The sequence below is a fragment of the Conger conger genome, chromosome 4 (genome assembly GCF_963514075.1).
Source record: "Conger conger chromosome 4, fConCon1.1, whole genome shotgun sequence".
Classification (NCBI taxonomy): domain Eukaryota; kingdom Metazoa; phylum Chordata; class Actinopteri; order Anguilliformes; family Congridae; genus Conger; species Conger conger.
In genome coordinates this window covers 54,571,001-54,692,896 of record NC_083763.1, presented here as the reverse complement: position 1 = coordinate 54,692,896, position 121,896 = coordinate 54,571,001, and the positions used below count along the sequence as shown (strand labels likewise).

Sequence of the window (121,896 nt, the reverse complement as noted above, 5' to 3'; positions counted from 1 at the left end):
TCAGCACCCTGGGAGTTGTCCTAACTTCCCCGGCCTCCCTACAGCACCCCTGACTCTAAAGACAGGAAGTGAGAGGGCCCCTCCTTCCTGCTTAATAACCCAAATTCCACAGCAGTGAAATAACACTCTATTATTAATATGATGAATCAGAGCACTGTGTCATGAGCAACATAGCCAGAGCAGGAAAGGGCTTCACTGCTATCACAAAGCCTCATATTTCACTAATTTCAGTAGTTCTGAAAAAGTCATGATAATTTAGTAAACGGTTGGCATTTATATAGCACCTTTATCTAAAGCACTGTACAATTGATGCTTCTCATTCACCCATTCACACACACACACCAACAGCAATTGGCCGCCATGCAAAGCAAGGCACCAAACAGCTCATCAGGAGCATTTGGAAGTTAGATGTCTTGCTCAGGGACACACCCAGGGCAGAATTGAACTGGCAGCCCTCCGACTGCCAGATGACAGCTCTTATCTTCTGAGACAATGTCGCCCCCCCCCCCCCCCATTACAGTACAAGGTGTGTGTAAATGTCAGTACATTGTAAAAACACAAACACAAAAGTTGAAACATTCTTTTTTTATTCATTGCACAGTAGCCAATCATTTTTCATGAGTAAAAATATGTTTTTTATGATTTATGAGGTATACATATGTAATTGAGGTAATTTTAGGTTCCTCTCGGTTGGTCAGTACCCCAGAGCACAGCCGTCCGCCCGGGGGTCCGACCCCGCCCACAGCACCCTGGCATCTGTTTCAGCCTCCGAGGCGTCTGGGTCCCACCAGCACCCCACAGCGATGACCTGCCCCCGCCCGAACCGCGCTCGCTGGTGCCCTGACACCGGCCCGACCACGGCGTGTCCGCGCCTCCCCAGCTCCTCTGCCACGCCCTGCTCCACACCGGCCTCCACGCTCAACTTCCACTGCCCATCTACAGGACGTACAGAGACTCATGGACCACTTATAACACCAATACAGTATAGCACACCTTACAACACTGATACAACACACCACATAACACTGATATAACACAACTTATACCACTGATACAACACACCTTACAACACACCACATAACACTGATATAACACAACTTATACCACTGATACAACACACCTTACAACACTGATACAACACACCACATAACACTGATATAACACTTACAACACTGATACAACACAACTTATACCACTGATACAACACACCTTACAACACCGATACAACACACCACATAACACTGATATAAAACTTACAACACTGATACAACACAACTTATACCACTGATACAACACACCTTACAACACTGATACAACATACTTCATACCACCGATACGACACACCTTACAACACTGATACAACATACTTCATACCACTGATACGACACACCTTACAACACTGATACAACACGTCTTACAACACTGATACAACACACTACATAACACTCATATGACACAACACTGATACAACACACTACATAACACAAATTACAACACTGATACAACACCCTTACAAAACTGATACAACACACCTTAATACCCTGATACAACTCAACTTATACGACTGATACAACACCCTTAAAACACTGATACAACACACCTTATAACCCTGATAGAGCACACCTTATAACCCTGATACAACACACAACGCTAATACTGCGCGCACACACACACACACACACACACACAGAACATACCAGTCTTGTCATAGTATACATATATGCGTGGAGCATCTAAAGCCTTCTGTGGGTTCATCCCAAACTCCAGCATGTTGAGCAGCACCTACAGAAAACACCGTCGTGAAATACTGTAATCCTACAGACAGTAATAAGAGTTCTGCGCATTACTGTCCATTTAAAAAACACATCTGTTGACAGCAGTATTAAGAACAAAAATATTATTTCATTTTGATTGCTCATATTGATTTAAGAGAAATAGAAAATTTAGAAAAATTCTGAAAATTACCCTACATTACATTAATGGCATTTGGCAGACGCTCTTATCCAGAGTGACATACAGTTGATTAGACTAAGCAGGAGATAATCTTCCCCTGGAGCAATGCAGGGTTGCTCAAGGGCCCAACGGCCGTGCGGATCTTATTGTGGTGTAGCTGAAGCTTTGACCACTTTCTTTTGCACACCTTTCCTACCAAAGGGGGGTGGCAAAATAAACTGGTAGTTTATAGCAGCCACTTCGATTTGCATGTAGCAGCAGCAAACGCAGATCGTAAGTAGGTACTGTAGAGTTAAATCCGACACCTGTTATAACTCGTAAATGTTCATTGCTTTCTACACCTACTGAACCATCGTAAAGTATTGCATGTAGAAACTACAGTGTAATCTTTACAAGTATATTGCCACACCCCAGTGTGCCTTACTCCACCTCTTCCCCAAGCAAGACAAGACCACTAATTTGAAAATGCCCCCACATATTTCAGATGACAACCCTCGTCAGCAACCTGACTGTAGGGACTAGAACAATTGGTCAGTCTGAACAAGACTTCCAAAAAGGCTACAGCCTCTCCATCCTAGACCCCTACATCATCTGAGCATTTTCATGGCTGGGTCATTCCTGTTGGTGCTCCACCTTCTGGACACCATCCAATAACTAACAAAACACCTGAACTAACAAAACGACTAACCCTTTCACCAAGGTTTCTCATGTTTTGTGACAATGTATTCACTGTATCATGTGTTTTAGACCAGTTTAGTTAATTGTGGATAAATGCCTGGATGTTTGTCAGTCAATTGTGAACTGTGTTACCGACCCAATGTACTTGACCTGTGGACTGTGAACTGACTTTTATGCTCTTAAGGAACACTGGCTTCAGCCGCATCCTAAGACCACAGGGGGGATGTAGGGACTACAACTTCCACATTCCCACAGGAAAATTCTGCGACGTCCACCACGAATGACGTCTAACTTGGTTCAGCCAATCCCGTAATGGCGGGAGCAATAAACGGTCCCGTATAAGAGCAAGACACGTTCTTGGGATCTCTCTCTTCTGCTTCTTCTGCCTCTTCTGCTTCTTCTCTTGGACGCACCCTTTTTGGGCATTCGCTTCAGCTCATCTGCTCCGAGACTCGGACAGGGCTGGATGCTGCACAGCGCACTACCAGGCCTACGGACACACCCAGTTACCTCGCGGTAACTTCGTGGCCTATAGCGAGTGGAAACTGGTGTACGCGGAACGCGACATCAGTTTACTCCTGCAAAGCTCACCATCGAACAACAGCAACGAACTTTTCCACCCGGAAAAAGGACAAGCGAACATCCTTCCAGCAACCGAGTGGACCAGACGACAGCGCGCGGCTAAGACGCCCCAGCCTGCGCATCTCTCCAGGACACGCATTCACAGCACCATCGCGGCTCCTATAAGGACAGCACGTCTTTTGGATCCAATGCGTATGGACTCAGTGAGAGAACAAACATTCAGGCATAGCCAGTGTTTAGTTTAGTCTTAACTGTTTTTGTGGATCTGTGTTTCAATATTTACCATCCTACTACTGTAATGTGTTTGGTTAGCTACATATATATGTACGTGAATTGATTCGCCGTCTTTTGCGCATATATAGAGTAAAACTACTCAAGTAGTCCCATCCCACAGCTAACTCTAACTCATTACCACACCCAGAACTCTAGCTTACTCAAGCTAGCTACTCCCACTTTTACCTTTCCTTTGTTCAAGCGACACGCGCACTTGCGCTTGCCACACACACGCACACACACATACCCAACTAAATTTCCTTACTAATTCCCGTTAGTTTATCTGTTATGTGTTTGTATGTTTGTTTAATAAATATATTTTATTAAACCCCGGTGTCCGTTTTGGAATCGCATAGACATGAGAGCCGAGTTAAAGCAGTCTTTCGAAGAACTTCCAACCTTCAGGTTATCGGTATGTTTAATCATTAATATTGGTTATTTTAATTATTAATTAAAATACTAAATTTGTGGTTAGATATTTCTGATAATAGTAATTTTATGAGACTGATTACTTTTTGCAGTTATACTGCTACACAACGTTTAACTGGCGCCCCGGTTTCGTAGAGAGTAAAATCTCTGCGTTATTTGGCGGCCCGTGCGAGGACCCTACATAATTTGGAGTCCCGTGCGAGGACCCCTACAGTGGCTACACCGGGGATCGAACCACCAACCTTGTGTGTCCCGGTCATGTACCTTAACCACAATGCTACAGGCCGCCCTATGTAGATATCTCTATCTCTATCTCTCTCCATAAGCTTGGGAGACAACCCATTGTGGAACAGGTCATCAGGTTAAATGGAACATTGAGCAGATAATTTAAAAAAATGAGTGTGAAAAGACAACTACATACATGTTGAGATCTCACATACAATATTACAAAACATGTACATGTATCGGACATAAATAAAGCAGATTTTTCAGTCACATTGTATAGGGGTATGCGGGCATGGTCAAGGGAGGTTGATGGGGCAGGGCCTCGAGACCGATGGGGCGGGGCTGAAGAAAAGGGCGGGGCACCTGCACGTGTCCCTGAGGCTGCATGAAGGCCCCCATCACTCCATAGCAACAGAGCAGCCGCCCAGAAACAGCGTCCGTCAGCAACGCCGGCACGATGGTGTGGTAGGGCCTCTTCTCCGGCCCAACGCAGTTTCCATGACTACCGTCCAGGGAGAAGTTGGCTCCCCTGTTCTACGAACACAAAATTTAAATATTAAAAAAAAAACATCTGAAATGACAGAAGAAGGAAGAAAAAACTGTAAACATAATGGCGCCATTCAATTTCTGTTCTCTACACAGGAAGTGGCTCACTCTCTCTCTCTCATACACACACACACACACGCCATTTTCTTAGGATTTTGAACAATGGCTCATTTTTCCGGCCCTGCCTTGTGGAATGCTGTGTTTTCTCAGTGGAGGGGGTGGAGTGGAGTCTGTATTTTCAGTATATACTAAAATTAGGCATGATCCTATATAATTTCTAACCTTTTCTAATGGCTTCCCACTTGTACTGTTGATTAGACGACAGTAAAGTATTTGCTATTGGAATACAGAACCATTATCAGTTATCTCAGAAAATCCGTTATGATTTACATTTACATTTTTGTCATTTGGCAGACGCTTTTAATCCAAAGCGACTTACAAGTGCATAGGTTCTTCCACAAGTTAAAGCATCACATCCATAACTAGTAAAATACACATGAATAATAAATATTCATTCACATCATAAAGGATTAAGAAGGAGGCCTGAAGATTAATACTGTGGCAATGGATGCACTGTACTGCTATAGAACAGCATTAGCTCCATAATGAATGTAGCAGAGAGGAAATATGAGTAATTTATGTACTGAGTATCTGGTGCTTGTAAAAGATCTATGGCTAAATGGGTCGATCCCCGATATCTCACGTGAAGAGAAAAGCCGCAGTTCTCCGGAACCAGGCCCGTCCCGAAGCCCAAGTACGTGCTGTTGACAAAGGAGCAGGCATTCCCCTCCACGTCCACGACAGCGAAGTACACCGTGTCACTTCCTGGAGGAGCCCCGTGCTCGTTAACGCCCGCCCTGGTTAGAACAGGCATCGTGAGGACGTTTGTTCGGCGCTCTAAGGTCACTCAAAGCTGGGAGGGGGGTCTAAATGACATCACTGCTGATGCTTCGCCATTGTTTTCTTAAAATAGAGGTGGGAACGTTGTGCTGGGAGGCACGTGCCACAGCCAGTTCACTCGCAGTTCATCAGAGAACAGGAAAACGTTCCAGGCAGGCATCGACGTACTGTCTGCAGTTGTCAATTATTAATTTATCAATAAATTATCACATCAGATAAGCAATAAATTACATAATTTAAGAGAAATAAAGAGCATAATATTCGCTCATCTTATAATGCGGCCCACAGTCAGGGACTGTTTCTCTGGTCTCAGTTTTCCAATGTAATGCTACATAATGGCCACTAGGAGGCCAAACAGAAGCAGGCACTTGTTACTGTGAGGTTGTCACCCAGAAGTGGTTCAAAGGTGTGGGTATTCAACATTGGTCCTGGGAAACCCCTGTGTATGCTGTATTCAGTTCCAACCACAATTGCAATCCCAGATTTTTTAACAAGCTGTTCATTTTTCTTAATTGAGTGCTTTTCATGTTTTGAGGGATTATTTACCTTTTTTTAAGCCATATTATGTCAGAAATATGAATGCATGCCATTAAGACCCATGTTTGTATTGTGCTTATTGTGCTATATGGCCAACAACTGCAGAAAGAGGTAACAGAAAAATGTAACTGATCACATTGAGGTTAATCAATATGCTAACTGGGTTGTCAAACGCATGTGTTTCTTACATGGGCTAATTGTTCTTCCTTAAACTTAACACAATGCAGGTTTGGCTCATTATCATTTGCTCTGCATTTGAATTCTCAATTATCTACCAAGTGGTTAGTTTTGTCCAGCAAGAGACTAGCTTTGACCAGCCACAGACCAGCTATGACCAAGTAGAAGTGTTGAAACCAGCTTAAACCATTTTAGAATCCCAGATGACCTTAATCTTCAGCAGCGCTGAAACCAGTTAAACCAGTAAAATGTCTGCAGATTACTAACGATTAGTACAGGTCTGAAAAAACATTGGTCACACTGGATAACAGAGTCTACAGTATCTGATAATAGTCTCCAATCCTCCCACATTCGTCATATTGTGAGGTTTGAAGGGTTGGGTTGGGTTTCCGACTTCCAGGAATTAAAGAAACCTGATTCATCACATTTGTGTTTGTCTTGCTTATAAAAGGCAAACCTTTGGTGTTATGATAAGGCAGACAATGATGGAGGAAAGTCTGAAATTATATAACATGATGCAACAGAAAAACTAATCTAGCACAGGTTAAATCTTGGGCAGGGCTATCATTTCTAGTGTACTTTCAGACCAAAGCGGCACTACACATAATTCATGATAATCACACCTGTCTACAATTGCGATATTAAAAGAAAACTACTTAGAGAAATCAAACCTTCTGTTCCTGGGAGTTAATTTAGTTTTCCTTATGCATGCTATTTCAGAAGATTGTGATTTGTGTGGGAATAGAAATACATCTATCTGGAATGATACGAAAACAATAATTTATTCGAACGAACGGGCAGACAGCCAAGTCATCAGTAATCAACTTTTCTGTGATACCACCCTTTCGGTTATAATGTTAAACTTCCAATTATGACCATATGACTCACTTCTGAAGATTTATCTTGGTACAAATGATAACCTGATGTACAGTAGATAACCTGTTACAACACACCACATATGAATGCACGGAGAGGGCTAATTATAGTCAGATTTGTTTCATACCAACCACAAAGGCAAGGCAGCGTCTACGCCAACAGTCTGTTTATTTTCCAGCCGGCAACCAGAAAGTCTAAAGTCTAGCACTTGTGAGTGGGGAGTACTGAGTTTCCATTGTAAACTCCAAACAGAGGTGGCTCTATGATGCCCTGTGCTGAGTAAGATTACCGAGGATGTAAGCAAACACAGCTATCTAAAGCAAACACTGTGTACCTGCCTCTAACAGGTACCCGTGTAGAGGTGAGGAGGATGTCCTGGCCAGCCATGTGCAAGAATTTCACCAGTGCCAGTTTTACAAATAATAACCCACAAGAATGCCCACAGTCTAAACCACATTCATGTAATCAATTATGTCCCTGCTGAAAAATCTTAAACCAGCCTAAATTGGTCAAGTTTTTTTAAGCGGTGTTTGACCACCTGTTCAGCATCTGACCAGCCTATAGTCATCTAGTCCACCATTTTGGCCAACAGCTTACTCTACGAGCTTAACCAGCTATGACCAGCTAAGATCACCTTAGAATCCCAGCTGGTCAGTGTACTGCAGGGTTTTGGGCTTATAACTGAAAGGCTACTGGTGTGACCAAGTATTCAAATATGATGCCAATGTGATGCTAAACAATATCACATGTGAAAAACAGAATGCTGAAGTATACCTATAGTATACTATTTTATACTTAAGAATACTTGTACTGTAAGTTCATATCAAGTATGCTTAGTATACTATTTTTCACAAGGGATAGGCCTACATTTAATTTTGTCCTCCAATTCTGATGTATACAAGTATCATTAAATACTACATGTACCTGTATCATATTTCCTATTCATTGTGTTTGATTGAAATTATTATTCTTTTTATTTTAATTAATCTTGAGCATTTCAGTTTTACAGTCAGGCTCAGTGTGTTTGAAGGGTCTGAAAGCGGTCAGGTTTGAGTGTGCACAGACTTACGTCTGCATGTTTATGAGCTGGGCACGCTGGCCAGCGTAGGCCTTGGACAGGAGTCCCTCCACAGGCACTTTGACCTTCTCGGGGTCGGCACAGAAGTGGATCACGTCAGCCAGGCTGAGCTTGAAGGCTTCCGTCAGGACGTGGAGGTAGCCGCTGGTGTTGTGTCCCATCTCTAGAAACAGGCAACAGGAAGAGTCAACCAACAGGGCCCTCTATCACAAAGCAGGATTACTGAGCTGGATAGCTGCTCTTAGTAAAAATTGGAACACCTTTATTTACTCAATGTCCCAGTTTTATGAGGGTTCCGGGTTTTACTGTGCAGTTATCAAGCTTTGTGAAATCCTGCTATGCTAGTCCATGATCAATATTCTACTCTATAAATACTTTGTACAGAAATAACATATGTAATACCCTATGCCACCTTTCTAGCTGGTTTAAATGAAAGAGAGAAAATGACTCAATTTGCTACGTCCCCATGATAGCTTAACCCTCGGATAATGTGTAATTTGGATAACACACACCTATGGACTTGGCATCCATTGTACCGTGATGCCCAAATAACAATGGGTATTTACCCTACATGCATGCATTACAGTTATCCAGAATAACTGTAGCAATTTGTAGTTCCCAACTGTTAAATATCCACATAAACTCTCATGAAGGAAACCAATGTTGACTAGGTGCGCGTGTTTAAATCTGCCAGTATGACTTCCGTACCTTTCATGGGAAAGTGTTCCAGGATGTTGAGGGCAATGAGTGCCGCTATTCCCTGCCCGTTGGGAGGACATTCCCAAAGTCTCACCCCCTGAGGTGTGACAGCAACATTATAACTAGCACAGTGAACTTCTGTTTAGTACATCATATCTGCCTACAATACCCAGCATGCATCAGATGGTTCAAAAGTTAATGGCCAGTCACCTCCTCCTGAATGAGGAGGAGCCAAAAAGCTCTACCTGGGGAAATTTGTTTTTACCTCTCTTGCTTGTTTTTGGGGGGTTCTGGTCTGTTTCTTTTTCTTCATAATTTGCAGAATTATGTCCATCTACAGTTCTCTGTGAAATGGCTATAAAAAGCTGTATAGGGCGGCCTGTAGCGTAGTGGTTCAGGTAAATGACTGGGATATGCAAGGTCGGTGGTTCTAATCCCGGTGTAGCCACAATAAGATCCACACAGCCTCTGGGCCCATGAGCAAGGCCCTTAATCCTGCATTGCTCCAGGGGAGGATTGTCTCCTGCTTAGTCTAATCAACTGTACGTCGCTCTGGATAGGAGCATCTGAAAAAATGCCAATAATGTAATGATTTTATTTGAGAACCTTGTAATCAGTGAAAACGGGCTGGACTTCAGTGCTGCTGTGGTTCTTCAGGTCATCGAGGGTCATCACCCCGTCGTTCTGCCCAACAACATCGACTATGGCCTCCGCTATCCTTCCTTCGTAAAAACCGGACTTCCCACTCCGGGCCAACTCCTGAGAAAATCAATTATTATTTATCAGTTCATTCATTCATTTATCAATCATTTGGCAGATACCTTTACCCATACAGTAGAACAGTGCCTTAACAGGATGAACCACCCAGTAACCCAGTGAACAGATCTTTTTTAAAGATCTGCAGAAATACAACAGAAAAAACAGGCAAAGCATCAGGGGAGAGAGAGGGACTGCCCAACCCTGTTCCTGGAGATCTACCATCCTGTAGGTTTTCATTTCAACCCTAATTTGGCACACCTGATTCTACTAATTAGCAGCTCACTGAGATATCTAGCTGTTGAATGAGGTGTGCTTTGTTAGGGTTGAAGTGAAGACCTACAGGACCGTAGATCTCCAGAAATATGGTTGGGCAACTCTGTTCTAGCTGTTAAATGAGGTGTGCTTTGTTAGGGTTGGCGTGGAAAGCTACAGGACTGCTTTATATCATTCCTGCACTTTACACTACCTTTTCAGTGGGCCAAAGGGTGGGTACTAACCGTCGCACAGCAACATAGCAGTCCCAAAGACAAAGAGCTGTCACGTGGCCCGTATTGATTACAATAAGGGCACTTGAATGGCATGATTACACGGGAAGATGTTTCTATGTACAGTACTAATTTAATTGTCATGGCCTGTTGCTGCTCCGTTTACAGATTTGATCATTGGCTGATTAATGAGCCATCTGCCAGCATGCTCAGACCAGTCAGGGAAGACGATAAACAAGGCAGCTCGTCACCCTGGCAACCCGATCCCAGCATAAACCGGTGCCGGAGTATTGTTTTATTGTTTATGGTTGACGCACACATCAGAAATACAAAGTGAAGGATTATTCTTTATCTTTATCTTTCATTCAATAGTCTTTAGTTCTACAGTATCAACTTTCACTTGATCTACTGTCAATTTAAACCACTGGAGTGACTTTCTAATAATAACTTTATATAGCACCTTTCAATGAATACAGCACAAAGTGTTCTGTGGGGTAAGATAGAAACATATTGTAGTTAATGTAAAAACTATAGTAATACTATTGTAATACTATTGTGATACTGCCTCTAAACAACTCTAACTGCTACATTAATAACCATCCATTAGGGATCAGTTTGTATATTTATTATTATTATTTTTAGTTGATCTATACGGTCTCTCAACACATTTACTGGAGGAATTCAAATTTACATTAAACATTTTTCAACATTTATAAAACACTGCCAGCACATATTGTACAGCTGGGTGAGGACTTTGATGAAAAATTAGACAGATACCAAGTTTTTTCTCACACATTGCCAAGTCACGTGCAATCAGGGTATGATACTTTTCAAATACCAAAGGTGATAAGACAAGACTGTGCACTCTCGACCGAGTCCCACCCTGTGACTTATATCACACCAATTATTGAATAATCATTACCCTACACCAGGCACCTATCTGCATTCAGGGGACTTGACATGAATGCAGGTTTGACAGATGTCTAAAACTACTGCCATTCACACAGTTTAGACTTTGTTTAACATTTCAGATTACAAAGATAATGCAAGTACACTGATTCTGAAATAGATTTAAACTGTAATCTAATTCAGATAAACTCGTCTGTGTGAAGGTGCCTGTGTTGACAGGGCTTGGCCAAATATCTAACTAAAACACTTCAACTCTTTAGATAGCAGTAAAATTTGAAAGTACTCCTGAAGATACCCATGTATTGTTCAGCCGAACATGTTACTAAACAGAAAACGTACAGAGGTACAGAAGACAAATATACTTTGCTCTGAATCCCGGTGAAATTTAAAAGTTTATTTTAAAACCGGTTAAGGGTTTTACTGGAATCTGAAGGGTTAATGTGTTTTAGAACTTGTCCAAGGTCTGGAAAGGGGGAGGTCCCATCGTTACCTGGTAGGTGCGAGCCAGCGTGGGGTTAGCGAACAACTGGCCATGTTTGGGCGGTTGGTTGTTGATGAGGAAGTCTCCACCCAGTGCCTTCCCATCGTCCTTCAGGGCCTTTGACCACCTCGCCCAGTCGTGTGCGGTGATCTCAGCCACGGGGAATCCCCTCTCAGCCAGCTCTGCGGCAGGCTCCAGAACCTCCCCCAGCGTGAGCTGAAAAGATTGCATGGAAAACAGAGTGGACTACAAATCCAAAACTCATAATCCCACAATCCTCCACTTCCGTCCATTAGAGTTAGATACATTCAGCAGATGCTCCTTTCCAGGGCAATTCATGGACTTTACTTATATTTTTTCACAGGTAGTGTCCATGAAAAGAACACTGCTCTTATCTAGAGCAGCGCTACTCAACTCATTTGACTTCATTTGAATGGCCCCCCTGCATTTATATTCTACCATTTTACTACTGAACAACTGGATGGTTTCCATGGCTTTGTATTGTACCTTTTATTGCAGAACAATTGGATGGTCACACAACAGCAATCGATGAATCCCTGAGGTTGTATTCTACCCTTTTACTTCTGACCAACTGGATGGTGTCACACCAGGAAAGGATGGCATCCCTGAGTTTCTTAGTACTCTACCTTTTTATTGCAGAACAACTGGATGGTCTCACGCAATAGATAGACTGCCTGAGTTTGTATTGTACCTTTTTACTCCTGAACAGCTGGACAGTATCGCACCAGCAATAGATGGACTGCCTGAGTTGTATTGTACCTTTTTACTTCCGAACAGCTAGACAGTATCGCACCAGCAATAGATGGACTGCCTGAGTTTGTATTGTACCTTTTTACTCCCGAACAGCTGGACAGTATCGCACCAGCAGGCGGCTGCACCTGGGACAGTGACGTTGAGGGCGTGGAAGACTGAGGGCGGCTGGGCCTCACTGAAACCCAAACCGCTCAACAGGTCAAGGGTCAACGCTCTGGGGGATCGGCCACTTCAGCAAAGGATGGAGGGAAAGGGGGAGGGGGAGGGAAAGAGAGAGAGACAGACAGTGAGATGGAGAGAGACAGAGAGGGGGAAGAGAGAGCGATGACAGGGGGAGGAGGGAAAGCGAGTGAGAAAGGGGGAGAGCAGGAGGGGCGGAGAGGGCAACGAAAAGGAGATGGAAATAGAGCAAAGGGAGAGAGAGAGAGAGAGAGAGAGAGAGAATTCACAGGTTATCCCCTGAGTTAGATTACATCTGCATGAGTCAGTTTGACAAACAGTCCAGGCTCCAGCCCTGACATCCACAAGCAAACATTTGTCCGTTTATAAATCTTTGAAGTTACAGGAACGACATGTTAGTTTTATGTTAACAGCAACACACAATAGCAGACTGATAGGGAAGAAGCCAAGAAAAACTGTTTTTCTGAAAGTCCTGTTTCATATTCACCGCCCTGTAATGCTACACAGAATCAGGGGGAAACACATTACAAGATTCACAAGATTCCTGCACTTTTCCAAACCTTAACATGATAAAGGTAGCTTCTCTGTACAAGATGGTACAACACACCCTCGAGATAAGCAAGGCCGAGGAATTACCTCCAATGTGATAACAACAAAGAAAAATCACAATAATGATAACGTACTGTAGGCCTATCTAGTTAAGCATTAGCCTAATCATAGGCTTCTTCTGAACCAGACACTCCTCATTTCTATGAAATGTAGGTGGTAGACGTGGTAAATCAGTGGTCAAAGTTTACAGAAACTATTACAAAATCAAGATAACACCAGAATTGGTATGGGTTTCCATGCCATTCCAAAAATAGTTGTGCATAGCAGCCTACTGGTTTATGGTTTCTTACAAATGGGACCTCCAGACATACAATATCTGTTACACTTCAGGGTACAGCCTCTCCATTTAGAATTCAAACTCATACGAAATTCAATAGCCTACAAAAATGTAAAACTGCAGACTTACTCAATGTATTGTCTTCATTCGTGTCATTTTCCACTCCAACGTGGAATTGCCATATATTTCATATTTGGCAAACATACAGTAACATCCTTCCTCGGATATATGTCTTATATCAAAACATATATGAAAAGTATATTTTTTATACAGCCCATATACTGCAAAATACATTTCACGTTTCTTCGGTGTGGGCAAATAAATTGAACTTCTTTGTAGAATATATTACACGCATACACATTAATTTCTTCATGTTTCTAATCGTTTTCAACTCCTTTATTTTCCGTAAAGAAGGAAAAGTATAAATATGAGTTTCCCCTCACCTCCCGTTCAACCCGCGCACCTGCCCGGTGCGGGCGTCATAGAAGAGACAGAAGCAGTCTCCGCCAACACCGGTGCTGCAGGGTTCTGTTACGCCGAGAGCGGCCGCGACAGCTACGGCAGCGTCGGCTGCATTGCCGCCTCTCCTCAGAATATCTGTGGTACAGCAGAATGCTATATTTTAGTAGGACACAAAATTACAGAGAGCAGTTCTGTCCACAAGACTCACACAGAGATAAAGTAAAGTACAGTACATCGTTTCATAAAAATGCAAGAATTGCGAGGCCGTGGGATAAATTATGTGTTTTTTTGATGAAAGGTAGATTAGGCTACGATCGAAGGATTTTGGAAGAAAATGTAATGTAGCCCATTGACACGAGTACGTACTAGCTGCAAGAATAAAGCAATCAATAAATTAAACGTCAATTAATGTTCGCAGCGTTACGAACATATTTTTTCTATCTTAAATCAATGACAGGGGTCATTAGGACCGTACTTATAATGGCAGAGGTTGTCCAGCTGGATGACGTATTCGTGAAAACAAGGTTTCAGGGCTTTCCTCGGCAGTGGTTACGCGCACTTTAACCCTTTCAAGAGTAATGGTTTTTTTATGTTTCGAAGCCAGTGCTCTAGAACTCTCCATTGCTTTCGATTTACACTAGTGATCGTTACGTAAACATTAGAATGTTCTGAACATTCTAATGACAACTTTGTGATCTTACACCTTGAAGAGTTAAAACTAGTTTCGCGCCTTGTATAACGCTAACTTGCATAATGTGCAATACAGTAGCCGAATAGTCTACTTACCAAGCCCAATTACTGACGCCAAAGTCTGACTCGAAGCAACGCAGCCATTTAAACATACAACGGGTGAGCGTCGCGAGGAGAATGGAAGTTCTGGTTGCATTATCTTCCTAAAATGACACATTTTACACAGTCGTTTAGTCTTGACACTTTAAACATAACATCTGTTCATTGTTCTTAGGCAAATTTCTGTTTGCAATATATAACACAGAACTCTGTAATTCTGTCTTGTCTTTTCGCATCATCACCAAGTATCTTTTGCCCGGGACATCAAGCATGTAGTAATGTGATTCCGTGATCGGTGCTCGATTAACAGGCTGTGTCAAAGGCATGCGCGACTGAAGTACAATTTTCAAGAGTGTAGAAATGGATGTGTTTTTTTTATTTTCTGTGGGTAAAGAAATGCTAGAACTTGAAATGGTTCCTCTCGCGCTAATAAATATTTGTTGGAAAGTTCAGTCAAGTTCAAGGTCCCCAAACTTCATTTGGCGATACTAAAACTCTACCCCAGAACATAAATGCGAAACTGGAGTTTTCTCTTACGGAATATTTAGGTTATTACTCGATAACCATCATATTAGCCAAATTAACTGTCCCATGTTGTTGTTCGTGTTTCTTAATCTCTCTTAAAACGACGCAACTTTGTGTGTGTGTGTGTGTGTGTGTGTGTGTGTGTGCGTGCGTGCGTGCGTGTTTATTCATATATATATATATTGTTAAACTCAATGAGCTATCCTTTTTAAATAAAGGTTAAGTTAAAAAAAAAAAAAAAATATATATATATATATGAAATAAATAAATAATATATATATTATTTTTTACATTTTTTTATTTAACCTTTATATAAGCAGGGTAGCTCATTGAGTTTAACGTTTTCCTTTCCACAAGCTACCTGCCCAAGACAGACAGTGGCATGGCAATTACTCAGTTACAGACAGAAAACATTCACTCACTGAGCACTTTACTAGGAATACTATACTGTGTGTGTGCAATTTCTGCAGATTTGTCAGCGGTGAATCTCCCGTTCGACCACATCCCAAAGGTGTAATATTGGATTCAGTCACTGGGAAGGCCACTGAAGAACACTGAATTGTAATATTCATGAAACCAGTTTGAGACAACCTTTGCTTTGTAACATGGTGCATTATCATGCTGGAAGTAGTCATTAGAAAATGGCCATGAAGGGATGCACATGGTCAGCAACAATACTCAAATAGTCTTTTGCATTCAAGCGATGATTGATTGGTATTAACAGGCCCAAAGTGTGCCAAGAAAACATTCCCCACACCATTACACCACCGCCACCAGCCTGGACTGTTGACACAAGGCAGGTTGGGTCCATGGATTCATGCTGTTAGCGCAAGATTCATCAGACCAGGCTACGTTTTTTCCAGTCTTCAACTGTCCAGTTTTGGTGAGCCTGTGCCCACTGCAGCCTCAGCTTTCTGTTCTTGGCTGACAGAACTGAAACCCTATGTGGTCTTCTGCTGTTGTAGTCCGTGAGTTACTGTAGCCTTTCTGTCAGCTCAAACCAGTCTGGCCATTGTCCATTGACCTCTCTCATCAGCAAGGTGTTTCTGTCTGCAGAACTAGCGCCTACTGGATGTTTCCCCCCCCCGTACTATTCTGAGTAAACTGTAGACTGTTGGGTGTGAAAATCCCAGGAGATCAGTGGTTCCAGAAATACTCAAATCCATCTGGCATGAACAATGCCACAGTCGAAATCACTGAGATCACATTTTTCCCTATACTGATGGATGTGGACATTAATTGAAGCTCCTGACCTGTATCTGCATGATTTTGTGCATTGCACTGCTGCCACACAATTGGCTGATTAGATAATGGCATGAATAAATAGGTGTATAGATCCTCCTAATAAAGTGCTCAGTAAGTGTGTGTCACATTATTATTATTGTTGTTGTTGTTATATATTATTTTTTAATGAACTATTTTTTTCCCATTCTATTCTCTAAGTCAAGAATAAAATGATGTACAGTTTTATCTACCGTTGTGATCAGTGTGTGGTACATATAACATTCAGGAATTGTCTAAAATATTGAATCTCTAACATAACATAGGCCCACTCGCAAGTTCTTTTTAGACACATACTAATTCAGAGGTTTGCGCAGTCAGTAGGCCTAATCTTCAGTAGGTAGACTGGTTTGATGTGGCCCCTACAAATCTAATAGTCCTAGTAGAACATTAACTGAGCCAGATGGCCGTCACAGCTCGACTCGCTGTAAATCAAATTTTAAGCAGTGACATCATTCGTCCAGGGGTCTATAAATGCTTCTCCCCGGTCAAGGCTACTGAAACGACTGGAGCTTCTTTTCAGGCACAGACTCACTGGAGAGGCTGACGTTTTTTTTAGTTTTTTTTTTCGACTGCTATTGTACTATAGCTCGCCCATAGCACTCAAGAACCATGTGCTCTGGTGGTTTTGCCAAATGCCTGGGCATCACCCTCATTCCCTTGGCTATTCTTTGCATTCTCTGCAACATCTTGCTGTTTTTTCCTGGCGGCGTACCTGCTTCAAGCAATGACAACATCACCGAGGAGGTGTGGTACTTTGGTGGCATCCTCGGCTCTGGCGTTTTGGTAAGCGAGCTAAAGTACTTTGTGTAGCATATCATGCCTGTGAAGTTTTCATCACTTTACACCTAAACCAGACGTGTCCAAACCCAGGTACTGGACAGTTAAGGGGTCTGTTGCTTTTTAGTGGTCCTCGGAAATTTATTGATAAAATAAAGCAGTTCATAATGCAGTTTATAATACTATAGATCACCACCTTTTTTAGTTCTGAATCGGTTGCTGATTTTAAGGGGAAAACAACAACCATCTGACCCCGTGGACCGGGACTTTGGACCACTGTTCTAACATTATTTCCTACTTGAAATAGCAGCTCAATTCAACACATGAAAATTCATTCAAGAGTTATGCTAATTGTAAATTAGGTCACTTGTTAGATGGACCTTCTAAGCATTTTGTAGAACTCACAACAGTTATTGTGAGTGAAAAGATCTTTAGCTTTTGAACAAAAACCTGCACTTTGTCCAATAGTGCTGAAACCATTTGTTTAAGTGAAAAGGCACAGTACTGTACTTACAGTTAGTTTTGCCATCACAACATTCTCCACACAAAATCAGGTAAATTAATTAAGTTGTTGGTTTTAAAAGCCATAAAGCGGATATTTCCCGAGGGAGAAAGAGAGATGTCATACATCACTCTCTTAAAAGTTATGAAAATTCAGTACAAGTATGCTATGGTATCCAGCATTGTATGTTTGTATGTCATTGTTAATGCTTGTTTTAATAATATGAGTACATTACTTCCTGAAATTAGTCTATTGGCTTGGTCAATATACAGTTATTGTAGTAAATTTAGAATAAGAAGAATCAAGTGCATGATTCACATGTTTATTTGCTGTGATGCTGATACAGTATACACTCAATGAGCACTTTATTAGGAACACCTGTACACCTACTTATACATGCGATTATCTTATCAACCAAACGTGTGGCAGTAGTGCAATGAATACAATCATGCAGATACAGGTTAGGAGCTTCAGTTAATGTTCACATCAACCATCAGAATGGGGAAGAAATGTGATCTAAGTGACTTGGACCATGGAATGATTGTTGGTGCCAGACAAGGGAGTATCTCAGAAATGGCTGATCTCCAGGGATTTTCACACACAAGAGTTGGCTGAGAATGGTGTGAAAAACAAAAAACATGCAGTGAGCAGCAGTTCTGCGGGCATAAATGTCTTGTTAATGCGAGAGGTCAGAGGAGAAGGGCAAACAACGCAAATAACCACGCATTACAACAGTCGTATGCATAAGAGCATTTTTGAACACACAACGCGTTAAACCTCTAAGTGGATAGACTACAGTAGCAGAAAAAATAAGTGTAATAAATACCTAATAAAGTGCTCACTGAGTGTATATCAAACCATGTAAGAAACATATTAGTAAATATATAAATGGTTTGGGGCATTTAGGATATAGTTATGTGAGCGATTTATGAAAGATAAACTCAAGTCAGATTAATTAGGCATTTAGGTTGTGGAGCACATGTTGTGTATTGTGCTTATGGAGCGTGTTAGTGTACAGCTGACTAAATAAATGTACACAGAGGATCCTAGTCCCTGGTTTTTCATATTCCCATATTCCTGTCATTTTCCCTTGTGTCAGATGATCTTCCCAGCCCTGGTCTTCCTGGGATTAAAGAACAATGACTGCTGTGGTTGCTGTGGTAATGAAAGTTGTGGGAAGCGCTTTGCGGTGAGTAAAAGAAACACACAGACACACTAGTGCACACACACATACACATACTTTATACAGTAAATGCATACCTGTACACACATACACATACATACATCTACATGCATACATGCACACGCATACACATAATTGGGCCCCAGACCTATAACAGATGAAAGAGAGCTAGTCTTTAGCTAAATAAAGAATGCCAGACCTTCTCAGATATTCTTTACAAACAGTGGCACAACCAGTATGGACAATGGCATTTGTAAAATGATGGTAATGTAATGTAATATCATGTTTACTATACATTTTTTGCTGTCAGACTTATCAGTGTAAATGCCTCCGGTCTCCACAGATGTTCACTTCCATCATCTTTGCCGGAGTGGGACTCGTTGGCGCTCTATACTCCACGATCATATCCGCGGCTGCCATAAATCGCGGACCTCTTTGCGCGACCGACACTGCCAGCAACGCCACGTTCTTTTATCCATTTCAAAACGGGTAATTAATAAGCGTCTTCATTTTTTTTGCCTGTAGCTCCAGAGCCAAGTTAAGCCAAGCCAACTTCCACTCATAATTATTTAATCAGCTCAATCGTGTCTAAACCTGATATGTGTATAAGCGCAAATTTAAATTAAGGTGATTGTTGGATCAAAAACCAGCACCTATATCGGACCTCCAGGACCGGAGTTGTGCACCCCTGCCTTAATTCCAACCCTCACCTGCTCCTTCTCCTCCTCCGCAGGGACTACCTGAGTAACCACACCCTGTGGGACGAGTGCCAGCAGCCGGAGCGAATCGTGCCCTGGCACCTGACGCTCTTCTCCTTGCTTCTCATCATGGGCCTGGTCCAGGCGGCGCTGTGCGGCTTCCAGGCCATCAACGGCCTTATCGGCACCATCTGCGGAGACTGCTGCGGCTGCTGCGGGGTGAGGGTCGCCTAGCGACGGGCGCTTAGTTACGGGCGCTTAGCGACGCCCGGAATTCCGGCCACTGAGCCGTCAACCGCGTATCCGTAGAGCGGGGGTGCGCAACAAGGGCCGATCCGTTTCAGGAGGTTGTGCCAACTTCTGCTCATAATTACAGTATGTAATTAGTTCAATCATATCTCGATCTGATATTTGTAGCGGCACCAGTTACAGCAGCATGACTGCAAGTGTATCCTTAGGACGTTATTGTGCTCAAGCAGAGGAGTGAAACAGGGTAGTTTATAAACCTGCAGGCAGACCAGCCCTCCGTGACCACAGTTATGTACCCCTGCTGTAGATCAGGCGGTCTCAAACCCTGGTCTTGGGGGGCCGTGGCATCTGTGGGTCTCGGTTGGTTTCCTTTCAATCAAAAGCAGGTCTAGGCCTTGAGAACAGCACATGCAGACTCTGTCACTAAACAATGACTTAAGACAATCAGTGACTTAATTTAAGCGCAGAAACGCGAGGACAGGGATCATAAAATCTGCCCATTGAATCCAAATCCAGCTCTGCTTTTCATTCTCCTGGGTAATTAACTGGACAGTTAGTGCGACTGATTAGCCAGACGAGATAAAGGGAGGGAGGAAAACCATCAGCCCTTGATTTATATTATGTAGATTATGATACTGCTGTAGATCATGTAGATTATGATAATGTTGTAGATTATGTATATTATAATACTGTTGTAGATTTCATAGATTATACATGACATTACATTATTGGCATTTGGCAGACACTCTTATCCAGAGTGACGTACATTTGATTAGACTAAGCAGGAGACAATCCTCTCCTGGAACAATGCTGGGATAAGGGCCTTGCTCAAGGGCCCAACGGCTTTGCAGACCACAGCCGCCTTATAATACTGTTGTAGATTGTGTAGATTATGATAATGTTGCAGATTGTGTAGATTATGATAATGTTGCAGATTATGTATATTATAATACTGTTGTAGATTGTGTAGATTATGATAATGTTGTAGATTGTGTAGATTATGATAATGTTGCAGATTATGTATATTATAATACTGTTGTAGATTGTGTAGATTATGATAATGTTGTAGATTGTGTAGATTATGATAATGTTGCAGATTATGTATATTATAATACTGTTGTAGATTGTGTAGATTATGATAATGTTGCAGATTATGTATATTATAATACTGTTGTAGATTGTGTAGATTATGATAATGTTGCAGATTATGTATATTATAATACTTTTGTAGATTGTGTAGATTATGATAATGTTGCAGATTATGTATATTATAATACTGTTGTAGATTGTGTAGATTATGATAATGTTGCAGATTATGTATATTATAATACTGTTGTAGATTGTGTAGATTATGATAATGTTGCAGATTATGTATATTATAATACTGTTGTAGATTGTGTAGATTATGATAATGTTGCAGATTATGTATATTATAATACTGTTGTAGATTTCATAGATTATAATACTGTTGTAGATTATGATAGGGATGCAAACCCTGATATGCCTGGTATTCTTTATTGTCTGGAGAATTAAATTATTGTTTGTCTTGCTTATGCAATTAGTTTGCTTGTTAAAGTATACTCCTAAGTATAAATGCTGCTCTGAGATTTTATGTTTTATTTTTATTTTTGTAAAAATGTAAGACATTGTGTTATGAAATGACACAAGTCTCATTCTGGCATTTTTCCTTTTCAGAGTGATGGAGCGGTCTAACTGAGAATCCTGCTCAATTGGACAAACAATATAAAGAACTTTTCAGAAACTTATATTTTTCATCACATATTTATGAGGTACATTTTTTTTTCTTCAGTTTTTAAAAATGCTAAGTGATGTCTGGTATAAAGAAACTTTGCTGGAGGACTCTATAGTCACATGATGGCAAAGGAAATACCAGCTTGAATATGTTGAATATTTATTTTACATTATTACTATTCATAGGTTTTTTTTTTTTGTTTTTTTTTTTTACTTCAGAATAGACATAATTTGCTCAGTCAGAAATGAGATTGTAATTTCAATTTTTTCTCACAATCTTTAATTTCAAAATGTCAAAATGTAAAATTGCAAAATGTGAAACAAATGTATGAATATTTTCAGTTTAAAAATGGACAGTAAAATATTGTGACAAGTTATGGGACATTGTCCCCATTGATTTAACTGTGAAGGATGTACATTTTCCTCTGTAAAGCAGATTGAACAAATGTTGTAAGCGTAGAATAGAAAAGCACAAAACAGATTATCCTCCTGTTTTCCAAACATGATATTACAATGGCAGACTAAAAGTAGAAAGCATTCTCATGAATATCCAGTGAAATATCTAGGATCAAACAGAGTATGGAAACTGCAAATGGCATTAATAAATTCCATGGCAGATTGTGGAAATGTTTTTTTCTTAAACCAGCACAAATACGCCACGGAGCACTGGTTTAAACCAGATAACAGAAAAGCACCGGCTTGTGCCTGAAGTGAATTACATTACATTACATTACATTACATTAATGGCATTTGGCAGACGTACTGCAAAGTACATATCCATAACCATAACAATACCCATAATTACGTAGCAAGCTAACTCCAATCGAAATTTAAGACTTATTTGAAGTGCGATATTCTTGTCGCGTTCATGTCGCCCTGCAATTGCCTCCAGTGCATAGGAATATAAATCCTCATCTGCAGAAAGTGCCATGTTTCTACATAATTACTGGAGGAGTGATCGTAGAAGAAAATACGACATCCTGTAGATGGTAGTGGCAAAACAGAACAGGGAACTTCAAGGAGACTGAGCAAGTAAATGGAAGGAAAATAAAATAATGTTGAACAAAATGTTTCGGGCTACATTTGTTAATCAAAGAAGATTACCATAAAGTCTGCTTTACAACCGCATTCACCTGCATCCACATTCAGATGTTTGAGTTGCATAACTTTACAGCATTGTTCGGCATTGCTAATGTTGACACAGGCATTAGGCTCGGAGTACATATTTACTGCACCACAAACTCTCTTTGCAAACTGTCTTTGTGCTGTAATTTTATAAGACCGTTTACGAGGACAGCTGTGTTCCCTTGAACATTATATAAATTATAATCATCATTACCTTTCAGACATTCGATACATTTTACAGCCAGTATGTACTGATATTATTTTCAAATATTGACTGCAAGTGAATTATTTACATCAGTGGCATTGCTGGCACTTCAAATGGTTGTTAAAGAGAATACGATTTTTTTTCAAGACTTGGTTGTGGATGTTGTATGAGATTTATGACTCATGGATGCGATGGTATCGAAATAAAAACGAATGTTTGTTTTGTTAAGTTCATTTTCAGGCTCCGTTTATTGTCTCAGCTGTCAGGGTTTAAGGAGGAAAGAGGAACTATCTTTTGAGTTCATATTAAGGTTTCCTGTTTATCTCTTCATCTGAAACGTGCACACAAAGAAACAACAACAGGAAATACCCCCATTGCATACTATACAGAATGTATAATGTACAAATTTCGATAAAAAATAAAAACGGCACTTTCATATTATGTGCACATCTTAGATATAGAAGTCACCTGTGTCTCTACTGTCCATGATGATCGGAACCGTACTGTCCTCTAGGGTCCTCATCACATTTGCACTTCGTTGTACGTCGCTCTGGATAAGAGCGTCTGCTAAATGCCTGTAATGTAATGTTATGAGAAAACGCCCTCTAGTGGTCATTCTGCTACTTACAGTTTTTTACAATCGTGTTCACACTTGTCTCAATACCATGTCCACTTTTTCAAAACACTGAACACATTCACCATATCATTAGACTACGTAAACTAAACTGTGGATATTTTTGCGTTGCTTTCATACTAAAGGCATTCAATCACCACTTCTTCCAAAATTCACGAATACCTCTCTCAGTCAATGTTCACTACCAGCAAGAGTCTGTACAAATACAGCAAATTTTGCAGACATTTAGATACTCTTTTCAAAACCCAATAAAATTCTGATCACTGTGGATGGAAATATGTTGCATTTTGACAGAAAAATGAAACGATATGCTTGAGTTTTAGAAAATCATTCAGATTTTAGCAGAAAGTTTATTCAGGTTATTACATTTTTTGTTTGCGGCCTTATTACAATCTATACAAAAGGGATCATACTTGCATTGAAATGTGCATGTATATAAGGAAAATATAGATGCAATTGTCACTGAATAGATTTTTCCACTATTACTGCTGTATATGTACTGCTGAAACACCTGGCTGTCATCAACCTACCCAGGTCTTTTTTGTTTGTGCCCCATTACCACATGTACAAAAGGGGCCATCTTTGGATTGGCATTTGCATTCTTGAGCCTTGGTGGGGAAAATAGGTGCAGCCAGAGGTAGAGGAAGAAGACATCACGGAAGAGCAAGAACAGTTGTGTCTGATGAAATCAGAGCCACAGTCATTGATCATGTGGTAAATCATGGTCAAGTAGGTTTGAGGGTTCAATCAAACTTGCCTAGATCCACAGTAGCTTCAATAGTGAGGATTTTCAGGCAAACTACAGTTTTTTACAATCGTTTTCACACTTGTCTCAATACCATGTCCACTTTTTCAAAACACTTAACACATTCACCATATCATTAGACTATGTGAACTAAACTGTGGATATTTTTGCATTGCTTTCATACTAAAGGCATTCAATCACCACTTCTTCCAAAATTCATGAATACCTCTCTCAGTCAATGTTCACTACCAGCAAAAGTTTGTCCAAATACAGCAAATTTTGCAGACATTTAGATACTCTGTTCAAAACAGTTAACTTTCAGTTCAAAACCCAATAAAATTCTGATCATTGTGGAAGGAAATATGCTGCATTTTGGCAGAAAAATGAAACTATATGCTTGAAATACGTAAGACAGATCATTCTGATTTGAGCAGAAAGTTTATTCCGTTTATTCAATTTTTTTGTTGGCAGCCTTGTTACCATCTGTGCAAAAGTGATCATACTTGCATTGAAATGTGCACGTATATAGGGTAAATATAGATGTAGTTGTTACTGAAGAGATTTTTCCGCTATTACTGCTGTATATGTACTGCTGAAACACCTGGCTGTCATTTCAGTGAACAACCTGCCCAGGTGTTTGTTGTTTGTGCCCCGTGTAGGGACTACAACTTCCACATTCCCACAGGAAAATTCTGCGACGTCCACCACGAATGACGTCTAACTTGGTTCAGCCAATCCCGTAATGGCGGGAGCAATAAACGGTCCCGTATAAGAGCAAGACACGTTCTTGGGATCTCTCTTCTGCTTCTTCTGGCTCTTCTGCTTTTTCTGCCTCTTCTGCTTCTTCTCTTCGACGCACCCTTTTTGGCCAGTCGCTTCAGCTCATCTGCTCCGAGACTCGGACAGAGGCTGAATGCTGCACAGCGCACTACCAGGCCTACGGACACACCCAGTTACCTCGCGGTAACTACGTGGCCTATAGTGAGTGGAAATTGTTGTACGCGGAACGCTACATCAGTTTACCCCAATAAAGCCCAACAACGAAACAGCAACGAACTTTTACACCTGGAAAAGGACCAGCGGATCAGACGACAACGCGCTGCTAAGACGGGAACACCCCAGCCTGCGCATCTCTCCCGGACACCATTCACAGCACCATCGCCGCTTCTACAAGGACAGCATGTCTTTTGGATCCAGCAATGCGTATGGACTCAGTAAGAAAACAAACATTCAGGCATAGCCAGTGTTTAGTTTAGTCTTAACTGTTTTTGTGAATCTGTGTTTCAATATTTACCATCCAACCATTGTAATGTGTTTGGTTAGCTACATATATATGTACGTGAATTGATTCGCCGTCTTTTGCGCATATATAGAGTAAAACTACGCAAGTAGTCCCTTCTCACAGCTAACTCTAACTCATTACCACACCCAGAACTCTAGCGACACGCGCGCTTGCGCGCGCCACACACACGCACACACACATACCAAACTAAATTTCCTTACTAACTTCCCGTTAGTTTATCTGTTATGTGTTTGTATGTTTGTTTAATAAATATATTTTATTAAACCCCGGTGTCCGTTTTGGAATCGCATAGACATGAGAGCCGAGTTAAAGCAGTCTTTCGAAGAACTTCCAACCTTCAGGTTATCGGTATGTTCAATCATTAATATTGGTTATTTTAATTAATTGAAATACTATATTTGTGGTTGGATATTTCTGATAACAGTAATTTTATGAGACTGATTACTTTTCGCAGTTATACTGCAACACAACGTTTAACTGGCGCCCCGGTTTCGTAGAGAGTAAAATCCCTGCGTTATTTGGCGGCCCGTGCAAGGACCCTACATAATTTGGAGTCCCGTGCGAGGACCCCTACACCCGTTACCACATACACAAAAGGGGCCATCTTTGGATTGGCATTTGAATTCTTTAGCCTTGGTGGGGAAAATGGATGCAGCCAGAGGCAGAGGAAGAAGACGTTGCGGAAGAGCAAGAACAGTTGTGTCTGATGAAATCATTGGTAAATCATGGTCTGTCCCTGAGGGAAGCAGGTTGAGGGTTCAACCAAACTTGCCTAGATCCACAGTGGCTTCAATAGTGAGGATTTTCAGGCAAACCAACAGGTACTATACAGTATTTGCAGCATTCTGACTGAAGGAGTTCAATTGATGTGTATATTACAGCAGTACTGTGATTTGAAAAGTCTCCAGAAAAAGCAGATGTATCAGTGCACATTTGTCTGTGACACACTACAGGACCCAGCGGTTACCTCACACAGTCACACAGGGGGAAGGGGAAAAATGTTTATGCCTCAACAGGAGGATACAATAGTCGGGATGGTCATTGTCAACAACAGCATCAGGCTAAGAGAAATATGCAACAACATAATCGCAGACAACAACATATTTCCAAACACTGACAGTGTAAGCACTACAACCATTTCAAGAGTGCTACAGAAACATCAGATCAGGATGAAACGGTTGTACACTGTCCCCTTTGACAGGAACTCTGAGGGTGTCAAGGTACTCAGATACCAATATATGTGAAGGTGTAGGACCACCACCCACATGAAAAGTCACTTCCAGATGCAATGCCGGCTGGGTGTATGGACATAACAGTGGAACACATCCAGGGCTGGAAAAGCCACACAAAGAGATGTTTTCCTCGGTGTATAGAAAGAGATAACATTTGGAGTGATGTTGATGAAAATCTATGGCCAAATGCAGAGGACAGGATGGATGGGCCAGGCCAACAGTAGACTTCTGATACTGATAGGCAGACAATATATGTGCGAATTAGTGTATATAGTGAAAATATTGCTTTTTGGTATGTATTTGTTATTGATTGTAATGTATTTTGAGTAATTGATTGTATTGTATTTTTCTTTTCTGAATTACAGTATATTGCACTGTGAGAACAAATGTCAAAATACTGTAAACCCTCTGAAGAATACTGTTGCTTTTGTGATTTGTTTCTTTATCATATATTGTTTTACATTACACAGTAAAAATTGTTATTCTGGGTTTCCAATATAGTAAAACATTCATTAATTTACAGTTTACTGTAAATTTACCACACTCAGTCATGACATCTATTGTGAGAGGCAAACCAACAGATCAGAAGTTTCTTTAGCTACTTGGCTTGAAATATTTGTGGATGCAAAAATAGAGGAAAGGGAAACACATAATATATGTATTTAGCAATGCTCCAAGTTGTTTGTGTTTTGTAGTTCATTGAACATTGAGTGACAAAGTAGTCTTATGGGAGAAAGCATATGCTATAGTTATGGCAGCATGAGTCACTTTTGGGTGAAATATTAAGTGTTTTGGTGGTTGAAGTGCCTTTTGCACCAAAGGTTAACTGATTTGCTCAGGTGTGTGTTTCAAAAGCACACTGTGTGAAGAGTTTTGAAAAAGTGGACATGGTATTGAGACAAGTGTGAAAACGATTGTAAAAAACTGTAATCATCGTGCATCATCTTCAAGTATGCCTTGACTAATACATTACTTTAGGTTTATTAAAAAACACGTCTAGATAGTGCCCTGAACCTATTTTAACCCTTACTTGTTTGCAATGAAATTAACTACATGTTTTGTGTTAACTGAGGGGAAACAACATTGATCAGTGTAGTTGCATCTGTTATAGACCAGCGGCCTCCATCGCGAACTAGTTTGAAGTAAAAATAATATTTTTACCCACTATTTTCTGATAGACAGGTGCATTTAAAAAAAATTAGAATATCGTGGAGAAGTTCATTTTTTCCGTAATTTCATTCAAAAAGTGAAACTTTCATATATTCCAAATTCATTACATATAAAGTGAAATATTTCAAGTCTTTATTGTTTTAATATTGATTGATTTTCAAAAATCTAAATATTACATAAGACCAATCAATAAAAGGATTCATAATACAGAAATGTCATCCTTCTTTAAAGTATGTTCATTAATGCACTCATTGACACCCTCCACAAGGAGGGTAAGCCACAGAAGGCCATTGCTGAAAGGGCTGGCTGTTCGCAGAGTGCTGTATCAAAGCATATTCATGGAAAGTTGACTGGAAGGGAAAAGTGTGGCAGGAAAAGGTTGGCCACACTTCTGACGTTGTCTCTGGTTCAGGAGTGGCTTGACACTAGGAATGCAACACTTGTAGCCCATTTCCTGGACATGTCTGTGCGTGATGGCTGTTGATGCACTGACTCCAGCCTCAGTCCACTCCTTGTGGGCGACATGGCTCAGGTTGTAAGAGCAGTCATCTGGCAGTCGGAGGGTTGCCGGTTCGATCCCCCTGCCCGGGCTGTGTCGAAGTGTCCCTGAGCAAGACACTTAACCCCCAAATGCTCCTGACGAGCTGGTCGGCGCCTTGCATGGCAGCCAATCGCCGTCAGTGTATGAGTGTGTGTATGAATGGGTGAATGAGAAGCATCAATTGTACAGCGCTTTGGATAAAGGCGCTGTATAAATGCCAACCATTTACCATTTACCTTGTGAAGCTCCCCCAAGTTCTTGAATTGGCTTTGCTTGACAGTCCTCCCAAGGCTTACCTGGGCTAACAACAAAAATAACTGGACCATTGCTCTGTGGTCCAAAATCCTCTTTTCAGATGAAAGTAAATTTTCATTTCATTCGGAAATCAAGGTCCCAGAGTCTGGAGGAAGAGTGGAGAGGCACAGAATCCAAGTTGCTTGAAGTTTCCACAGTCCGTGATGATTTGGGGTGTCATCTGCTGGTGTTGGTCCACTGTGTGGAGTCCAAGTCCAGAGTCAATGCAGCCGTCTACCAGGAGATTTTAGAGCTCTTCATGCTTCCATCTGCTGACAAGCTTTATGGAGATGCTGATTTCCTTTTCCAGCAGGACTTGGCACCTGCACACAGTGCCAAATCTACTAGTAACTGGTTTGCTGACCACTGTGCTTGATTGGCCAGCTAACTCGCCTGACTTGAACCCCATAGAGAATCTTGTTGTCAAGAGGAAGATGAGAGACACCAGACCCAACAATACAGACGAGCTGAAGGCCGCTATCAAAGCAACCTGGGCTTCCATAACACCTCAGCAGTGCCACAGGCTGATTGCCTCCATGCCACACCGCATTGATGCAGCAATTCGTGCAAAAGGAGCCCTGACCAAGTATTGAGTGCATAAATGAACATACTTTTCAGAACGTCTACATTTATGCATTATAAATCCTTTTTTTGATTGGTCTTATGTAATATTCTAATATTTTGAGATACAGGATTTTCGTGAGCTGTAAATTTCTTGAAATATTTCACTTTATGCGTAATGAATCTAGAATATATGAAAGATTCACTGTTTGAATTATATTACGGAAAAAATTAACACATGTATGCACCTGTATGTATAGTCCCCATTTTCTGATGTTTTGCAGAAATATCATCCGTAGTAATGTGGAATTTAAAGTAAAAAAAAAAACCCAGCAGAATCGCCAAAAATAAACACAAATATCCATGCACTTTGGTATTGAAATCTTTTTATTTTTAACAAGTTACAAGATAATGTTTTTGTTGCCCATGTCAGACTTTTTTTTGTTGAGGTTACATTTCTCAAAGTGAACTCCACACTTCCACGAAATGCATTGCACACATCCATCGCTAGTCTGCGATTCCAGAAGTTACCAGATTTACTTCATAAACTTTCACATTAACCACCTGAAAACAGCGCTTTCCACGTGCGACCATAGCAGAAGCAATAAACTAAAACATTCAAACCTAATTCTAGCACCTTTTCAAAACTGTTCCAAACCACTCCACTTCAAGTCACTGTTATTTTCCCCACTGGTACCACGCCCGTCCATCGTCATAGTCTCAGTTTCTTTGGGTTTACATATTTTTATTTTTGTTTTGGAGAAAGAACAGGCTGATTACATGGAAACAGTCATATTATTATTATTGAATAACTCGTTTTCAACCATAGCCGTAGCCTAGCCTGCGCTTACCTTAACCCTGCTCGTAACCCTGCTTTCACCCTAAAATACGTCTTTTGGCAGAAAATTGATAACGTCCACCAATAATGTGGATAGAAATTAGGCCATTAAAGCATAAGCTACAGATATTCGCATTGTCAGTTTCTCTAGATAAAAGTGTGTACTATATGAGAGCAAAGTTTTAGGTATCCATCTCCAGTCCTTCTAGAAAATCCTTTATCGTGTAGGAGAGTGTCGGAGTGACGGTAAGTAGGCTAAACATATCTTAACAGCCACAACTAGTAAATAAATGACTTACACCCTTCAAACAATGGGTGGATTAATAACATACAATAACATTGTATTCGGGTGTAGTTTGCCGCTCAGCAATACTCTATTGTGCGTTTGCACCGGTAAAGTAATTATTTCATCGCGTTACACAAAAACCCCGGTATCCGTTTATAATGGAGTGGACTTTGATCTTCATATCCCATTTTTTGTTCTAAAGGCTTTCGATTACGAGCCATTTTATTGACCATGACATTAGATCTGTCCTCTAGGCATATTTGTCTAGGCTTCCGGACTCGGCACTGAGAGACCCCCACGTATGTGTTTTTTATGGTCCTGCTCCCCATCTACAAGACATCGTACAAGAGCCACGCGCCCAGGCTTAGGATGGGTCTGTACATTCTCACTCATATACCCACGAATCTAGGACGTCATGAGCAGTGTGCATCGAACACCCCCCACCCCACCCTTATTTTCACGTACTATCTCCACAATGCCATCACTTCGTTGCCATCTCGGTCCTGTCGTTCTACAGAGTAACCAAACACAGTATATTCATGTTAAAGAGTGGTGTTTACAAACCACCTATGCTAGGAATACCAAGAAAGTAATTCAACATGCTATATAAAAGTGGAAACCAAGGTGAATGGATATACACTGCAGAATGAGAAATAAAACGGCGTCTTTACGTCTTTAATCTTACTGTAGGTCCGTTTCATTCGACTGACTCAGCACCCCCGCCGTAGCCTACTCCCTGCAGTATAGATATTACAGAAATGTCCCCCTTTGTATTTACGAATTTTCCCACTTGGCAAAATCGAAAAGATTTGAAGTTGTTTGGATTTGTTCAACGGATATGCCTACAGTAAACCTACCAAGCATATAGGCCAACGATGATATTTACAAAGTGGGAACCTTTAGATAATCTGAATCAACTCTTGATGCTCTCAGCAATCAGTTTCCATAATCACACAGCGTTCAAACCATAGCTGACTTGTAGTGCTTTGAAATTTAAAATTTACTAGAAAAAATGTTTTTTAAAATCTCTGGAAAAATTGATCATGGCTCTCGATAAATACTAAAATGCAAATTCTATTTTAAAAATCCTAATATGGCACCAGATGCAAAAATATCGATCTGGACTATTTTACAGTATATAAAAAAACAATACTGTAGCATTATATAAAAAGTACATGATACAAAACAAGTCTACTCTTGAATACTTGCAATATTGAGGTGTGAGCTTTTGTTTTTCTAACTAAACTGGCATCAGCTGAGTACACTTGTTAAAAAGCAAATAAAACATTTTTTCTTTAAAAAATGACATTAACCTTTATACAATTTTCACTTAAAAAAAAATTCTGTCTTAAAGCTTTGTTATAATAATATTGTCCAAAAAAAATGAATTTGGTATTTGTAAAAAAAATATTTTTTTGTTTTTAAGGCTTCTGAGTTTACAATCTTGACATAGTCATGATTAAGTAGTGGAGATTGCGGGTTCACGTCCTGGCTATACCCCACGAGTCCACGAAGATGCATAAGGTGGAGTTGACTGGGGAACCAACCATTTGGCAGCCAGTTCTGAACCCGGTTTAGGTTTGCAGCATGCAGGAAGCACTGGCTCCCTCTACTGGCAGAATGCACGCATTCCACAGTCACGAGACGTAGCCAACTTCGGCGACTGCACGTTCGTGCCTGTTCTAGTCCCTCTCAGAAGCAGGAATGCAGTTTTGATAATTATTGAAGTTTCAAAATATAGGGCACAAAAAGTAAATAGTCTATCCTACATAATATACAAAAACACTTCTACTTTGTTTGGTATGGCTACCATTTCAGCGAATCACTGTACAATTGTCATAAATGCCAAAAATGTACTATTGGCCTAAAAAAATAAAATAAAAAACTTTGGTTAGTGTTTTTTTTATTTTTTATCTTTGAAGTCAGAAGGGTTTGTCTGTGACTTTTAGGCAGTTTAACAGATTACACTGTGGAATTGTGGGGAAGAAGTTGTGCCTGGTTTCATAAAGTCTCTGGTCCTCTACAGCCAGGTGAGAAAGGGCTCGCTCTTGTTGAGCACTGACTCCACGTCGTTGAGGATGGGGATGAGGTCGGCTCCGTCCAGCGTTCCCAGATCCACGTTGGTGCCGGGCAGGGAGTCCAGGAAGTCCGGGAAGCGGCTGGGCTGGGGTGCGGCCATGTTACCCTGAGCCAGGCTCTCACCTGAGAGAGGGAGAGATGGAGGGAGGGAGAGAGAATGGGAGGGAGAGAGAGAGGGAGAATGGGAGGGAGATAGAGAGGGAGGGAGGGAGAGAGAGGGGGGGAGAGAGGGAGTGAGCTTTTTCATTTTTCTTATTGAGGTAATACAATAACAATTTCCAAGATGGGGTGTATGTGTTTGTTGGGGGCAGGGGGTTGCAAATCTTTTTATTTTTAGGGTTATTGTCCACCTCCATATGTACCACAACACAAGGTCCCTTGTGAAAATGAGCATTTCTGAATTTGAGAGAGGTGAATTTAGAGGTAATCACACAGAGAGCAGTGCTAGACCCCTGTTTACAGAAGACCTGTGCGGGTAAGCATTGGTCTCTTTACCTCACAGATCTTGCGGCATGTGCCTCTGTGCCTGCAGTCCTTCTCATCTCTTGCACTAGATAACAACTCTTGACCTGTGAGTCACTAACTCTTGACCTGTGAGTCACTAACTCTTGAACTGTAAGTCGCAAACTCTTGATCCGTGAGTCAGTAACTCTTGGCCTGTGTGTTGGGGGAGGGATGCCATACCTGTGTCCATCTCTTCCACGTTGTTGAGGAAGTCCTCGGGGGTGGTGGGGATGCTATAGCAACCGAGACCCAGTCCGCTGTCTGTGCTCTGCTCTCGCGAGTGGAACGGCCCGCTGAGGATGCACAAATCACAGACGCCTGCTCAGTACGCCAGCCAATCAAAGCGCTCCATCACCCCCAGCGACAGCCACAGTGAACCACAGTCTATGCAGTATGAGAGCAGTAGGAGAGGGAGACAGGAAGAAGGAAAAAAAACTAAGAGGGAAAAGGGGAAAGAGAGAGAAAGATGGGGTGGGAGAGGGAGAGACGGACAGGGGAGAGCTAGAGTACAAGAGAAGGCAGAGGGAGGGAAAGAGAGAGAAAGAGAGGAGAGTGGACACTTGCCTGTTGAGGAAGGGGTCGGTGCTGTTGCTAGGCATTGATCCCTGGTTCATTGAGGCGGGGTTAACGGGAGGGGGGACTGGAGCCATGCTGTCGGAGTCCATGGGCAGCTGTCTGCACAGCGCCACCTCCTGGGAAAAAAGGGAAAAACCACATGCAAACTTCAGCCGCCTGAACCAAGGTGTAGGATTCAGAGAGCAAATGAGGGGCAGGGGCTAGTACCAGACTGGGGTTATTACAGAATGAAGTTAGTAAGGAATGGGGTTAATACAGACTGCAGTTAGTAGACTGAGGTTAGTACAGACTGAGGTTAATGCAGAAACTAATCTAACACTTCTTACAGGAAGGGGCTTTGGCCTGCTTGCCTGCCCTAGAGGCGACCCCATCTCGAAACCCTGAGGCAGGTGATCAGCAATGCCAGGTATGCCGCTTGGCTGGGACCGGCTTGGCTGTCTTTAGCTTTGTGAATTATGAATCGGGTACAAAGTGGCAAATAGCCCTTTTCTCTGGAACTGTACAGCTAAGAAATGCACCAGGGCTTAGCAGAGCTCACTGACACCACTAACCCTAAAGCAAGGGGGGGAAAACCCCCAATGTGATACCACAGAAAGCTCAGTGTCAGCCGTTCGGTACACGTTTGGGTGAGCGGGGGCTAAGTTGGGGCTGTATTGTGTTCTTACAGGTATTATTGTGTGGCTGTAAGAGAGAGGGGTTGCACAGAGCGGGGGCTCTGGTTTCCCCGCTCGCAGGGCGGGGCTAGGTGCGAGAACAGCTGTCGGGCTGGAATGAAGACGCCACGCTGACAGCCTCGGCCAAGTGCAAAGGCGGCGAGATTCCTGTAAATCAGCCGGAAAAGGGGGGCTGAGTCAGCCCTCACTTCCCTCAACACGCCCCAGAGACGGGCCTAAAGGGCTTTCCAGGAATATCCTTTCATTAAGGTCACTGTTATTGCTATTAATTACTTATTCATCCTTAGCCCTTATATCCTCATACCTTTGACCGACAACATCATCCAGAGTGACTTCGATTAATTGCTTCCTCTCCATCCATACAGCTGGGTATTTTAATGAACCAACCCAGGGTAAGAACAGTTTCTCAAGGGTACAACAGCAGTACCCCAGTAGGGATTTGAATCCACAATTACTGGGTTACAAGCACAGTTCTCCAACCATTATACTACACTTCTGCCCTATAAGAGCAGCAGGTGTCAGTCGTCCTCTGGTGGCTGGCTTCTGAGCGACCTCTGGATGACCTTCTGGGCCTCCGGGAAGGCTACGACACTTGTGGGGGAGGAGGACAAGACATTCAGGACACGAGGGCCAAGATTTTCGGGAAGATAAACACCTCCTGAGGTGAGGTAACTGCCATAGCTCAGAGCTGCCAGGTTTTTATAAACACCGGATCCCCCAGCTGAGAGCTGAGAGGGAGAGAAGAGAACGTTTCAGAGTCGTTCTGTCTCTCCCTCAGCATAAACACGACTGTTGTAAACTCTCATCTCTCCCTGTGGTCCTTTCGGAGTGAAGAAGCGCCTCGTTTGCTCAGATTTAATGCCAAACTAGGAGCTTACTGGCCACCAGGGGGCATCCAAGTTCAGTCCGACGTAAACACAGAGCGTTTCCTCTTTAATCGCTTACGGGAAACGGTGAGGCTGTAAATGTTAGTTGTACATAACATCGCTCGTGCTCGTTTAGAACCGCAGTGCTCATGGGTTGGGTGTATAGCCGGATAAGGGCAAAACAGCAGCCTGATTTATTTTTTTCCAGTTTGGAAAATTCCAGGGCTTTCCATAAGCGTAATGGGACGTCTCTGGTCCCAACGGACTGGCAGGCAAACGGCAGCTGGACTTGTGTGGAAAGGGACGCGGTTTAAGCTTGTCTGGAAGACACCGTTTCCTGCTGTACAAAACAAACAAACAGCGCACTAGGACAGGAAGCCTGGGAGTCTGGCGGGGGGGCAGGTTGGGTGGGATAGATTCTGCCCAAAACAAACCCTATGGGGCCTTTTTTCAAAGACGCCCTTTCATATTTCCCCTCCGAACGGCTGAGCACCAGCTGATAATGAAACCCCACATTCCGTCCACTTTGAAAGCACAGCCGTGCTGTCACTAGGCAGTCTTCAAAGCCCAGGCTGGTGGGAAATATCTCCAGTACCGCCAACCGCCATTGTGTTTGTAATCACAGTTTCTCCCCTCTGGGTACAGTATGTGGCGGCAAATTTGCCTAGCCGGGCTTACTCTAGCATACCAAGCCCAGTGTGTCCTAGCCTAGCCTGGGGTACCCTGGCATATCTTAGCCTAGCCTAACTTAATGCACCCTGGATTATCCTAGCCTAGCCTGGCGTACCTAGGTGGATCCAAGCCAAGCCTAGCCTGGCGTACCCTAGCATATCCTGGCCTGACATACCCAAGCATAGCCTAGCCTAGTGTATCCTAGGCTAGCCTAACCAGCCATACCCAAGCATATCCTGGCCAAGCATAATTTAGCATACCCAAGCATATCCTAGCCTAGCCTGGTGTACCCTAACATATCCTGGCCTAGCATAACCCAGCATAGCCAAGCATATCCTAGTTTAGCCTAACCTGGCATACCCTAGTGTAGCTTAACTTAGAATAGCCTGGTGTACCCTAGCATATCCTAGTTTAGCCTAACCGGGCATACCCTAGCATATCATATCTTAGAATAGCCGGGGCATACCCTAGCATGTCTTTGATAAGCCGAAGCGGGCGTACCTGTCTCATCAGCTCCTCTTGCCTCATGCGGATACACTCCCTCTCCAGCTGGATCCTCTGCAGCCGCATCTTCTGCTGGTGCTGCTGCTGGGTGGTCAGGGGGTTGGGCAGGTTCATGAGCCCAGCCTGGGAGCTCTGCTGCTGGAGGCTCTGCTGGGAAACCGGGGGGCTGGAGACCATGGCCTGGGCCTGCTGCTGCTGTATCTGTGGGGGCTGGTGGGGCTGGTGGCGGTGTGTCATCACTGTTAACAGAGAAAGAGGGAGGGCGTTATAACCACAGCAACACCCTAAACTCGGGAGCGTTTATTCACGGTTGAACACGCCCGGACAAGCTTACGCAACCTTAATGTTATTAACGGTTTTAAATCCCACACCCTGATCCGACCAGAGGGGGATGAGCTCCCCCACTTGGTTTCTCCAAAGGTTTCCTCCTAAATTTCACCAGGGAGTTCATCCTCTGGGCAGGGATCGCTGTAAAGCGCGTTATGACAATTGTTCATGAAACGCGCCATGGAAACCTCTGGTGTGAAATCTATGACCAGCTTGAAAAACCAGCGACCAGCTGTTTCAGAACACAGCTGGAGCTGGTCAAACCATGTTGAGTATGGAGCTGGTCTAACTGGTCAACCAGCTACCAGCAGTTTCAAAACCTAGCTTGAGCGTTTTTTTTTAGCAGGGATATATTTTGATTTCACTTTTTTAATAATTTGATAAATACAACCTCAAATTCGGTGCGTTACATACAGCACTATCCTCAAACTCCATCTTGGAGCGATTACGGCATTAAACATTTTGTTTTAGGCTTATGTAATGACTGCTGCTGCAACATGTCTGCTGCCTGAATCACTTTGAAAGCCCCTCTGGACAAGAGCGTCGGCTAAACGCAGAGCCTATTTTTCAGCCACAGACTGAGCAGAACGTGGCGCCCAACAGGGAGTGCGAGAGTCAATCTGCTCAGCGTCAGGAGACGCAAATCTCCTTTTCTGGGAATAAGTCACTTTCGCACAGTCGCTCCAGGAGAAAGACAAAGTCCAGCCGTGGAATCCGGCCGGGTCCACATCAGCGCAGATTAGCGGCGGCGCTAACAGCAGGTCTTTCACCTCCAAACGCAACATATATGCAAATACTAAAGACCTCCGTGAAGGAGCTTTCGGGAAGCCACGAGTAAGAAAACAACAAAGTTTTTCAAAATGAACAGACTGTTGCTCTCCCATACAGAAATGGAGCATACTGTAAATATAGGATATTTCTCAAATTTAATGATGAATGTGTTTCTGCTCTAGGATTATTAATCGGAACAGAAGGTTTCAGCAGCTTGTGGCTACTGCAAATACCCCCTTTCTCCAACCTCCCCCCTCCAGAAACTCCCCCCTCCCCCCAACCTAGATCTTTTCCACAGCGACGTTTGAATCTACAGATACAGGGCCCAGACTGTCTGAAACCGGCATATGTGTGTATGGGTGTGTGTGTGTGTATAACCAGATGTGAACTTGGAACAAAAATGACAAACTCACATCAACAAAAGCAGCCTGTCTGGTAGATTTTATGTGGAAAAAGGCTATCTGTGTACTCCTGTTATCTTGGCAAAGCCGCCTCACCTCACCGTCCGTGGGCTAAAAGCATCTGAAAACCTCAGAGGTGAAGCCAAGAGCTGCTTTAGCAGACCTTTCGGAAACTTCTAGAACACCCCTCTACCCAAGAGATGGGAGAGCAGGAAAAATCGAGAATAAAAAAAAATAAAAAAAGATCAAGTGGAAAAAAACCTGTCTTTTTCAATCTCTGTTCGTTGAAAATCTTTAGCTATGTCCTGAGGCCTCTTGGCATTATAAAACCATTATTAAGGTATCTTAATAAGGCTCACGACGTGATCATTAAACACCGTGACGCAACTCCAGGTGTGTCTTTTCACCCCCCTAAGCGGTTTAATTGCAGTTAAACGTGGATGAACTGAGCACTGAATGGTTTTGTGTTCTGCGCTAGCCCCAGTAATGAACTTCACTCCTCAAACTGCTGGAAAAGAGTCAAACGCGTCATTTCTGACGGATACCAGCTGCTCTTCGGCGTTGTTTTTTTCCTCTCCACACTTGCATGACAAAGTTCACCACTCGTGATCTTCTGAAGGAGATGGAAAAAAGAAATCTGTTTTTTATATTATAAGGATAATAATGATAATGATAACAATAATAATGGCATGTATGCAGTGTTCTGCATCTTGTGATCTTTCCATGCTTTTCACAGTGAGAAGCCGCACATCGCCCGAGGTGGAGAGAGAGGGAAAGTTGAATTTGGGGGAATGTTCTAGATCAGTTCCATCTCTGCTCCAAGCACGGGTGACCCTGTGACCTTGGGTCTCAGGTGTGTTTCAGTCAGTGGGGGGGTCGGAGGGGGGCTCTCTTTGGAAGCTCTGGCTTCAGCACTGTGCAGGTGGATGTTTTTCGGTATAAGTTATTATTTTAGCGCACAGAAACCCTCCCCCCCCCCCACAACGCTTGGACTACACTGGCTGTCACACAAGCCCAGTATGATGAAAAGCACATGTCTGTACAGCAACAAGTCCGGCTGCCAACTGCGTCCACCCCACCCCTCTCCCCCGACTTAGTCACGATACTTTGGGGTGGGGGGGGGATGGGGGGTTAGAGAGAGAGACTTGGGACAAGAAGGGGGAGAGAGAAAGTTAGAGATGAGAGAAAACAAGGGCAGGAGAAGCACGGGATGAGAAGAGTACAACAGATACAGATGGGACTCAGGTACAGAGAAGGCAAACCGTGTGTGTGTGTGTCCATAAGTGTGTGCGTGACCGTGTGCATTTGTGTTTGTGTCCGTGTGTGAAAGAGTGAGAGTGAAAGGGAGGGAGAGAGAGAGGGAGAAGTCTAAGTAACTCTAAGCAACGCTGCCAACAAAGGTCTTCTTGTTCCCCTTATTACCCAGAATCAGTTATCCAATAGGGTCAGTAAAAGAGCAGAAAAAGGCTTAAGTTAACAGAAACATTCCCAGTGCAAAATCTGTAATACATTAAAAGCCAGCTGTATCACAGTCCAGACAAGGGCTGCAGCTGAATACAGGGGCTGTGTGTGAGTGTGTGTGTGTGTGTGTGTGTGTGTGTGTGGGTGTGTGTGCGTGTGTGTGTGTATGTGTGTCTGCGTGTGTGTGTGTCTGTGTGCTTGCCTGCGGGTGTATGTGTTCGTGCATGCGCGTGGGTGCGTATGCGTGCGTGTGTGTGTGTGTATGTGTGTGTGTGTGTGTGTGTCTGTGCGCTTGCCTGTGGGTGTATGTGTTCGTGCATGCGTGTGGGTGCGTATGCGTGCGTGTGGTTGTGGGCTGTGTGCATGCATCCGTGTGCGCGTGTGCCTGCCTGTGTGAATGCATATTTTATCCAGGTTCTCACAGAGATGTGAAACATGAAAGACATCTTCCAGTATAATGGCCAAAGATGTCAAATTTTGTCAGAAACCTTTAGAAACAAAAAGTGACAAACTACCACAGTGTATCCTGTCAGCTGGTGACCAAGAAGTCTGGGTGTGGCTAAGCTGTGATTGACAGTCGCCATTCCCTCCTCATTCTACTGATAGTTTCCTGTGCATCCCCAGATCCGAAGGTCCTGGTTAGATTCCTGGGACAGCCATTCAAATGTCACTGTTTTATCATTGGCGGTGGAGCATAGTGGTTATCGCACCAGGCCTGTAGATTACAGGTTGTGGGTTTGAATCAAAGATGGGGCACAGCCATTGTACACTTCAGCAAAGGATTTAAACCTGTCCACACCATAGAACCATAACTATAAATATGTCGTTTTAAAAACATTCTAACTCAAGTGGATGGCGGAGTTCACACCACAGCAATAACAACAACAGTGATAAAATAGGATCACTTTTAGAGCGATTTTTCTCCAGCTGCACTCCAGAATGTCAGCCAATCAAAAACCTTCCAATCCAAAGGCTTCACATTCGAAATGGCTATTTACAGAACGTTATCGTTCAACAGTGTGGATGCTCACATCATTATCGATGCTCACGTAGTTATGTTTCCAGTTAAAAAAACTCTGGAAGCCACTACGAATAAGAGCTTTAACTGAGCAAATAAACAACGCAAAATATCATAACGTCTCCGCAGTGGAATTGACCATTTCCATAATCCATCCGAATGAGCCTCTCTTTCTCCACACTGTTAGTGGACGCGTTTTTGTTTCGTGCCCAGGCAGCCGTTCCTCCTTGGAGCCTGATGCATTGTGGGAGATATATAACCTACTGAGAGGAGAGATAACCTGGAGATGCATCAATCCAGAAGGGAGGACAGAGGCTCCCAAACAAGCCCCTCTAATCTCCCTCTCTGCCCTCTTAATCTGGGTGAGGGGAGCGGGGGCTGTCAGGCCTCACACGATGAGGCTGGCCTTTCGGTGCCCAGCGCCAGGGCTGATGGGAAGGATCAGTCCTCCAAGCAGTCACCTCCGGGAGCAAGCAAATCTCAGACGAAGTGGAGCTCATGCCTACACCCTTACAATGCCAGGGGATATTGCCGAATACACGCATACTGTAGATATAAGCACACACAAATGCACACAATCATACTTCCATGGACATCTATATCCATATGCACAAATAGACAAGCAATGATACTCACATCCACATCCACATGCACACAACCACTCATATCCACATACAGATCTGAACACATGCACGTACAGAAACAGACTCTCATGCGCACAACCCTGTGAATACATACACACATGTGCGTACACACACACACAACCACTCATATCCACATACAGATCTGAACACACGCACGTACAGAAACATACTCTCATGCGCACAACCCTGTTAATACATACACACACGTGCGTACACACACACACACAACCACTCATATCCACATACAGATCTGAACACATGCACGTACAGAAACATACTCTCATGCGCACAACCCTGTGAATACATACACACACGTGCGTACACACACACAGTCAGACTCAGCTGAAGACGGTGTGCAATGTAGAAACGGAAGCGGGCGGTGAGCCAAAACAAGACCAACAGCAGAGCTGAGAGCCGATTGGTCAAATTTTTCAGTACCAGAACCATTGGGTGCTACGCTGCCTTCTGTGTGGCCAGCTGATCCAGGCCAGGAGATTTCCAGACAGGCACTGGACTACGGCAGAAATGTAACAACCGATTCCTCCCCTTTCCCCCGGGGACAACCCACTGATCAAGCAAAGCATTCTGGGAGGAGCACAGCCAAGCACGTCCCGCTCCGATTGGGCTCATTTGATTGGTGCGAATTCCAATTAGCAGGGAGAAGGAGGCGGGGTTCTGTGAGAGCGGGGGGGGGGAGGGGTTTGGAGTGAATTTAAGGTAGGGCGGTGAGGGTGGGGGACATTCCAGGAAGAGTGGGGCAGAGCAGGTTTTGGGGGTGGGGGGGGGGTGGCAGGGCAGGGAGGGGCAGGTCCGACCCACGACTCCGGGCGGTACGGTACTTACGGAGAAGGGAATCCGTACGTGGGTCTAGCCAGGACGTGCTCTGCGTTTTGTGGTCAATGAAGAACGTTTCTCCCTGAGGCGTGACTGCCCGATCCCAGCCCTCGGGCAACTGGCCTGTTCAAGCAGCAACAGCACAACAGCCATCAACAACAGCCAGTAGGGCGCCACACGATACCGTGACCCCGCCCCGTTTCCATGGCGAAACACGCTCCGTGTGCTCCGATTGGTCAGTTTAGCAACCAGAGCAGGGCCTGTGGAAAAGTTACGGGTACTCAGCCTAATTTTGTTATTCGGCTTTGAGCTCGGCACTGAAGGTCTGTGTGATGTGATGTATCCGGACCGGCAGCAAAAATGGCAGCACCCAGCGGGTCCTGCAAGACAACCTCATCGATGAGGCTGAAAGACGATGATTAAAAACAGGGGTGTTTCGAAACGAAATTTTTCAAAAGCAAAACTGCCAGTGCCTAAACTTGGCAGTTTAGTGTGGAGCCTAAATCCCCAGCCAGTACAAAGAGGAACGACCGTCCAACAGCACAACAAAGACAGGTAGCATTCCATTCTACACGAGTGTGGGACATCAGCCAGCATTGTTCTAAAGTGTGTGCATGCGTGTGTTTTTTTTTGTCTGCCTGTGTGGGTGTTTACCCTTAACCTTAATCCTTTAATGTTCTGTGGTGCTTGTGCAAACGAACTGTTAAATTAACTCTGTTAACCATGTGAAAGCTATAGCATATCTTCACTGATACTGAACAGATAAAGTATTACAACAGTGAAGACATCCCTGCCATAAAAAATACTAAATCCAGGGGCCTCTTTCGACATGTTTCACTGCGGTGTCAAAAGAAATAAGTGAACTGCACATGTGTGCGTATGTGCTGTATCATACAGCGTATGTGCTTTTGTAAGAATATGGTTAACGGAATGTACGCTTGCATGCATGTGTGTATGACTCAGAGTGTGTCTGGGACAGTCAATTCGCCATGGGTCAGTGGGTCGTGGGGGTGGTGGTGTAGGGTGGATTGGGGTGGGGGGGGGGGGCGGTAGTGTGTGCTAATAGTTAGTTCAGGATGAGTGACTCCATCCATATAACCACCTCACTAGTAAGAGACCTGCTGCCCACAATTCTCAGCATTCACCTCACCAGCAAGAGACTTGTCGCCTACAAATCCCACAACTCTTCGCTTCCAGAGTCCTCGATCCCACAGCTAGCCCTTGTTTACTTCTTTTGGCTGCTGTGATGTCCTTCTTGGAAAGACTCAGCCTCCCAAAGCCTCATGATGAGTTAGAGTTTATTAAGCTGGGCGAAAATATACAGACAGACTGCTGGGTAATCCTGTTAAGGTGCCGTTCTAGTCTAGTGTGTGGATGGACCCCACAGTTAGGTATTGAATCTGGGTTGTTCCAGTGCCGAATGCTGGCAGCCCCACTGGCCGATGCACAGCTGGCCCTAGTGTCACCCAGGAATAAGTTTACAGCATGGGCGTGATGGGCTTTCCAAAAACTTGTGGGGAAAACATCGGAAAAAAAAGAAAAGAAAAACAGTGCAGACACACCAATTTTTCCATTTCGTCACAAAAGTAAAACAAAAGACGCCTAACAAGGAACATTTGGTACTAATCTACTGTACTGACAGAGAATAAATGGTCTGAACATGTGCCACCATGCAGTAACTCACAGAGTTTCCCTTCAACACAAAATAAATGAATAAATAATGCCATATAAACACAGAGTTATGTGGAGACTCAACTCACGGGTTTGCACTTTTAAGGAAACCAATGTTTTCAACTCCTCAGACTCTCCCTGTCTGTCACAGACAGCCCTTTGAAATAACTTCAGTTTCTGTCCAGGATATTATAACTTTTTATGGAGAACAGCATTTAGAGAAGGCTATGCCTCTCATCAGATACATGGTGAATGGATGTAGTTTTACCATTGATAAAAATGCCAAAGCAGCCTGGTCAGGTTCATAGTGCCTGGTCAGGTTCAAGGTTATGAGCAGCCTGGTCAGGTTGCTGCAAGGTTCATAGTGCTATAAGGTTATGAGACCCTGGTCAGGCTCATAGTACTGTATGGTTATGAGGAGCCTGGTCAGGCTCATAGTACTGTATGGTTATGAGGAGCCTGGTCAGGCTCATAGTACTGTACGGTTATGAGCAGCCTGGTCAGGCTCATAGTACTGTAAGGTTATGAGGAGCCTGGTCAGGCTCATAGTACTGTATGGTTATGAGGAGCCTGGTCAGGCTCATAGTATGGAGGGTCATGAGCAGCCTGGTCAGGCTCATAGTACTGTAAGGTTATGAGAAGCCTGGTCAGGTTCATAGTACTGTATAGTTATGAGCAGCCTAGTTTGGCTCATAGTACTGTAAGGTTATGAGGAGCCTGGTCAGGCTCATAGTACTGTAAGGTTATGAGCAGCCTGGTCAGGCTCATAGTACTGTATGGTTATGAGCAGCCTAGTTTGGCTCATAGCACTGTAAGGTTATGAGCAGCCTGGTCAGGCTCATAGTACTATGAGGTTATGAGCAGCCTGGTCAGGCTCATAGTGCTGCAAGGTTATGGGCCTGATGATTGAGATTTGGGGGGTAGGTACTCACCGAGATTGGGCTGTGACAGAGCCATGGAGCGCTGCTGAACCGCGGGAGGGGCCCCAGGACCGTGGAGGCTGTGCATCTGCTTCATGGTCATGGTTTTACGGGGGTCCTGCCAGGTGGTGATCTTCTCAACATGGCTGCAAAGGCAACAGAGCAAAATAACTCAATACAACCCATGTACCCTCCATTTTGTGTGTGCTGCCAATCATAGCACTAATCTCCTTTCTACAGCAGGACTGCACCACCCATCACACAGTCCAAACAAAGCTTATCACCAGGGCTGCTGGGAATTGTAGGCAGTGTCCCCTCACTGGTGAGTGGTTTATTTGAGTGGAGTGGCTTATCCATATAGGAACTCCACCCTACAATTCCCAGTCAAGCACCTTAGCCACTAGGCTATCAGCTACATTCTTCAGGGAGTCATATATTTAAGAGTTACAGCCCCTGCTGCAGAACAGGCCAAAGTCGGAGAGTGAAGTCCATACAGCAGGTCAAAATGGGGAAACTCTGCAGTCATGTACCGCACCTCTCACTGCTGCATGGACCAGTTATCTGCCTGGACCCCATCCAGAACACAGGGAGGGGTTACTGTGGACTACTGTGGCTGTGTAGGGATGATGTCATCAATCACTGACCCCTACCTCCCTCATGTGGAGAAGACAGCTGTGACCTCACCATGCTGGGAAAACAGGGATTTGAAAGGGTGGGCGGGGTCTGCCAGGAGATAGAGAACAAACCCAAACTCCTCCACCACTTCTCCGCTGTCCCATCATCTTCTCTCCCTTTCTTTCTCTTATCTCAGCCTCACATTCACACTCCACCCTGTCACATTCCCATAAACTGTTACAGAAGAGCACCGGGTTATTCTGTAGTTGACCATTAGAGTCAGTCTCTGGAATTCTGCACTTGACCTTCCCAGTGCAGTTCTAGGTGAGTTACGGTGCCCTTTCCATCTCGGACGCCTTAAACAGATGACCATAATGAGTCGAGACGACGCGTCCATTGAGCGGGGCATCCATCTGCCATTTGGGGAGCTTAGTTACTTGGAAACCCAGCCATTTTGTTTCAGACAGACTTTGCTTTTGCGTTTTGCAGGAGCAGGCTGCAGTCCTTGATTGATTACGGCCCCGATTGCGTCAGAGCAAGCTGAAAAACTCGTCTGGGAGATGCGGTTAGGATGACGCCTCGCAGATGTCCAGAGGTGATCTATTCCACCCACAGACAAACAGGAAGTTCTCAAAAGCAGCGCTCCTAACCGGCTCGACCGGAACGAACTGGAACAGGACCATAAGACGTCAGCGTGACAGCAGTATCTGCTGGATCTCAACTTCGGCTTGCACCGTCCTACTGTACGCCCACTCAAGGCTGCCTGAGTGCCACTCACGGCCGCCTGAGGGCCAACTGGCTTTTTGGATTGGCTCACCTGTTCACACCTGGGCTTTTCCGCTCATAACACCTGCCCCGGAGCGCTCCGAAGGGCGCGGAATTTCACCCCAATCACCAGGAAGCGCTGATCTTCAGAGCCAAACCCCAACCCCGACTCTGACCTGCTTTTCTGCTGCTTCATTACCGGATGCTGTCTCACAATACAATTCAGTTTTATTTGCATAGAGCTTTTTACAGACGACTGCCACAAAGACATAATACAGAGTAACAGAAGGACCAAAAACCTGGCCTGAACCCTGAAATAGCAAGTAAAAGGGGAGCAAAACCCTTCAATTCTTCTCTCCAGATATCAGAGAGCAAAAGCTCTTGACTTTTTTATGCGCTTGTGACACACCCTAGTAATATTAGAGAACATTACATTACAGAATACAGGGCCTGATATGAATCACGATTAAGGAGGAACAAAATATATAATAATAATCTATGTAATCGGAATATAATCAGTTCGGTTACCGTTCACTTGGGCCTGGTTTTGGGCAGCTATTAACCGAAGGGGAGGGCACAGCACACAGTGCACGTCTCACGTAACAGGGCAGCACAGGAATGTGGTTGCTGGGGTTCCAGTCAGAGGCCTTCTGCGGGCCATCGGTCATGTAGGATTTCACTTTGGCGAGGCACAGTCAAACCCCTAATGCACAATTTTAATACTAATCCGGCTGAGATCCCGAACAAAAGGGACTTGTTCAGCAACCTAAAACATACAGATTAATGAGAAATGTTCTTATTTAACGAGGGGCTCGCATTCACTTCCAAGATCCGCGTTTCATAAATGTTTCATGTAATGAGGAGGGCAAAAACTGGTCGATTTTGTGCCACTTGCCATCTTGAATTGAAAAGAAAATATTTGCAATTATTATGTAAATGTAAATGTACAAACATTATATAGCATAGAAACATGATTGTGTTTCTGTTGATAAATAACAAATCACTGTTCCCTATTCTGGTATAAGGTCTGGTCACATTTCCATGGTGGTCACTCTTCTACATGACAACTGCACATTCACTTTGGGCCATGCAAAGGACCGTTTAAATCGCTGGTCCAGTTTAGTTGGCTAGCGGCCATTTTGCAGGCCTGACCGATCCTCTTTCACGGTCTCCGGACTCAAAGTGACGCACAAACTCACGCTGGAGACCCATCTCTCTGCCGTATGGGGCCTGTTTGTATACAAATGCGCTCAATAAAGAGAAAACAAATCAGCACAACACACACATCAGGCGTGTGTGAGTCACGGCACACAAAGGGCTCCCCACACTGCATGACTCACGCCGGACTAGTCACAGTGAAATGAGAAGATTAGCCACTTCCTGGTGCTCTCTGGGCTGCCCTTGCGAGGCCAGGAAACCGGTTTGTACTTAGTTTTTTTGTCGCTGTCGTTAATTGTGCCTCGATATTGCACAACATAGCCTAATGGCATAATGACACAAAGTAAAAAGTTGGGATTTTTCACTAATTAAATGGGTAGTTCAAATACTGTGTTTTAGTGTGGCTTGCTTTGATAACAAAACACACTAAAAATGTGTGTGTGTGTGTGTGTGTGTGTGTGTGTGTGTGTGTGTGTGCGTGTGCATGAAAATATAAAATAAGCTTTGGTTTCATTTATCAGAAAACGTGTAACGCAACTGCGAGGCCAAACTAACTAAAACAACCAGTCAGTCAGTCAAAGCAAAGGCCCCTCCCCCCACAATACCAGCCCCAGCCAATCAAACAGAAGCAGAGCAGGCCAAAAAAGGCAGTAATGCCAAGACCCGTAAGGCTCAATCGTAGGCATGCACATACACTCTATGGGCTCGCCGGAAGAAAGCACCTTTGGGATCCTCCCGTTGTGTGAAAGACGTCACTGGGGAGCGTGATTTACGGCGCTAAGAGGCAGGCTGGCGTTGTTAGTGGCTGTGCGTGCACGGGAAGATTTATGAGGCCTAGGGGGTGGCCCTGCGCCAGGCCAACTCCGAGGGCTAGGGGCCTGGGGGTCTTAGCCTCCAGCCCAGACAGGTGTCCAGCAGCAGGGGGACTGACCCTAACTTGAGCCCCAGGTTCAACAACTCAACCCAACCAAGAGGACCAGAAGGTGCGGTTTGCCCTTTCTGAGAGAATTTCACAGGTTCCAATGCACCAGACAAGCTCAGTAAAGTATTTTGTTGAATCCAAAGTATGTATGTAAATAGGGTGAAAATTTACTGTCAAAGTTTTTCAAAGTTTATAGAGCCACCACCACCACAAAAAAGAAAAAGGCTGATATGATAACCGTTTTCTGGTTATCATATCATCCAAGAAATAAAGTCAGGGAGGAGACACAGCAGCCATGTTGACACAGAAGGTCTCATCTTGCTGTATTTGGGGTGGGGGGGGAGTGCTGTTTACAGAGGAAACACTCAGGAACAATGGCTGAAATAACCCCCCCAACACCCCCCCCCCCGGTCAGTTCCTGTCCCAGCCAGATGGACCAGCAGCCTCTGAGGAAAACTTCCTGTTGGAGCTTGACAGTGGCAAAGACCACTACTCTCCATGAGAGGTGAACTTCCTGTTGAAGCTCAAACTTTATGCCACTGACATACACATACACACACTCACTCAAACCTTGTAGCAGTGACACACACACACATACACACACTCACTCAAACCTTACAGCACTGACACACACACTCACTCAAATTTTACACCACTGACACACATATACACACACTCACTCAAACACTACAGCACTGACACACACAGACACACCTAAAACCTCACACTCCCACGGTGGGAGAGTTTAATTCGGACTGCTGAGTCTGCAGCAGCTGTTGACTGACGGCATGGGACCAGAGACGCCCACCGTTCACCACCCAAGCACTGCTGGGACACTCTCCCAACATGGGACAGAGCCAGTGCCTGTTCCTCTAGGACCTGCATGCACTTAAACACGCAAAGCACCTGTCTGACGGATTTTTCCAGAAGCAGCCAAATTAAACCGGACAAACTCAGTTAGAGATGGGGCAGTATCAGCCAGTCTGGGCTAAAAGGGGATGAATACATTCACACACTGATATGAGATACACAGATTATAACATAAGCTCATTGGGAAGGGCGGGTAGTATCATATTTTGGCAACTGAGTCAAAGTGACGGGGGCAGCCTTTGGACCTTGTTAAGGGAGGCAGTATAGGGCTACCCAACCCTGTTCCTGGAGACTTGCCATTCTGTAGGTTTTCATTACAACCCTAATTTGGTACACATTAGGGTTGGAGTGAAAACCTACAGGACGGGAGATCTCTGGGAGCAGTGTTGGGCAGCCCTGGTGTAGTATGGCAGCAAACTGGGCTCGTAGCTCAGAAGCCGCAGGTTCGATTCCCAGTTGGGACACTGTCATTGTACCACTGACCAAGATACTCAACGATTATACACTCACACATTAGGTAAATATCCAGCTGTATCTAAACTGAGCTGAGCGAGCTGCTTTTGTATAAGAGCGCCTTCTAAATGCCTTTTTAATGTTGTTGCTTCTATTTTATTTCTAAATGTACAGTCAGTGTGTGGAGACCTCTGTGAATTGCACTTTAAATAAATGGTAACTTCACTTGACTGAAACATAAAGTGCAGTTAAATCTACACGATCTCCAATCTTGTGATGATATGGATCGCATAAACACGGTTCTAACGATAGCAATCTCAGACAGATAACCATGAACAAGCTGTGTCTGTAATATTGTTGTTCAAGATAATATTGGTGGTTCCAGGGTTTTGGGCAGGGGGACCGTGACTTGTGTTGTCGTTCCGAGTGGGCCCATTAATGCTAAGCATGTGGGACGGGCAGCTAAAAATAAAACTAGACACTGGGGGGGGGGGGCAGCTGGGTTGGCAGTCCGGGCCTGTTCCCAACATATCCACACGACACATGTCCCAACACATCCCGCAAAGGCCATTCACTCACCCACAAACTTCCACACTCATCCCAACATATCCAAACCTGTCGCGACACATCCCGCAAAAACACCACCCACAAACTTGCACACTCATCCCGACACATCCCAGGGTGCTTTTCTCTGACCCAAAAACATCCACATTCACCACAATGCACATCCCAGCATGCCTTGCAGTGACTCAAACTTTCAAAATCATCCAAACACATCCTAGAATGCCTTGACCCAAAAACATGACCCAAAAACCCATTTCAGCATGCCGTGCACTGACTCAATGGCATCCTTGCCCGTTCAACAAATCCCACGTTTGCTTCTTCTATGTGTCAGAATAGCAGTAAGGACATCAGGATCATTGGTGACCAAAGCCAACCTCAACAGACTGCACCTTATCCCCCCTCCCATCCCCACCCCCCTATTCAATCATTCTGGTGACTGTCATGTTCATGGTAGGGTTACTGATGTTAATGTATGTATTTAAGATTGAGTGGTGGTTCTTGAGTGGCGGCACGGATGGTGCAGTGGGTAGCACTGCCGCCTCACAGCAAGGAGGTCCTGGGTTCGAATCCCCGTCGGCCGGGGCCTCTCTGTGCGGAGTTTGCATGTTCTCCCCGTGTCTGTGTGGGTTTCCTCCGGGTACTCCGGTTTCCTCCCACAGTCCAAAGACATGCATGTTAGGCTGATTGGAGAGTCTAAATTGGCCGTGTGAGTGTGTGAGTGTGTGAGTGAATGGTGTATGTGCCCTGTGATGGACTGGCGACCTGTCCAGGGTGTATTCCTGCCTTTCGCCCAATGTATGCTGGGATAGGCTCCAGCCCCCCTGCGACCCTGTTCAGGATAAGCGGGTTCAGATAATGGATGGATGGATGGATGGTGGTTCTTGATTGGCACGGTTAGCCTAGATGAGTAGCAGGTACACAGGCTCAGGTCTGGGATGTGAGCCTGCTCTCTCACCACTGTAGCACATATAACTCAAGCGGATTCACTCCAGCATTACAGGTTCGAAATGAAGGTCCCTTGGATAATGATGATACAGTACAAGTGGCTGATGGGCAGCATGCCAGGTGCATGCTGGGACAGCAAGGAGTTCTAGGCCCGCATGTGCTCCCAGTTTCAGAGTCCAGGAGGCGAAGCTGTATCTGTACACATAGTCTCGCCGACAGCTCTAAGACCCCCCCACTCCCAGAAGCATTTAATTACACGGCGAGGAGACACTTAAGACACCTTCTCAAGAAGCACCTCCCCACCCAAACCCCCCTGCTCCCCCTTTCATCTTCACCCAGAAAAACTCTGGGAATGCGAGTCTGTCTGTAGCCATGGCGATGTCAACAAGACATCAAGGCGAATCTGGATCCCCTTCACGCTCTTCTGAAGACACGGGTAACCATGGGCGATATCCAGTGTATATTTTTGTTTTGGAGCTCGAGAGAGATATGCAGGGGCTCTCTGAGAGCCACTCTTCCTATTCAACTTCGGTAAGATAATGACCCCTGTTATGGGAAGCGGTGACGGAAGTTTAGGAGTAAAAGATGGAAACGTCGCCTTTTTTCAATTTATAATAGCACTGCCTGGCATCAATGGTCTATAGGTCAGCTTGTTGTCTCCACCAGGGCTGTGGTGTATTTTGCGGTCAAAGATCCTTTATCACTGAACTGAAAATGCATGCTTTCAGAAAATGTTACATTACATGTTATTTAGTTGACACCTTTATCTAAAGTGACTTACAGTTCATTAGACTAAGCAGGAGACAATTCCCCCTGGAGCAATGCAGGGTTAAGGGCCTTGCTCAAGGGCCCAACATCCGTGCGGATCTTATTGTGGATTTTAGCGACAGCAGGGTTCAAACCACTGACCTTTCGGGTCCCAGTGAGGCTGCTCTTTATTTTCTGCAAAAAGGCACACAAAGTAAATGCATCGACTGATACGTTGATCCTGTCACTGTCTGAAAAAGCTTAAATCAGCCCATTTTGAGAAGGGAAACATCAACACTTTATGTCTGGCCATTTTATCTGGTGCTAACCAGGAACACTCGGAGTCCTCTGATTGGTGGTGGTGGTCACATGTCTGTAGGGTGTCATCATACATTCACGGTTCTTGTGAAATTAGAAATTAGAGGGCGGGGCTACTAGCCTGGTTTCCCCGCAGAAATCTGTGGATGCCAAATGAAACCGCCATAGATGAGAGAGAAACAGCACCCTCTGAACAGCCATCTCCACCCCCTCTCCTTCCCTCATTCGAGCAGGACATGTCCTGCGGCGTTGGGAAACGAGGCATTTCCTGTACGCAGTTCGGGTTTAACCGGCTCCAAAGCCGCTGGGTTCTGCTGACCCAGCGGACCAGCCCCGACCCGGGACGCCACAGGGGCTGGCATGCGAGCGGAAGGCGAGCTCGCGGCTACCCTCCGCTAATTAAACCCAGGGATGAGAGGGAGGAGAAAGAGAGAGAGAGAGTCTTAACCACTTCCTCTTTATGTGTCATATCCAGACCGCAGGCTATGGGCGGGGTAGCACGCTAAGCCTAGCGAGGGAATCTATTTACTACATGACACTGCATCCAAGACTCCCAGCCCACGGACTGCCCCGGGTCACAGCGTTACCGCGGCTACACATTTAGGCCCGGCAGCTGGAGAATCTGGGAGCTGGAGAGCGCCCGGTTCAATTTAGCGGATCTGGAGGAGGGGGTGACGCGGTAGACGGAACGTGCCGCCGATGAAAAGAGGGATTACGCGGCCATGCCAGGCCGCGTACGAGGGAGGAGTGGCGTCAGGACTGTCAGCCGAGGCCGGATAAACCCAGAGGAACGGCGGTGAAGTTTTTCAGGCCCCGTCCCATGAGCGCTCGATCACCGTCAGGAGATGGATTCAGAATGGGGGAAATAAATGAATCGCCATGGCGAATTGCACCCAGGTGCTACAAATTGGTGGTGGTTGAGGCGAGTTGCCCCCTCATCAATGTAAAGCACTTTGAGTATGAGAAAAGCGCGATATAAATGCAAGGAATTATTATTATTATTATTATTAATAAAAAGGTCTGTGAGAGTTTCAGTTAATAAGAACATTTGCTGAATGCCTACATTTATATGTAAACACTCATGATAGGGGTTTGTCCTCCAAGAAAGCAGACAGGAAGACAGGGTCGTTTCAACCATAACGGTCAGGTCAAAAATAACGACAAAGATGAAACGTGACCGCACAAACTGCATTGGTCAGTAATGCTATCCATTTGCAATAAATCCCAAAAACATTTTTAAAAATAAGTTTGCCGGGGGCGGGGGGCGCTGAATTAATCCCACGCCGGTCGGACTTCAGCTGTTGCAAAGCACTATGGGTGGCTCATCTTGTTACTCGCCCGGACAAATGGCAGAGGAAAGCGAGCAGGCGTTCGCCAGCAGCTGTCCGCCCGATGGGCTAACTATAGCCACGCCGCACAGGCTGGCCCCCCAACCTCGACTCTCTGGGCAGCTTACGGACTGCCCTGGGGAGGGCATGGAGGGCACGGCCAGGGCACAGAAACAGGGCCTCCCTCTCCTCATCTCATCACCCCAGGCCACAGTCCACCCACTCAACTGTCAACAGACAAGCTCGCTCAAACTTTCACGGATCGGCCCACTGCTGCAGCCCATCGGGGGGAGGGGGGGCTATTTTAGCTCTGCAAAGAAACACTTTTTAAAGTTTTCTATTCTAAGTTCAGACAGTGAAGCGCAGACATCCATAACAATGATGAAGAACTTCACTGAAACCGACTCTACTGGGAAAATGAGTGTTTACAAACACCCCTTTTGTTCGGAGTTGCTTATTACTTCAACCCAGCTGTTTACAGGGAGTGGAATCTTCCACTGGCTGGGAAGTTGGTGGCTGGGGGGGGGGGTCTTTTAAAAAGCCCCACCTCTTTTACTCCTCTACTTGTCAGAACAATGTCACAGGAATGCGATCCCAGAGTGTTGAGGGTTGCCCCTTCAAACCGACCGCACTTCTCCCCACACACGAAAATAAGAAAGTCACTTTGATTTTCGGCGCGAGGAGTTTATTTGTGCACTCTTTCCCCGCTTTTGAAAAACGTGCCGGAGAAACAACTGCCTCATTCAGCCATATTTAATTAAGCTGATCTAACGTGGCCGGTCTGGCTTTAAGCCCAGCGAGTTAAACAGCTCGGACGCCTCCAGAGCCTCTCCGCAGGAATTAAACGGCAGGAAAACTGTGCGGCTCGTCTAAGCGCGAATGCATTAATCTTTCAGAACCGCTGACTAACCCAAGCATTTGAAACTGAAAGACGCTGGATGTGAAAAGATGGCAAAGGATAAATTCTGCGCAGATAGCCTATTAGGAAGTATTTCGTAATATCTTTCACTTAGAGAGTGGTCAATGGTGGAATGGCTTGCCAGGACATGTAGTGGAGGCAGAAACACTTTTTTTCAAGACCAGGCTTGATACGGTGCTAGATACGATTTAGATTTTAACTAAACAGTGTACACTTTAGTGGGAGGAAGCGTTGCTGGGCTGAATGGCCATTATGTTAAGTTACATTACTGTATAAGTTAACATATGGATAAAAGCGTCAGCTAAATAACGTGTAGGCCTAATGTATGGAGGGCCGTTCCGAGTTCATTCCCAAGTTTTCCAACCGAACGGACATGTGGTTCGCAGAGGCTAGTTTCACGGTTTCCACCCAGAACTCTCTGTCCTCCCTCTGCAGTTTTAATGGGCTTCTCACCCAGCAAAACAAACCGGGGAAAGATCCTGGGCCTAGCCGGGAGCGTGTACACAGCACACGGAGGGCCAAAGCTCTGCCCCAGAGAGAAGAAGGTGGCGTGCAAACTCACCCATAAACGGACAACGTGCTATTCATGAGAGGGGGTGAATAAGAGTGTGAAATCTACAGTGGGTTTTTTTTACTTTAGATAACTAGCAGGATTATTTATGGGCCATATGAATTGCCACCAGAATGTAAAATAGTAAAACTCATTTGTGCACACGCATGCACATTCAGACGCAAACACAGACACATACACACACTACATTACAGTCAGATGCTCTTATCTAGAGCGACATACAACAAAGTGCAAGCAAAAGCATACACACACATTTAAATGTATTGACATATTGGAATTTATATGAAACACATTTAATATCAAAAACATATTCACAGATGGGGGAGACTGCAGGAGAGAGAGGGTAAAAAAAGAGAGTGACAGACAGAGACAGACATACAAAACCAAGCTCGCACATGTGCAGAAAACCACACAACCAATGGCTGGTTAACTGCCCCTCTAATCTAATGGCAGATTAAAGAGCTGGGAGCCAAACACTGTGTGCAAACACTGCAATCCCCCTACCACACGTGTGAGCAGCTCCACGCTGCGGAGATGTCACTGAGCTGGAGGGGGGGGGGGGGGGTGTTACTGGCACAAGACGAGACCCAAACGCTATTCTCACAACCTCAGGATTCCAGGTCAATACATTGATTAGCTCACAGAAGAGGGACGTCACCTGTGCACGCAGTAACAGAGCCGTCTTTAGGGGTCGGGGTGTGTGTGTGGGGGGGGGGGGGGGCGCTCAAGACAAAACAAGAATGCGAAAGTACCGCGGGGGACGGGGCTTGCTGCCGCATTTTCTACGTAGCCATGACGACGGCGCATTAGCGGTCACACATTCCTGGTTCGGACGTTAACTTGTGAGAGTGGTTTCTTTCTTTATTTTTACACAAACAAAAAAGGAAAAGAGAAAAGGCGAGAGTCGAGGGGAGTTAAACTTTAACTGCGAGTATCGGGGAGGGGGGGGGGCTGGCTGTTCTGTGTGACGTTCGCTCTAAAAACGGCGAAAACATTTGATAATTCCCCACTAGCAAGCGGAGGAGGGCCAGCGGGTCAGATATGTTAAGAATGGGGCACGGAGGGTAACACTTAAAGAGCAGGACACACTCCTTGGGTTGTCTTTAACCTCCTTAGGGTAGGCGTGAAAACAGAACGGCTATCAACATAAGTCCCTTATGTTGTGCGGTCAGGAAGTAACCTTTAAATTCTTATAGACAGATGTTAAAAAAAGATGACAAAACCAGAATAACCTCCCCCAACCAACCCACCCCACCGCCGTCCCACCTCCCTGCCGCCCCCCAGCCCCCAGCCCAGAAAACGCATTGACCCTCCGCTGGTAGTTGAGCGGAATCTCGGCGTTCTGCCGGAAGGGCCTGCCAGACGTTCGCTGTTTGTCGAGGGGCTCGGAAAACCGATTTTCCCTGCCAGTGAAAATACACTTTGGCACAGGGGATGGATGGAGAGAGGGAGAGGGGCAGAGCCCGGTGGCCGACCCCAGCCGGGGCTCGTGTCTGCTGGGCGCTCTGTGACCCCAGCCCTGGAGAGGGGCTGGAACACAGCACACGCCCTGGATACCACGGGGGCCGGTGGCATGATGGTTGCCAGTTCAAATCCCAGCCGGGAGACCTGCAGTTGTTCCTCTAATCATGTTGCGTAATCTAAACTGTGTCAATGGCAGTATGTGTGGATTGCGTATTAAAACAAACAGAAAGATATATCTGGATAAAACATCTGGTAAAGTATAAAAATATAAAATAATGCTATTTAATTAGATTAACTTACTTCATAAATCAACTGAAGTTCCAGGGATGAGCGATAAATTAGTGGTGAGTCACCCCTTATGACCGATCAGGAGTTTGTGTGTGAGTGTGTGTGGGGGCGGGGCAAACTGCAGTTGCTCCCGTAAATATCCAGCTGCGCAAATTATTTTTATGTGGAAAAAAATAGAAGCTGCGAAAAGCAATTCACTCTTTATAAGAGTATCTGCTAAAAACCATAAAATGTGTGCCTCTTATTTGTTTTGCCGATTATAGATCAGAACCCATTATATACTGGCCATAAACCAGTGTATACCAGTGTATGCCATCATATACGAGTCTATACGTTCATATATAAGTTTCTTACATCATATACCAGTGCATGACATCACATACCAGTGAACACTACCATATACCAGTGTATACCAGTGAACACCATCATATGCCAGTGTATACCAGTGAACACTATCGTATGCCAGTGTATACCAGTGAACACTATCGTATGCCAGTGTATACCAGTGAACACCATCATATGCCAGTGTATACCAGTGAACACCATCATATGTCAGTGTATACCAGTGAACACCATCATATACCAGTGTATACCAGTGAACACTATCGTATGTCAGTGTATACCAGTGAACACCATCATATGCCAGTGTATACCAGTGAACACTATCATATACCAGTGTATACCAGTGAACACCATCATATACCAGTGTATACCAGTGAACACTATCATATACCAGTGTATACCAGTGAACACTATCGTATGCCAGTGTATACCAGTGAACACCATCATATGCCAGTGTATACCAGTGAACACTATCATATACCAGTGTATACCAGTGAACACCATCATATGCCAGTGTATACCAGTGAACACCATCATATGCCAGTGTATACCAGTGAACACCATCATATGCCAGTGTATACCCGACTGGAGAGGCATACGTTGCCGTTTGGCAGCGGTGCTGTCCCGTTTCCTCGCTGTGCGTTCTCCAGATGTTCTGCCTCACGCTTGGCCGCACATTCGGGTCACCCGCCATACGGCCCTCCTCCCTGCAGCAGACTCCCGCCATCCCGCAGCCAGCGGTCCAGCGGGGCCGCTGATTTACCGCCATTCTCAGACCTGGAGGTGAAGCCACGCCAGACCTTTGCTCTCCTGCGCTTCCAGAGTCGAGAGCGTACGTGCGCTTAAAAAACAGCTGCAATAAAAAAACGGCTGGAGAACTTTTCACCCCAAACCTCCTCCTCACGGCCACTCCCCCCCCCTCCCCGAAATGTCGAAGGAGCCCCTGCTTCTGCTCCAGGAAAATATAGAATAAAATCAGATGGAAATGAGCTTAACGTCCCACGCTGCACAGAGTGCTCTTTGAGAAGCGCAGGGAGCAGGACGTGGGAGCCCTCCTCAGAGTACGGGACCTCTCTCCGCCTCACAGCCGCTCTGTATATCCTAATATCCCCTCTCATAAGGGGGCTATGCCTTCTGAGCACTGGGCGTTAGCCTTCTCGTTACGTTACGTCACAGCCACATTCATCCAAAGCGACTTGTTGACTAGTCTAAGCAGAAGCTCCGGGAGCAATGTGGGCCCTTGCTCAAGGGCCCAACAGCTGCACTGATCTTACTGCGGCTACACTGGGGCTTTAACCACCAGCCTTTCAGGTCCCAGTCAAGTACCTTAGCCACTAGGCTACAGGCTGCCCCTCAGTGAATTCTCATTTCATTCTGTGAGTTAAAGCCATTAGCCGTTGCCCTGTCCAGAGGCTAGTGCCCTCAGTTTCAGTCAGCTTCTCAAAAAATAAATAATCGTCACGGACACTCCTAAAACTGGTGTTGTTTGTCATCGGTCATGAATGGCTCTTAGGTGGCCACCCAACCTGTTGTCCCCCCTCCCTACGTGCTCCTGTCTCAGCGCTAACTGTCGGTTATGGAAGCCATCCCCTCACAACGTCAGGCCATGATGTCACACATTTGGTCCACCGGTGAACAGAGGCTGTCGTCTTGGAGACAGCAGCTATGTGTGCAATCCCCCCCCCCACCCTGCCCATCTGCAAAGCCAATTCATATGGTGAGAGAGATCACATTCTCCTCTTCACATCAAAGTCAGCTCTTTTTTCTTAAATGCTTCATTGGCTGAAAGACCTGTCAATCACAATACCTGGCTCCCCTGCCCTCAAATGGCTGTGGTGGTGGGAGGGGGGGAATGCCTTTTCAGGCACCTATTGTGACTGTGCGATTGTGCGCTGACATCACGCCGATGGGAGGAATGTGGCGGTTGTAAGGGCCGGGCCTCGCGCTTGTTACCCCCGGAACGGGGGTCCGGAGACAGACGGGAGCGGTGCACGTCACGCGTGACTCCGGCGTGAACCGGGCCGCTTGCGGCAGCGGCACGTAGGGGCTTGCAGCGCTGAATGAACCGCCGGGGGAGGACGAGAAGCCCTTTTTCCTGCACAGGAACAATACACCCACATAACTACTGCTCACATTCCACAGGGAATCAATGGGGAGTGTGTGTTTGTGTGTGAGAGAGTGTGTGTGTGTGTGTGTGTGTGTGTGTGTGTGTGTGTGAGAGAGTGAGTGTGTGTGTGTGTGTATGCCCGCGTGTGTGCATGTGTGTGCGCCTGTGTGTGTATGTGAGAGAGTGTGTGTGTGTGTGTGTGTGTGTGTGTGCGCGCGTGTGTGAGAATGTGTGTGTGTATGTATGTGTGTGTGTGAGAGAGTGTGTGTGCGTATGCATGAGTGTCTGCGCGAGTGTGTGCCTGTGTGTTTCAATGTGTGGGTGTGTATGTGAGAGTGTGTGTATGTGTGTGCGCGTGTGTCAATGTTTGTGTACGTGTGCGTGCGCCTTTGAGTGAGAATGTGTGTGTGTGTGTGTATGTATGCATGTGTGTGTGAGAGTGTGTGTGAGAGAGAGAGAGTGTGTCAATGTGTGTGCATGTGTGTGTGTGCGTCTTTGTGCATGAGAGAATGAGTATGTGTGTGTATATGCAAGTGCATGTACGTGTGTGGTGCTTGTGTGTGTTCATTTACAAGTTTGAAAACAAGTATGTGGTGTGTGCATGAAGGACTGACTTTGTGTGGTGTGTGTATGAGAGCGAGTGTGTGTGTGTGTGTGTGTGTGTGTGTATGAGAGCGAGTGTGTGTGTGTGTGTGTGTGTGTGTGTATGAGAGCGAGTGTGTGTGTGTGTGTGTATGAGAGCGAATGTGTGTGTGTGTGTGTGTACGGGGGAACGTGGGAGTGAGCGATGGGGCTAATGAGTCTGTAGGAAAGATGAGAGGGAGATAGATGGAGAAAGAGACGTGAGGATCTGTAATTCCCTTTTCCCAGACACGTCATGTAGATAGTATTCCCCTCAAAGACCAGAAACTGGCTCTATTAACCCTTTCAGTCCCAAATCCCAAGGGGTTTTGGCTTTGGTTGAGTTGAGGGGCGGCCCGTAGCGTAGTGGTTAAGGTAAATGACTGGGACACGCAAGGTCGGTGGTTCTAATCCCAGTGTAGCTATGATAAGATCCGCACAGCCGTTGGGCCCTTGAGCAAGGCCCCTAACCCTGCATTGCTCCAGGGGAGGATTGTCTCCTGCTTAGTCTAATCAACTGTACGTCGCTCTGGATAAGAGCGTCTGCCAAATGGCAATAATGTAATGAGTTAAAATTTTGAAGTACAGCAGTCATTTTGATTGGTTGATGGATGGATTTAAACGTAGTCAAACTCGAGTACCATAAGGGTTAAAGGCCCGGCCAGTCAAATCTATCCTAAATTAAACAGAGTCCAAGCGCACACAACTTTCTCTTTACCCACCACGCTTTTAACCCACGCGCAGTTAACCTCAGAACAGTGTTTACAAGCGCCGCCGTTTCCCCCCACGTGCACTTTCAAGAGTTTAACAAACAAAAGAACGGACGATAGACCGGCTATGCTACACGGCCAAGGTGCTCAGAAGGCTATCTGAAAAATTCACGAGCTCCCATATCACCAACGCTTCGATTGCCAGATACGCGCGGTTCGTACGATACGCGCTCTTTCACAGAGAACAACGCCTTGTCTCTTTCACAGAGTTATGCCTCCTGTCCGGCCGCTGTTGAGGAATGCCACACGGGCCAGTTCTTTTTTTCTTTAGATAACTACACATTTCGTCTACGGCACAGCTGTCAAGGTTCTGCCGACAATAACTCATTCTTGACTTACGAGTCATTTTTCTTTCTGTCTTCTTCTCAAATCGGTTTGCACCCAAAAGTGAGAGAGCAGCACATTACAGACCCCATTCCTTACAGGTTTCATGCAGGGTAAGGACACTGGTGAGATAGGCCTGTACTTCCAGTTTAAATGCTTTTTTAAAAGTTTTATTTTTTATTTGTGTTTGTATTTTGACCATAATATAGTCTTGGCCATATAGGCCATAGTTCCCAGCAGAGATACAAATGAAAATCAGTCAGTGTGTACATTACGGTGACCAAACAGGTCCAAATGCAGGCCAAGTAGGAAGACTCCATGGGAGATTGCAGCGAATCGTATTTATTGAAAGTCATATTTGCCGTCACCTGGCGTACCCTTATCGAAACAAGTAAACAAGTAGTGGCTTATCAAGTTTCTCCTGATTATCACTCTGTGTGTGTAAGTTCATGTAAGTTGCGAGCGCAGTTTTGCCTCCAGTGCTTTCTCGGTTGTTGTCTTACAATGCGGGGGCACGTCTTTTATGATTTTCTGCAAGCCCCGCTTGAAAACAAACGATTCGCCGAATCAACTAATCACGGTCGTCAATTAGATCCACACTGGCCACTCACATAAGACAGGAAAGCCCTGCCGTCTGTTGCACTGAACAGGTCTATGGAAAAACAGAATTCTCTACGATAACGAAGACGAGCTTGACTGCGATTTAAATACTGCGGTTAACTGATTTACGGTTCATACTTTTTTCCACTGCGAAACTGAGCAGGCCTTGGATGCGCACCTATAATTTGGTGACTCTGACCTTCAGGATATTAGCTAAAGTGAGGAAAGCCATTGCTCCATCCTGTTTTTTGTCTAGTATTTTTCCCCCCTGCACACGTCTTTTGAAGTCCGTGAGTCATGTTTATCGTTTTTTTGTGTTTTTTTGCCGTGCAAAATTCCAAAGCTGGTCCGACGCGTCCCTGCGACCATTATCCAGGCAAACAAAAGGAAATGACCGGCCATGTATCCTGAGAGCTGGCCGTCCCTTTCAGCTGCCCGTTCAGAGGCGGGGGCTGCGGAAAAAACCCGCCGGGCTATAGAAAACTAACAACTTGCGCTAACTCTGGCGCAAGCCTTTTATTTGCCGTCGTGTAGAGCAGAGAAATACACTGACACGAACAAATATGCCCCCGCTACGACAAGCCAAACACAACACAGACGGGTTTGTGGGGGCGAAACACATACGACCACCGTGCTTTGATAAGTAAACCAAAAAAAAAAAAACCCGGTTCCATAAAGACTGCCAGTTTGTTTTCCCGCTTCTGAAAGAGAGAGGGGGAGCGCAGGCCAGGCCGTCGGACGTCCGGCGTGTCGGAAACCGAACAACGCTCGACACTTGAAACGGGCTCCGTGGAAGAGGGTTTCCTCTGCCCGCACTCTCGAGTACGTCTCGAAGCTCTAAGGCAAACAGGAAGAAACGCGCTTAATCTCCAAAACGGGAAAAGCGGCGGACATAGGCGTAGTTCTGTAGAACTGGGGCGAAGGTATCAAACGATAGCCGGTTATTACGGTCGGACGCGGAGGGCAGTCTGGCTTTTTGTTTGTTTTTCTTGCGGCGCTTTGACTGCGGGGAGAGGTTAGCTGGAATACAGAGCGGAGCGGCGGCGGTGGAAATCTCCCGTCTGCTGCGCTAAAGGTTTACAGCTGCCTTCCCGTAAGACCGTCTGCCCGAGGTCAGCCGCTCCACGTGCTAGCGCCGATAGCGGCAGAGACGGGCTCCTTTATTTAAACACCATAAAACACGCCGTCACGCAGCAGACCTGCCGTGAGGAAACAATAATAATAAACAGATGGTGTACTGTCGGACACCTTGCCTCGGCCGGACGGCCCCGGAGAACTTCAGAGCCGGAGCCAAATAAGGACTGGCCGCCTTTTCCGTACAGCCTTCACGCCGTTGCACAAGAGAACCACTTTCTAAAAAGTTTGGGAGGCTCCTCTCCCGGTTGAGTTTATTACCGCGCTGTAAAAATAGTGCTCGCGATCTGCGAGAAAAAAGCAGCCCAGCGCACTTCGTCTTTTTGAGTATTTCTGTAAAACTCACCAAGAATGTTGCACTGGGGAATGGGAAAAGCGGCCATTTTTTTAAAAAACCTGCAAAAAGAGCGACTCCACCCCAGAGACAAATGGGGGCGACTGAGGGACCCCCGCTTGTAAATGTGACCCTCGGAGACGGCTGCTGGAGTAATTATTTACAGCCAGGAAAGGTCAGGGGTCAAACGGGGTTTCTGGCCAGCGCGGTCTGGCGGCCGGACGCCATAAATAACGGGCCGTTTGTGCGTATTGAATGTCTGGGGTGGGGAGAGGCCGGGGCCTTGGACCGCTCCCCGCAGCCAGGCAGCAGCTGCCGGGGGGCAGAGGGTCAACCCCTCACGGTACCGCGGCGCACGTACCCTGTGTTTCCCGCTGCCTCTGCGCCAACGCGGGGCTCTGTAACCCAAAACCCCACCACCTCTCCCTGTCCTCCCTGTAGGATAAGACCCAGCCCACCCCCACCTCTTCAGTACATAAAGCAGGGAGTGTCAATGTTAGTGCAGGGGGTGTCTAATCTTATTCCACAAGTGCCAATGTGGGTACGGGTTTATGTCAAACCGAACCCTACATGAAGCAGGGGTATCCAATCTTATCCAAGAATGGTGGGTGGGTGGGTGCAGGTTTTTGTTTGAACCCGGCATTAAATCACCCGATACTACTATCAAGTGCTTGATTGAAGACAATGATTAGTTACTGAGTTGAATCAGACTTTGTATAGTGCTGGGCTAAAACAGACATTGGTTATGACCTGACACCCCTGTTTTATGTTGGGGGGGGGGGGTCGTAACCTGATTCTACTTATCAAGGTCTTGATTAGTATGTTAGTTGAACCAGGCGTCGCACAGTACTTGGCTAAAACAAAAACCTGCACCCACACCCCTTGTCAGAAAGGACTGGACACCCCTGACCCCTGAAAGCAAAACCACATCCATCTCAGCAGGGTATGCACCGTACAGAACCCACTTAGTCGTGAGGGTATATATAGCACACAGCTGGAGATGTGCTGTACTGTAGGTTGTAGCTGTTTTCAGTCCAAAGGGTATTTCATAATTCATGTTAAGGGGTGCCCCTGTCCAAGCCAATTACATAGCTTATATTTAACGTGCCGTCAATGTTCACCGGAGGATATTTCCAGTGTGGAGTTACAGCCTCAAAGGTAACATATCAACCTTTCTCTCTCGACCTGATCCGGCAGAAACTGGCCACAAGATTAACAAGCCCCAGCCAGACCTGCCCTGAGCTGACTGGACCGGTAAATCAGAACGTGATAATCACCCGGAGCCAAGGAAGTGGATATGAGTTTGTGCATCTCCCCTGAGCTGGTCATGCCCCATCTGAAGCCCTCAATGACAACCACCAGCCTTGGCTACATTCCCCATTCATTCAGTCATGATTATGAAGCAGAGAAAAAAACCCAAAACACAACATTCTTTGTCCTATAATGTTATACGCTAAACACTGGGAGGTTAAAAAACTTTTTCCAAATTACAATACTGAGGTGCTTCTTCTATCCTGGTGAGAGTGGTGTTCTCAAAAACAGCATTTTGGTTTGGTGAGCTGATTACAGACTTTGTGCAGCAATGTGAGAAGCAAATATTTTTTTAATTGAGGACCTGACACGGCCCCCCCCCCCCACCCCCCACCACCACCCCCCAGACAGAAACTGCCATCAACTCCCATTCAGGCCTGCAGGGGTACGTAGGCCGCATAACCCCGTCGTTTTTTTAAAATTCAGCCCACATGACATTTCCTTCAAGTTTAATTGCTTCCATACAATTTATATCCGCTAGTCACGCAATGCCCCCGAAGAGCTGCAGTGTGCCCCCCGCCACAAAGACGCTCTTGTCCCGCGGAGAGCCTCCGTCGGCAGGGGAGGGGGGCCGGCAGATGAGCCGCGGTCGGTCTGGCCCGACAGCACCGGGGTCTTCACGCTCCTCCAAAAAAAACCTAGACAAATCTCAGTGTTCGGGACAGGAAGTCGCCGAAACCCAGCCTGCCCAGGCCGGTCCAGAGGTTTACAGCGGTGCTCCAAGAACCCATAAAACCACTGACTACTGTCCAGAGAAAGAGGGAGAGGGAGGGAGGGAGAGAGAGAGAGAGAGGGGGCAGAGAGAGAGAGGGACAGGGAGAGGGAGGGGGGATTGAGAGGGACAGAGAGAGAGCAAGAGAGGGACAAGAAGAGTGAAAGTGAGAAAGAGGGAAAAAGAAATAGGGGACAGGAGAGACTGAGAGACAGAGGGAAGGATTGAGAGAGAAGGACATGGAGAAAGGGAGAGCAAGAGAGGGAAGAGGAGAGAGTGAAAGAGATACAGAGAGAGTGGACAGGAGAGAGAGAGGGACAGGAGAGGGAGGGAGAGAGAAAGTGTGGGACTGGAGAGAGTGAATGAGAGACAAAGAGAGATCGAGGCAGGGAGGGAGAGAGAGTGAGGGAGAAAGAGAGAGAGACAAATCCAGATTGGCTGCCATCTTGACAAACACATCTGTTTTGGCTGTTCCACCGATAGGCCGCTCTGTGAGACTGCACTATTAGGCAGGCGAGGCAGTTGTTTTTCCCCTTGGGTGGTGGAATTTCTCCACTCCCCCCACCCCTCCCCCGGTCCCCCGTGTCCGTGTTTGAGAATCGACTCTGGCACAGGCCGGCTCCAGGCTCCGGGCCTGCAGAAAAACAGCAGCCTTATCTGGGGGAGGCGGGCCGATTCCAAAACAAACGGGCAGAGAGGAGCGGCACGCGCCCCGCCAGCTCTAGCTGGGCGGTGTGATGTCACAGCTAGGTGACCCTGCTCTCCAGGGCTTAGAGAGACTAATGACATCCGTGCTGTCAGAGAGCCCTGAGTCTGAACACAGGGGTGGAGCCTGACCAGAGGGGTGGGGCCTAGACAGAGGGGTGGAGCCTAAACATAGGGGTGGAGCCTAGACAGAGGGATGGAGCCTGACCAGAGGGGTGGAGCCTGACCAGAGGGGTGGAGCCTAAACATAGGGGTGGGGCCTAGACAGAGGGGTGGGGCCTAGACAGAGGGGTGGAGCCTGACCAGAGGGGTGGAGCCTAGACCGAGGGATGGAGCCTGACCAGAGGGGTGGAGCCTAGACATAGGGGTGGAGCCAGACCAGAGGGGTGGAGCCTAAACAGAGGGGTGGAGCCTGACCAGAGGGGTGGAGCCTAGACCGAGGGATGGAGCCTGAACAGAGGGGTGGAGCCTAAACATAGGGGTGGAGCCTAGACAGAGGGGTGGGGCCTAGACAGAGGGGTGGAGCCTAGACAGAGGGGTGGAGCCTAGACATAGGGGTGGAGCCAGACCAGAGGGGTGGAGCCTAAACATAGGGGTGGAGCCTAGACAGAGGGGTGGAGCCTGAATAGAGGGGTGGGGCCCAAACTGAGGGGTGGAGCTCGAACAGAAGACCATGGATCTCCAATCTGCTCCACACAGTAGGTGCCAAAGAGGAGGTCACTATAGTTACCACAGGTGATTACACAGCCAATTACAAACCCACACCTCATGAGGATGACTGGAGGTCAAAGGTCACTACAAACCCAAGGCCCCCAGAAAACTCACCAGTCTCAGCTCCCCATAAATGTTATTTTGGGGTCTCCTGGAGTCAAAGTGCTAAAACACAGACCAAATATCACACAAGTCCCCCGGCACCCCACAATCCCGCTACAAGTAACCCTGATCTAGTGACCGCCCGGGCCAAAAGTCCCCCGACTTCACTCCCGACAACCCGGCTCCTTCACGCGTTCTGTTCGGGGCGAAAATCAAAGGAGCGCCACATCAAACAGGGAGCCCACCCCATTCTTCTCATTTGGGCGGTGGAGGGGTAATTGCATCCCTCTGCACTCAGACGGATTAAATCAAGGGCCTGGGCTCACAGCGGAAAGCCGGCGATGATGTCAGCGTTGCTCACACAAACAGCAGCCGCCGTCGACGCCAGGCTTGTGACTCGCGGCCGCCGAGCGTGGGTTGTGGCTGTGGCTCCACTTCACACACGCAAAAAATAAATATTTAAGTTTGACCCTCGTCAGTTTTACCTGGTGAAAGAGATGCATTCTAAGCGAGCATGCCACTGTTTCCTGTTAATACAGACTGATTGACAACATTTCAGCTAGCCTGCTGAACATTAAACCAAGCTACACAGACCAGAAAATGCCAGTGACTCAGCAGTGTGGCAGTAACATGACTTAGACTGGCTCCAAACTTTGGGCTGGGAGTGCACTAGTCAGTCATGAGAGGGACAGGATATTACATTACCTTACAGTAGAGTTATTTAGCTGATGCTTTTATCCCTTACAGTAGAGTTATTTAGCTGATGCTTTTTATCCAAAGCAATTTACAGACTAAGCAGGGCACAATCTGGAACAATGTGCGGTTAAGGATCATATTGTGGCCACACCGGCGCTTGACCCACCAACCTTCTGGGTCCCAGTCAAGCACCTTAAGAATTAAACACATTCAAAACTGTTGCTACCTACACACTGTGTTACCAACAACATATATAAATATATGCAGTAACTTTCAAAGATGATGTTAGGCTTTATCTTATTAAGGAGGTGGTGTGGTCAAATAATCAATCAGAATATTATAATACCATATTAAACGATTTCCACGGAATTTGGAAAGTTGAACTATCCTTAGCTACACACTGTGATCCCTATAGCGGTTTTGACAGTTGACATATTCAGAAAAATACATTAGTTCCATAGATGATAATATGTTGGGCCTGATCTTACTAATTCACTAACTCACCTTAAGGGGGGGGGGGGTTGACATTAGGTTTGGGAACCTTAACGAGCTCTAACGAAGCACAGACACTAACGGACAGGCAGTTGACAGCCGGAGGCTGGGCTGGGATCTCTGGTCAGCAGCGGTGTATGGTGCTATAGAAAGACCAGGCTGACAAAGAGACGTGGTCTAAACAATGTGGCACCAGCCACAGCTGCTGAAAACAAAGATGGCTGACATGCCTCCACAACCTCCACGCAGCTGAGGCTATGCTAGTGTTCAATAACAATGAGAGGGGATCACAGGGGGTGGCATGTTTTAGGCATGTTTTTAGTGCGTCACTGCAGAAAGAACCTGGCAGAAGCCCCACTTCTACTCTATTGCACACTACCAGAACTTGCCCAATACTTGAAACGCCTGAGGGCTCTCAAACCAGCTTCCTTATTTGTTGCATTGGAAAGTGGCAGCTTCAGTGTCATGTCAGGGGCAACTTCAGGGGTACTGCTAAGGGCAGTTTCAGGGGAATGTAATGAGCAGCTTCAGGGTAATTTAAGGGATATATTCAGGGTAAATTAAGGGGCAGATAACGGGGAGTGTAAGGGGCGGATTCAGGGCATTGTAAGGGCCAGATTCAGGGGAGTGTAAGGGACAAACTCAGGGTAATGTAAGGGGCATCTTCAGTGTAATATAAGGGGCAGATTCAGGGTACATTAAGGGGTAGTTTCATAGTACATTTAAGGAGTAGTGCAAGAAGCCAGTTCAGGGGAGCATAAGGGGCAGATGTTGAGTGGAGCGATGTGGAAACATTACCCCCCCCCCCCCCCCCCCCTCTAAAACCCAAGCGTGCCAGGACAAGCTGAACACAGATCCTCCTCACAAAACACCCGGTCCAGCTCACGCCACACTGACCTTTCTCCGTTTCCCAGCAGCCTCTGCTTTAGTCATTTCGCTTTCCAGTCCCCGAAAAGGCCAGAGAGAACAAAAGCCTCCCACTTCAGGCTTTATTTCATAGAGTGGGGGGGCATCTGGGGACTCAATAAACCGGTGATTCTTCAAGGCTGGCTACAGAAAGGGTGGAACAGGAGAAGGGGGGACACAGGTTCTTTTCCTGGACGTCAGAGTCACCAGCCCGCTGATGTGTCAGGAAGCAGATTGGATGCCCAGAGAGAGGTGACGAAGGCGGGGGGTCACATTCAGAGACAGAGCAGAGGTGGGGGGGGGGGGTCCTCGCACTGGGGGTCCTCGCACTGACATCCTGGAGAGGCTTAAATAGAGTCGCGTCATCGGCAACTTTTCCCAGCGCCGCCGTGATTTACAAAGGAAGGGAGGAAATTAACGGGAAGTTGGAAGCGCACCAGGTGGGCAAGGCCACTGTCTGTCGGCCACCGCCGCAGGATGCAGGCCTACCACGGACGGGGAACCCGCTGCAGGTGGGAAAGCTCCGATACCCCGTCCCAGGTGGACGCCTGACAACCCGACCCCAACTCCTGCCCCCTGCCCCCTGCCCCCCCCAGGGGAGAGGAGAAGCGAGGAGCTCTGGAGCTGATAAGAGAAAAGACGGTAATTGCCCCAGACAGCCGGGCTTTGTGGCCCTGACTGGTTAATTGCAGGGAGGGGCCAGGGGAGGCTCCCAGCTTTGTTTCGGCTGTTGCCAAACCCCGGAATGGTGGCAGGACCCGACACGTTCTCGCACGGCTGGAGGATGGAGGTGCACGAACCCCCCAGCCCCCCCCAGCCCGGTGCACAGACACACTCCCGCAGTTCCCACACCGCACACCCCCCCCCCCCCGAAAAAAGAGCACTGCTCTTTTTCAGAATGCATCTCTTTCACCAGGTAAAACCGAAGAGGGTCTGGTTTTAGTATTCATTTTTGAGTGTGAAGTCCGGCCAAAAAATGGCCTTTGACTTTCAATGCTAATAAACACCGCAAATCTACAATCAGCGGAAAATTTTGAACCGACAGCAATAATTTAGTGCATAATTAATTTTCTTTTGGCACACTGACCTATTTCAAATCTAAGACTTATTTAATCGTTTTTTCTTTTCTGGACTTAAAAAAGAGGCGATAATTAGGCCTATTTGAAAAGGAACACTGCGTATAGTTCAAAAGTGGTCAGTTGGAACGCTGCTTCAAAGAACATGTCAAATGTGCAGCCCTTATAAGGCTAGTTTAGATCAAAAGGCTCGGTACATCCAACCAAACCATTTCCCAAAGTTTGGCTGGCCTGCGGAAAACAATCCCGTCTGTGTTACTGAAGACAGCAGAGCGCTGTGGAACACTAAGTGTAATTAGCATCGTTTCTGTGATTTGCCGAAAGACAACAGTCACTGGCTAGCATGTCACGAAAGCCATTTGCTATGATTCTGTTTCGAAACCTAGCTTAAGCTGTTTTTTAAGCAGGAAACATAAGGAGTGTGGATTCGTAGAGAGTCCATTTCGAGTAAACGAGTCTGATACACCTCACACAGCCACAGTGTAAGAACGGTCCAACTACCTCCATGGCTGTATTTGGACACTCAAGCTGATGAATCACAAAACAAGCAGAGGTAACAAGGCTGTTAAGTCTCCATTATGCGGATGCGAGTCTTTCTCGGGAGAAGTGCCCACACCCATTGTTACTGGGGTGCACAGGATGATTCTGTCCAAATCACACAACACATACTACTACAGCCCCAAAAGCATACAGCCAATGGAGGTGACCGTAACCTCAATTGACCTCACACCTCTACTCAAATCAGATAACCCCATAACGCCCCAGGGGGCCGTTCCGAAATCTGCCGAGCGATCTCGTTCCTCAAAAGAAGGGCCGTCAGAACGGCCGTCCACTCTGAAGGCATCTGCGACACCAAAGGCGGGAATATGCGCAACGGACCAGCTGGGCCGAGCAGGACATCGACCTGCCGACTTATCACGTAATCTGCGATCTGGGAAAAGCATGTCTGTGCATGTACTAATCTCCATGGAGACGTGCGCCGGGGCCACGCCCTGCTAGTATCATCACGCACTTCCTGCCAGAGCTTCTTCAGATTCAGCACCTGTTTGCTTCTGCAAAAGGAAATGTCACTGATCTGTCACCCGCCTGAGTGAGAATGGCCTTGTTTAACAGCATTGGCATTGTGACAACACAATGCCCCTGGGCCCCTGATTGGTTAATTTGATAATGGAACAACCAATAAATAGAGGAAACGCTTATGAAAAGCTTGGAAAGATGTATTGAATACTTGGGCTGCTCTGGACAGAGCTCAGTATGCTTAGAAGTGTCACAGTTCTGAAAATGGCCTTACATTTCACGCTTTTGCATCTTCACAAAAGAGGCAACTTCAGCAAAGCAGTAAGTATTTCTTAGGGGCCCGAAAGATCCAAGAAGTCAGTTGTGCAAGCATTCTCTCGTGGTGAACTTCCAGTTACCTCAGCATCGAAGCAGTAAGAGATGCCAAACCACAGTTTAACAAAGCGTACAGAAAAATGAGCCAAAAAGTATACACTGATATGGTTCTTACGCAGTGGGAGGCGACAGTGTAGCGCGTACGGGATTAGACTGGGGGATTTTGGACAATGGATTTTGGCTGACAGGGGTCCAACACAGCCACAATAATGGCGCACTCCATCAGAAAGTTCATACCGCTCGAAGGGGTCGCCCATCTATCACTGTTTGATCGAAGCCCATTGTTCTCCGAATCGACTCGCTCAAATCACAACAGTTTGGAGTAATAAATGGAGCGGGATATTAATCTGGTTTGCATGTAAGTAAATAGAAAAGTACTTCGTAACCTAGATTACTTTCATCACGGTGAGGTTTGGATCAGACCATCTCGCAGTGTTTACACGATGCAACAAAACATTATGTTGCTAGTAAAAAGTCCAAGTTAATTTCCATAAACTGCGTTGTTAATGTAAACCTCAATTTAAAAAAAAGAAATGCAATGCTTCGAAGCAGTATAATTTACAGGACACAGCTGTCATTGGTCTGATGGTTTATGCGCAGCTGAGATTGGAGCGCATATTTCAATTCCACTCGTTTACAGTATCTCACAATTTGTACAATCTAAAGCATAGATCAATCACTTATAAGCTTCTTGCGTAACTTTAAATTATACCAAACGGAAATGAATTCATTTGTGCCAAAACACTTATGAGTCCGTTGTGTTTATACAGTTGTTAACCAAGTAAACGGAAACTTTTTCATTTGGATCACTTACTTTAGAAAGTATCTCTGACCGGTGGGGGTAAACGCCATCTCCCATCCATGGGGAAGAGGTAATTCGTCTGCGACATCGAAAGACTGCTGCCGGAGATGCGCATGGTGAGCCGGGCTTGGAGCTGCATTGGCTCCGGTTCCCAGCTGTAGCGAAGCGGGGGAGGAATGTGACCGTACGTGCTGCGCTGTTAGCCTGGGCGGGTGGCTCCCCGAGTCCGTGCTCGACTGTCGGGAATGCGATCCCGAATCTGGCTCTTTGAAAAATGACTCTGGAAGAAGTTTCTTCCTCCAGGAACTCGGTTTTGGGTTCATAACCGAATTAAACAACGCCTCAAGATCGGTGTCGAGGTCCTGCGCGACATGGATAACTTGCTGTCCGGGCAGAGGCTGTAGCGGGTTGTTACTCATTTTCTTGTTTGGAAAAAGTTGAGGAAATGTTACAGAAAAAAGTTGAAGACCCAAAAAAGTAATAACTGATTTAAAAAAAACGTCACCCTAAAGTTCCAAAACGTCCCGTCCTTTTTCCCCTGTACTTTGAGATTTGTAACTAATTATTATAGCCGTAGCTTATACTGTTCTTCGGTTATTGGAAGTATAGGAACACTAAACGTGTTCCCTTCATGGGAAAAGTTCTTGAAAGTTCAAACTTCTTCAATAAACCGATGCGTCTTCTAGACCTACTGACACTGAACCTTTCGCTTGAAGTTTGTAAACTCAACTTTTCTGCAGCAGCGACTGTGTCAGCACTCGCTCATTAATTATTCATGACGCGTGAGACCGGAGGTACTTGTTTTTTTATTTTGTTTTTAGCGTAACCGCTCAAAGGATTGTATAACTTATAAATATGAAGCATTTAAATGGCTTTACCATGGCAGAAAGACCGTTAAATTATGTTAAAAAATATCCATGTAAATCACCACTGTCAGACGAACGTACGGTCACCACGTCAATTGAGTATTAAAATTATTTAGCCTGCACTGTTACGTGGCTGGAAGCCTTATCGCTCCTGTACAGGACAATTTATTGGATAAAAGAAAAATGATTTCTGCAGAGTTAAGTGTTCTAACATTTCACAATTTGGAGAACGGGGTAATTTGTAGATTTGTAGGTCGTGCTCGAGTCTTCCTTCCTCATGAATAAATGTAGCTATGTAACAAGTCATGGTGTTTTTTTTAGCGGTGTCACAATACGTCTAAAATAGGCCAAATGTTTGTTTTGTTTTTTCAAAAAGGAGCTGTCCATCTTGATTTTGTAACTTACAATATCTTAATTACTTTGTAAAATACACGACTGGGTACAGTATTTGTAATACTATGTATAAAAGTAAGAGGATTGTTTTTTGAGTATACATAGATATGATTTTGATTTTAACTAAATAATAAGTAATATTGCAGACCACTCTAAATACTGAGTGAAGTAGTTTTAGTTTAGTTTTCAGTGCGATAAGCCGTGATTTAAAACACCATACAATTGTTTGTGAGAAAATATTTATATTCATGGGTTGAATTATGTTCAAGAGAAGATTATCAATTAATAGATTAAACTCCTCATATCTGGCTACCACTATGTGCTATCTGCCTCTTTAATCGGTGTTGGGTAGACCAAGGACACAAGCAGGTCAAAGGTAATGCTTTGCGTTAAGGTGATAGGTACAGATGTGGGGTCAAAGGTGATACGCTCTATATCATACTGTTGCTGCAATTTATGTGACCTCACCAGATATGATCTAGCTAATATCAAGTCTTTCGCATGTAGTACAAAGGTGAGCCACGTTAGTGTGTGCTGCATCACTCAACCCCCAAATACTTTGTACAGTAAAATGGTTATTTTGATTCATTTATATGACTCCTGTAATTCATGTTTATCTAACTACTGTTGGATTTATTTTTGTGATTCACCAGCTGCTGTGTTAATGAATCGTTCAAACCCACAGAGAGAAGTCACACTGTAAAACACAGGAATTCAGGCGGGCAATGTAATTCAAAAATGGTTTTCCATTGAACCGGATTCCTGACTCACTGTGGTTAAGATCCCATGGCACTTTCTGAAGGAAAATGGGTTTCCCCTGATGTCCTGGCCAAACTCCTACAATAGAGGCCTCCCTTCCCCCCGATTGGCCATACAATCCATTGCATGCCCCACCCACTTTGATCCCCCAGATATTCACTGCAAAAGCCAACGGAGTTCTCAGTTCACAAACCTGGTTAAAGGCAAGAAGAAAACGTTGAAATGTGGACTACAATTCCATGCAAGTGTGTGTTTTCTCTAGGCAAGTACAGTTTGGCAAATTCAGAAATCACTTATGGTTGCTGTACAAAAAAAGTAATATTTACATTTGTCTGCAAATCATATTTATGGACGCCAGCTGATTGAATACAATCCAATGGGAAATAGAGCTGAAGCTAAAGCTACGTTTCCATAGCGCCTGTGAGCAGGAACGAGCCGGGCTGTAATCGGACCGGGCCACAGAGATGGTGCAGCTGTCTCTTTTAGGGTCAGGTGTAAAGAAGAGGCACGTGCTACCAGGCTAACCAGGGTGATCGAAGGCAGGGACTGCCACCTAATCATGCTTGCTACCTCCGAGTGCCAGCCACAGTCTTTTTCCTGTGGCCCAAATATATTTACAATCAAATTGACATGTTCTCTCAACATGTGTCCAGTCTTTGGCGCAATGCAGTGCAGATATAAATGATTTGAGATAATGTTGGATTTATGAGTTGGAGGTGTTCCTGCTCACACACAGCTTCACAGGGGGGAGCTTTTTCATGGTCTCAGTTTACAGGACACACACACACAGACATACACTCACACACACACACACAGACGGCTATTTCCCCGAGGTAGGCTCCGCGGCGACGTCCAACTGTCAGGGAACAGTTGACTTGGGTCCAGCTGGAGGTCTCAGTGAGACCCACCTGTCATTGAGACTCCTCTACCTCCTGCCCTGTACCCCACACTGCTCCTGCCCCCCCCCCCCAACACACACACACACACACACTGCTCCTGCCCCCCCAACACACACACGCACACACACACACACACACACTGCTCCTGCCCCCCCCAACACACACACACACACACACACATACACATACACATACACACACACACACACACACTGCTCCTGCCCCCCCAACACACACACACACACACACTGCTCTTGTCCCCCCCAACACACACACAAGCACACTGCTCCAACTCCCAGTGTCAGCCCACACACACACACAAGCACACTGCTCCAACTCCCAGTGTCAGCCCACACACACACACAAGCACACTGCTCCAACTCCCAGTGTCAGCCCACACACACACACACAAGCACACTGCTCCTGCCCCCCACTGTCAACCCCCCCCCAACACACACACACACACACACTGCTCCTGCCCCCCACTGTCAACCCCCCCAACACACACACACACACACACACACACACACTGCTCCTGCCCCCCACTGTCAACCCCCCCCCCCCCAACACACACACACACATACTGCTTCCATCTCCCAGTGTCAAACCACACACCCACAAACACTGCTACAAGGCATAGCATTGCACCCCTAGGCTGTGCTTTCAGTCACGCCAGGCACATACTAACACATACACGCACACATATACACACATGCATACCAACTCAGCATGTACACAAACACACGTGAACGCGTGTACACACACGTACACACAGGCACACACAGGCACACACACGCGCATGCAGATGGTGTGCTGAAATCAGTGGCACTCTGTAAAGGATTATAAACAGGCTCGGCGAGATTCTGCTCTTACTTCCAGCGCCTGTCCGTCAAAGCCACGCCTCGTAACGACGAAAACAGGAATAACCGCCGAGATTTTTTACTGCTTCTGTACTAAATCACCCAGGAGTGATTAATAATGGGCCTAATCACAGTGTGAGCCACAAGTATACATTCCAGCTTTATCCTTCCTTGTGTGTACGGCCAAGCCTATCAATTACAGGTAGTTAGTACCGCCACCATAAATTCTAATGAAAGAACACATAAATTTGGCTGCCATTATCCACCCCAAAACGTCCCTTTCCTAGATTTTCAAGGGCGAAAGGAAGCTGCAGTCATCCTGAGATCTAAGGGACTTTGTCAACTTGCGTTATTCTGCGGCCGCTTGTTACGGACGCGTTCGTCCTCGCTCTGGTGGCTATATTTAGCGGCGAGGGGGAAACATTTGCGGACTGCACATTGTCGAGCACAAAGGGCCCCGTTTGCCAGGGCCGATGCTGCCCGGGAACCGCGCCAGGGCCCGTGCGTTCCATCTGTCCCAGGATGCACCTGTGTGAGAGACGGGCTGACCACACGCCGACAGGATACGCACCAGTGTGAATCTGGACTGGAGTGGACCTCCATGATGGTATGGTCCCTCCGCAGGTGGTTGGCACGTGATTTCAATAAGCACATTCAGCCCCCCCCCCCCCATATCCCCTTTATTGTGTAGGACCGGGGTCAGTCACCCTGCTCCTAGAGAGCCGCAGGATGTGCTGGTTTTTGTTTTCACTTTAAAATAAGCAACTGATTCAGACCCAAGAAACAAGGTGACGTGAGTTAACTGTAATCACCTGCTATCATTGATCAATTAAGTACTGTGTAACAATGAAAGCCAGCGCACCCTGCGGCTCTCCAGGACCAGGGTTGCCGACCCCTGGTGCAGGATCACAATGATGTGATTAGAAGAGTGATCTCCATTCCTGGTCCCGGAGTGTCATAGGGTGCACTGGTTTTTGCTTTTGCCTTAATTATAATAACAGCAGCACCCAATTCAGACCTCCGAAAGTAGGTGAGGTGAGATGACAGCATAATCAACTGCTTTCAATTACGAATTATGAGTAACAACGTAAGCCAGCACACCCTGCGGTTCTCCAGAACACGGAATAAATACCACTAGAATGTTCATAACTGAAAATTCTAATGCTGATGTAACAATCACTACTGGTAACTGAAAGCAATGGAGTTCTAGAACACCGACTTAGAATTTTTAAGAAACATTCCAAAAAACCTGCTCTTCAAAAGGTTAAGTCTTCGTGCCACTGACCTCCCCTTTTCCAATGGCAAGGTTTCATTTCACGGTGGTGGTGGAGGAGCAGGGCGGAAACAATATTTTAAAAGCAAGTGAAACAAAAGAATAAACACTGATAAGTAACAGTCTCCGGAGCTCTGGCGTGTGAACCATTAAGCATCAAAAGGTTTAATTATTACCTTCATCAAGTAAATATTTCACACAGATAGAGGATTAAAAATAATACATCACAAAAGCCTTTGAAGGAACAGGCCAGGCCTTCGTACAGTGCACCGAGACGGAGTGCTTGTTTGATTTCACTGAAACAACACTGTACGTCTAATATTTAATGCACAACTTCGAGACTACTTTACTGATTACTTTAGTCTACAAAGGCTGTCTGAGAACTGGCAGTGGAGTGGAAGGGCTCTGTGAGTATCTTGAACTTTCAATGCACACCCAGGCCAGGCATTTTGCCTGACAAGACAGAAAGTGTGGAAATGAGATGGTGCTGCCCTCTTCAGGTCAAAACATGAACGATCATGTGTATTAAGATATCAACTTGAATCAACAATGTGTAAACTCTTTCTATCTGAAGACAATTTCACACTACTGTAAGTAATCGAATGGTGCAATGCACCATTTCAACAGTCATCTCACAAGCCAAATGTCTATTAAACTGATATTAAAGGACCAACACTGTTTTAGATATATATTGAGAGAGGAAGTAGGTCATGTGTCTTAATGTAGACTAGGCAAAAGGCAAAACTGGTTTCAAACTAATTCAATAAATTACATTGAGATTTAGTAAGTTTCTTCTTTCTTCCAACAAAATAAGACAACAAAACATATATTATGAGATCTCACTTTATAAAAACTCAGATGTAAAATCAAGCATCCATTTTTTTCATTCAGGTAAAGTAATAAGAAAATAGCTATGCTAATGGTTTTAGCGATGAAATATGAAATAATCCAACATCCACATCTCGGTCTGCGAGGCATGCGCACATTAAGAAATCATTGTAAAAAAATCAAAAAGGCAAAGACAACGAATTATGACACGTTACAAACAATGCATCGACAGGAGACGCGACCCTGATGTCGGAGCATGTGCAGAACTCTGCCTCTGATTGGCCGGGGTTGGACTCACTTGCAGCACAGTGCAATTTTCAGGAGCCCCCCTCTCCCTGCCCCTGCCCCCCCCCCCCATCTCCGTTTCAGTCTTTTCACAAGTGGTCCTCACAAAAAGTCCTTCAGCCATTTGATCTCCCCACCATCAATGTAGTCAAAACACAAACCAAATCTTCCAAAATATCATCTCCCAAGAGTGGCGAGGGACCAAAATACAACAGAGGAATGAGGGCTCAGTGTCCCTCGAAGGAAAATCTGCACTAACTTTACAGGGGCAAACATACGCCCCATGCATCTGCTCTCAGTACATGACAAAATCTGGCTGCATATGAAGCACACAGCAAATACACATGGAAATCAATCCAAATCAACGGAGCAGTGCACCATATAACCCTGCATCTATAAAGGCTGTAAGACTAATTAGGTTAAATCTGTGTGACATATTACGATGGTACAGTAGAACTTCAGATCTGAACACCTCATCTGAGCAAATAGCAACACAACTGAGCCCTTCACAACTCCTGACACTGAAGCTCCAGAAAAGCCCCACAAAATCTGCCTTCAATGTAAGATCATTAGTTATAGCGCAGCTTGAAAACAACGGACGAATCGTTCTTATATGAAACCGCTAGTTATTCGGGCACCGCAGTTCGGAGAAATTGCTTGCAACTCTTGTACTCAATAGCATCCTCCCTGGGGTAGTTCTACTATGCATGGCAGCCAGTGACAGTGGCAATGACTCAGCAAGCACTTTGGCATCTGCCATCTTCGACCTCCATGTACGTGTGAGCTATGTGGGTGCCTTTCTGTTGTGGTTTTATATGTACACAAGCTTGCAGGGTTTCTAAAATATTTTCAGGATCTACCCTTTAGCTAGTCATAAGCAGTAGTGTGACCCAGTAACACCTGCACTCACGCTGAGTGACATCGTGTTATTCAATCAACTTAGTGGCAGTGCAGACATGCCAACCATTCAAGGTAACGGAGCAAAGGCCCAGACTAACCTTTACCCAACATGTCATTTTAAAGACCCAGCTCCATAATCCTGTGTCTTTTTCCTGGAATGGCTGGCAAAAGCCATCTTAACCATATTATTTATGGAACCGGCAATAACTACCTATCTGGAAGATAAAAGGCAAGCGGTTTCCAATTTGGGTACGTGATGTACAATTTCGCTGACACATAGCAACACAAAATAACACAAAAAAAACAACAAAAACGGTTCAATGCAGTTCTTCCGTTAACGTTAAGAGCAGTAGAGTGGTGTCATTGCAAGTGCCATGGTGTTTGGATGTGAAAGCTGCCCTTCTTCGCCTCTCCTCCGGTCCCTGATGCCGAGTAGCCGTTAGCGGCGTGCGGCGGGGAGGCTACTTGATGTTGCGCAGGATTCTGCGGCAGTGGGTAGTCTTGACCTCGGCCAGCGCACGCTCCAGCTCCTGGATGACGTGCAGCAGGGTGGCGGGGTCGGTCTGCAGCACGCGGGCGCTCTGCGTCCCCTCCGTCTCCAAGTGCAGCTTCAGGGTCACCACCGGCTTCACCTGCTGCCGCAGGGCCCGGCTGGCCAGCTACAGGACGCAAGGGAGGGGGGGGGGGGGGGGGGTTGTGAGGTCACACAGGGTAGATGCGTCATTGTGAGGTCACAGAAGGGAGGCTGAATTGAGAGGTCACAGGTGTGAGGTTGCATTGTGAGGTCACAGGAGGGAGGCTGAATTGAGTGGTCACAGGTGTGAGGTTGCATTGTGAGGTCACAGGAGGGAGGCTGAATTGAGAGGTCACAGGAGGGAGAGCGCATTGTGAGGTCACACAGGGCGGAGGTGGTATTGTGAGGTCACAGGGCGGAGGTGGCATTGTGAGGTCACAGGGCGGAGGTGGCATTTTAAGGTAACACAGGGCGGAAGTGGCATTGTGAGGTCACGGGGGAGGGGTTACATTGTGAGGTTACATGCAGGAAAGGTCCCATTAGGAGGTCAAATTGTGTGTGTGTGTGTGGGGAGGGGGGGGGTTAATAAAATAGAAAGGTCATATGCAGGGGAGGTGGCATTGTGAGATCATATTGGGGGGGGGGGGTGATTGTGGTCACACAAGGAATTTTGAAGAATGCTTTCTGGTAAAAAGACTACATTTGCTATCAGAGGTGGAAAATCCAGGTTCAGAAAATGAAAGTCCTTCTCAGTATTTTGTTTCAATCATGTGGATTTGCTATTTAACACAATTCGTCAGTCAGGAGGTAGGCTGGCTGAGTTCATGGGTGGAAGAAACACATGGCAGGATTTTTTATTTCTGACCCCTGGACTTTCCATCTCCGGTTGCAATGAATGAGTTCCAAGCATGAGTAACGGGGGTCACTTGCTGAAAGGCTCTCATTACGGCCTGATACACTTCCTACATGCGGTGGCAGCGGCCTTCAGAAGTAGGAGAATGTATTTTCCTGTCACCAGCGTGTCACGTGACTAGAGACACTGAGGAAGAACACCACTGTCTACCCATCCTGCTGTAGGACAGACTAAAGTCAAAGCCGTGAAGCAAATCTTCCCTTCAAAGGCCAATGAATGACTTACAGGTTTGCCAGGGTCTGCGGACAGAACACAAGGTCAAGGATTTGACTGTATTCAGGGCACCGTTTCAGTAAAGTAGGGCTGGAGATGGCCTGGTAACTGAATGCTGTATCTGATTCTGTTTTTGTTGGGGTTTGTTGCCTCCAATTACGCTGACTCAGCTAGCTAATAGCCTGTGTATGGTAACGGTGATTCACTCAAACACTACAAAACAGTAAAGCACTTCATGCAGGGAGAAACACAACAACAGTCTTCATTTATAAACTTTGTAAACACAGAAAACATTTAACATCACGAATATAAGTGGGTCAGTTAAATACTTAAGAGTAGAGGTTGGCATGAAATTCAGAAATGGATTGGCCCTCCTCAAACGTGGCCACCCACCCCGAAAATAAGGAATCCTCCTAACCCAAAAATCACAGGTGGAAAATCCAGGTTCAGAAAATAAAAGTCCACCCGAGTATTTTGTTCCAACCACCTGGATTTACCAATTAGCACAATTCTTCAACCAGTAACTAATTTGTGAAATCTGAAGTTAATGGGGGGGGGGGGGGGGTAATGAGTGTGTGAGTGAATGGTGTGTGTGCCCAGCGATAAACTGGTGACCTGTCCAGGTGTATTCCTGCCTTTAGCCCAATGTATGCTGGGATAGGCTCCAGCCCCCCTGTGACCCTGCGACCCTGTTCAGGATAAGCGGGTTAAGATAATGGATGGATGGATGGATGGATGGATGGATGAAGTTAATGGGTGAAAGAAACACATGGCAGGACTTTTACTTTCTAACCCCTGAACTTCCCACCTAAAAACGCATTATCCTCCACTGTGTACCTGCACATCCAGCCTCCACTCCAGGTTATGGTAGTGTGGCAGGGATGGGGCCAGCTCCTGCAGAATGTTCCGGATCACTTTCCGGTTGTCCAGGTACAGCTGGAGGAGCAGGTTGTTCAGCTCTTCAGAGAAGCCCAACACCAGCACGGAGTCCTGGAAATCTACCTCGGCGATCTGGAGCGATGAGAAGATGGATGCCCTGTCAGCCCCCACACACTCACCCCAGGGCTCTCAAACACACACACACACACACCCTGGAGGGCAGCAGTGTCTCTGTTCCTGTGGTTTCCTTTTAATCAGTTTAAGCATGGTGTTTAAACAACTTTAGCCCAGGGCTGTCCAACCCTGTTCCTGGAGATCTAACATCCTGTAAGTTTTCACTCTAACCCTACAAAGCACACCTCATTCAACATCTAGAGAAAGGCGACCCAACTATTTTCCTGGAGATCTACCATCATGTAGTTTTTCATTTCAACCATAACAAAGCACACCTGATTCTACTAACTAGCAGCTCATAGAGATCTCTAGCTATTGAATAAGGCATGCTGTCAGGTTTGGAGTGAAAACTTGTAGGAGGGTAGATCTCCAGAACAGGGTTGGGCAGCCCCGCTTTAGCCGAACACAACAAAATCCATAAGACACTGAGCCACATCACTGCAAGAAACCTGGGTTTCAGTGTAATATGTGCAAGGGCTTCCGACCCTTCACAGACAGTATTTTTATATCCTTTTATATAATGCGAACGCACTAACCATGAGCTTGGAGCTCTCCGTGAGGAGATACATCAAGCCCTCCACTCCGTGCTGAACGGTTTCAACTGGCACATTTAACTTTCCTGCAATAAAAAAGGTATTTACCACACTGAATTACAGAATGAAATGCTGATCCACTGTCTCCTGAAATGGGTTAATTTATAATTAATTCGAGGTAAAACCAATAATAAGAAGAATGGCAACAAGGAACAAAAACATTGATGGGTATCAGAGGCAATTACTCACTCGCTGCCCCCTCGTAAATTTTAGGGTTTGAGCCTTTCTTCATGAATTCCACCGCTATTCGTCCAAATTCACCCACCACTGCAAACCAGAAACACCGATTGTTTTCTTCAGTAATCAAAACAAAAATCTTATCAGCTAGCAGACTAGCCAGTTATCATTTGTGACTACGAAATTGTTCGTCTAATTAGCTGGTTTATTACCGTAAAGTAAACTAAAACATAATTAAGCAGGTTGGATATACCTAGCTCGTTAACAAGTTAATGTTATCTAGCAACGCCTGGACATTGTTGAAAGCAAGCAAACTACCTTGCTAAAACGTTACCTAAATTACGTTCACTGATTAAACAACTGTGTTAACGCTGTCATCGTAATACAAAGTACCTGTTCGCTAACTTGCTCAATACAGCTAGCTAGCTAGGTCCGAAGTGAAAACATCGAAAAGCAGGGTAACAAAGCTAATACTGGTAACAGTACTTACCCGCAGAGTCCACCTGGGGTAGAAATCCCAGGTGTTCTTTGTGCTCATCGGTTAATACTAACAACATATTACCCAGCAGAAAATATAAAAAATAATAATAATTATTGCTGAACGGTCTCCCGATGTTCTGCAGCTGTAGTGTCCATGAAAATCACATGACCGTGATAATTTTCTCTTTCCTGAAAATCCGACTGAAACAAGAACTACCAACTGTGGTTCCGCATAATTCTCGACTATCGGTGTTATAGTACCACCGTGTGGCTCGACACGGGCTTTGTACATTAACAAAATCTATTTTTAAATTGTGCAATTAGCTCAATCATTTACGTGACCTGATCTGAACTTTAGATAAATCTATTGAGAAGCTCTTGAATGCAAACTGAGAGCGACGCTTGTCTCTCTAAAATGTTTTGCTGGTGATCTTCTATAAGTGAATCAGCTGCTGGTGTATACCGTAAATCCTCAAATTGTGGCCGGGGTCTTTTATTTACTTAGGCTGCACAAAGCACAGGCCTTTATTTGGGGCATGCTTGTATTCGTGGCAGGCCTTTATTTCTTATTAGGCTTCTGTTGTAGAATTTTATTCTTAGAAATAAAGTAAAAGGCTACACTTAAAGTGGGCCAACACTGTTCAACACTTCCTGTAACCGTTCAGAAACGCAACTTGAGTAGCTAAACCATTAATGAAAGCCAAAACAGATGCGTCTTCATAAAATAACAACTTGCCAGACATGCCTTCATGAACAATCACAAATTAGCGTAGATAACAGCAAGTTAAGGTTTTATTGTGAGACAGCATACCGGTAGGCTATCAAAAGATTTTCGCTTTGGTTTGGGATTTTATCTACTTTTGGACTGTTTGATTCTATTGCTAAATGTTGGGACTGATGGGCACTGAAATCTGGGGGGTATTTGATGGTTCACTGTTAAGTTTTATGTAGTTGAAAGAGTGTCGGGATTTCCACCCGTATGTTTATTGCGAGTCAAGACAGCCGCATTCATTCATTCATTCATTGAACGTGCGCTGTGCTGTAAATACTGTCGTGTCTAGGAAACGACAATACATGGAAACCTTATTGCGTAGCCAAGTAGCCTAAATTGAGTTCATTTTAAATTTTGCCTGATTTACTTTTTATTAAATTCGTAGGCTGGAATGCCTCGCGGCAACAATTGTGTTTAAATGTATACTGCTTCAGCCTTTGGCAAGCTACTCAAAAGGGGGCGGCAAGCGACTGGTAGCTTGAGAGCAACGTGTTGGAGACCCATGGTGTAGGACAACGACTTTTCATTGGCAACAGTATTGAACCAACCAACAATATAAAATATTAAGAAGAGCTCTTTTATTTCATTGAGTTAAATCGAAACAATGTATTCTAGTGCTCATGGACTGATAGCCCTACTGGTAGGAAATATTACCCCGGCTTGTATTTGGGGGCCAGCCTTTATTTGTACGAATCGACCACGCCGCCGGCTATTATACGAGGGCCGGCTTCAAATAGAATCCCGGACACAATTTTAGGGTTTACGGTACACAAATTGGTAAATTGGGCCAGAACAATTCATGGAAAATAGAAACCTTTATGCACATTTATTTAAAAAAATATATGAACATCACCTTACAATGATCACATGGTGTACATGTTTAATTGAATCTTAGCATTGTAATATGTTGTAATAAAAATTGTAATAGAAACAGCATCATTATTTTAAATACATTCCCAGTAAGTAGTAAGCAAGTAGAACTTTCAGTTATGATCTGTGACTGATTTACACATCCATCTGAGCATTAGTGTTCCTTTCTGACTGTACAGCCTGTGTGTCTGTCTCATAAGGATTCACTCATGAGGGATACTCGAAATACCGTACTCTTCGGTATTTATTGTTTAAAGAAACAGCATACATTATCAAGCACTTGAAACGTGTCGAATGTTAGAAATACTTTCCGTGTGTTCTTCTATCGTCTAATGATTAGAACTAAGGAGACCGAAGCATTCCATTCCTGCGAAGTTGAGAGGTGAGATTAAAGTGCAGATAATCTCCAGCCGCTCAACGGTGCGCGAGAGAAAGACGACACTCAAGGCCGCTTTCATTTGAGAATGAGAAATAGCGTCCGTGCGCTGCATAGCGAGCCACTTGATAACTTGGAGACGTATGCAAACATGAGAACTATGCTTGATTTATGGATGCCAACGTTAGACCCTGTGTTCTCTATTAGACTAAACACTAGGCCTTTACCGTACGTGCTCCTTGAAGTTCTCCTTGAAGAGGTGGGAGTAACCGTTAGCTACATCTGGAAACACTGGGCTCATTTGCACATTCCAGACAGAGTGCATTGTCTGGAAATACAGACAGCCAACTATGGTATTTTGAAATGGTCTTTCTTCATTACTGCTCAACCATGGTTTCAAAGCGCAACAGAGCCAAAGCACCTTGCAGACTGTAGATCACACTTTGATTGTTACAGTAAGGTGTCGAAAAATTTGAATATCGTGCAAAAGTTCATTTATTTCAATAACTCAACTTTAAAGGTGAAACTAATATATTACATAGACAAATTACATGCAAAGCAAGATATTTCAAGCCTTTATTTGTTATAATTTTGATGATTATGACTTACAGCTTATGAAAACCTCAAATTCAAAATCTCAGAAAATTAGAATATTACATATAATTACATATAATCAATCAAAAAAGGATTTTAAATACAGAAATGTCGGCCCTCTGAAAAGTATAGTCATGCATATGTACTCAGTACTTGGTTTGGGCCCCTTTTGCACAAATTACTGCCTTAATGTGGCATGGCATGGATGCGATCAGCCTGTGGTACTGCTGAGGTGTTATGGAAGACCTCTTCTGCATTGTTCGGTCTCACGTCTCTCATCTTTCTCTTGGCAATGCCCCATAGATTCTCTATGGGGTTCAGGTCAGGTGAGTTTGCTGGCCAATCAACACAGTAATCCCATGGTCATTGAACCAGGTTTTGGTACTTTTGGCAGTGTGGGCAGGTGCTAAGTCCTGCTGGAAAATAAAGTCAGCATCTCCATAAAGCTTGTCTGCTGAAGGAACCATGAAGTGCTCTAAAATTTCCTGGTAGACGGTTGCGTTGACCCTGGATTTAATAAAGCACAGTGGACCAACACCAGCAGATGACATGGCTCCCCAAATCAACACTGACTGTGGAAACTTCACACTGGACTTTAAGCATCTTGGATTGTGTGCCTCTCCATTCTTCCTCCAGACTCTGGGGCCTTGGTTTCCAAATGAGATGCCAAATTTGCTCTCATCAGAGAAGAGGACTTTGGACCACTGAGCAACAGACCAGTTCTTTTTTTCTTTAGCCCAGGTAAGACGCTTCTGGCGTTGTTTGTTATTCAGGAGCGGCTTCACAAGAGGAATACGACATCCAAAGCCCATGTCCAGGTGTGTGGTGGCTCTTGATGCATCAACTCCAGCCCCAGTCCACTCCTTGTGAAGCTTTCCCACACTTTTGAATGGCCTTTTCCTGACAATCCTCTCCAGGATGCAGTCATCCCTGCTGCTTGTGCACCTTTTTCTTCCACACTTCCACTTAACTTTCTATTAATGTGCTTTGATATAGCACTTTGAGAACATCCAACTTCTCTTGCAATTACCTTTTGAGGCTTTCCCTCCTTGTGGAGGGTGTCGATGATGGTTTTCTGCACAACAGTCAGGTCAGCAGTCTTCCCCATGATTGTGAATTCTACTGAACCATACTGAGAGACAATTTAAAGGCTCAGGAACCCTTTGCAGGTGTTATGGATTCATTAGCTGATTAGGGTGTGACACTTTGAGCCTACAATATTGAACCTTTCCACAATATTCTAATTTTCTGAGATTTTGAATTTGGGGTTTTCATAAGCTTTAAGCCATAATCATCAAAATATAAGATATAAAGGCTTGGAATATCTCACTTTGAATGTAATGAGTCTATATGATATATTAGTTTCACCTTTTTAGTTGAATTATTGAAATAAATGAACTTGATATTCTAATTTTTTGAGTTTCACCTGTATGGCAGATTTCAGTGCCCCAGTCTTACTTCAGAATTAATTCTAAATGGTTGGTTTCTTATTCACCCATTCATACACACATTCACACACCAACAGCGATTGGCTGCTATGCAAGCCACCAACCAGCTCATCAGGAGAATTTAGGGGTTAGGTGTCTTGCTCAGGGACACTTCAACACACCCAGGGCAGGATTGAACCGGCAACCCTCCGACTGCCAGACGTCTGCTCTTACCTCCTGAGCTAATGTCGCCCTAAGAGTAAAAACAAGGATCTTCAGAGCTCTTGTTATGATTGTTAAACAGAAACACTGATTTATTTCATGTAACATAAAACATATTTCACATTTTTGTTCAGCAGCATATCACATTAATTTATAGATAAATAAAAAATATATTTATAATTGATCATTTACAATGCACAGCTGACATTTGTTACTGTTAAAAGCTTGCATTTAGAACAGGCATCTGGAAGGTAGAAAAAAAGGAATGTTACACCATGAAAATAATTCTTTAGAGGAGAAAGAAAGACAAAAGAGAAGTACATCTGGTAAACACTGAAGACACCACTGAACTGAGCAGACAAGTCGTAAAAGCCAGTTAATGGGAACTGGTGGGAGCGCAAAGAACTGGGGGGGTGGAGGGGGGGGGGGGTAACTGTATAATTGGCAGGCCCACACACATTGCTGCAGGTTTCAAACACATTACAGTGTTCCAAACGCATTACACCGTTACAAGCACATTACAGTGTTCCAAACGCATTACACCGTTACAAGCACATTACAGTGTTCCAAACGCATTACACCGTTACAAACACATTACAGTGTTCCAAACGCATTACACCGTTACAAGCACATTACAGTGTTCCAAACGCATTACACCATTACAAGCACATTACAGTGTTCAAAACACATTACACCGTTACAAGCACAGTACAGTGTTCCAAACGCATTACACCGTTACAAGCACATTACCATGTTCCAAACGCATTACACCGTTACAAGCACATTGCAGTGTTCGATTACAACACATTACATGCACAAGTACTCGTCAGACCTGATCTGATTGCAAACATACCTGGTCCTTTCACTGTACAGTTTAAGAGCACATATACTGTATAATGAATGCACACACATACTTAAAATATATAAATAATTGTTCAATTAAATAAAAATGATGCATAAAATAAGTAAAATCAATTCAACTTCAAATGAAAATGAAAATGAGAAAATTCTATTTCAAATGTGTATGTCTTGATACAGCAGTATAGAAATGCAGCCTAAATATCTGAAGAATATCTATGTCTCATATCTCATACTGATCAGTGGTAAAAATTAATAATAATAAATCCCCTGGCCAACATACTAGAACAAAATGCATATTTGTTTCTGAAGACTTTGTAACATCGTCAACTAGACAAATGTGAAGGGAATCTTCATAGTCTCCTACAGCGCAGGCTTTGTTGTGTTGACCAGGTCACCATGGTTACAGCTGAGCTCAGTGCAGTGGTGAGCCTTTGGTCCAGAGGACCCAAGCAGCCTGGCTGATCTATAGCAGTTTCCTAACAGTCCTCTGGGCAAGGGTTCGAGCCATTCCCAACTGATGGAGCCAGGGCTTCTCTGTGAAGGCACTGCAATAGAGGAAGGTTACATCAGGCCAGAGCAAGGGTCTGCAACCTTGGTCCTACAGGATCTGTATGTTTCTATTGTGACTCAGCACTTAATCAATCAATTAAAGAAACTGATTGCACAGTAAACTCAGCTCATTGGTTGCTTATTTTCAGGTGAAAACGAAAACTGGAAGACACTGTGGCTCTCCAAGACCAAGGTCACATAACCAAATTTAAATACATGGGTGGGTGAGTACGTCAATGTTGGGCTGGTGTGGAGCTGGTGTGTATTGTATTATTATCAACTACCCAAGCCCATCACCCAAGCCTATCACCTGAATAAAAAAACACTGTTTTAACCATAGATAAGACCATGGTGAAACCTGATTGCTGTTAGTATAAGGCCTTAATAAATGTCAATTATTATTAATAACCTTAATTTACACATGGTAGATTGACTGAGAACTCCACAGGCTTTGAACCCGGAAGAACACAAATGTACCTCCACTGTCCCTTAATTTCTGCGAGTACATGTGGCTTTGACATAACTCACCTCGCCAGGGCCAAACAGTAGATGGCATTTTCTCGGGTGGTTCGGCCGCTGTGTTTGGTGAAGGAGTCCAGGGAGGAGGAGAGGATGCGGGAGGAGTTGGGCGAGGCGTAGATGAAGCGAGGCCGGGGGTTGGTGTCCCGGGAGATGGCGGGAAGCGGGACCTTGCTCCTCCAGGTGTTCCGGTTCTGGTCCCTGCTTTCGGCCGAACAGACCTCCTCGTTGTCCCCCGGTCCCTCCTCCAGGCTGCTCCCTTCACATCCGCAGCCGTCCGTGGCGTCAGGACGCAAACGAGGCAGCCGTCCCGATGCATTCTGGGTAGTCTGACCCGAGGAGAGACGGGAGCGGCAGTTGGAGTCGCGCGACAGAGTCAGAGCGGGAAGGCCGCGACCTTTGACCCTACCCCCGGCCCTGGGCGCTCTGCTCCAGGGCTTGGAGGTCATTTCCGGAACGGTGAAGCCGTCGACCAGCACGGTGTCCCCCACCCTGGCCCGAGACGGCACCCTCTGCTTCTGGCTCCACTTGTAGGCCTTCTTCTGGGCCTTGTAGGCCCAGCGTTTGACCTGGATGTAGAGCCCCATGGTCAGCGCCAGCCCCGGGAAGGAGACCACGGACCACATCTTGGTGATGAGGTAGCGCACGCACTCCTTGTGTCCGCGCCGGAGCGCGATCCTCAGAGGGGTTAGCCCCGCCGGGTCCTGGCAGGCCAGGTTGAGGACGCTTCCGCCCACGAAGAACTTGAGGATGTGGAGCTGGCCGGCCTCCGCAGCGGCATGGACGGGGCACTTGGCGGTTTCGGGGTGGTCCGTGTCACGGCACCAGGTCCGGTAAGGGTGTACCCCGACCGGCTCCTCGGCCCGCACCCCCTTACGCAGCAGCCAGCTCGCCAGGTCCAGGTGCCCAAAAAAGGAGGCCACGTACAGGGCCACTCGCTGCTGGAATCTGGGAGACCAACACAGGGGGACGTTTAACAAAACACTCCCCTGATGGAAATTGAATATATTTAGTATGAAAGTATACTGAAATAAGCGACATTGCGAGCAAAAGGCGTTCCTTTATTGTCTTGGCACAACTTCAGTAACTAAAGTTCACAGCTGGCTGACACATATACTTTAATGTTTCATTATGGCAATTCGCACTTTGGCCCAGAATGTTGGTGTGCTTTTGCGGACCAACTTCTGCTTGCGAGGACACAGTTGAGTCCAAGCAATTGAGGAAATAGTACTGGATTAAAATGTGCATTTTTCTATTGATGGTGAGTAACAGTGGCATTATGTTTGGAAAGAGGCATGGTGAGTTTTTTGGAATGTAGATTTTCAGTGGACTCATTACAAGAAAAGAAAAGGTCCTTAGGGGACCATTATTTCAGGGCAAACTACACCTAAAAAAGTCGTTAAATTCAGAAAATTTGTCACATCCCAGCAAAACTACCTGGATGCATAGATAACACTCAGGGTAGGTGGAAACATTTTTGTGTTTTGAATTTTAAAGCTGTGGGACCAGACCTCATGACGGGCTCCTCCTCAGACAGATAGCGTTGGACTGTTTGCTTGTGGCCCAGGAAACAGCCCCTCAGGAGCTCTGTCCACCCGTCCCAGGTGTGCAGGCGGAGTGTGGCCCCTGGGTAGACACAATACAGAGGGGATATTCAACTAGGGGCCCGAGGGTTCAGGTGTGGGGTGTGTGCGGGGGGGTCTAAGGTGTCAAATCTGGCCCTATTTTCTCCCGGGTAATGTCTCATTAGCAAGACTATTTTCGTACTCCCAGGTAGGGAGCGTTGAAAACCAGCAGTTCTCGGCTCTCGAGGACTGTGAGGAACGGTGGTTTAATGAGTTAAGTCTAACACTGGGCTACAATTATTACCATATCATAAACCAGTGTTAGACTTGACCCTATAAACTATTCACACTTAACACGGGGAGACACATTATAGCAGGGATATTCACCCTGGCCACCATGGCCACCAGACAGACATTGACCTAACAGTAATGTCAGGTGCAAGCCACTTTCTGTTTAAAATCAGCAGATGTTTGCATACCCTCTTGATTTTTGCATCACGCTATATGAGACTTCATTACTGATCTACTTTTTCTATTTGAAATTCCCAATTTGTTCATGGAAGAAGCACTGTCATGTAATGTATTTCGAGGCAGAAGTGGGAAGTCTAGGGGTCAGAAAGTAAAAGTCCTGCCATGTGTTTCTTCCAGCCATTAACTCAGCCAGCTGAATTCACCAATTAGTTCTATCTCCTGGCTGAGAATTGTGCAAATGAGCAAATCCAATTGGAACAAAATACTGGGGAGTTACTTTCAGAACCTGGATTTTCCACCTCTGTTCCAGACCTGGGACAAATACTTCATTGTTTTGGATTCAAATACTTTTCTGGCGCAAGTGGACCAGAAGACGGGTTTGCACTCTTTGAGAGTATTTCATAGGTTTCAGTATCCCAGACAAGCTCAGTAAAGCGTAGAAAAGTATTTGAATCCAAAACAATTATGTATTTGATACACCTGGGGGTGTGCTCTATTCAGTACCAGGCTAAGGCGCCCATGCAATACATTGCATTACTTTTAACTTAGCAGATGCTTTAATCCAAAGCAACATACAAAACCGTGCATGTCAAGGTCATACAACCCAACACGCCAGATAAGGTACAATTCATATAGGACTCTGAATGCATGTCTAGATAGGCCAAGTCTGTGAAACTACCATACGAAGACAACTACAATTTTAGTTTTAGTTTGTTTCTATTATGTTTTGTTTTTTGTATAGCCTAAACCTAGTAGTGAAAGAGTTGAATATTTGAATATGTTATGTAAAAAAGGTGTAATAAGCTAAAGCTTCAGCCTACACTTATTTGGTAAATTTTTTGATTCATTATTTCTATGTGCATTCATTCTGTAAAAATTGTTAATAAGGACCAAAATGAAGAACTACTACTACTACAACCACAATTTTAGAAATAACAGTCCTGAGAAATACAAATTCAAAGGAGCAGTGCCTTAACGGGATGAGCCCCCCAGCAGCCCCAGAGTCTGAGACTGTAAATGCGGGGAGGTACACGGAGCACACGTCTTACCCACTCCGATGCCGTACTCATCCAGCCGAGTGCAGTCGTAGAGCTCCAGGCCGGTCTGAGTGGTCAGCCGGAACGCTCCGACCGGAATTCCGCTCTGCCGGGACACCAGGGATTTCAGCTGGGAGACGGAGGTGCTGAGCAGGAACACTGTCCCCATCAGGGGCAGGGTCTCCCCCATCACCGGGCTGAACACGTGCAGGATGGGCTTGTCCTCTTCCTGAGAGACATCCACACATATACCATAACTAGCATACACATGTATTTATTATCATATCGTAGCCTACTATTAAACTTAACCCTATAACCATTCACACTTAGCGCAGATACTGTATGGGATTGTGTCGGTCTGTGTAATTTCAGTGTGAAAATACCTGGAGACCTGCTGTTGCAATTTTGAATTTAATTGCAGAGATTTGATCTTCTTGTGCTCCTTTTTAATGTATTGATCACAAATTTCAATAAGCATGCATGCATACTTGCCAGATTCACATGCATGATGTCAATCTAATCTACAGTATACTTTTCAGAGGACATCACATTTTAAGGGACATGTTGGCCTGCATTCTATCAATATTTATCATTAACACTGACTCACAAGTAAAATACAAGCCGTGTACATTTTTTTTCGCTAACTCAGATTAGGCAAGTTAGCTTTAGTGATTTCTGAACTTGCCAAACTGCTTGTAAACAGAAAAAGAAAACAATTGTTTGTCAAGGACGGTATATTGATTGAACCTAACGTTCTCAAAGACAACAAACTCAAAAGGTATTAATAGTGGAAACAGAAAATATAGTCTTTTATAACCTAGGGCAGCAACAGCAAAACGTTTTGCTTTAGCCGCCAATGCTCCCCAATAAGACTTCCAAAAAGGTTTCTAACAAAGTTGGGGCTTTTTACAGTCGCATTCCTGTCTGTGCACCTAACAACCATATAACGAGGCAGTCTGCATTTCGACCACACAAATTACCACATTACACAAAGTGGACTTTTCTGGAAAGCAGTGTGTTTGGAAATGAGACGTCTGCCGTTTAGAAATTACATCATCATAGTTAACAGCCCATATTGCGTGTTTTTCAGATACACCATGGAATCGATTGACTCCTGTTTTGGTAACAAACAGTTACCAAATCAGCCCTTGTGTAAAAGGGTAAAGGAGTATTCCCCCAACACGTCCCACAGGGTTTCCAATGTTTAAGCTTGTAAATTAGGTCTCCTGCTTATTGAGTGTGCAGTGTCTTCTTAAACTGGATAGTGGAAACATGGAAAGTCAATTGTGACTGTCAATAGTAGTTCATTCAATCTCAGATAGTCTTGCAGTAGCTCATTTTTGTTTACGGCTTAAAAATCTGCAAGAAATTCCAAATAGATAATGGGAAGTTTGGCCCTGGAGAGCAGGTGCATGATGGGAATGTTTTTCTGTGTATATACAACAGGTGCATGATGGGAAGATTGTCATCAGGGCTCCCCTGAAAAAGAGACCTTGGTCTCAGTGGGACTTCCCTGCAATAAAGGTTTCTATCTATTTGTCTATCTATTCAGCCCTGAAATTGGAGCAGGTGCATTCTGGGAAGGTGTGGCCCAGTGTATAGACCAGGGTGGTACCTTCAGCAGGCAGCGAATGGTACTGCAGGGGGCGATCCCGATGTCGGGCAGAGACCAGCCATCTTGTAGAGTGGCCCCAGCGTAGCTCAGCTCCAGGTAACGCCGCGTCCGTTTGTCATCCGACAGCTGGACGTGAAAAAACTCCTGCAGGACAGACAGACAGGCTTGTAAATTACTTTATCATGCAGTTACTGCGTATAAACCTGCCACCAAATCAACAAGTTGATGTCTCTCTCTCTGTCTCTCTCTCACCACCGTTATCTTTTTTGCCTCCATTATCTCAGCATTTTTACTTGTTTACTTTTGTCAAACTTTGTGTTTTTAAAAATCATAGATCATTTAGAGTGGTCATCAATATTCCTTGCTGACTGCTGCCGTGTAGGTTAATGCAGTTTTTACATATTGATAAACCACTGCTGGTTTAATGGTATGTATTGTATGTCTTGTAGTGTGAATTTGTTTCACTGAAGGTTGACATGAAGTTAATTTAATTTTGGTTTTATGTTTACTGTACTTTTCATTGTAAAGCATTTGCCTCCGACCAGGTCGATAAATGTCTTTTTGTGTCAATGGTGGCCCAATGGTGGACAATAGATTAATCATAATAACAGTTTTCCTTTATCTCAGAATTGCTTTTTCTCTGTTGAGAAGTACCATAATATAACACTTAAATAATTACAATTCTCAAAGCTGTAAAGACCATTAACAAGAGGGGTTTGAAAAAGTAACACTTCCCCTGTGAATAAGCCCCATTAAATCTGCCAATTATTCTGTGGATAGTATCCAGGGGATAGAATTCAAACTGATAAAACCAAAGAAGAAGTATTAATAATAATAATACAAATACTGTTTCATTGATTTATCACTGAAATATCCACACAGTACATAACAGTTTACAAAAATATATGACTACAAAAATAGTAAGGTAAGGCTGAAGAAGAATTCTTCATCATGCTGCAGTCTAAACAACCCAGTTAGTATCATGAATGTTACCTTGATCATCTGTTTTATAGTCTTGACGGTGTGTTCCTGGGAGATGTCAAAGGGCTCGCAGCAGCCATCGAAGGCAATGAAGATCCTCATGGCCAGAGCTCTCCCGCGTTCGCTGGTCTGGTTCTGCGAGGCTCTGGGGGTTGTATCAGAGACAGCAGAGGAGCCTGCTACTAGGAGAACATGGTGTGTGTGTGTGTGTGTGTGTGTGTGTGTGTGTGAGGGGGGCGGTGATGGCACAATGTGACCTATCACACAGAGAGGCAGTAAAACACAAAGAATACAAGCGGTAACGGGGTGCAACCGATAGCCAGACTCACAATTCTCCAGCCCTGTCTCAGATCTCGTAAAGTTGAGTTCTGTACACTATCCATCACTATGGGTGAATTTGAGAATGGTGCAACATTTTTTGTGGGTTTTGTGGGTTTTTTGTTGTCTTATTACTCTTGAAATCGGCAGTGAACCCAGGACAGAGAATCCAGGTGAGCTGAGTCAGGTGTGAAATAATCCAGCTGAGTGAGAGGAAAACCTGCAGAGGCTCCGGACCAGGGAAGAGAACCCACTCTCTCTCTCTCTCTCTCTCTCTCTCTCTCTCTCTCTCTGTCCCTATTTCTCATGCACACATACATACACGCAGAACATAGTGTTTTTCCCCCTCTCATTCCCTCTCTCCATTCTGTCTCCTTCTCTCTCTCTCTCTCTCTCTCTCTCGCTCTCTCTCTCTCATACACACATACACAGAGACACACACACAGAACACAGTGTTCTTCTCTTTCTCTCCCTCTGTTCTCTCCCTGTAGCTCGTTCACACACACAAACAACCGCACACATACAAACAAGCATAAAACAAACACACACACACTCAGAACATAATGTAATGTACTCACTCTTTCTTCTCTCTGTTTTCTGTCTCTATCTTACACACAAACAAACATGCACACAACAAACAGACACAGAGAACATAGTGTTCTGTATTGTCTTTTCCTCTCTCTGTTCTCTCTGTTCTCTCTCTGTCTCTCTCATACACACAAACACACTCTAACAAACATGCATGTACGCACACACACACACACACACACACACACACACACACACACACAGAGCACAGGGTTCTCCACCCTCTCTTATCTTCACAACATGGAACAAAGCTTCTCTGACATACCAGACATGTGAGAACTTGTCCTGATAAAACTAATTTATAAATAGCAAATTATTATTGATCGTGTGATCATGTCACAGCACACACACACACACACACACACACACCCTGCCCCACAATTACTGTTTGAGGGACACCTGCCTGCCACTCAATCACCAGGAGCCAGACCCTTGATCACAATCACAACGTCCTGATTGAAAAGCCATTGTTATTCAGTGTCTCCTCACCTCACTCAGTCAACCGGTACAGCCAGTCCATCCCAAACAACAGACACACATCTGATTCAACTTTTCAGATTTCTGAAAATGAGCTGTAACTAAGTTTTTTTGCCCCTTACCAAACAAAAGCCACTTGGAGAGAACTGCAACTTGGCGGTAAAGTGAGAGTTGTGGAAACAGCCTGACCAGTCTCACTCTCTATTCACCAGCTAATGCAGGAGGGAAACATGATCTCCGGGTTGGGTTTCACCCTGCGGTGCTAATGCCCATTTTGCTTTTCCTTTCATCCTCTGGGGCAGACCAGCCAGTGAGGATTATTGGCCAATAAGGACATGCGTGACGGAATGGAAAATCGCATTATGGTTTCCATTATAGTTCAGATTCTGAGAGAAACATAAATCACAGTTAATGGCATGTTGGAGGTCAGAGATTCATGTTTATAGGACCGGAGAAGATGCTTTTTTCAGCAAAGGTACTGTTTTTCAAGCCTGGGCTTCTCAATAATACTTGATCCAAAATAGCCTCCTAAGACCATAAGACAATTAATATCCACTGTAGGGGACATGTGTATATGGTCTTAATCCCACTAAAAATTCACTAAACACATATTTTATTCCCAGGAATGAATTCACATTGTCAGCATACTATTTCTGCCTATTCACCCATGGGTGCTTGGAGAGATTGAAAATCAAACACTTGCAAAATCTGTATCTTGCAAGCGTCTCTATGTCTTGCCATGTTGAAAAGTACTAGTGTTTTGGTCGACAGACCCCTGAGGCCTATATCTAGCGCTATTAAGGTGTAAAAGGTTCAAGACTCCATGGTTCAAAATTAAAGTTTATTAATGTGTTGAGATATGGTGTTGCCCAAAATACATATGCGCACAGAGGAGGGCAGCAAAGAGTTAAAGGGAGTTGAAGTTCGTCTTCATTTCAGAAGAGGTCGGCCGCTCTATTTCTGGTGGTTGTTCTATGTTGTGTTTGGTTTCTATAGTAACGCACTGCGCGATTAGAACAATGATGTGCGATTGGGGTTTTTACACAGTGAGAGTACTCAAGGAGACGATTTACGCCGAGGGTGGATCGGCGCATTTCTGGGAAAAGAACTCTCTAATGCGGTAATGGTCCGTTTACAAGGTTCCTCCAGAATGGGGTTTGCTCTTGTTGACACCATAATGCGTCATAACAGCATGACTTAAAGTGTGACCTATAAAAAATTAAATGCATAACACACACAAAAAAACATATTCTGTGCCGAGTTACAAACTAGGTTTTAGGTGATGGAATGTGTAGCCTACTCAGCGAGATATACCATAAGCAAAGCTTAAAAGCTGTTATTACTATACAAATTGTTGCAAATATTTCTCATAACAATGGTATCGAGTGCTTACTATTATGAGGTAGAATAGATATCTTGAGAGAACTTTCACTAAAAGACCTGTCACCTTGCTATTGCAAAGTAACTTCAACATCTGAACATTTCAGAACATTTAAGATTTTCAGACATACAATAGACATATCTTCCTCTAAGAACAAATACTGTATGTATTTCTAATCTCACACCTCTGAGCAAACGGCCCAGTTAACATAGGCCAATGAGTTATGGGCATTAGTCCCTGAAAAAATGGATGTAAAAATATATTTGATGGCCTGCAGTCAAATCTGTAATGGAATAGAATTTGACAGCTATTAACTGGCTCTTTGGCTGTCCTAGAGATTGATTGTCAGTGAAGATGAAGGGATTCTACATCATAGATGTAGAATTCCCAACCAGGACAATAATCACAATGCAGCACACTCTTCCAAAGCTGCTATCTGATAAGCTGTCACAAGGTGGCAATAGAGCTTCACCATAGCAGCTGTCTGGACTTAAAGACAGGATTTCTGAAAGTTGCCTCAGAAATGAGGCTTGAGAAATGATGACATTTCAACAGATCTACTGTAAATTCCATTTCCAAGTAATTCAATAAAGAGGCCATTTTCACATACACAGAAAAAATTGACACAATACTCAGTTCATGTAACAGTTCACATTGGATTAAGGCGATACTCTTGTTCAGAGCAAATTACAAAAGTGGCATAACCCCTTACAAATGAACAGGAAGATACAGTGCTGTTATCATCTACCCATGAAACATGAAGTATGAATGATGAGCAAAAAGATGCTAGTTAGCTGTGCTGTGTATTTTATTTAACCTTTACTCAACCATTTGAAAAGTAAGTATGGCTTTCAAAAACAAAATTTCAACATTCAAAGTCAGTGTTCTAGAACTCCAATATCAGTAGTGATTCTTACATCAGCATTAGAATGTTCAGTTAAGAACATTCTCATCACATATTTGTGATTATATAACTCCAGGGTTAAGCGAGAACTCATTTGTAGTTGTGACACAGGGAATTAATGTGGGTAAGAGAACACAGTGGATTGTGTAGCCACTCAGAAGCAGGGGGTGATTATTGATGGTCAGATTTAGAGAGATCAACACCCCCTAGTCTTAAAAAAAAATGCCATGGGATCTTCAGCACTGTGAGTCAGGACCTTGGTTCTACATCCGAATGGAAGCATGGATTTAATGTTTTCATCATAAGACAAATGTCTTTTTAACAGATGCTAGTCATGGAAATTGTGTTCTGTTTTTAGGCTGTATAAAGGTATGAGAACTTTGTGTTCTGTTTTTTTCCCTGTGGAAAAAAATGAATGTGTAACCTGAACCTATTTACCACGTAAATGAGAAGTTGTGGTTTGGGGAGTAGGACACTGAGAACATTGTAAAGATTTCATAACTCACCACAATCTTACTCAATCTGGCTGCCATGCTGTAACAAAACTACAATAGCTATAATAGCTGGGACATGACATGATGAGAACAAGTGACCCAGGTCACCTGCATTAATGACTACAGTTATAGTCCTGGATCAAATAATTTATTTTACTCTTTGGACAATTTTGTTCACTTCCTGTCCTATTCCAATGCAGACTAAAGACCCTTCTCTTCAGAGGGAATGGTTTCCCTCTTTAGCCATCCTCTTTCTTTTCACGATCTTTTCATGATGTTTCAGGTATCATTGTGAATTATAGGTTACCTGTGTAGTTGTGTTAATTTTTTTGGCTTACAATGCTAATTATTGGTTTGTTTGGCTAACATGACACTAACTGACTACTATTGGGTCAGTACTGTGCCTAAGTGGTGATATTGTGCTTTTATATTCCTAGCACCATTCTTTTTTCTTTGTCATTGTGCATAGTAGCATCTGTGACCGGATTGTAGCGTAATAATGTAACAGCATGTATCATTATTCACATTGTGTGAAAGCATTGTCAGCATATGCTAAGGCTATGCTAACAGAATGTCTGACACAGAACACTGTGAACTCCAAAGCTGACCAGCTGCTGTTCTCAGAGTTGTCATAGCAACAGCTTCCTGTCTCTAAAGCAGCAAGCCTGGGCCTGAGGCTGATTGTAATCACTATGACGTTGTTGGCTTCAAATTGTCTTACAGTCCCTTATCTCTCAGTGAGTATCTGAGGACTGTCACTATGACATGTTTAGCTGTAAATTTAAGAAAAGTTACTTTGGTGATGTTTGGCGGTGAATGAGAAGCGTTTATCCAATGGCTTGTGTGTGTGTGTGGGGGGTGGGGGTGGGGTGGGGGGTGAGGGGTGTAAGAGTGGTACACGGTGGGGGGAAATGGTGCACAAACCATGACATAATAAAAACTTAATGGGGGTGTGGCAGTTATGTGAAATGGAAAATTATGACACGTGACAAATAATCATTATGGGTTTCTGTCTGTGTACTGCACATTAGATGCATTACATGGGCAGCACAACTTTGGTGCTGTCTAGTATTGTCAATAAAATACTGGGAGCAAAGCCATGAAGCTTAACTTAAATTACATGCTGAACCACTGGGAAAATATTGGCACATAATATAACTTCTGGGAAGCACAAAAACACATACCATCCATTCATCCATCCATCTATCCATCTATTATCAACCTGCTTATTCCTGGTCAGGGTCACGGGGGTGCTGAAGCTTCTCCCAGCAAGGATTGGGCGACATACCAAACAGTAAAAATATTTACACTAAACCTTAGAGAATACTGCAGACATACACAGTACATAACAAATGGACCAAATCAACCTACAGTGTAGGCCGGCGAAGGATGGAAATCCACCCCTTATAGCCAGGTTCCTCTTGAGGTTTCTTCTCCCCACTAGGGAGCTTTTCTCTGGGCGCTCAGGTATTCCCCCTTTTTCCCTTCTGTTACCCTGTAAAGCATCTTTATGACAAGCGTATACAAATAAAATTGAATTGAAATAGAACATAGAACATAGAAATACAACATTACAAATACACAGGTTAAATATAGGGTGGTAGCATAATGGTTTAGGAACCAACTATGTTACGGAACTAACTGTTTCGCCATCCATTTTGGCTCCAATCTCTGGTCCATCTCTCATGCTTTAGAATCAAGGATATTGAACTGGTGGTAATAGGAATACAATCCATTGTAAATGTATGTTTGGGTATTATTCAGATGCATGAAAACATTGTGATTCTTTGTTTCTTATATCTGGATTCTGCCATAACAATAATCAATGCATTATATAGATAATTAGTTCAGATTAGTATAAAGTATTGAACGTTCGCCTTGGTCCACTCTGTTTTTCTTCGATATGCTAATACAGCCTGAAATTATGCATACGTTTTAGGCGTAATAGTGATTGATCGTCGCGTTTTCCAATCAGCATCAGAGCCTGCTGAAGAGGCGGGTGCAGATGTAGGAAGTTCTCTGTGCATGAACTGCTCCGTGCTGCCGCGGTTACTGTTGACATTTTTCAGAATTAAAGGGTATTATGGAGTTATAGAATATCTTGTACCAGCCATTCAAGTTGAAGTTAATGGTAATGTTTTGTTATCAAAAGCATCTTGTGTAAAGGAAGGAACGCACGCATATATCTACTGTAAAGGTAACGCACATTCATTTTGCATGTGTGGAAGATAATCACTTCAGATGGCCAGCGAACTCGTGTGATCACCAACAGATAGCAAGTTTGATAGCTTAACAACATGGCCTTGCAAATAATCGTGACGGGTTACTAATTAGATGCGTGGCTGGCGTGGATTAGCTTGGTGGCTATATACAAAGATTGATACGTGATTGCTAAAAGATCTAGCTAGCTAGCATGTCAAAATTGCTACCTTGCTAGCTAGGCACATTAGTTATTGATGTTGCCACTGCTGCCTACACTCATTTGATTCATAGCTATGTAAACTAGCATCTTAATCACGTTAACTAGCTGGAGACATTTGTCACATAGTTTGCTACCTGTTCGCCCAATACACTTTTAATTGCACGGAACAATGTTTATTGGCTAACGTTATAATGGTGACAGTGTTCTGAGTATTCATTTTAGCTACATGCTTGTTAGCTTGTCACAATTCCACCAGGTTACAAACGAGAATAATCTATTTCACCCGTCTTGTAAAATCTAGTGTTGCATAACCTACTAATTTGCATCTTGGTTTGGATTTCATTTTGGTTTGTGTAATTGTATACATGTCAAGCCTGCGTTGCCGCAATGAATCTGCGTTGGCCTGTTGTTTACTACTGAAAATTTCAATTTAGCTGAATTATGCAAGTCTATAAATTTGCATGAAGATATAGGTGTGATCCTGATGCCAAATCGCACGTGCACCCCTGATTCCTTCAATAGAAGCGGATAGAAAATTATGTTTGAGGACAACACCCCTTCCTTGCGCTGGTCTAATTTGACCATGCTGAACATATTGTAGTGAAAGGTTGATGAAACACTCTTTAGCTCTTATTGATATCAGGCATCCCTCAAAGGTAGGATTCCTGTTACCAGAGCATAAATACCCAGTTCCCATTTTTTGGTTTACCAGAGGAGAGTTCATAATTGGTGAGTGAGTGGCACAATTTGGAGGGAATGTTCCTCAATCTCTGTCTTTTTGTTTAAATATTTTACCACAAATATGTTCATCTTCCATGGTGAACTAAACTGTGAGGAATAGCAGAGACAATGCAATGCCAAGTCTCTTCCCCAAAAGCCTTTTACCTCTGAGTCAAGATGAACATCCATTTGCACTCTCCTCATTAATACCCTGGGCAGAGAATCGGCTCACCCCTCCAGCTGAGCTTGTGTCTTGGTGCTGAGTAGATCATTACAGAAAGGAAAGTCTAGATTGGCAGAAGACCAGCAGTAAGTATTGTAGGTGGAGGGAATACAGGGTATAAAGTCTTGTTTGTAGCACTGGATGGGTATTTAAGATACTTAACCATTTGGAGAGTTGTTTTTTTGGAATGCTTTTTCAAAACTTCAGTTCTAGAAATCCATTGTTTTCTACGACCAGTAGTGATTGATACATCAGCATTTGAATGTTCAGTTATGATAATCATTATTGGTTATTGAAAACAGTGGAGTTCTGGTTTTGCATGCCACTGTGTGCATTCCCTTTACTGCACCTCACTGTGCATAGTGGCAAAATGGCCGACTTACCCCCGCTAGCTGTATGTGTTCTGGTCTCTAGGGCCCTGTAACCAGGTGGTTATAAATTTGCAGCAGCATGTTCAAGCATAGCCCTCACCAACCATGAACTTCACCTCCGTTTACCAGCGACTTATAAAAACTCTCTTCTAAAGCTCTTTAATTGAGAAGCCTCTGCTTTTACTCATAACGTTATGTGAGTATAAAGCTGAGGTCGTAGCTGATAGAGCAGGGATCTGCTCAGAAGGGGCGATGGTGGGGGATCGAGCCCCTACCCGTTCACACTGAGGGACTCATTTAAGGCTCAAGAGTCTACTGCCCTGCATACTACACCACACGTCTCGCCTAATAAAGTTTTCTTCAAGAGTGAAGGCCTTGTTTGCTTTTGTAGGAGGTCTTGGTGTTGGTGGGGTGGGGGAGCTGACATGCTTTTCTGCGGTGTCTTTCTCTGACACGTCTTTGTCCAGAGTCAGTGTGGTGTTGTCCATGTCAGTTAAGGACATTGTGAATTTAATTTCTTTTTTTTGAGTGCCAGCTGTTAAATAGACATTGTAAAGTGGTATTTTTTTTATATACGGGAGCGTTTTCAGGTAAAATTTGACCATTTTACATTTTTCCTGCATGAAGTCAATGACACAACAGTTTGTGTGGTGTCTCAGGTGTGGTGTGTGTGTTACCTGTGCTGAGAAAGAAACATTTCTCAGGTGTGTTACCTGTGTTGAGGGAAGCAAGTGTCTCAAGTGTGTTACCTGTGCTGAGAGGGGAGCAGGTCTCTTAGGTGTGTTACCTGCACTGAGAGGTGAGCAGGTCTCTCAGGTGTGTTACCTGTGCTGAGAAAAGTGCAGGTGTCTCAGGTATCTTACCTGTGCTGAGAGGAGAACGGGTGTCTCAGGTGTGTTACCTATGCTGAGAGGGAAGCAAGTGTCTCAGGTGTGTTACCTGTGCTGAGAGGGGAGCGGGTGTCTCAGGTGTGTTACCTGTACTAAGAGGAGAGCAGGTGTCTCAGGTGTGTTACCTGTACTAAGAGGAGAGCAGGTGTCTCAGGTGTGTTACCTGTACTAAGAGGAGAGCAGGTGTCTCAGGTGTGTTACCTGTACTAAGAGGAGAGCAGGTGTGTTACATGTACTAAGAGGAGAGCAGGTGTCTCAGGTGTGTTACTTGTACTAAGAGGAGAGCAGGTGTCTCAGGTGTGTTACCTGTACTAAGAGGAGAGCAGGTGTCTCAGGTGTGTTACCTGTACTAAGAGGAGAGCAGGTGTCTCAGGTGTGTTACCTGTACTAAGAGGAGAGCAGGTGTGTTACCTGTACTAAGAGGAGAGCAGGTGTCTGAGGTGTGTTACCTGTACTAAGAGGAGAGCAGGTGTCTGAGGTGTGTTACCTGTACTAAGAGGAGAGCAGGTGTCTGAGGTGTGTTACCTGTACTAAGAGGAGAGCAGGTGTCTCAGGTGTGTTACCTGTACTAAGAGGAGAGCAGGTGTCTCAGGTGTGTTACCTGTACTAGAGGAGAGCAGGTGTCTCAGATGTGTTACCTGTGCTGAGAGAAGCAGGTATCTCAGGTGTGTTACCTGTGCTGAGAGGAGAGCAGCTGTCACAGGTGTGTTATGTGCAGGTGCTGTGCTCGGAATGAAAGATGCTGCTGTCTCTGGGGATGCTGATGCTGTCCGCCACGCAGATCCACACCATCTTCACCGTGCAGCTCTTCGCCTTCCTCAACCTGCTGCCCGTGGAGGCCGACATCTCCGCCGTGAGTACACCTGTCACACCTGAGTCAAAATGACTCGCATTTAAAGAGATTACACCTGTCGCACCCGAGTCAAAATGACTCGCATTTAAAGAGAGTACCCCTGTCTCACCTAAAGGAGTGTGTCTGAGTCAATATTAACCTACTCACATTTAAAGCACTTGTATAAACGCTGCTTCAACCTACAGGGATATGGACAGTAATAGAACAGAAAAGAAAATACTGAAATACACTTGAAATACTGGAGAATTTGTCAGCAGTCAAGGAATCTAATTTCATTGAAAAGCCACTTGCGATATTCCACTTGCTCGATAACCATAAGCCGTGCCACTAACCAGAATGCTCTGTTAAAAATTCTAGCTAAGACCAGCCAGGATTTTAAGATTGTATGAGATGGTTTAAGCTGCACATTCGACACTTCAACCTGGCCTCTTATTGGACAAAGCTGTTTAAGCTGGTGCTCAAACTGCTGGACTAGCTGACTATATATGCTGATCAGCCGGTGAACAGCTTCAGCTAGTTTAAGATGGAATTTTCCGCAGGTGTGTTTTCACTCCTCACCAACTGCTTATATACATCCATTGCTGCTATACATTTTCCTTGGCCACTCTCCTTAGCCAGTTTTTTGAAGATGCATCTTGTAGAAAATAGAGCTGAGTAGGTCTGTATGTTTTCGCACTAGCTGCTTTGGAGTGACTTCACCTCTATTCGCTTTCTTGAGACTTCCAAACTCCCAAAACACCCATTAGCGGCCACTGTAAAAACAGCAGGTCGTCAGAAACTACTGTAATCTATACCACTACATTTACATTTACATTTGTCATTTGGAAGATGCTTTTTATCCAAAGCGAAGTGCATAGGTTCTTCCACAAGTTAAAAGCATAAAATCTATAATTAGCACTACTATACAAAATATATTGGACTAAATAACTGTCTGGGGTGATTTGACATTATTTGAGTTTTAGTGTCTGCTTTTGATTGCGCTAGGCAGTTATTTTGCGCAATGAATGATGTTTTATATAGTAGTCGTATATAGTAGAGTAGTTTCTTTTGACCGCAAAACCACCCAACACCCATTAACTGCCATTGTAAAACCAGCAGGTTTTCGGAAACTACTTTGCTATGCGCTACTACTATATAAAATATTATTCATTGCATAAAAGACCTGCCTGGCTCAATCAAAAACAGATACTTAAAATTGAAATAACATCAAAATATAGCTGCAAGCAGCAATTGACAGGGTCCAAGCAGCATTGCACCAGTCGGCAAGCACAGAGACTTTGATGGAGCAGTAGTACACATGGACCGAATTTCAAGATGATTGGACCTTGTTAAGTCCATTTAATAAAGGGAAGGGCACCCACAGAGGGACCCGGAGAACATGCAAACTCCATACAGAAAGGGCTCTGACTGCGTTTGAACCCAGGACCTCTCTGTTGGAAGGCAACCATGGTAGTCACTGTGTCAATGGCAAAAGAAAAACGGAAAAATTAAGCATTCAAATTGGCAGTCAATTTATTAATTGGACGATCCATAGGGACCAGGATCGATAGGTTTCTTGCAGTCTTGAATTTTTCAAATTTTTTCTTTTCTTTTTTGTGCTTGGACCCCAGAAAGTGAGCTATCCCTTTAAATTCTTACTGTGGGAATCAGTAATCCTGTATTTTCAAAATTACAAAAGTTAATTGCAAGCATATTCTATTCTTTTTACACTGCTAATCCTCTTTGGCATAACTAGTACTTAGGCACTTTTATATCCTTTGAGGAAGTGCACTTTAATATGAAAATGATTTCCATATCATAAAAACGGTAGATATACTGGGAGGACTATGTCCTGGAACTAGAGTGACTCAGAAAGAAGGAAGATAATTATGCGGAAATTTGACTCATAAGTTTGGGAATGCTGAGCCTTTAATCTTCTGGAATGTTCCTGTCGATCAGGACTCTTTCTTGATGTCATAGACCAGCGGGGTCCAATCTTATCAGAAAAGGGCCGGTTTGGGTGCAGGTTTTGATTTTACCCCAGGGCTGTGACACTTGATTCACCCAAACCACTTGATTTACTAATTATGGTCCAGACCTTGATAAGTAGGTTCAGATGCGTTAGCACTGGGCTAGAATGTCAACCTATACCCACACCTTTTCAGGTGAGATTGGTCACCTCTGTCTTAGATCATCCGAGAAACTACTTCTATTTAATTAATCTGTTATTTTAAATTAATTATATTACTTCTGTTTTGTCTTCTATTCCACATCATATATTCTCAACTTATTTATTTTCCATAGTTATTGCTTCCCATCCACAAGTCATATCCCTCTTTTGGATTTTAATTTGAAAAGTTGAACTAACTCTTAATTTGTAGTATGAGATTTTCATGTTCACCGGTTTTTGACATGTGGCTTTGTGCTTCACGGTGTTTTTCAGTACTCGTTTGACAACAGAACGGAGAACTTCGAGGACCTGCCGGCAAGGTTTGGGTACAGGCTGCCCAGCGAGGGCCTGAAGGTAAGGGGGTCCCAGACGAGACGGGGTGGCCTACCTCGGACCCAGCCCGGCTCACTCTCCAGGAAAAGGGTTTTCTGTACCACCTCTCAAAATGACATTACATTACATTACATTACATTAATGGCATTTGGCAGACGCCATTCAACTGCTACCTGTACAACAAAGATAAGGACCAGGGCCTATTTGAATTTTTTTTTTTTTTTTTTACGAACAAATAAACAAACAAACAAAGCAAAAGTGACCAAACTTCACTATCCAAACACTGCTTACCTAGCCAACTAAAAATACCGATACACAAAGTAAATCACAAAGACAACAATTAACGTTACACAGGCACTCACTGCATGTGAGCCACCGGCCTCTGCTCGACTCCTGTGGGATCGCCGGGTTGCAGCGGAGAGAGTTACGATTAGCGAAGTGCAGTGCAGAAAAGTGTACCCGTGGGAACGGAACCCCCAGCTGCATGGGCACCCTACATGGTCTCCCGTGATTTTATGTTTTTACACCACTTTTTCCACTCTTCTGGATGCCCAGGTGTAGCGCAGGGTGCCCAGGTGTGACTGGAGGCCCAATCCCGTGTCCAGGTTCCTCTACCGGCTCCCATGGGCACCCGCTCTTTAGACGCGGCACTCGGGATCACCCTCCGAATATAGTCAGCATGTGCCATAAACACTCATTATGGCGCCCCAGTGACTCATTTGGCAGCAATGTTTACCCCAGGGGAAGGTGGGGGCCCGCAAGCCCAGACCTGACTATTTAACTCTTCGAGGTGTGAGGTCAAAAAGGTGTGATTAGAATGTGAAGATTTAACAATGTAACAATCATTACTGGTAACTGAGCGCAGTTCTAGAACACTGACTTTTTAACAATTAAAAAAGTCGGGAGTTCTAGAACACCGACTTTTGATCGGCGAAAAAAAAAAAACATTTAAAAAGCTGGTCAGTGCCTTGGAGCCCGCATGGCAAAGGCACGCTGGACTTTGCGTGCCCAGATTTCAGGAAGTTGGGTTAAACTTAGCCCTGGATCTTGGTGTTATTGCGGTGTGAAATGCTCACTGGGTCCTCACCAGTCGCCTGCAGGTGTTTTCGGTGAACCGTGCATCTCTCCAGTACACGTGAGACTCGTTTGGAAGACAGCATCCAGCTCCTGGGGTATTGAATCGGGAGCGCACCCACTATAGCCCCCTGTGGATACTGGTGGTATGGCAGTTATGATCAGCGCACCACACAATGAATGCTAATGGAAGATAATGGGAAGGGGAAAAACACACATTGTGGTGAAGGTATTTAATCGTGTGCATTCAACCTAAAACTTTATTTTCACTTCGCACCTTCCTTAAAATCCTTTTTAATGAATGTAACAACATTAAAAGCTCAGTATTGACTGTAATTGATTGGGTCATAAATTAGTTCGGCTAATATGAGCCAACCTTCAACTCCTTGGCTCTGTTTGCTTGGTTTTGCAGTACGAATCTTTAATCTTTTTTCTTTAATCATACCTGAGGTGGTAGTAAATAACCAAATGTGCAGAAAGAGGCCAGGCCAAATTCTTCTGGAAAAACCTGTTGGGTGCTGATAAGACAAAAAATGCTGAACAATTTTGCAGGTCAAATGGTGGACGTTTGCAATAATCGCATTCACTTTTGTTTTTGCATGCCGGTCTCTCTCTCATGATGGTATGCAGAATCCTGCCTCCATCGTTTGCGTCATTCCTGTCTGGACAACGCAGTGAAGTTGTCTGCGGTAATGGCGGTAATTTGTGGGCACAGGAAAAGTCACAGGAAGTGCGTGCTTGTTTACGTTATTGTGATGTACGGTGGTATGTGGACAACAAGGCTGTGCTTCCTTGCTTCTGTTTGAACCCTTATTTTAGCAATGGTACTTTGGCCATAGTGTTTTTACAGGGTGAGCTGACCAGGGGAGACGCCCGCCTACGATCCCATCTGTTTTTGGCCTGTAGACCAGCCTGACTCTCTGTGGGCAGGTCTGACACGCAGCTGAAACGGATCAGTAGACGCAGACAGGGCTCCGTATCCTGAAATTAAATTTAATCCTGGGGGGAAGCGGTGAATAAATGCAGAACTCTGATTTCTAGAGTATGCCAACATTTCCTGAAGATAGATATTTTAACCCTTTGAAGAGTAGGTTTTTTGGAATGTTTTCTAAGTCACTGTTCTAGAACTCCATTTCTTTCAATTAGCAGTAACGATTGTTACATCAGCATTCAAATGTTCCACTGTTTATGATGTCACACCTTAAAGGATAAAAAACAATCTTTTTTCAGAGTGAGAACAGGACAGAGAGACAAGAGACCCAGAGAGAGAACAGGACAGAGAGACAAGAGACCCAGAGAGAGAACAGGACAAAGAGACAAGAGACCCAGAGAGAGAACAGGACAGAGAGACAAGAGACCCAGGGAGAGAACAGGACAGAGAGACAGAGACCCAGAGAGAGACTGAGGCGGAGAGAGAGACTGAGGCGGAGAGACAGACACAGAGAAAGGGACAAGGAAAGTAATAGACAGAAAGAGAGGGTGAAACGAGAGAGGCCTCGAAATCTTACAGTCTGAAAGCCCCCCCCCCAGCCCTTCCCCATGGGAATAAAGGACTGGGGAGAGTTACAAAGAGCATCCTGTTCTAGAGCCAGGCTGTACTGGGGAGGCCACACATGTGAGAAGAATGTGGCCACTCATGACAGCACATCTGAAGGAGGGGGGTGGGGGGGGGATCCTGCCGTTTCTGCACCTCAGAACCGTCGATGATAGACGCTTCGTAACAAGGTTGTATTGTTTTGGGTTTTTTTTTTTTTTTTTTGGGCTTGTCATGTCACTCACCTGGCAGAAGCTGCAGCTGCATACCTGGTGTGTGCTGCTCCTACCTCGCATGATCTGAGACAAAGCCAGGCCTGTGAGGAACTCAGACAAGCATGTGTGGCATCTGCTGGTACCCCCTACTTCACCCAGCCGTCCCCGTCTGGAACAAAGGGACCGGGCACCATGCTCGACCGGGGGGTGGTGGGGGTGGATTTTGGGGAATGCACATAATTGAAGAGTAAGGATGAATTTCGGCAGACTGGCACAGAGCAGAGGTCATGTCTCTCAGCGTGTACTTGGAGCGGTGGGTGGGTGGGGGGGGGCTGGTTGCGGTTATATAACAGGGGCGGGGTTAAAAGGACGTCAGACTGGCTTCCTGTCTTTTACGCTTTGCTGAAAACCAAGCAAATGAGGTTGTGGTTGACTGGGTGACTGTTCTTTGCCCTTTCTCACCACCTATAGCACAGTTCCCCCCCACTACAGCCTCCTGGGGACAACCTTTTGACGGGTAGGGTTTTTTTTTTGGAATGTTTATGTAAAATTCTACGCCAGTGTTCTAGAATTCTACGCCAGTGTTCCATTGCTTTCAATTACCCGTAGTGACCCTTCCATAAGCATTAGAATGTTCAGTTGCGAGCATTCTAATACCACATTTGGGACAACTTAAAAGTGCTGAATGAAGTATTTTCCACGAGTCTTAGCAAAACCATGTATGAATGAAAGGTATCGTATGTGATGGTGTGTTAAATAAAATATTAGTAAGTGTGCCCATATTGCAGATTCAGACCTGGACATTGCGACAATATGAAATCAACCTAAATATATATTTTTTAGAACCTCTCGGTGGTCAAAGGAGGGCAGTGTGGCTTTGGTGGGTGGCATTGGGCCCCCAGGTTGCCAGTAGAACAGCCCTGACCTAGGACCTAAACCTAAACACTCTGTAATGAGGCCTTATCTGATCTCCCGGCCGTGTTGAGTGCTGAGAGCTGCACCCAAGCTTTAAACATGGGGAGGCGGGGGTTTAGGTTAGCGTCCGCGATACTGTTGGGATTGTCATTGCACACACTGTTCCCTGGCTTTAGCGAACAGAATGTTCTGTACCGTACTGTCGGATGGGCGGTCCTCTGAGGTGAGGGGGCGGGGCCTGCACGCTGGGAGGTATGGAGAGCTCGAGAGCCTGTCCCAGAGTGCCGTGGGGCATAATCTGGGTCGATTTCCACCCCAAAGGGCCAGAGAGAAAACTGACCCCGCCACAGGATCTATGATCCCTTCAGCTCCTTCTTCATGCCCTAATTCCTTTACAAAACATAATCATAAAGCACTGCTCTAGGATCAGGTTTCCGTGTTGTCGGCCAAGTCCTACCCTTAGCCATTATGGGCTAAAAGGCTGAAGTAAGCTGCTCTAGACCAGGGCCTGTATTCATACAACATTTCAGCGTAGCAGTGCTGAATATTATCCATTATGAGAGAATAAGCAGAAGTGATCATAGATCAGGCATCCTACTCTGACTCGTAGTGGATCTAACGTGCGTACTATGGTTTATAACTATGAAGACTATGGTGGACTATGTTTGCAGCAAACAGATGCTGTAGAACGCTTTTAAATGAACATTCCATTTAATTCACCACCAACCTGTGTTTAATACAAATGGATGTGAATTGGGTCTAACAATGCTAGCTGTCTGATTAGATGCTTACCTGTTTTTGTTGTTTTTTTAAGCAGTAAGAACAAATATCACATAGGCTTAAATTTGAGAAGATATTAAAGACTGTTCATTCCCCTTCGAAATGAACTGCAACTGATGCTCTCACTGAAGAATGAAATTAAATATAGACTGGAAATGGACATGAAAACAATGCTGAGGCCATAAACTCAGTGTCCTCAGTAGTAGGGTTGGTCCAGATCGCTTCTTTGACCGGGTTATGAATCGTTCTCCTGGAAACTGTGATGTACATTGCGGGTCACTGGTCTTCCTCTATCCTTGGACTGTTCTATACGTACTCTTTGATGCGATTTCCTGTTCGTCCATGACTTTCCCACAAATGTTCTGAGAGAGTAGCTCTCTGCAGGGTGTATGTTCCAGCGGAGATCTGACCCCTGGGCTGCCTGAGCAGGCCACAACACAGATGAGGGACCAAGCCTGGGTCAAATACAAGTTTAAAACGCTTTAACCCTTTAGATGGCGGTAAAACTTAGAAAGCGCATGGTAGATCTGAGAATTCCCAGCAAAAAATGCTAGTCCAAAATGTTGAATTGCAATTTTGTTTTAAATATTAGTACATCTTTTTTTAAATATGTTGACTTTTACAGTTTTCTCTGATTCACAGAAATGATTCTGGTATCAGTGGTGTCAGAGTGCTGCTTATTCCTGTGCACTTAAGTACTTAAATGAACTCATTGATTGGCTAGGACGTCCACACACCTTGTTTCCAGGACCTGTACTGGTTGCTGGTTGAAAGAAAACCACAGAAACCTGCATGCACACTACAGACCACTGGGTGAAAGTATTTTAAATGTCATTGCCCCAATCTGAAATGAATGCACCAATTTTTGTGGACAAGTTTTCTGTTTGTTCGATGGGGCATCCTGTGCAGATTTGATATGGGCTCAGATGTGTACACTTTTTCCAGGACTCCTGTCCTGAGTCATAGGCTTCTTTCAGAGGCACTGACTGCCAAACAGCTCCCTGTGCTGAGTCACATTGAGAGACGGGAAGTGATGCATCTCATTCTGATACAGAGCCAAAATGGCGGACAGTAGCTGTCTGCAAGCCTGTGCTGATGCATTTCATTCTGATACAGAGCCAAAATGGCGGGCTGAGGATGTCTGTGTGTCTGTGGTACATCCCCCTTTAGTCCGATGCTGTGTCACCGCGGGTTTCTCCCAGTGAGAGGCATTTGGGGTCATGACCTGACTGCACCCGCGGTTGCGGGGGCGGGCTTCTGACCCTCCCCGGTGGCAGACTGGGTCTGTTTCTATGGCGACAGCTGTGTTTTGCTGCTATAGAGCAACACAGATGGTGCTCTTCTAACCAACACACACACTCGCGAGTACACACACATGCACACACTGCTCCTTCAGAAATGATGCTCATACCCCCCTCTGATTTGTTTGTGTTGCCTGAAGTTTGTCAGGTCTGCAGTTTCCTGGGCACGAATCCAGGACCACAGACACACGCCACACGCCACACGTATTCCTCTCATAGTGAGTACAGTGGGCCCTCGTAATGAGCTGAGGGAAATGGGCCGTGGAATGTGTTCGGAAAGCACAGAAACCAAAACAGTTGTCACCCACATGCTTAGAATGCGTGTTTTTGGCATTAATACCAAAACAAAGTTTTCCATACTTTCCATACTGCTTCATCTAATCAACTGTAAATTGCTTCGGATAAAAGCCTTCGCTACATAAACATAATGCAATGTAATGTGTAGCCAGGCTGTAGCTAGCAGACCGGGAACATAGCTAGCCAGCTAACTAGCAACATGGTTAAACTCCTTGCTAGCTGGAAAATAGACTTGAAGTTACATATATGGTTAACTTAGCAAGTAGTTGGAACATTTTTATGTTATTTTCACAAGTTGAGTGTTGCTAGCTACCAGCTAGAGGCCTGCACAGCAAGCTGGTTGGTTAACTTTTATATGAAAATGAACTCACTCACTAGCTTAACTACCTCCTTTCCAAAGGTCTCTTCCTCTTGGGCAGGATAAATGATTACAGCCAACCTTGTTTTTTTGTTCTGTCAGGAGAAGATCAGAGCTTGATAAAGAACAAGGAACCACTTTTCATGTCGGCTGGTAATTATACGTTTTCAGTGCCAGGCACAGTGGAATTTTGGTGTGAATATAGCACGGTTCAGTTGACTCTAAATCTGTCTTATCTTTAGAAAACTTTTGACTATCAGGCTCCACTGATTCTTCCTAGCTTAATTTGATGACAATGGGCCAAACGCCCCAGACAAGTTTGCAAAAGCAGGTCCTGCAAAATAGAAAAAAGAAAGAAATGGAGCTGGCTAAATCTGTTGAATGAGAATTGCAGTGGGTGACACGATGTTCTGATGCCTCCCTGTTTTGCCAGCTTTAATGTACAAAGTTGAGGACCTGAATTCACTTTTGAATGATCTTTTTGGAGCCAAAATGTAAAGCTCTCAAGTAGGGACACTGCAAGGGGTGGGGGGAGGTCGACTAACTGGGGTCCTCAATAAATATTACAACAGGACTTTCTGTGGTGGTGGGGCCCAATGTGAGATATTTTAATGGGGCCCAGAATCCCTGGTCGCGCTCCAGCATCACATGATGCAGAAGCCCACCGGTGTATTATTAATATGGGTAGTGAAGGACGGGCTTTAGAGTTGTGAAACGACATTAAAACCAGAGGTTCTTCCCTTTCTGTCACCAGTGCGACCACAGATTCGATTCCCACTTTGGCACTTTCTGTACTGTGATCCATTTCCATCTGTAACCTGCCTATTGCCTGTCTGAATAATGTAAAAAAATCACAATTGGGCAGACTGACCACTGTTCTTAAAAAAAAAAAATTTAAAAAAAATGTTTTTTTTTTTTTTTTTTTTAAAGGTTAAAGACTCAACTGTACTACTTGACTAAAGTTATACAAAGAGTCCTCTTAGTGACAGTATATTGGGCTCGTCTAAGCCCTTTCCCAGATCTTCCAGGAATGTTTTTCTAAAGTGGTTTGAGTTTGTAAAATAAATATTTTTGTAGCCCGGATTGATTACGTGGTGCGTTCTTTTTCTGGCTCATGGCTCAGGGTTCAGCCTGGTTTAATTTTACACCTCAAATGCTCCTCAAATCCTCTTTCTTTCCCCCTTCCTGCTGGCACTGTGTAGACGGCATCCGTTCTATCTCTGTGTTAAAACTAATCTCTTTCCTGTAAATTTTATGCAGCATTTGACAAATGTTATGTATTATTTGGCTAACATTACCATGTGGTTGAGGTCTTTTAAATGTGCCACAGTCATTCCCACCGACACTGTTAGTCAAGTAAAAGTAGTCCTTTCAATGACCACTTTTCTGAAGCTCGAAGTGATTGAAATTATACCACTAGATCAGTAATAGTTGGTGGTTTATAGTTTGTATTGATTTTGCAGCTATGTCGCAAACCTTCTGCCACCATGCAGCTTCTATATTAATGTACTGGCCTGATAGTTTGTTAGTGGTCTGGTATTGTTTTTTTGTTTTTTTAACTAAATTGTCTCTTCACCACATTTTACTGGACTCTTGAATAAACTTCCAGTTTTCCCAAATGGAATAAGTTGTTATCCTGTCTGGAGTTATGCAATTCCCTGGGCAATTAGAAACAAAAGCAGGATACAGCCCATTAGACCTGAATGGCACATACCGGTAATTTAACTGGGAAAAGGTATATATGCAAGCTCCCTGGAGGCAGTCAATCTTTTAAAGGATGCTGTACGAAGAGGAAGATGAAGATTTATCTCGTGCTGAAATAATTCCATGCCACATTGTAGATCAGACTAGATGTGGTGAGTTAACTGTGTGATCAGCTGATCTTAAATGATCAATTAGTAACCATAATAACCCTAACGAAGCACACCTCATTCTACAGCTAGAGCAGGGCTGCCCAACCCTGCACCTGGAGATCTACTGTCCTGTAGGACAGTAGATCTAACAAAGCACACCTCAGCCAACCACTAGAGGAGGGCTGCCTAATCATGTAGCGAAGCGATCATATGCATGCCCCAGAGTTACAATAACTAGCATTTTCTTTCAAACACATTGTTTTGGTTATGGATCGTTGTGGTCTTAATTGTTCTTGGCATATTGTCCTGGTCTCAGCTTGTGAATCCATAAGTGTCAGGTTGTTTTCAGGGTTTTAATTTTGAGGTAGCCTTGTGTGTCAGACTTGCATTGAGATATCAGAGGTTATGTGTCTGGAATGGAGACTAATTCTAGTGATGAATTCTCTAGTCTTGTTGGTATCGTCTATACATATGAACTCCAAGAGAGGGCGCTGTTGTAGTTTCTTTTTGAAGCTGTCGGCTTCAAAACAGTATTGGCATTGGTGAAAGAATGGTTCCCAGGCAGAAACTAATTGAAAAAATTCCACTTTTAAAAAATACTTTTTCATACTTGGAGAAATAACTTGATTTATCTCACAGAGGCTTAAAAACCTGGATTCGGTCCATCTGCATTGCAGCTTGTCCTCGGTTAAACAAAAACACATTTTAAAAAATGAATGTAGTGGCGGACTCTCTCCATTCTGGGTCTTATACGTATAAAAATATGGACCAAGTGTTCATGATGTCACTCATTCATTGTCTATGGCTGATTGCTCACTCGCGCATGAGGCCAAAACCAGGGCTCCGCCATTGTTATTTTTGCAACAGTTTGCAACCGACACAAGCGCAGTGGAGCGAAAGGGTGGAGTCCACAACTACAAGAAAATCCAAATCCAAAATCCCCAATTTCCTTACGTGGGAATTAGAAATGCCTACATCTTGAACACTGCTGTGTTTTTTTAGGGGTCCAAGCACAAAGTGTTGGAACCCTATTGACTTTGTTCTGATTATTTTTCATTATTTTTCTGCCCTAAAAGTATTTGGATCTCAGGAATAGCTACCAAATCTGGAAGATTGATTGCAAATGTCACTCACAGGCATTGGAAATTATACCAATTGGCCAGATGGTGGAGCTATACAACCACTTTCACAATTTCCTCAGCCATGTGGTCTAGCATCAAAATTATTTTTTCTCATGCCATATAACAAATTAGTGAACTAGTCTCTGGCCCATCATCACCAAATTACACTAGAAAGAATCAGTGGAGCCTGATAGTGAAAAAATTATCAAAAGATTTTGATTTTTCAAAACAATATGGCCGTCACACATCAGTGAATTTATGTGGGTGTGGCCATTTTTACTAAAACAGCTAGAACTCCTGAACACTGTGATGAATCCTCACCAAATTTGTTACACCTCTGCAGTATGTTATTCTGTGGTGCCTCTGCCAATAGGTTTCACTATAAGAGACAAAAAGGTATAAATGCCTACATCTCTTGAACTGTTTGATCAGTCGGGTTGAAATTTTGTTTATCGCATCTCTGTGAAAGACCCTATCATGAGTTTTCATGGTACAAAAGATATATTTAAAAAAAACATGGCAGCCCTCAGTCAATCAGATATCAGCAGCCATTTGACAGGCTTACCAATGGCCGATCATCATGAAACTTGGTGCCTGTATTGACATCCTGACTTGGTGCTTGGTTGCAGGTAATATTTGGAATCAGTAGGCCATTAGGGGGACGCTATAGCAAATATGAATGCTTTCAAAGAGTTATTTGGCTATGGTTCTTAGAAAATCATATCACATACAGCACTACATCCTGCTCCTTCAGATAAACAACCATTTTGTTTTTCTGCCATCTCATCTTTGTTGGTCCAGTGTTGATGGTGCTTGGCCCTTTACTTGTTTCTTCTTGTTAGCAGCACAACAGTAGCCTGCTAATTGTTATCATTTACCGTGGCTGTGGGAGCTACCATCCAAACAGAGTTTAGTTGCACCAATGTATAGATTGCAATTATGTATTATATTCCATATGGCACATTGAGCATGATGTGATGAAGACATATATTATTATTATTATTATTATTATTGGCTAATGTTGGGTTGGAGAAGCTTCCCTTAAAGTTCTAATCTTGCAAGTGGAAGCCGTGCAGCTGAAGCTGTACTGCTGCTCTATGAGAGGCGCTAATCTAATAACCACCGGCATTATCCTGGTATAGATGGCACACACTCGACCCCTCACAGGGGGATACAGCAGCTACAGCGTGAGCCCTGACCTCCATTAGTGTGTCTATAACGGTTGCTTTGTTAGAGTAATGATAACATTAAGGGGAGGCCTCTTTTGCTGGCCTCTTCTCCGCAAGGGAGTGTGTGCCATCGTTGCCCTCCCCCACCCCAGCCTGGACCCCCCCCCCCCCCTCCTCCCCCCTAGCCCAGACACCCCCCTCCCCCCACAGCTCACAGCCCTGTGATTGGAGTCCCAAAGCAATTTTCACCTGCAGCTCTGGCCGCCCAGGTGCTAACAGTACTGCAGAGATCCTCAGCCTTGATGAAGATGAGCTCAGAGATTACTGCACTACATACGGGCAGTAACAGAACACAACGGAAACAACAGTGCTCTAGCAGTGACAGGTTCTGGTGGTTCTAGCAGTGGCTGATTCTGGTGGTTTTAGCAGTGACTGGTTCTGGAGGTTCTAGCAGTTACTGGTTCTGGTGGCTGGTGGTTCTGATAGTGACTGATTCTGGTGGTTATAGCAGTGGCTGATTCTGGTGTTTCTAGTAGCGACTGGTTCTGGTGGCTCTAGCAGTGACTGATTCTGGAGGTTCTAGCAGGGACTGGATTGGTGTTCTGATGGTTCTGTTACAGTATGGGGTGCATGTTCCTGGCATTTTAGATGCTACTCGACCATTAGGAGACAATGTCAACATTAGCTCTAGCTTAATTGGTACCAAGTGATTATTTTTGCTCCATGTTAAAGGATTTTCTTTCCCACAGAGAGGTCATTCACATTGACACTGAGACCACAGTGCCCTGGCAGTGAGTTAATTGGGCTTAGTCATGGTCGAGTGGCATTGTGTTCCTCCTACAGAATTCCAGTAGACACTGGTGGGCTCAACTCCACCGTAAAAGCAAGTGGCCCATTACTACATTAACTCTTTAAGATGTGATATCACAAGTATGTGATTAAAATGTTCTTAAACGGAACATTCTAGTGCTGATATAACAAGCACTAGCGCTAATTGAAAGCATTGGAGTTCCAGAACACAGGCTTAGAAATATTCCAAATTAGTTTCCTTTAGAATGTGGAGTGGGCCATAGTCTTCTTTTCCTTACTGCCTGTCGTTCAGTGGTTCCTGACCCTGTTCCTGGAGATCTACCATCCTGTGGGGTTTCATTTCAACCCTGATTTGGCACACCTGATTCTACTAATTAGCAGCTGAAAGAGATCGCTAGCTGTTGAGTAAGGTGTGCTTTGTTATGGCTGGAATGAAAACGACCAGGAACAGGGTTGGAATCCACTGCTGTAGTTCATCAGCAGTTTTTGCATTTAAAGCTTTGTGATCCATTGTATTTATGAGGTATTAAGAACTGTACAGTGACTCCACCCTTCTCATCTCATTGTGAAAAGAATGGGAATTGTTAGCCTGCAGTAGCTTTAGCAGAGTTAGGACAGCAGTTAGGACAGCGATTCTACTTATATACTGTGTAATGCTGTGTTGTTATAAGCCTGTGGTGGCTTTAGCAGAGTTAGACTGTGGTTAGCGGTAGCTAATATACCCCCTACACAGAGTAATACTGTGCTGTTAGGAGCTGTTAGCGTGTGGTGGCTTTAGCAGAGTAAGACACTGATCTGTAATCCTTCATAGGAAAGTGGACCATAGACATGATTGATGTGCCACTTCCCCGAGTGTTTTGTGATATCCCAATAAACGCTCTGGAATTATTACAGCAGGGCTGTAAAAATGGCAACCAGAGAGGAGGGTGTGTCCCTCTGGGGACTCGGCAGACAGCTGGCAGTATGGCGCCCCTCTACCCCCCGCCTCCTGTTTCACCTACCACACATACCCCCCCCCCACACGTATTGCTAACACACACCTACCCTAACACTGCCCCTGTACCCCCGCCTCCTGTTTCACCTACCACACATACCCCCCCCCCACACGTACTGCTAACACACACCTACCCTAACACTGCCCCTGTACCCCTGCCTCCTGTTTCACCTACCACACATACCCCCCCCCCCACACGTACTGCTAACACACACCTACCCTAACACTGCCCCTGTACCCCCGCCTCCTGTTTCACCTACCACATTTACCCCCCACATACTGTTAACACACACTTACCTACCCTAAGACTGCTCCTGTACCCCCGCCTCCTGTTTCACCGACCACATTTACCCCCCACATACTGTTAACACACACTTACCTACCCCAACACTGCCCCTGTACCCCCCGCCTCCTGTTTCACCTACCACATGTACCCCCCACATACTGTTAACTCACACTTACCTACCCCAACACTGCCCCTGTACCCCCGCCTCCTGTTTCACCTACCACATATACCCCCCCCCACATACTGCTAACACACACCTACCCCAACACTGCCCCTGTACCCCCGCCTCCTGTTTCACCTACCACACATACCCCCCCCCACATACTGCTAACACACACCTACCCTAACACTGCCCCTGTACCCCCGCCTCCTGTTTCACCTACCACACATACCCCCCCCCACATACTGCTAACACACACCTACCCTAACACTGCCCCTGTACCCCCGCCTCCTGTTTCACCTACCACATTTACCCCCCACATACTGTTAACACACACTTACCTACCCTAACACTGCCCCTGTACCCCCGCCTCCTGTTTCACCTACCACATTTACCCCCCACATACTGTTAACACACACTTATTTACCCCAACACTGCCCCTGTACCCCCCACCTCCTGTTTCACTTACCACATACCCCCCCACACATACTGCTAACACCCACATTTACCCCTATTATTGAAGTTTATTTATGTGGTTGGTTATTTTAAAGTGGGGAAAAAAACGCTAACAGATACTGATTCTGTGGTTTCTCAGGACCACCCGACTGGTTAAATTATTTAAAATAAAATGTTTGTTTGGTTCCCGTCTGTCACACCTGGGTTGAAATAGTATTGGTTTTGGATTGAAGTTTTCTGTGCTTGCCTGGTGAGTTTGAATTTGGGGTGTGGCGGGTGAGGTCAAGGCTGTGCTCCTCCCCCTTAGGGCTTCCTGATTGGTGCCAGGCCCGAAAACGGGTGTGAGCCCATCGACCCGCCCCCTCCCCCGGAGGACAACCAGACCGAGACCTTCATCGTTCTCATCAAGCGCATGGACTGCAACTTCGACGTGAAGGTAGGAGACCCCCCCCCCCCCCCCTCCCAAAGACTCTGGTCACAAGCCCCCCTCTCCCCCACCCCCCTGACATATTGATTTAGTGTATTCATGCTTGGTTTGGGGTTTTAAGCATGGGAGAGGTAGGTAAGTTAAACTGCCACTGTGTGTAGTGTTTTTGTTCCAGCCATTAGGTTTAAATATGATGTTTCAGGCTTAGTGTTCATCAAATAGAGTTTTTCTCAGAAAATACACACACAGGTTATTAATTGTCATAGTAATAACCTGTTATCACCGTCTATTGAAAACTAGGATGACTGAGTATAGACGCCACCTATAGGCCGGTTGGGTAACTGCACTGGTTAACTGTCGGGGATCTGGAAAGACATAATAAAAAAATGCAACAGTTAATCTAAGCGTCAAAATAGACAAACAAACAAAAAAAGCCAAAGCAAGATCAAGCATCTTCAAAGCATCTTCAGAGATCTTCAAAGTTGGTAGAAACAGTCACCCGGGCTTTGAGACTGTATTAAACATCCCAGAAGCGGCCATTTTAAACCCAGGAAGGTGGTGTCTAAATACAGGAAGTGGCTTTTGAGTAAACCGCCCTCTCTGGTTAATGAAGAATCCCTCTGGCCTCTCTCTTTTGTTCTCACAAACATTTTCTAAACTCGGGCCAGCTTTGATCGACCGCTGAGGTCAGTAAAGCGGCGGTCCCTCGCGGCGTTCCAGTGCGTCACGGTCATGTCACGGTCACACGGATCTGCGGTCGTTAGCGTCCTCGTTTTTTACGTCACGAGAGGAGGCCGGAGGGGAAGGAGTAACCCGGGGGAGTCGGTCCGGGGTTATTTAACCCGGCTCGGATGACTCCTGAGCGGGATGGCTCACTTAGGCTACAGTTCTAAAGGGCCTGGCTTATTTATGACCCGTCGCGGAAGGCTCCTGTCCCTGTAGAGGAGGAGGTCTGGCTTGGGTGGGTTTGCTGAGGAATCGGCCTGCTTTGTCTGTAGTGTATAAATGTGTGTGTGTATTTGTGTATTTGTGTGTGTGTGTGTGTGTCTGTCTGTCTGTCTGAGAGTGTGTCTGTGAGATCGAGAGAGAGAAAGGGAGAGAGAAAATGAGTGAGAGGACAGAGAGGCAGACAGTGGATGTGTGTGTATATGTGTACATGTGTCTGTGTGTATGCGTTTCTGTGTGTGTGTGTGTGTGTGTGTGTGTGTGTGTGTGTGCGGGTGCGGGTGTGTGAGTGAGGGAGATTGAGAAAGTGAGTGGTAGAGGACAGAGATGGGCACTGGATGTGTGTGTGTGTGTGTGTGTGTGTGTGTGTGTGTGTGTGTGTGTGTGTGTGTGTGTGTGCGTGTGTATGTGAGATCGGGAGAGATAGAGGGCAGAGAGAGGCAGACAGTGGATGTGTGTAAGGGGATCAGGTTGTCTCTAAGATTGAGCCACAGCTGCCTTTAACCCTTTAACGTCTGCGATCACAAAGTAACTTAACTGAACATTCTGAACAGAGTATAAGATCAGTGCAGCTGTTGGGCCCTTGACCAAGGCCCTTACCCCCACATTATCACAGGGGGGATTGGCCCCTGCTTAGTCTAATTA

At 44.9% G+C, this 121,896-nt stretch overlaps 6 protein-coding genes across 12 annotated transcripts in view; 2 read left to right on the top strand and 4 right to left on the bottom strand.

The window, feature by feature from the left end:
* Positions 1 to 570: 570 nt before the first annotated feature.
* On the bottom strand, positions 571 to 14,929 carry LOC133127030 (glutathione hydrolase-like YwrD proenzyme). Of its 2 annotated transcripts, XM_061239626.1 has the most exons (12): positions 14,921 to 14,929; positions 14,676 to 14,782; positions 13,871 to 14,024; positions 12,437 to 12,590; positions 11,597 to 11,803; positions 9,560 to 9,712; positions 8,963 to 9,050; positions 8,246 to 8,417; positions 5,390 to 5,543; positions 4,504 to 4,674; positions 1,698 to 1,782; positions 571 to 936 (listed from the first exon to the last, which is right to left on the bottom strand). In XM_061239626.1, the coding sequence occupies exons 2-12, from the start codon at positions 14,773 to 14,775 to the stop codon at positions 695 to 697; spliced, it is 1,680 nt and encodes a 559-aa protein (XP_061095610.1). In that variant the 5' UTR covers positions 14,776 to 14,782; positions 14,921 to 14,929; the 3' UTR covers positions 571 to 694. The 2 variants fall into 2 exon arrangements, with proteins under 2 accessions (XP_061095610.1, XP_061095609.1); XM_061239625.1 differs by lacking the exon at positions 14,921 to 14,929 and having other exon boundaries at positions 14,676 to 14,905.
* A 2,069-nt stretch (positions 14,930 to 16,998) lies between these two features.
* On the top strand, positions 16,999 to 22,275 carry tm4sf4 (transmembrane 4 L six family member 4). The gene is made up of 5 exons (XM_061240113.1): positions 16,999 to 17,270; positions 18,866 to 18,955; positions 19,293 to 19,438; positions 19,683 to 19,866; positions 21,592 to 22,275. The coding sequence occupies exons 1-5, from the start codon at positions 17,097 to 17,099 to the stop codon at positions 21,607 to 21,609; spliced, it is 612 nt and encodes a 203-aa protein (XP_061096097.1). The 5' UTR covers positions 16,999 to 17,096; the 3' UTR covers positions 21,610 to 22,275.
* Positions 22,276 to 29,827: 7,552 nt separating this feature from the next.
* On the bottom strand, positions 29,828 to 72,310 carry wwtr1 (WW domain containing transcription regulator 1). 3 transcript variants are annotated; one of them, XM_061240619.1, is made up of 7 exons: positions 71,581 to 72,310; positions 44,517 to 44,650; positions 41,923 to 42,036; positions 36,455 to 36,696; positions 33,730 to 33,857; positions 33,346 to 33,458; positions 29,828 to 32,784 (listed from the first exon to the last, which is right to left on the bottom strand). In XM_061240619.1, the coding sequence occupies exons 1-7, from the start codon at positions 71,985 to 71,987 to the stop codon at positions 32,603 to 32,605; spliced, it is 1,320 nt and encodes a 439-aa protein (XP_061096603.1). In that variant the 5' UTR covers positions 71,988 to 72,310; the 3' UTR covers positions 29,828 to 32,602. The 3 variants fall into 3 exon arrangements, with proteins under 3 accessions (XP_061096603.1, XP_061096601.1, XP_061096602.1); XM_061240617.1 differs by lacking the exon at positions 41,923 to 42,036; XM_061240618.1 differs by lacking the exon at positions 41,923 to 42,036 and having other exon boundaries at positions 33,730 to 33,854.
* Positions 72,311 to 78,402: 6,092 nt separating this feature from the next.
* commd2 (COMM domain containing 2) lies at positions 78,403 to 82,757 on the bottom strand. Its single transcript, XM_061239777.1, has 5 exons — positions 82,585 to 82,757; positions 82,107 to 82,184; positions 81,861 to 81,943; positions 81,109 to 81,282; positions 78,403 to 79,290 (listed from the first exon to the last, which is right to left on the bottom strand). The coding sequence occupies exons 1-5, from the start codon at positions 82,649 to 82,651 to the stop codon at positions 79,093 to 79,095; spliced, it is 600 nt and encodes a 199-aa protein (XP_061095761.1). The 5' UTR covers positions 82,652 to 82,757; the 3' UTR covers positions 78,403 to 79,092.
* Positions 82,758 to 87,255: 4,498 nt separating this feature from the next.
* LOC133127638 (protein ANKUB1-like) lies at positions 87,256 to 95,007 on the bottom strand. 2 transcript variants are annotated; one of them, XM_061240662.1, is made up of 6 exons: positions 94,446 to 95,007; positions 93,453 to 93,596; positions 91,850 to 92,066; positions 90,276 to 90,390; positions 88,774 to 89,712; positions 87,256 to 88,241 (listed from the first exon to the last, which is right to left on the bottom strand). In XM_061240662.1, exons 1-6 carry the CDS (start codon positions 94,533 to 94,535, stop codon positions 88,160 to 88,162), a joined length of 1,587 nt encoding a protein of 528 aa, XP_061096646.1. In that variant the 5' UTR covers positions 94,536 to 95,007; the 3' UTR covers positions 87,256 to 88,159. The 2 variants fall into 2 exon arrangements, with proteins under 2 accessions (XP_061096646.1, XP_061096647.1); XM_061240663.1 differs by lacking the exon at positions 87,256 to 88,241 and having other exon boundaries at positions 88,770 to 89,712.
* A 5,599-nt stretch (positions 95,008 to 100,606) lies between these two features.
* LOC133127668 (E3 ubiquitin-protein ligase RNF13-like) overlaps positions 100,607 to 121,896 on the top strand; it is a 44,383-nt gene continuing 23,093 nt past the window's right edge. Inside the window, exons 1-4 of one of the 3 annotated variants that reach the window (XM_061240724.1) lie at positions 100,607 to 100,792; positions 103,940 to 104,074; positions 106,497 to 106,577; positions 120,187 to 120,315. In XM_061240724.1, coding sequence (XP_061096708.1) covers positions 103,961 to 104,074; positions 106,497 to 106,577; positions 120,187 to 120,315 — 324 coding nt within the window. In that variant the 5' untranslated portion in view covers positions 100,607 to 100,792; positions 103,940 to 103,960. Of the gene's footprint in view, positions 100,793 to 101,548; positions 101,747 to 103,939; positions 104,075 to 106,496; positions 106,578 to 120,186; positions 120,316 to 121,896 lie in introns of those variants that run through there. The other 2 variants (XM_061240726.1, XM_061240725.1) reach the window with 2 other exon arrangements.

Coding starts and splice junctions, on each gene's coding strand:
- LOC133127030 (XM_061239625.1), bottom strand. CDS start 14,796: ATGTGTCATTTTAGGAAGATAATGCAACCAGAACTTCCATTCTCCTCG. Junction 14,025..14,675: donor GGCGTCAGTAATTGGGCTTG/GTAAGTAGACTA, acceptor GCTGTACCACAG/ATATTCTGAGGAGAGGCGGC. Junction 8,418..8,962: donor GGAACACTTTCCCATGAAAG/GTACGGAAGTCA, acceptor GCCTGTTTCTAG/AGATGGGACACAACACCAGC.
- tm4sf4 (XM_061240113.1), top strand. CDS start 17,097: ATGTGCTCTGGTGGTTTTGCCAAATGCCTGGGCATCACCCTCATTCCC. Junction 17,271..18,865: donor TCCTCGGCTCTGGCGTTTTG/GTAAGCGAGCTA, acceptor CCCTTGTGTCAG/ATGATCTTCCCAGCCCTGGT. Junction 19,439..19,682: donor TTTTATCCATTTCAAAACGG/GTAATTAATAAG, acceptor CCTCCTCCGCAG/GGACTACCTGAGTAACCACA.
- wwtr1 (XM_061240619.1), bottom strand. CDS start 71,987: ATGAGTAACAACCCGCTACAGCCTCTGCCCGGACAGCAAGTTATCCAT. Junction 44,651..71,580: donor GGTCAGAGATACTTTCTAAA/GTAAGTGATCCA, acceptor TTGCCTTTGCAG/CCATGTTGAGAAGATCACCA. Junction 33,459..33,729: donor ACCGACCCCTTCCTCAACAG/GCAAGTGTCCAC, acceptor GTGCATCCTCAG/CGGGCCGTTCCACTCGCGAG.
- commd2 (XM_061239777.1), bottom strand. CDS start 82,651: ATGTTGTTAGTATTAACCGATGAGCACAAAGAACACCTGGGATTTCTA. Junction 82,185..82,584: donor ACCCCAGGTGGACTCTGCGG/GTAAGTACTGTT, acceptor TCTGGTTTGCAG/TGGTGGGTGAATTTGGACGA. Junction 79,291..81,108: donor AGTGGAGGCTGGATGTGCAG/GTACACAGTGGA, acceptor TGCGTCCTGTAG/CTGGCCAGCCGGGCCCTGCG.
- LOC133127638 (XM_061240662.1), bottom strand. CDS start 94,535: ATGAGGATCTTCATTGCCTTCGATGGCTGCTGCGAGCCCTTTGACATC. Junction 90,391..91,849: donor TGAGTACGGCATCGGAGTGG/GTAAGACGTGTG, acceptor GTGTCTACCCAG/GGGCCACACTCCGCCTGCAC. Junction 89,713..90,275: donor GAGGAGGAGCCCGTCATGAG/GTCTGGTCCCAC, acceptor TTGGTCTCCCAG/ATTCCAGCAGCGAGTGGCCC.